Below are 144,179 nucleotides of genomic sequence, written 5' to 3'. Positions count from 1 at the left end.
AGGATTCTAGAATACACTAAATACAGCAAAAAATTTTGAGTCTACAAAGTTTATTTTAGGTGTGTGAGCCAAAATGAACTTTTTATTGCTTTAAATGCGTTTTCAGCCTGATTGTGCACTTTAGGTGAAAATGTCAAAATTTTCAAAATGAGCATAAAGCACGATGAAATAAATGCTGGAATCATCTTCAGGATGCTAGAATACACTGAATACAGCAAAAATTTTGAGTCTACAACGTTTAGTTTAGGTGTGAGAGCCAAAATGAACTTTTTATTGCTTTAAACGCGTTTTCAGCCCCTGATTGTACACTTAAGGTGAAAATGTCAAAATCTTCAAAATGAGCATAAGCACGATGAAATTAATGCTGGAATCATCTTCAGGATGCTAAAACACACTAAATACAGCAAAAATTTTGAGTCTACAACGTTTAGTTTAGGTGTGAGAGCCAAAATGAACTTTTTATTGCTTTAAATGCGTTTTCAGCATTATTGTGCACTTTAGGTGAAAATGTCAAAATCTTAAAAATGAGCATAAGCACAATGAAATTAATGCTGGAATCATCTTCAGGATGCTAGAATACACTTAATACAGCAAAAATTTTGAGTCTACAACGTTTAGTTTAGGTGTGAGATCCAAAATGAACTTTTTATTGCTTTAAACGCGTTTTCAGCCCCTGATTGTACACTTAAGGTGAAAATGTCAAAATCTTCAAAATGAGCATAAGCACAGTGAAATTAATGCTGGAATCATCTTCAGGATGCTAAAATACACTTAATACAGCAAAAATTTTGAGTCTACAACGTTTAGTTTAGGTGTGAGAGCCAAAATGAACTTTTTATTGCTTTAAATGCGTTTTCAGCCTGATTGTGCACTTTAGGTGAAAATGTCAAAATCTTAAAAATGAGCATAAGCACAATGAAATTAATGCTGGAATCATCTTCAGGATGCTAGAATACACTAAATACAGCAAAAATTTTGAGTCTACAACGTTTAGTTTAGGTGTGAGAGACAAAATGAACTTTTTATTGCTTTAAACGCGTTTTCAGCCCCTGATTGTACACTTAAGGTGAAAATGTCAAAATCTTCAAAATGAGCATAAGCACGATGAAATTAATGCTGGAATCATCTTCAGGATGCTAGAATACACTAAATACAGCAAAAATTTTGAGACTACAACGTTTATTTTAGGTGTGTGAGCCAAAATGAACTTTTTATTGCTTTAAATGCGTTTTCAGCCTGATTGTGCACTTTAGGTGAAAATGTCAAAATCTTAAAAATGAGCATAAGCACAATGAAATTAATGCTGGAATCATCTTCAGGATGCTAGAATACACTAAATACAGCAAAAATTTTGAGTCTACAACGTTTAGTTTAGGTGTGAGAGCCAAAATGAACTTTTTATTGCTTTAAAATGCGTTTTCAGCCTGATTGTGCACTTTAGGTGAAAATGTCAAAATCTTAAAAATGAGCATAAGCACAGTGAAATTAATGCTGGAATCATCTTCAGGATGCTAGAATACACTAAATACAGCAAAAATTTTGAGTCTACAACGTTTAGTTTAGGTGTGAGAGCCAAAATGAACTTTTTATTGCTTTAAACGCGTTTTCAGCCCCTGATTGTACACTTAAGGTAAAAATGTCAAAATCTTCAAAATGAGCATAAGCACAATGAAATTAATGCTGGAATCATCTTCAGGATGCTAGAATACACTGAATACAGCAAAAGTTTTGAGTCTACAACGTTTATTTTAGGTGTGTGAGCCAAAATGAACTTTTTATTGCTTTAAATGCGTTTTCAGCCTGATTGTGCACTTTAGGTTAAAATGTCAAAATCTTCAAAATGAGCATAAGCACGATGAAATTAATGCTGGAATCATCTTCAGGATGCTAGAATACACTAAATACAGCAAAAATTTTGAGTCTACAACGTTTAGTTTAGGTGTGAGAGCCAAAATGAACTTTTTATTGCTTTAAATGCGTTTTCAGCCTGATTGTGCACTTTAGGTGAAAATGTCAAAATCTTAAAAATGAGCATAAGCACAATGAAATTAATGCTGGAATCATCTTCAGGATGCTAGAATACACTAAATACAGCAAAAATTTTGAGTCTACAACGTTTAGTTTAGGTGTGAGAGCCAAAATGAACTTTTTATTGCTTTAAACGCGTTTTCAGCCCCTGATTGTACACTTAAGGTGAAAATGTCAAAATCTTCAAAATGAGCATAAGCACAATGAAATTAATGCTGGAATCATCTTCAGGATGCTAGAATACACTAAATACAGCAAAAATTTTGAGTCTACAACGTTTAGTTTAGGTGTGAGAGCCAAAATGAACTTTTTATTGCTTTAAATGCGTTTTCAGCCTGATTGTGCACTTTAGGTGAAAATGTCAAAATCTTAAAAATGAGCATAAGCACAATGAAATTAATGCTGGAATCATCTTCAGGATGCTAGAATACACTAAATACAGCAAAAATTTTGAGTCTACAACGTTTAGTTTAGGTGTGAGAGCCAAAATGAACTTTTTATTGCTTTAAACGCGTTTTCAGCCCCTGATTGTACACTGAAGGTGAAAATGTCAAATTCTTCAAACTGAGCATAAGCACAATGAAATTAATGCTGGAATCATCTTCAGGATGCTAGAATACACTGAATACAGCAAAAATTTTGAGTCTACAACGTTTAGTTTAGGTGTGAGAGCCAAAATGAACTTTTTATTGCTTTAAATGCGTTTTCAGCCTGATTGTGCACTTTAGGTGAAAATGTCAAAATCTTAAAAATGAGCATAAGCACAATGAAATTAATGCTGGAATCATCTTCAGGATGCTAGAATACACTAAATACAGCAAAAATTTTGAGTCTACAACGTTTAGTTTAGGTGTGAGAGACAAAATGAACTTTTTTTTTATTGCTTTAAACGCGTTTTCAGCCCCTGATTGTACACTTAAGGTGAAAATGTCAAAATCTTCAAAATGAGCATAAGCACGATGAAATTAATGCTGGAATCATCTTCAGGATGCTAGAATACACTAAATACAGCAAAAATTTTGAGACTACAACGTTTATTTTAGGTGTGTGAGCCAAAATGAACTTTTTTTTGCTTTAAATGCGTTTTCAGCCTGATTGTGCACTTTAGGTGAAAATGTCAAAATCTTCAAAATGAGCATAAAGCACGATGAAATAAATGCTGGAATCATCTTCAGGATGCTAGAATACACTGAATACAGCAAAAATTTTGAGTCTACAACGTTTAGTTTAGGTGTGAGAGCCAAAATGAACTTTTTATTGCTTTAAACGCGTTTTCAGCCCCTGATTGTACACTTAAGGTGAAAATGTCAAAATCTTCAAAATGAGCATAAGCACGATGAAATTAATGCTGGAATCATCTTCAGGATGCTAAAATACACTAAATACAGCAAAAATTTTGAGTCTACAACGTTTAGTTTAGGTGTGAGAGCCAAAATGAACTTTTTATTGCTTTAAATGCGTTTTCAGCCTGATTGTGCACTTTAGGTGAAAATGTCAAAATCTTAAAAATGAGCATAAGCACAATGAAATTAATGCTGGAATCATCTTCAGGATGCTAGAATACACTTAATACAGCAAAAATTTTGAGTCTACAACGTTTAGTTTAGGTGTGAGAGCCAAAATGAACTTTTTATTGCTTTAAACGCGTTTTCAGCCCCTGATTGTACACTTAAGGTGAAAATGTCAAAATCTTCAAAATGAGCATAAGCACAATGAAAATAATGCTGGAATCATCTTCAGGATGCTAGAATACACTAAATACAGCAAAAATTTTGAGTCTACAACGTTTAGTTTAGGTGTGAGAGCCAAAATGAACTTTTTATTGCTTTAAATGCGTTTTCAGCCTGATTGTGCACTTTAGGTGAAAATGTCAAAATCTTAAAAATGAGCATAAGCACAATGAAATTAATGCTGGAATCATCTTCAGGATGCTAGAATACACTAAATACAGCAAAAATTTTGAGTCTACAACGTTTAGTTTAGGTGTGAGAGCCAAAATGAACTTTTTATTGCTTTAAACGCGTTTTCAGCCCCTGATTGTACACTTAAGGTGAAAATGTCAAATTCTTCAAACTGAGCATAAGCACAATCAAATTAATGCTGGAATCATCTTCAGGATGCTAGAATACACTAAATACAGCAAAAATTTTGAGTCTACAACGTTTAGTTTAGGTGTGAGAGCCAAAATGAACTTTTTATTGCTTTAAACGCGTTTTCAGCCCCTGATTGTACACTGAAGGTGAAAATGTCAAATTCTTCAAACTGAGCATAAGCACAATGAAATTAATGCTGGAATCATCTTCAGGATGCTACAATACACTGAATACAGCAAAAATTTTGAGTCTACAACGTTTAGTTTAGGTGTGAGAGCCAAATTGAACTTTTTATTGCTTTAAATGCGTTTTCAGCCTGATTGTGCACTTTAGGTGAAAATGTCAAAATCTTAAAAATGAGCATAAGCACAATGAAATTAATGCTGGAATCATCTTCAGGATGCTAGAATACACTAAATACAGCAAAAATTTTGAGTCTACAACGTTTAGTTTAGGTGTGAGAGACAAAATGAACTTTTTTTTTATTGCTTTAAACGCGTTTTCAGCCCCTGATTGTACACTTAAGGTGAAAATGTCAAAATCTTCAAAATGAGCATAAGCACGATGAAATTAATGCTGGAATCATCTTCAGGATGCTAGAATACACTAAATACAGCAAAAATTTTGAGACTACAACGTTTATTTTAGGTGTGTGAGCCAAAATGAACTTTTTATTGCTTTAAATGCGTTTTCAGCCTGATTGTGCACTTTAGGTGAAAATGTCAAAATCTTCAAAATGAGCATAAAGCACGATGAAATAAATGCTGGAATCATCTTCAGGATGCTAGAATACACTGAATACAGCAAAAATTTTGAGTCTACAACGTTTAGTTTAGGTGTGAGAGCCAAAATGAACTTTTTATTGCTTTAAACGCGTTTTCAGCCCCTGATTGTACACTTAAGGTGAAAATGTCAAAATCTTCAAAATGAGCATAAGCACGATGAAATTAATGCTGGAATCATCTTCAGGATGCTAAAATACACTAAATACAGCAAAAATTTTGAGTCTACAACGTTTAGTTTAGGTGTGAGAGCCAAAATGAACTTTTTATTGCTTTAAATGCGTTTTCAGCCTGATTGTGCACTTTAGGTGAAAATGTCAAAATCTTAAAAATGAGCATAAGCACAATGAAATTAATGCTGGAATCATCTTCAGGATGCTAGAATACACTTAATACAGCAAAAATTTTGAGTCTACAACGTTTAGTTTAGGTGTGAGAGCCAAAATGAACTTTTTATTGCTTTAAACGCGTTTTCAGCCCCTGATTGTACACTTAAGGAGAAAATGTCAAAATCTTCAAAATGAGCATAAGCACAATGAAAATAATGCTGGAATTATCTTCAGGATGCTAGAATACACTAAATACAGCAAAAATTTTGAGTCTACAACGTTTAGTTTAGGTGTGAGAGCCAAAATGAACTTTTTATTGCTTTAAATGCGTTTTCAGCCTGATTGTGCACTTTAGGTGAAAATGTCAAAATCTTAAAAATGAGCGTAAGCACAATGAAATTAATGCTGGAATCATCTTCAGGATGCTAGAATACACTAAATACAGCAAAAATTTTGAGTCTACAACGTTTAGTTTAGGTGTGAGAGCCAAAATGAACTTTTTATTGCTTTAAACGCGTTTTCAGCCCCTGATTGTACACTTAAGGTGAAAATGTCAAATTCTTCAAACTGAGCATAAGCACAATCAAATTAATGCTGGAATCATCTTCAGGATGCTAGAATACACTGAATACAGCAAAAATTTTGAGTCTACAACGTTTAGTTTAGGTGTGAGAGCCAAAATGAACTTTTTATTGCTTTAAACGCGTTTTCAGCCCCTGATTGTACACTTAAGGTGAAAATGTCAAAATCTTCAAAATGAGCATAAGCACGATGAAATTAATGCTGGAATCATCTTCAGGATGCTAAAATACACTAAATACAGCAAAAATTTTGAGTCTACAACGTTTAGTTTAGGTGTGAGAGCCAAAATGAACTTTTTATTGCTTTAAATGCGTTTTCAGCCTGATTGTGCACTTTAGGTGAAAATGTCAAAATCTTAAAAATGAGCATAAACACAATGAAATTAATGCTGGAATCATCTTCAGGATGCTAGAATACACTAAATACAGCAAAAATTTTGAGTCTACAACGTTTATTTTAGGTGTGTGAGCCAAAATGAACTTTTTATTGCTTTAAATGCGTTTTCAGCCTGATTGTGCACTTAAGGTGAAAATGTCAAAATCTTAAAAATGAGCATAAGCACAATGAAATTAATGCTGGAATCATCTTCAGGATGCTAGAATACACTTAATACAGCAAAAATTTTGAGTCTACAACGTTTAGTTTAGGTGTGAGAGCCAAAATGAACTTTTTATTGCTTTAAACGCGTTTTCAGCCCCTGATTGTACACTTAAGGTGAAAATGTCAAAATCTTCAAAATGAGCATAAGCACAATGAAATTAATGCTGGAATCATCTTCAGGATGCTAGAATACACTAAATACAGCAAAAATTTTGAGTCTACAACGTTTAGTTTAGGTGTGACTGCCAAAATGAACTTTTTATTGCTTTAAATGCGTTTTCAGCCTGATTGTGCACTTTAGGTGAAAATTTCAAAATCTTAAAAATGAGCATAAGCACAATGAAATTAATGCTGGAATCATCTTCAGGATGCTAGAATACACTAAATACAGCAAAAATTTTGAGTCTACAACGTTTAGTTTAGGTGTGAGAGCCAAAATGAACTTTTTATTGCTTTAAACGCGTTTTCAGCCCCTGATTGTACACTTAAGGTGAAAATTTCAAATTCTTCAAACTGAGCATAAGCACAATCAAATTAATGCTGGAATCATCTTCAGGATGCTAGAATACACTGAATACAGCAAAAATTTTGAGTCTACAACGTTTATTTTAGGTGTGTGAGCCAAAATGAACTTTTTATTGCTTTAAATGCGTTTTCAGCCTGATTGTGCACTTTAGGTGAAAATGTCAAAATCTTCAAAATGAGCATAAGCACGATGAAATTAATGTTGGAATCATCTTCAGGATGCTAGAATACACTAAATACAGCAAAAAATTTAAGTCTACAAAGTTTATTTTAGGTGTGTGAGCCAAAATAAACTTTTTATTGCTTTAAATGCGTTTTCAGCCTGATTGTGCACTTTAGGTGAAAATGTCAAAATCTTCAAAATGAGCATAAGCACGATGAAATTAATGCTGGAATCATCTTCAGGATGCTAGAATACACTAAATACAGCAAAAAATTTGATTCTACAAAGTTTATTTTAGGTGTGTGAGCCAAAATGAACTTTTTATTGCTTTAAATGCGTTTTCAGCCTGATTGTGCACTTTAGGTGAAAATGTCAAAATCTTCAAAATGAGCATAAAGCACGATGAAATTAATGCTGGAATCATCTTCAGGATGCTAGAATACACTGAATACAGCAAAAATTTTGAGTCTACAACGTTTAGTTTAGGTGTGAGAGCCAAAATGAACTTTTTATTGCTTTAAATGCGTTTTCAGCCTGATTGTGCACTTTAGGTGAAAATGTCAAAATCTTAAAAATGAGCATAAACACAATGAAATTAATGCTGGAATCATCTTCAGGATGCTAGAATACACTAAATACAGCAAAAATTTTGAGTCTACAACGTTTATTTTAGGTGTGTGAGCCAAAATGAACTTTTTATTGCTTTAAATGCGTTTTCAGCCTGATTGTGCACTTTAGGTGAAAATGTCAAAATCTTCAAAATGAGCATAAGCACGATGAAATTAATGCTGGAATCATCTTCAGGATGCTAGAATACACTAAATACAGCAAAAATTTTGAGTCTACAACGTTTATTTTAGGTGTGTGAGCCAAAATGAACTTTTTATTGCTTTAAATGCGTTTTCAGCCTGATTGTGCACTATAGGTGAAAATGTCCAAATCTTCAAAATGAGCATAAGCACGATGAAATTAATGCTGGAATCATCTTCAGGATGCTAGAATACACTGAATACAGCAAAAATTTTGAGTCTACAACGTTTAGTTTAGGTGTGAGAGCCAAAATGAACTTTTTATTGCTTTAAACGCGTTTTCAGCCCCTGATTGTACACTTAAGGTGAAAATGTCAAAATCTTAAAAATGAGCATAAGCACAATGAAATTAATGCTGGAATCATCTTCAGGATGCTAAAATACACTAAATACAGCAAAAATTTTGAGTCTACAACGTTTAGTTTAGGTGTGAGAGCCAAAATGAACTTTTTATTGCTTTAAATGCGTTTTCAGCCTGATTGTGCACTTTAGGTGAAAATGTCAAAATCTTAAAAATGAGCATAAGCACAATGAAATTAATGCTGGAATCATCTTCAGGATGCTAGAATACACTTAATACAGCAAAAATTTTGAGTCTACAACGTTTAGTTTAGGTGTGAGAGCCAAAATGAACTTTTTATTGCTTTAAACGCGTTTTCAGCCCCTGATTGTACACTTAAGGTGAAAATGTCAAAATCTTCAAAATGAGCATAAGCACAATGAAATTAATGCTGGAATCATCTTCAGGATGCTAGAATACACTAAATACAGCAAAAATTTTGAGTCTACAACGTTTAGTTTAGGTGTGACTGCCAAAATGAACTTTTTATTGCTTTAAATGCGTTTTCAGCCTGATTGTGCACTTTAGGTGAAAATTTCAAAATCTTAAAAATGAGCATAAGCACAATGAAATTAATGCTGGAATCATCTTCAGGATGCTAGAATACACTAAATACAGCAAAAATTTTGAGTCTACAACGTTTAGTTTAGGTGTGAGAGCCAAAATGAACTTTTTATTGCTTTAAACGCGTTTTCAGCCCCTGATTGTACACTTAAGGTGAAAATTTCAAATTCTTCAAACTGAGCATAAGCACAATCAAATTAATGCTGGAATCATCTTCAGGATGCTAGAATACACTGAATACAGCAAAAATTTTGAGTCTACAACGTTTATTTTAGGTGTGTGAGCCAAAATGAACTTTTTATTGCTTTAAATGCGTTTTCAGCCTGATTGTGCACTTTAGGTGAAAATGTCAAAATCTTCAAAATGAGCATAAGCACGATGAAATTAATGCTGGAATCATCTTCAGGATGCTAGAATACACTAAATACAGCAAAAAATTTGAGTCTACAAAGTTTATTTTAGGTGTGTGAGCCAAAATGAACTTTTTATTGCTTTAAATGCGTTTTCAGCCTGATTGTGCACTTTAGGTGAAAATGTCAAAATCTTCAAAATGAGCATAAAGCACGATGAAATTAATGCTGGAATCATCTTCAGGATGCTAGAATACACTGAATACAGCAAAAATTTTGAGTCTACAACGTTTAGTTTAGGTGTGAGAGCCAAAATGAACTTTTTATTGCTTTAAACGCGTTTTCAGCCCCTGATTGTACACTTAAGGTGAAAATGTCAAAATCTTCAAAATGAGCATAAGCACAATGAAATTAATGCTGGAATCATCTTCAGGATGCTAGAATACACTAAATACAGCAAAAATTTTGAGTCTACAACGTTTAGTTTAGGTGTGACTGCCAAAATGAACTTTTTATTGCTTTAAATGCGTTTTCAGCCTGATTGTGCACTTTAGGTGAAAATTTCAAAATCTTAAAAATGAGCATAAGCACAATGAAATTAATGCTGGAATCATCTTCAGGATGCTAGAATACACTAAATACAGCAAAAATTTTGAGTCTACAACGTTTATTTTAGGTGTGTGAGCCAAAATGAACTTTTTATTGCTTTAAATGCGTTTTCAGCCTGATTGTGCACTTTAGGTGAAAATGTCAAAATCTTCAAAATGAGCATAAGCACGATGAAATTAATGCTGGAATCATCTTCAGGATGCTAGAATACACTAAATACAGCAAAAAATTTGAGTCTACAAAGTTTATTTTAGGTGTGTGAGCCAAAATGAACTTTTTATTGCTTTAAATGCGTTTTCAGCCTGATTGTGCACTTTAGGTGAAAATGTCAAAATCTTCAAAATGAGCATAAAGCACGATGAAATTAATGCTGGAATCATCTTCAGGATGCTAGAATAAACTGAATACAGCAAAAATTTTGAGTCTACAACGTTTAGTTTAGGTGTGAGAGCCAAAATGAACTTTTTATTGCTTTAAACGCGTTTTCAGCCCCTGATTGTACACTTAAGGTGAAAATGTCAAAATCTTCAAAATGAGCATAAGCACGATGAAATTAATGCTGGAATCATCTTCAGGATGCTAAAATACACTAAATACAGCAAAAATTTTGAGTCTACAACGTTTAGTTTAGGTGTGAGAGCCAAAATGAACTTTTTATTGCTTTAAATGCGTTTTCAGCCTGATTGTGCACTTTAGGTGAAAATGTCAAAATCTTAAAAATGAGCATAAACACAATGAAATTAATGCTGGAATCATCTTCAGGATGCTAGAATACACTAAATACAGCAAAAATTTTGAGTCTACAACGTTTATTTTAGGTGTGTGAGCCAAAATGAACTTTTTATTGCTTTAAATGCGTTTTCAGCCTGATTGTGCACTTTAGGTGAAAATGTCAAAATCTTCAAAATGAGCATAAGCACGATGAAATTAATGCTGGAATCATCTTCAGGATGCTAGAATACACTAAATACAGCAAAAATTTTGAGTCTACAACGTTTATTTTAGGTGTGTGAGCCAAAATGAACTTTTTATTGCTTTAAATGCGTTTTCAGCCTGATTGTGCTCTATAGGTGAAAATGTCCAAATCTTCAAAATGAGCATAAGCACGATGAAATTAATGCTGGAATCATCTTCAGGATGCTAGAATACACTGAATACAGCAAAAATTTTGAGTCTACAACGTTTAGTTTAGGTGTGAGAGCCAAAATGAACTTTTTATTGCTTTAAACGCGTTTTCAGCCCCTGATTGTACACTTAAGGTGAAAATGTCAAAATCTTAAAAATGAGCATAAGCACAATGAAATTAATGCTGGAATCATCTTCAGGATGCTAAAATACACTAAATAGAGCAAAAATTTTGAGTCTACAACGTTTAGTTTAGGTGTGAGAGCCAAAATGAACTTTTTATTGCTTTAAACGCGTTTTCAGCCCCTGATTGTACACTTTAGGTGAAAATGTCAAAATCTTAAAAATGAGCAAAAGCACAATGAAATTAATGCTGGAATCATCTTCAGGATGCTAAAATACACTAAATACAGCAAAAATTTTGAGACTACAACGTTTATTTTAGGTGTGTGAGCCAAAATGAACTTTTTATTGCTTTAAATGCGTTTTCAGCCTGATTGTGCACTTTAGGTGAAAATGTCAAAATATTAAAAATGAGCATAAGCACAATGAAATTAATGCTGGAATCATCTTCAGGATGCTAGAATACACTAAATACAGCAAAAATTTTGAGTCTACAACGTTTAGTTTAGGTGTGAGAGCCAAAATGAACTTTTTATTGCTTTAAATGCGTTTTCAGCCTGATTGTGCACTTTAGGTGAAAATGTCAAAATCTTAAAAATGAGCATAAGCACAATGAAATTAATGCTGGAATCATCTTCAGGATGCTAGAATACACTAAATACAGCAAAAATTTTGAGTCTACAACGTTTAGTTTAGGTGTGAGAGCCAAAATGAACTTTTTATTGCTTTAAACGCGTTTTCAGCCCCTGATTGTACACTTAAGGTGAAAATGTCAAAATCTTCAAAATGAGCATAAGCACAATGAAATTAATGCTGGAATCATCTTCAGGATGCTAGAATACACTGAATACAGCAAAAATTTTGAGTCTACAACGTTTATTTTAGGTGTGTGAGCCAAAATGAACTTTTTATTGCTTTAAATGCGTTTTCAGCCTGATTGTGCACTTTAGGTTAAAATGTCAAAATCTTCAAAATGAGCACAAGCACGATGAAATTAATGCTGGAATCATCTTCAGGATGCTAGAATACACTAAATACAGCAAAAATTTTGAGTCTACAACGTTTAGTTTAGGTGTGAGAGCCAAAATGAACTTTTTATTGCTTTAAACGCGTTTTCAGCCCCTGATTGTACACTTAAGGTGAAAATGTCAAAATCTTCAAAATGAGCATAAGCACAATGAAATTAATGCTGGAATCATCTTCAGGATGCTAGAATACACTAAATACAGCAAAAATTTTGAGTCTACAACGTTTAGTTTAGGTGTGAGAGCCAAAATGAACTTTTTATTGCTTTAAACGCGTTTTCAGCCCCTGATTGTACACTTAAGGTGAAAATGTCAAATTCTTCAAACTGAGCATAAGCACAATGAAATTAATGCTGGAATCATCTTCAGGATGCTAGAATACACTGAATACAGCAAAAATTTTGAGTCTACAACGTTTATTTTAGGTGTGTGAGCCAAAATGAACTTTTTATTGCTTTAAATGCGTTTTCAGCCTGATTGTGCACTTTAGGTGAAAATGTCAAAATCTTCAAAATGAGCATAAGCACGATGAAATTAATGCTGGAATCATCTTCAGGATGCTAGAATACACTAAATACAGCAAAAATTTTGAGTCTACAACGTTTAGTTTAGGTGTGAGAGCCAAAATGAACTTTTTATTGCTTTAAACGCGTTTTGAGCCCCTGATTGTACACTTAAGGTGAAAATGTCAAAATCTTCAAAATGAGCATAAGCACAATGAAATTAATGCTGGAATCATCTTCAGGATGCTAGAAAACAATAAATACAGCAAAAATTTTGAGTCTACAACGTTTAGTTTAGGTGTGAGAGCCAAAATGAACTTTTATTGCTTTAAACGCGTTTTCAGCCCCTGATTGTACACTTAAGGTGAAAATGTCAAAATCTTCAAAATGAGCATAAGCACAATGAAATTAATGCTGGAATCATCTTCAGGATGCTAGAATACACTGAATACAGCAAAAATTTTGAGTCTACAACGTTTATTTTAGGTGTGTGAGCCAAAATGAACTTTTTATTGCTTTAAATGCGTTTTCAGCCTGATTGTGCACTATAGGTGAAAATGTCCAAATCTTCAAAATGAGCATAAGCACGATGAAATTAATGCTGGAATCATCTTCAGGATGCTAGAATACACTGAATACAGCAAAAATTTTGAGTCTACAACGTTTAGTTTAGGTGTGAGAGCCAAAATGAACTTTTTATTGCTTTAAACGCGTTTTCAGCCCCTGATTGTACACTTAAGGTGAAAATGTCAAAATCTTAAAAATGAGCATAAGCACAATGAAATTAATGCTGGAATCATCTTCAGGATGCTAAAATACACTAAATACAGCAAAAATTTTGAGTCTACAACGTTTAGTTTAGGTGTGAGAGCCAAAATGAACTTTTTATTGCTTTAAATGCGTTTTCAGCCTGATTGTGCACTTTAGGTGAAAATGTCAAATTCTTCAAACTGAGCATAAGCACAATGAAATTAATGCTGGAATCATCTTCAGGATGCTAAAATACACTAAATAGAGCAAAAATTTTGAGTCTACAACGTTTAGTTTAGGTGTGAGAGCCAAAATGAACTTTTTATTGCTTTAAACGCGTTTTCAGCCCCTGATTGTACACTTTAGGTGAAAATGTCAAAATCTTAAAAATGAGCAAAAGCACAATGAAATTAATGCTGGAATCATCTTCAGGATGCTAAAATACACTAAATACAGCAAAAATTTTGAGACTACAACGTTTATTTTAGGTGTGTGAGCCAAAATGAACTTTTTATTGCTTTAAATGCGTTTTCAGCCTGATTGTGCACTTTAGGTGAAAATGTCAAAATATTAAAAATGAGCATAAGCACAATGAAATTAATGCTGGAATCATCTTCAGGATGCTAGAATACACTAAATACAGCAAAAATTTTGAGTCTACAACGTTTAGTTTAGGTGTGAGAGCCAAAATGAACTTTTTATTGCTTTAAATGCGTTTTCAGCCTGATTGTGCACTTTAGGTGAAAATGTCAAAATCTTAAAAATGAGCATAAGCACAATGAAATTAATGCTGGAATCATCTTCAGGATGCTAGAATACACTAAATACAGCAAAAATTTTGAGTCTACAACGTTTAGTTTAGGTGTGAGAGCCAAAATGAACTTTTTATTGCTTTAAACGCGTTTTCAGCCCCTGATTGTACACTTAAGGTGAAAATGTCAAAATCTTCAAAATGAGCATAAGCACAATGAAATTAATGCTGGAATCATCTTCAGGATGCTAGAATACACTGAATACAGCAAAAATTTTGAGTCTACAACGTTTATTTTAGGTGTGTGAGCCAAAATGAACTTTTTATTGCTTTAAATGCGTTTTCAGCCTGATTGTGCACTTTAGGTTAAAATGTCAAAATCTTCAAAATGAGCACAAGCACGATGAAATTAATGCTGGAATCATCTTCAGGATGCTAGAATACACTAAATACAGCAAAAATTTTGAGTCTACAACGTTTAGTTTAGGTGTGAGAGCCAAAATGAACTTTTTATTGCTTTAAACGCGTTTTCAGCCCCTGATTGTACACTTAAGGTGAAAATGTCAAAATCTTCAAAATGAGCATAAGCACAATGAAATTAATGCTGGAATCATCTTCAGGATGCTAGAATACACTAAATACAGCAAAAAATTTGAGTCTACAACGTTTAGTTTAGGTGTGAGAGCCAAAATGAACTTTTTATTGCTTTAAACGCGTTTTCAGCCCCTGATTGTACACTTAAGGTGAAAATGTCAAATTCTTCAAACTGAGCATAAGCACAATGAAATTAATGCTGGAATCATCTTCAGGATGCTAGAATACACTGAATACAGCAAAAATTTTGAGTCTACAACGTTTATTTTAGGTGTGTGAGCCAAAATGAACTTTTTATTGCTTTAAATGCGTTTTCAGCCTGATTGTGCACTTTAGGTGAAAATGTCAAAATCTTCAAAATGAGCATAAGCACGATGAAATTAATGCTGGAATCATCTTCAGGATGCTAGAATACACTAAATACAGCAAAAATTTTGAGTCTACAACGTTTAGTTTAGGTGTGAGAGCCAAAATGAACTTTTTATTGCTTTAAACGCGTTTTGAGCCCCTGATTGTACACTTAAGGTGAAAATGTCAAAATCTTCAAAATGAGCATAAGCACAATGAAATTAATGCTGGAATCATCTTCAGGATGCTAGAAAACAATAAATACAGCAAAAATTTTGAGTCTACAACGTTTAGTTTAGGTGTGAGAGCCAAAATGAACTTTTATTGCTTTAAACGCGTTTTCAGCCCCTGATTGTACACTTAAGGTGAAAATGTCAAAATCTTCAAAATGAGCATAAGCACAATGAAATTAATGCTGGAATCATCTTCAGGATGCTAGAATACACTGAATACAGCAAAAATTTTGAGTCTACAACGTTTATTTTAGGTGTGTGAGCCAAAATGAACTTTTTATTGCTTTAAATGCGTTTTCAGCCTGATTGTGCACTATAGGTGAAAATGTCCAAATCTTCAAAATGAGCATAAGCACGATGAAATTAATGCTGGAATCATCTTCAGGATGCTAGAATACACTGAATACAGCAAAAATTTTGAGTCTACAACGTTTAGTTTAGGTGTGAGAGCCAAAATGAACTTTTTATTGCTTTAAACGCGTTTTCAGCCCCTGATTGTACACTTAAGGTGAAAATGTCAAAATCTTAAAAATGAGCATAAGCACAATGAAATTAATGCTGGAATCATCTTCAGGATGCTAAAATACACTAAATACAGCAAAAATTTTGAGTCTACAACGTTTAGTTTAGGTGTGAGAGCCAAAATGAACTTTTTATTGCTTTAAATGCGTTTTCAGCCTGATTGTGCACTTTAGGTGAAAATGTCAAAATCTTAAAAATGAGCATAAGCACAATGAAATTAATGCTGGAATCATCTTCAGGATGCTAGAATACACTTAATACAGCAAAAATTTTGAGTCTACAACGTTTAGTTTAGGTGTGAGAGCCAAAATGAACTTTTTATTGCTTTAAACGCGTTTTCAGCCCCTGATTGTACACTTAAGGTGAAAATGTCAAAATCTTCAAAATGAGCATAAGCACAATGAAATTAATGCTGGAATCATCTTCAGGATGCTAGAATACACTAAATACAGCAAAAATTTTGAGTCTACAACGTTTAGTTTAGGTGTGACTGCCAAAATGAACTTTTTATTGCTTTAAATGCGTTTTCAGCCTGATTGTGCACTTTAGGTGAAAATTTCAAAATCTTAAAAATGAGCATAAGCACAATGAAATTAATGCTGGAATCATCTTCAGGATGCTAGAATACACTAAATACAGCAAAAATTTTGAGTCTACAACGTTTAGTTTAGGTGTGAGAGCCAAAATGAACTTTTTATTGCTTTAAACGCGTTTTCAGCCCCTGATTGTACACTTAAGGTGAAAATTTCAAATTCTTCAAACTGAGCATAAGCACAATCAAATTAATGCTGGAATCATCTTCAGGATGCTAGAATACACTGAATACAGCAAAAATTTTGAGTCTACAACGTTTATTTTAGGTGTGTGAGCCAAAATGAACTTTTTATTGCTTTAAAATGCGTTTTCAGCCTGATTGTGCACTTTAGGTGAAAATGTCAAAATCTTCAAAATGAGCATAAGCACGATGAAATTAATGCTGGAATCATCTTCAGGATGCTAGAATACACTAAATACAGCAAAAAATTTGAGTCTACAAAGTTTATTTTAGGTGTGTGAGCCAAAATGAACTTTTTATTGCTTTAAATGCGTTTTCAGCCTGATTGTGCACTTTAGGTGAAAATGTCAAAATCTTCAAAATGAGCATAAAGCACGATGAAATTAATGCTGGAATCATCTTCAGGATGCTAGAATACACTGAATACAGCAAAAATTTTGAGTCTACAACGTTTAGTTTAGGTGTGAGAGCCAAAATGAACTTTTTATTGCTTTAAACGCGTTTTCAGCCCCTGATTGTACACTTAAGGTGAAAATGTCAAAATCTTGAAAATGAGCATAAGCACGATGAAATTAATGCTGGAATCATCTTCAGGATGCTAAAATACACTAAATACAGCAAAAATTTTGAGTCTACAACGTTTAGTTTAGGTGTGAGAGCCAAAATGAACTTTTTATTGCTTTAAATGCGTTTTCAGCCTGATTGTGCACTTTAGGTGAAAATGTCAAAATCTTAAAAATGAGCATAAACACAATGAAATTAATGCTGGAATCATCTTCAGGATGCTAGAATACACTAAATACAGCAAAAATTTGGAGTCTACAACGTTTATTTTAGGTGTGTGAGCCAAAATGAACTTTTTATTGCTTTAAATGCGTTTTCAGCCTGATTGTGCACTTTAGGTGAAAATGTCAAAATCTTCAAAATGAGCATAAGCACGATGAAATTAATGCTGGAATCATCTTCAGGATGCTAGAATACACTAAATACAGCAAAAATTTTGAGTCTACAACGTTTATTTTAGGTGTGTGAGCCAAAATGAACTTTTTATTGCTTTAAATGCGTTTTCAGCCTGATTGTGCTCTATAGGTGAAAATGTCCAAATCTTCAAAATGAGCATAAGCACGATGAAATTAATGCTGGAATCATCTTCAGGATGCTAGAATACACTGAATACAGCAAAAATTTTGAGTCTACAACGTTTAGTTTAGGTGTGAGAGCCAAAATGAACTTTTTATTGCTTTAAACGCGTTTTCAGCCCCTGATTGTACACTTAAGGTGAAAATGTCAAAATCTTAAAAATGAGCATAAGCACAATGAAATTAATGCTGGAATCATCTTCAGGATGCTAAAATACACTAAATAGAGCAAAAATTTTGAGTCTACAACGTTTAGTTTAGGTGTGAGAGCCAAAATGAACTTTTTATTGCTTTAAACGCGTTTTCAGCCCCTGATTGTACACTTTAGGTGAAAATGTCAAAATCTTAAAAATGAGCAAAAGCACAATGAAATTAATGCTGGAATCATCTTCAGGATGCTAAAATACACTAAATACAGCAAAAATTTTGAGACTACAACGTTTATTTTAGGTGTGTGAGCCAAAATGAACTTTTTATTGCTTTAAATGCGTTTTCAGCCTGATTGTGCACTTTAGGTGAAAATGTCAAAATATTAAAAATGAGCATAAGCACAATGAAATTAATGCTGGAATCATCTTCAGGATGCTAGAATACACTAAATACAGCAAAAATTTTGAGTCTACAACGTTTAGTTTAGGTGTGAGAGCCAAAATGAACTTTTTATTGCTTTAAATGCGTTTTCAGCCTGATTGTGCACTTTAGGTGAAAATGTCAAAATCTTAAAAATGAGCATAAGCACAATGAAATTAATGCTGGAATCATCTTCAGGATGCTAGAATACACTAAATACAGCAAAAATTTTGAGTCTACAACGTTTAGTTTAGGTGTGAGAGCCAAAATGAACTTTTTATTGCTTTAAACGCGTTTTCAGCCCCTGATTGTACACTTAAGGTGAAAATGTCAAAATCTTAAAAATGAGCATAAGCACAATGAAATTAATGCTGGAATCATCTTCAGGATGCTAGAATACACTGAATACAGCAAAAATTTTGAGTCTACAACGTTTATTTTAGGTGTGTGAGCCAAAATGAACTTTTTATTGCTTTAAATGCGTTTTCAGCCTGATTGTGCACTTTAGGTTAAAATGTCAAAATCTTCAAAATGAGCACAAGCACGATGAAATTAATGCTGGAATCATCTTCAGGATGCTAGAATACACTAAATACAGCAAAAATTTTGAGTCTACAACGTTTAGTTTAGGTGTGAGAGCCAAAATGAACTTTTTATTGCTTTAAACGCGTTTTCAGCCCCTGATTGTACACTTAAGGTGAAAATGTCAAAATCTTCAAAATAAGCATAAGCACAATGAAATTAATGCTGGAATCATCTTCAGGATGCTAGAATACACTAAATACAGCAAAAATTTTGAGTCTACAACGTTTAGTTTAGGTGTGAGAGCCAAAATGAACTTTTTATTGCTTTAAACGCGTTTTCAGCCCCTGATTGTGCTCTATAGGTGAAAATGTCCAAATCTTCAAAATGAGCATAAGCACGATGAAATTAATGCTGGAATCATCTTCAGGATGCTAGAATACACTGAATACAGCAAAAATTTTGAGTCTACAACGTTTATTTTAGGTGTGTGAGCCAAAATGAACTTTTTATTGCTTTAAATGCGTTTTCAGCCTGATTGTGCACTTTAGGTGAAAATGTCAAAATCTTCAAAATGAGCATAAGCACGATGAAATTAATGCTGGAATCATCTTCAGGATGCTAGAATACACTAAATACAGCAAAAATTTTGAGTCTACAACGTTTAGTTTAGGTGTGAGAGCCAAAATGAACTTTTTATTGCTTTAAACGCGTTTTGAGCCCCTGATTGTACACTTAAGGTGAAAATGTCAAAATCTTCAAAATGAGCATAAGCACAATGAAATTAATGCTGGAATCATCTTCAGGATGCTAGAAAACAATAAATACAGCAAAAATTTTGAGTCTACAACGTTTAGTTTAGGTGTGAGAGTCAAAATGAACTTTTATTGCTTTAAACGCGTTTTCAGCCCCTGATTGTACACTTAAGGTGAAAATGTCAAAATCTTCAAAATGAGCATAAGCACAATGAAATTAATGCTGGAATCATCTTCAGGATGCTAGAATACACTGAATACAGCAAAAATTTTGAGTCTACAACGTTTATTTTAGGTGTGTGAGCCAAAATGAACTTTTTATTGCTTTAAATGCGTTTTCAGCCTGATTGTGCACTTTAGGTTAAAATGTCAAAATCTTCAAAATGAGCACAAGCACGATGAAATTAATGCTGGAATCATCTTCAGGATGCTAGAATACACTAAATATAGCAAAAATTTTGAGTCTACAACGTTTATTTTAGGTGTGTGAGCCAAAATGAACTTTTTATTGCTTTAAATGCGTTTTCAGCCTGATTGTGCTCTATAGGTGAAAATGTCCAAATCTTCAAAATGAGCATAAGCACGATGAAATTAATGCTGGAATCATCTTCAGGATGCTAGAATACACTGAATACAGCAAAAATTTTGAGTCTACAACGTTTAGTTTAGGTGTGAGAGCCAAAATGAACTTTTTATTGCTTTAAACGCGTTTTCAGCCCCTGATTGTACACTTAAGGTGAAAATGTCAAAATCTTAAAAATGAGCATAAGCACAATGAAATTAATGCTGGAATCATCTTCAGGATGCTAAAATACACTAAATAGAGCAAAAATTTTGAGTCTACAACGTTTAGTTTAGGTGTGAGAGCCAAAATGAACTTTTTATTGCTTTAAACGCGTTTTCAGCCCCTGATTGTACACTTTAGGTGAAAATGTCAAAATCTTAAAAATGAGCAAAAGCACAATGAAATTAATGCTGGAATCATCTTCAGGATGCTAAAATACACTAAATACAGCAAAAATTTTGAGACTACAACGTTTATTTTAGGTGTGTGAGCCAAAATGAACTTTTTATTGCTTTAAATGCGTTTTCAGCCTGATTGTGCACTTTAGGTGAAAATGTCAAAATATTAAAAATGAGCATAAGCACAATGAAATTAATGCTGGAATCATCTTCAGGATGCTAGAATACACTAAATACAGCAAAAATTTTGAGTCTACAACGTTTAGTTTAGGTGTGAGAGCCAAAATGAACTTTTTATTGCTTTAAACGCGTTTTCAGCCCCTGATTGTACACTTAAGGTGAAAATGTCAAAATCTTCAAAATGAGCATAAGCACAATGAAATTAATGCTGGAATCATCTTCAGGATGCTAGAATACACTGAATACAGCAAAAATTTTGAGTCTACAACGTTTATTTTAGGTGTGTGAGCCAAAATGAACTTTTTATTGCTTTAAATGCGTTTTCAGCCTGATTGTGCACTTTAGGTTAAAATGTCAAAATCTTCAAAATGAGCACAAGCACGATGAAATTAATGCTGGAATCATCTTCAGGATGCTAGAATACACTAAATACAGCAAAAATTTTGAGTCTACAACGTTTAGTTTAGGTGTGAGAGCCAAAATGAACTTTTTATTGCTTTAAACGCGTTTTCAGCCCCTGATTGTACACTTAAGGTGAAAATGTCAAAATCTTCAAAATGAGCATAAGCACAATGAAATTCATGCTGGAATCATCTTCAGGATGCTAGAATACACTAAATACAGCAAAAATTTTGAGTCTACAACGTTTAGTTTAGGTGTGAGAGCCAAAATGAACTTTTTATTGCTTTAAACGCGTTTTCAGCCCCTGATTGTACACTTAAGGTGAAAATGTCAAATTCTTCAAACTGAGCATAAGCACAATGAAATTAATGCTGGAATCATCTTCAGGATGCTAGAATACACTGAATACAGCAAAAATTTTGAGTCTACAACGTTTATTTTAGGTGTGTGAGCCAAAATGAACTTTTTATTGCTTTAAATGCGTTTTCAGCCTGATTGTGCACTTTAGGTGAAAATGTCAAAATCTTCAAAATGAGCATAAGCACGATGAAATTAATGCTGGAATCATCTTCAGGATGCTAGAATACACTAAATACAGCAAAAATTTTTAGTCTACAACGTTTAGTTTAGGTGTGAGAGCCAAAATGAACTTTTTATTGCTTTAAACGCGTTTTGAGCCCCTGATTGTACACTTAAGGTGAAAATGTCAAAATCTTCAAAATGAGCATAAGCACAATGAAATTAATGCTGGAATCATCTTCAGGATGCTAGAATACACTAAATACAGCAAAAATTTTGAGTCTACAACGTTTATTTTAGGTGTGAGAGCCAAAATTAACTTTTTATTGCTTTAAATGCGTTTTCAGCCTGATTGTGCACTTTAGGTGAAAATATCAAAATCTTAAAAATGAGCATAAGCACAATGAAATTAATGCTGGAATCATCTTCAGGATGCTAGAATACACTAAATACAGCAAAAATTTTGAGTCTACAACGTTTAGTTTAGGTGTGAGAGCCAAAATGAACTTTTTATTGCTTTAAACGCGTTTTCAGCCCCTGATTGTACACTTAAGGTGAAAATGTCAAAATCTTCAAAATGAGCATAAGCACAATGAAATTAATGCTGGAATCATCTTCAGGATGCTAGAATACACTAAATACAGCAAAAATTTTGAGTCTACAACGTTTAGTTTAGGTGTGAGAGCCAAAATGAACTTTTTATTGCTTTAAACGCGTTTTCAGCCCCTGATTGTACACTTAAGGTGAAAATGTCAAATTCTTCAAACTGAGCATAAGCACAATGAAATTAATGCTGGAATCATCTTCAGGATGCTAGAATACACTGAATACAGCAAAAATTTTGAGTCTACAACGTTTATTTTAGGTGTGTGAGCCAAAATGAACTTTTTATTGCTTTAAATGCGTTTTCAGCCTGATTGTGCACTTTAGGTGAAAATGTCAAAATCTTCAAAATGAGCATAAGCACGATGAAATTAATGCTGGAATCATCTTCAGGATGCTAGAATACACTAAATACAGCAAAAATTTTGAGTCTACAACGTTTAGTTTAGGTGTGAGAGCCAAAATGAACTTTTTATTGCTTTAAACGCGTTTTGAGCCCCTGATTGTACACTTAAGGTGAAAATGTCAAAATCTTCAAAATGGGCATAAGCACAATGAAATTAATGCTGGAATCATCTTCAGGATGCTAGAATACACTAAATACAGCAAAAATTTTGAGTCTACAACGTTTATTTTAGGTGTGAGAGCCAAAATTAACTTTTTATTGCTTTAAATGCGTTTTCAGCCTGATTGTGCACTTTAGGTGAAAATATCAAAATCTTAAAAATGAGCATAAGCACAATGAAATTAATGCTGGAATCATCTTCAGGATGCTAGAATACACTAAATACAGCAAAAATTTTGAATCTACAACGTTTAGTTTAGGTGTGAGAGCCAAAATGAACTTTTTATTGCTTTAAACGCGTTTTCAGCCCCTGATTGTACACTTAAGGTGAAAATGTCAAAATCTTAAAAATGAGCATAAGCACAATGAAATTAATGCTGGAATCATCTTCAGGATGCTAGAATACACTAAATACAGCAAAAAATTTGAGTCTACAAAGTTTATTTTAGGTGTGTGAGCCAAAATGAACTTTTTATTGCTTTAAATGCGTTTTCAGCCTGATTGTGCACTTTAGGTGAAAATGTCAAAATCTTCAAAATGAGCATAAAGCACGATGAAATTAATGCTGGAATCATCTTCAGGATGCTAGAATACACTGAATACAGCAAAAATTTTGAGTCTACAACGTTTAGTTTAGGTGTGAGAGCCAAAATGAACTTTTTATTGCTTTAAACGCGTTTTCAGCCCCTGATTGTACACTTAAGGTGAAAATGTCAAAATCTTGAAAATGAGCATAAGCACGATGAAATTAATGCTGGAATCATCTTCAGGATGCTAAAATACACTAAATACAGCAAAAATTTTGAGTCTACAACGTTTAGTTTAGGTGTGAGAGCCAAAATGAACTTTTTATTGCTTTAAATGCGTTTTCAGCCTGATTGTGCACTTTAGGTGAAAATGTCAAAATCTTAAAAATGAGCATAAACACAATGAAATTAATGCTGGAATCATCTTCAGGATGCTAGAATACACTAAATACAGCAAAAATTTTGAGTCTACAACGTTTATTTTAGGTGTGTGAGCCAAAATGAACTTTTTATTGCTTTAAATGCGTTTTCAGCCTGATTGTGCACTTTAGGTGAAAATGTCAAAATCTTCAAAATGAGCATAAGCACGATGAAATTAATGCTGGAATCATCTTCAGGATGCTAGAATACACTAAATACAGCAAAAATTTTGAGTCTACAACGTTTATTTTAGGTGTGTGAGCCAAAATGAACTTTTTATTGCTTTAAATGCGTTTTCAGCCTGATTGTGCTCTATAGGTGAAAATGTCCAAATCTTCAAAATGAGCATAAGCACGATGAAATTAATGCTGGAATCATCTTCAGGATGCTAGAATACACTGAATAAAGCAAAAATTTTGAGTCTACAACGTTTAGTTTAGGTGTGAGAGCCAAAATGAACTTTTTATTGCTTTAAACGCGTTTTCAGCCCCTGATTGTACACTTAAGGTGAAAATGTCAAAATCTTAAAAATGAGCATAAGCACAATGAAATTAATGCTGGAATCATCTTCAGGATGCTAAAATACACTAAATAGAGCAAAAATTTTGAGTCTACAACGTTTAGTTTAGGTGTGAGAGCCAAAATGAACTTTTTATTGCTTTAAACGCGTTTTCAGCCCCTGATTGTACACTTTAGGTGAAAATGTCAAAATCTTAAAAATGAGCAAAAGCACAATGAAATTAATGCTGGAATCATCTTCAGGATGCTAAAATACACTAAATACAGCAAAAATTTTGAGACTACAACGTTTATTTTAGGTGTGTGAGCCAAAATGAACTTTTTATTGCTTTAAATGCGTTTTCAGCCTGATTGTGCACTTTAGGTGAAAATGTCAAAATATTAAAAATGAGCATAAGCACAATGAAATTAATGCTGGAATCATCTTCAGGATGCTAGAATACACTAAATACAGCAAAAATTTTGAGTCTACAACGTTTAGTTTAGGTGTGAGAGCCAAAATGAACTTTTTATTGCTTTAAATGCGTTTTCAGCCTGATTGTGCACTTTAGGTGAAAATGTCAAAATCTTAAAAATGAGCATAAGCACAATGAAATTAATGCTGGAATCATCTTCAGGATGCTAGAATACACTAAATACAGCAAAAATTTTGAGTCTACAACGTTTAGTTTAGGTGTGAGAGCCAAAATGAACTTTTTATTGCTTTAAACGCGTTTTCAGCCCCTGATTGTACACTTAAGGTGAAAATGTCAAAATCTTAAAAATGAGCATAAGCACAATGAAATTAATGCTGGAATCATCTTCAGGATGCTAGAATACACTGAATACAGCAAAAATTTTGAGTCTACAACGTTTATTTTAGGTGTGTGAGCCAAAATGAACTTTTTATTGCTTTAAATGCGTTTTCAGCCTGATTGTGCACTTTAGGTTAAAATGTCAAAATCTTCAAAATGAGCACAAGCACGATGAAATTAATGCTGGAATCATCTTCAGGATGCTAGAATACACTAAATACAGCAAAAATTTTGAGTCTACAACGTTTAGTTTAGGTGTGAGAGCCAAAATGAACTTTTTATTGCTTTAAACGCGTTTTCAGCCCCTGATTGTACACTTAAGGTGAAAATGTCAAAATCTTCAAAATAAGCATAAGCACAATGAAATTAATGCTGGAATCATCTTCAGGATGCTAGAATACACTAAATACAGCAAAAATTTTGAGTCTACAACGTTTAGTTTAGGTGTGAGAGCCAAAATGAACTTTTTATTGCTTTAAACGCGTTTTCAGCCCCTGATTGTGCTCTATAGGTGAAAATGTCCAAATCTTCAAAATGAGCATAAGCACGATGAAATTAATGCTGGAATCATCTTCAGGATGCTAGAATACACTGAATACAGCAAAAATTTTGAGTCTACAACGTTTATTTTAGGTGTGTGAGCCAAAATGAACTTTTTATTGCTTTAAATGCGTTTTCAGCCTGATTGTGCACTTTAGGTGAAAATGTCAAAATCTTCAAAATGAGCATAAGCACGATGAAATTAATGCTGGAATCATCTTCAGGATGCTAGAATACACTAAATACAGCAAAAATTTTGAGTCTACAACGTTTAGTTTAGGTGTGAGAGCCAAAATGAACTTTTTATTGCTTTAAACGCGTTTTGAGCCCCTGATTGTACACTTAAGGTGAAAATGTCAAAATCTTCAAAATGAGCATAAGCACAATGAAATTAATGCTGGAATCATCTTCAGGATGCTAGAAAACAATAAATACAGCAAAAATTTTGAGTCTACAACGTTTAGTTTAGGTGTGAGAGTCAAAATGAACTTTTATTGCTTTAAACGCGTTTTCAGCCCCTGATTGTACACTTAAGGTGAAAATGTCAAAATCTTCAAAATGAGCATAAGCACAATGAAATTAATGCTGGAATCATCTTCAGGATGCTAGAATACACTGAATACAGCAAAAATTTTGAGTCTACAACGTTTATTTTAGGTGTGTGAGCCAAAATGAACTTTTTATTGCTTTAAATGCGTTTTCAGCCTGATTGTGCACTTTAGGTTAAAATGTCAAAATCTTCAAAATGAGCACAAGCACGATGAAATTAATGCTGGAATCATCTTCAGGATGCTAGAATACACTAAATATAGCAAAAATTTTGAGTCTACAACGTTTATTTTAGGTGTGTGAGCCAAAATGAACTTTTTATTGCTTTAAATGCGTTTTCAGCCTGATTGTGCACTTTAGGTGAAAATGTCAAAATCTTCAAAATGAGCATAAGCACGATGAAATTAATGCTGGAATCATCTTCAGGATGCTAGAATACACTAAATACAGCAAAAATTTTGAGTCTACAACGTTTATTTTAGGTGTGTGAGCCAAAATGAACTTTTTATTGCTTTAAATGCGTTTTCAGCCTGATTGTGCTCTATAGGTGAAAATGTCCAAATCTTCAAAATGAGCATAAGCACGATGAAATTAATGCTGGAATCATCTTCAGGATGCTAGAATACACTGAATACAGCAAAAATTTTGAGTCTACAACGTTTAGTTTAGGTGTGAGAGCCAAAATGAACTTTTTATTGCTTTAAACGCGTTTTCAGCCCCTGATTGTACACTTAAGGTGAAAATGTCAAAATCTTAAAAATGAGCATAAGCACAATGAAATTAATGCTGGAATCATCTTCAGGATGCTAAAATACACTAAATAGAGCAAAAATTTTGAGTCTACAACGTTTAGTTTAGGTGTGAGAGCCAAAATGAACTTTTTATTGCTTTAAACGCGTTTTCAGCCCCTGATTGTACACTTTAGGTGAAAATGTCAAAATCTTAAAAATGAGCAAAAGCACAATGAAATTAATGCTGGAATCATCTTCAGGATGCTAAAATACACTAAATACAGCAAAAATTTTGAGACTACAACGTTTATTTTAGGTGTGTGAGCCAAAATGAACTTTTTATTGCTTTAAATGCGTTTTCAGCCTGATTGTGCACTTTAGGTGAAAATGTCAAAATATTAAAAATGAGCATAAGCACAATGAAATTAATGCTGGAATCATCTTCAGGATGCTAGAATACACTAAATACAGCAAAAATTTTGAGTCTACAACGTTTAGTTTAGGTGTGAGAGCCAAAATGAACTTTTTATTGCTTTAAACGCGTTTTCAGCCCCTGATTGTACACTTAAGGTGAAAATGTCAAAATCTTCAAAATGAGCATAAGCACAATGAAATTAATGCTGGAATCATCTTCAGGATGCTAGAATACACTGAATACAGCAAAAATTTTGAGTCTACAACGTTTATTTTAGGTGTGTGAGCCAAAATGAACTTTTTATTGCTTTAAATGCGTTTTCAGCCTGATTGTGCACTTTAGGTTAAAATGTCAAAATCTTCAAAATGAGCACAAGCACGATGAAATTAATGCTGGAATCATCTCCAGGATGCTAGAATACACTAAATACAGCAAAAATTTTGAGTCTACAACGTTTAGTTTAGGTGTGAGAGCCAAAATGAACTTTTTATTGCTTTAAACGCGTTTTCAGCCCCTGATTGTACACTTAAGGTGAAAATGTCAAAATCTTCAAAATGAGCATAAGCACAATGAAATTCATGCTGGAATCATCTTCAGGATGCTAGAATACACTAAATACAGCAAAAATTTTGAGTCTACAACGTTTAGTTTAGGTGTGAGAGCCAAAATGAACTTTTTATTGCTTTAAACGCGTTTTCAGCCCCTGATTGTACACTTAAGGTGAAAATGTCAAATTCTTCAAACTGAGCATAAGCACAATGAAATTAATGCTGGAATCATCTTCAGGATGCTAGAATACACTGAATACAGCAAAAATTTTGAGTCTACAACGTTTATTTTAGGTGTGTGAGCCAAAATGAACTTTTTATTGCTTTAAATGCGTTTTCAGCCTGATTGTGCACTTTAGGTGAAAATGTCAAAATCTTCAAAATGAGCATAAGCACGATGAAATTAATGCTGGAATCATCTTCAGGATGCTAGAATACACTAAATACAGCAAAAATTTTTAGTCTACAACGTTTAGTTTAGGTGTGAGAGCCAAAATGAACTTTTTATTGCTTTAAACGCGTTTTGAGCCCCTGATTGTACACTTAAGGTGAAAATGTCAAAATCTTCAAAATGAGCATAAGCACAATGAAATTAATGCTGGAATCATCTTCAGGATGCTAGAATACACTAAATACAGCAAAAATTTTGAGTCTACAACGTTTATTTTAGGTGTGAGAGCCAAAATTAACTTTTTATTGCTTTAAATGCGTTTTCAGCCTGATTGTGCACTTTAGGTGAAAATATCAAAATCTTAAAAATGAGCATAAGCACAATGAAATTAATGCTGGAATCATCTTCAGGATGCTAGAATACACTAAATACAGCAAAAATTTTGAGTCTACAACGTTTAGTTTAGGTGTGAGAGCCAAAATGAACTTTTTATTGCTTTAAACGCGTTTTCAGCCCCTGATTGTACACTTAAGGTGAAAATGTCAAAATCTTCAAAATGAGCATAAGCACAATGAAATTAATGCTGGAATCATCTTCAGGATGCTAGAATACACTAAATACAGCAAAAATTTTGAGTCTACAACGTTTAGTTTAGGTGTGAGAGCCAAAATGAACTTTTTATTGCTTTAAACGCGTTTTCAGCCCCTGATTGTACACTTAAGGTGAAAATGTCAAATTCTTCAAACTGAGCATAAGCACAATGAAATTAATGCTGGAATCATCTTCAGGATGCTAGAATACACTGAATACAGCAAAAATTTTGAGTCTACAACGTTTATTTTAGGTGTGTGAGCCAAAATGAACTTTTTATTGCTTTAAATGCGTTTTCAGCCTGATTGTGCACTTTAGGTGAAAATGTCAAAATCTTCAAAATGAGCATAAGCACGATGAAATTAATGCTGGAATCATCTTCAGGATGCTAGAATACACTAAATACAGCAAAAATTTTGAGTCTACAACGTTTAGTTTAGGTGTGAGAGCCAAAATGAACTTTTTATTGCTTTAAACGCGTTTTGAGCCCCTGATTGTACACTTAAGGTGAAAATGTCAAAATCTTCAAAATGGGCATAAGCACAATGAAATTAATGCTGGAATCATCTTCAGGATGCTAGAATACACTAAATACAGCAAAAATTTTGAGTCTACAACGTTTATTTTAGGTGTGAGAGCCAAAATTAACTTTTTATTGCTTTAAATGCGTTTTCAGCCTGATTGTGCACTTTAGGTGAAAATATCAAAATCTTAAAAATGAGCATAAGCACAATGAAATTAATGCTGGAATCATCTTCAGGATGCTAGAATACACTAAATACAGCAAAAATTTTGAATCTACAACGTTTAGTTTAGGTGTGAGAGCCAAAATGAACTTTTTATTGCTTTAAACGCGTTTTCAGCCCCTGATTGTACACTTAAGGTGAAAATGTCAAAATCTTAAAAATGAGCATAAGCACAATGAAATTAATGCTGGAATCATCTTCAGGATGCTAGAATACACTAAATACAGCAAAAAATTTGAGTCTACAAAGTTTATTTTAGGTGTGTGAGCCAAAATGAACTTTTTATTGCTTTAAATGCGTTTTCAGCCTGATTGTGCACTTTAGGTGAAAATGTCAAAATCTTCAAAATGAGCATAAAGCACGATGAAATTAATGCTGGAATCATCTTCAGGATGCTAGAATACACTGAATACAGCAAAAATTTTGAGTCTACAACGTTTAGTTTAGGTGTGAGAGCCAAAATGAACTTTTTATTGCTTTAAACGCGTTTTCAGCCCCTGATTGTACACTTAAGGTGAAAATGTCAAAATCTTGAAAATGAGCATAAGCACGATGAAATTAATGCTGGAATCATCTTCAGGATGCTAAAATACACTAAATACAGCAAAAATTTTGAGTCTACAACGTTTAGTTTAGGTGTGAGAGCCAAAATGAACTTTTTATTGCTTTAAATGCGTTTTCAGCCTGATTGTGCACTTTAGGTGAAAATGTCAAAATCTTAAAAATGAGCATAAACACAATGAAATTAATGCTGGAATCATCTTCAGGATGCTAGAATACACTAAATACAGCAAAAATTTTGAGTCTACAACGTTTATTTTAGGTGTGTGAGCCAAAATGAACTTTTTATTGCTTTAAATGCGTTTTCAGCCTGATTGTGCACTTTAGGTGAAAATGTCAAAATCTTCAAAATGAGCATAAGCACGATGAAATTAATGCTGGAATCATCTTCAGGATGCTAGAATACACTAAATACAGCAAAAATTTTGAGTCTACAACGTTTATTTTAGGTGTGTGAGCCAAAATGAACTTTTTATTGCTTTAAATGCGTTTTCAGCCTGATTGTGCTCTATAGGTGAAAATGTCCAAATCTTCAAAATGAGCATAAGCACGATGAAATTAATGCTGGAATCATCTTCAGGATGCTAGAATACACTGAATACAGCAAAAATTTTGAGTCTACAACGTTTAGTTTAGGTGTGAGAGCCAAAATGAACTTTTTATTGCTTTAAACGCGTTTTCAGCCCCTGATTGTACACTTAAGGTGAAAATGTCAAAATCTTAAAAATGAGCATAAGCACAATGAAATTAATGCTGGAATCATCTTCAGGATGCTAAAATACACTAAATAGAGCAAAAATTTTGAGTCTACAACGTTTAGTTTAGGTGTGAGAGCCAAAATGAACTTTTTATTGCTTTAAACGCGTTTTCAGCCCCTGATTGTACACTTTAGGTGAAAATGTCAAAATCTTAAAAATGAGCAAAAGCACAATGAAATTAATGCTGGAATCATCTTCAGGATGCTAAAATACACTAAATACAGCAAAAATTTTGAGACTACAACGTTTATTTTAGGTGTGTGAGCCAAAATGAACTTTTTATTGCTTTAAATGCGTTTTCAGCCTGATTGTGCACTTTAGGTGAAAATGTCAAAATATTAAAAATGAGCATAAGCACAATGAAATTAATGCTGGAATCATCTTCAGGATGCTAGAATACACTAAATACAGCAAAAATTTTGAGTCTACAACGTTTAGTTTAGGTGTGAGAGCCAAAATGAACTTTTTATTGCTTTAAATGCGTTTTCAGCCTGATTGTGCACTTTAGGTGAAAATGTCAAAATCTTAAAAATGAGCATAAGCACAATGAAATTAATGCTGGAATCATCTTCAGGATGCTAGAATACACTAAATACAGCAAAAATTTTGAGTCTACAACGTTTAGTTTAGGTGTGAGAGCCAAAATGAACTTTTTATTGCTTTAAACGCGTTTTCAGCCCCTGATTGTACACTTAAGGTGAAAATGTCAAAATCTTAAAAATGAGCATAAGCACAATGAAATTAATGCTGGAATCATCTTCAGGATGCTAGAATACACTGAATACAGCAAAAATTTTGAGTCTACAACGTTTATTTTAGGTGTGTGAGCCAAAATGAACTTTTTATTGCTTTAAATGCGTTTTCAGCCTGATTGTGCACTTTAGGTTAAAATGTCAAAATCTTCAAAATGAGCACAAGCACGATGAAATTAATGCTGGAATCATCTTCAGGATGCTAGAATACACTAAATACAGCAAAAATTTTGAGTCTACAACGTTTAGTTTAGGTGTGAGAGCCAAAATGAACTTTTTATTGCTTTAAACGCGTTTTCAGCCCCTGATTGTACACTTAAGGTGAAAATGTCAAAATCTTCAAAATAAGCATAAGCACAATGAAATTAATGCTGGAATCATCTTCAGGATGCTAGAATACACTAAATACAGCAAAAATTTTGAGTCTACAACGTTTAGTTTAGGTGTGAGAGCCAAAATGAACTTTTTATTGCTTTAAACGCGTTTTCAGCCCCTGATTGTGCTCTATAGGTGAAAATGTCCAAATCTTCAAAATGAGCATAAGCACGATGAAATTAATGCTGGAATCATCTTCAGGATGCTAGAATACACTGAATACAGCAAAAATTTTGAGTCTACAACGTTTATTTTAGGTGTGTGAGCCAAAATGAACTTTTTATTGCTTTAAATGCGTTTTCAGCCTGATTGTGCACTTTAGGTGAAAATGTCAAAATCTTCAAAATGAGCATAAGCACGATGAAATTAATGCTGGAATCATCTTCAGGATGCTAGAATACACTAAATACAGCAAAAATTTTGAGTCTACAACGTTTAGTTTAGGTGTGAGAGCCAAAATGAACTTTTTATTGCTTTAAACGCGTTTTGAGCCCCTGATTGTACACTTAAGGTGAAAATGTCAAAATCTTCAAAATGAGCATAAGCACAATGAAATTAATGCTGGAATCATCTTCAGGATGCTAGAAAACAATAAATACAGCAAAAATTTTGAGTCTACAACGTTTAGTTTAGGTGTGAGAGTCAAAATGAACTTTTATTGCTTTAAACGCGTTTTCAGCCCCTGATTGTACACTTAAGGTGAAAATGTCAAAATCTTCAAAATGAGCATAAGCACAATGAAATTAATGCTGGAATCATCTTCAGGATGCTAGAATACACTGAATACAGCAAAAATTTTGAGTCTACAACGTTTATTTTAGGTGTGTGAGCCAAAATGAACTTTTTATTGCTTTAAATGCGTTTTCAGCCTGATTGTGCACTTTAGGTTAAAATGTCAAAATCTTCAAAATGAGCACAAGCACGATGAAATTAATGCTGGAATCATCTTCAGGATGCTAGAATACACTAAATATAGCAAAAATTTTGAGTCTACAACGTTTATTTTAGGTGTGTGAGCCAAAATGAACTTTTTATTGCTTTAAATGCGTTTTCAGCCTGATTGTGCACTTTAGGTGAAAATGTCAAAATCTTCAAAATGAGCATAAGCACGATGAAATTAATGCTGGAATCATCTTCAGGATGCTAGAATACACTAAATACAGCAAAAATTTTGAGTCTACAACGTTTATTTTAGGTGTGTGAGCCAAAATGAACTTTTTATTGCTTTAAATGCGTTTTCAGCCTGATTGTGCTCTATAGGTGAAAATGTCCAAATCTTCAAAATGAGCATAAGCACGATGAAATTAATGCTGGAATCATCTTCAGGATGCTAGAATACACTGAATACAGCAAAAATTTTGAGTCTACAACGTTTAGTTTAGGTGTGAGAGCCAAAATGAACTTTTTATTGCTTTAAACGCGTTTTCAGCCCCTGATTGTACACTTAAGGTGAAAATGTCAAAATCTTAAAAATGAGCATAAGCACAATGAAATTAATGCTGGAATCATCTTCAGGATGCTAAAATACACTAAATAGAGCAAAAATTTTGAGTCTACAACGTTTAGTTTAGGTGTGAGAGCCAAAATGAACTTTTTATTGCTTTAAACGCGTTTTCAGCCCCTGATTGTACACTTTAGGTGAAAATGTCAAAATCTTAAAAATGAGCAAAAGCACAATGAAATTAATGCTGGAATCATCTTCAGGATGCTAAAATACACTAAATACAGCAAAAATTTTGAGACTACAACGTTTATTTTAGGTGTGTGAGCCAAAATGAACTTTTTATTGCTTTAAATGCGTTTTCAGCCTGATTGTGCACTTTAGGTGAAAATGTCAAAATATTAAAAATGAGCATAAGCACAATGAAATTAATGCTGGAATCATCTTCAGGATGCTAGAATACACTAAATACAGCAAAAATTTTGAGTCTACAACGTTTAGTTTAGGTGTGAGAGCCAAAATGAACTTTTTATTGCTTTAAACGCGTTTTCAGCCCCTGATTGTACACTTAAGGTGAAAATGTCAAAATCTTCAAAATGAGCATAAGCACAATGAAATTAATGCTGGAATCATCTTCAGGATGCTAGAATACACTGAATACAGCAAAAATTTTGAGTCTACAACGTTTATTTTAGGTGTGTGAGCCAAAATGAACTTTTTATTGCTTTAAATGCGTTTTCAGCCTGATTGTGCACTTTAGGTTAAAATGTCAAAATCTTCAAAATGAGCACAAGCACGATGAAATTAATGCTGGAATCATCTTCAGGATGCTAGAATACACTAAATACAGCAAAAATTTTGAGTCTACAACGTTTAGTTTAGGTGTGAGAGCCAAAATGAACTTTTTATTGCTTTAAACGCGTTTTCAGCCCCTGATTGTACACTTAAGGTGAAAATGTCAAAATCTTCAAAATGAGCATAAGCACAATGAAATTCATGCTGGAATCATCTTCAGGATGCTAGAATACACTAAATACAGCAAAAATTTTGAGTCTACAACGTTTAGTTTAGGTGTGAGAGCCAAAATGAACTTTTTATTGCTTTAAACGCGTTTTCAGCCCCTGATTGTACACTTAAGGTGAAAATGTCAAATTCTTCAAACTGAGCATAAGCACAATGAAATTAATGCTGGAATCATCTTCAGGATGCTAGAATACACTGAATACAGCAAAAATTTTGAGTCTACAACGTTTATTTTAGGTGTGTGAGCCAAAATGAACTTTTTATTAATTTAAATGCGTTTTCAGCCTGATTGTGCACTTTAGGTGAAAATGTCAAAATCTTCAAAATGAGCATAAGCACGATGAAATTAATGCTGGAATCATCTTCAGGATGCTAGAATACACTAAATACAGCAAAAATTTTTAGTCTACAACGTTTAGTTTAGGTGTGAGAGCCAAAATGAACTTTTTATTGCTTTAAACGCGTTTTGAGCCCCTGATTGTACACTTAAGGTGAAAATGTCAAAATCTTCAAAATGAGCATAAGCACAATGAAATTAATGCTGGAATCATCTTCAGGATGCTAGAATACACTAAATACAGCAAAAATTTTGAGTCTACAACGTTTATTTTAGGTGTGAGAGCCAAAATTAACTTTTTATTGCTTTAAATGCGTTTTCAGCCTGATTGTGCACTTTAGGTGAAAATATCAAAATCTTAAAAATGAGCATAAGCACAATGAAATTAATGCTGGAATCATCTTCAGGATGCTAGAATACACTAAATACAGCAAAAATTTTGAGTCTACAACGTTTAGTTTAGGTGTGAGAGCCAAAATGAACTTTTTATTGCTTTAAACGCGTTTTCAGCCCCTGATTGTACACTTAAGGTGAAAATGTCAAAATCTTCAAAATGAGCATAAGCACAATGAAATTAATGCTGGAATCATCTTCAGGATGCTAGAATACACTAAATACAGCAAAAATTTTGAGTCTACAACGTTTAGTTTAGGTGTGAGAGCCAAAATGAACTTTTTATTGCTTTAAACGCGTTTTCAGCCCCTGATTGTACACTTAAGGTGAAAATGTCAAATTCTTCAAACTGAGCATAAGCACAATGAAATTAATGCTGGAATCATCTTCAGGATGCTAGAATACACTGAATACAGCAAAAATTTTGAGTCTACAACGTTTATTTTAGGTGTGTGAGCCAAAATGAACTTTTTATTGCTTTAAATGCGTTTTCAGCCTGATTGTGCACTTTAGGTGAAAATGTCAAAATCTTCAAAATGAGCATAAGCACGATGAAATTAATGCTGGAATCATCTTCAGGATGCTAGAATACACTAAATACAGCAAAAATTTTGAGTCTACAACGTTTAGTTTAGGTGTGAGAGCCAAAATGAACTTTTTATTGCTTTAAACGCGTTTTGAGCCCCTGATTGTACACTTAAGGTGAAAATGTCAAAATCTTCAAAATGGGCATAAGCACAATGAAATTAATGCTGGAATCATCTTCAGGATGCTAGAATACACTAAATACAGCAAAAATTTTGAGTCTACAACGTTTATTTTAGGTGTGAGAGCCAAAATTAACTTTTTATTGCTTTAAATGCGTTTTCAGCCTGATTGTGCACTTTAGGTGAAAATATCAAAATCTTAAAAATGAGCATAAGCACAATGAAATTAATGCTGGAATCATCTTCAGGATGCTAGAATACACTAAATACAGCAAAAATTTTGAATCTACAACGTTTAGTTTAGGTGTGAGAGCCAAAATGAACTTTTTATTGCTTTAAACGCGTTTTCAGCCCCTGATTGTACACTTAAGGTGAAAATGTCAAAATCTTAAAAATGAGCATAAGCACAATGAAATTAATGCTGGAATCATCTTCAGGATGCTAAAATACACTAAATACAGCAAAAATTTTGAGTCTACAACGTTTAGTTTAGGTGTGAGAGCCAAAATGAACTTTTTATTGCTTTAAATGCGTTTTCAGCCTGATTGTGCACTTTAGGTGAAAATGTCAAAATCTTAAAAATGAGCATAAGCACAATGAAATTAATGCTGGAATCATCTTCAGGATGCTAGAATACACTAAATACAGCAAAAATTTTGAGTCTACAACGTTTAGTTTAGGTGTGAGAGCCAAAATGAACTTTTTATTGCTTTAAACGCGTTTTCAGCCCCTGATTGTACACTTAAGGTGAAAATGTCAAAATCTTAAAAATGAGCATAAGCACAATGAAATTAATGCTGGAATCATCTTCAGGATGCTAGAATACACTAAATACAGCAAAAATTTTGAGTCTACAACGTTTAGTTTAGGTGTGAGAGCCAAAATGAACTTTTTATTGCTTTAAATGCGTTTTCAGCCTGATTGTGCACTTTAGCTTAAAATGTCAAAATCTTCAAAATGAGCATAAGCACAATGAAATTAATGCTGGAATCATCTTCAGGATGCTAGAATACACTAAATACAGCAAAAATTTTGAGTCTACAACGTTTAGTTTAGGTGTGAGAGCCAAAATGAACTTTTTATTGCTTTAAACGCGTTTTCAGCCCCTGATTGTACACTTAAGGTGAAAATGTCAAAATCTTCAAAATGAGAATAAGCACAATGAAATTAATGCTGGAATCATCTTCAGGATGCTAGAATACACTGAATACAGCAAAAAATTTGAGTCTACAACGTTTAGTTTAGGTGTGAGAGCCAAAATGAACTTTTTATTGCTTTAAATGCGTTTTCAGCCTGATTGTGCACTTTAGGTGAAAATGTCAAAATCTTAAAAATGAGCATAAGCACAATGAAATTAATGCTGGAATCTTCTTCAGGATGCTAGAATACACTAAATACAGCAAAAATTTTGAGTCTACAACGTTTAGTTTAGGTGTGAGAGCCAAAATGAACTTTTTATTGCTTTAAACGCGTTTTCAGCCCCTGATTGTACACTTAAGGTGAAAATGTCAAAATCTTCAAAATGAGCATAAGCACAATGAAATTAATGCTGGAATCATCTTCAGGATGCTAGAATACACTGAATACAGCAAAAATTTTGAGTCTACAACGTTTATTTTAGGTGTGTGAGCCAAAATGAACTTTTTATTGCTTTAAATGCGTTTTCAGCCTGATTGTGCACTTTAGGTGAAAATGTCAAAATCTTAAAAATGAGCATAAGCACAATGAAATTAATGCTGGAATCATCTTCAGGATGCTAGAATACACTAAATACAGCAAAAATTTTGAGTCTACAACGTTTAGTTTAGGTGTGAGAGCCAAAATGAACTTTTTATTGCTTTAAACGCGTTTTCAGCCCCTGATTGTACACTTAAGGTGAAAATGTCAAAATCTTCAAAATGAGCATAAGCACGATGAAATTAATGCTGGAATCATCTTCAGGATGCTAGAATACACTAAATACAGCAAAAATTTTGAGTCTACAACGTTTAGTTTAGGTGTGAGAGCCAAAATGAACTTTTTATTGCTTTAAATGCGTTTTCAGCCTGATTGTGCACTTTAGGTGAAAATGTCAAAATCTTAAAAATGAGCATAAGCACAATGAAATTAATGCTGGAATCATCTTCAGGATGCTAGAATACACTAAATACAGCAAAAAATTTTGAGTCTACAACGTTTAGTTTAGGTGTGAGAGCCAAAATGAACTTTTTATTGCTTTAAACGCGTTTTCAGCCCCTGATTGTACACTTAAGGTGAAAATGTCAAAATCTTCAAAATGAGCATAAGCACAATGAAATTAATGCTGGAATCATCTTCAGGATGCTAGAATACACTAAATACAGCAAAAATTTTGAGTCTACAACGTTTAGTTTAGGTGTGAGAGCCAAAATGAACTTTTTATTGCTTTAAATGCGTTTTCAGCCTGATTGTGCACTTTAGCTTAAAATGTCAAAATCTTCAAAATGAGCATAAGCACGATGAAATTAATGCTGGAATCATCTTCAGGATGCTAGAATACACTAAATACAGCAAAAATTTTGAGTCTACAACGTTTAGTTTAGGTGTGAGAGCCAAAGTGAACTTTTTATTGCTTTAAACGCGTTTTCAGCCCCTGATTGTGCACTTTAGGTGAAAATGTCAAAATCTTAAAAATGAGCATAAGCACAATGAAATTAATGCTGGAATCATCTTCAGGATGCTAAAATACACTAAATAGAGCAAAAATTTTGAGTCTACAACGTTTAGTTTAGGTGTGAGAGCCAAAATGAACTTTTTATTGCTTTAAACGCGTTTTCAGCCCCTGATTGTGCACTATAGGTGAAAATGTCAAAATCTTAAAAATGAGCATAAGCACAATGAAATTAATGCTGGAATCATCTTCAGGATGCTAGAATACACTAAATACAGCAAAAATTTTGAGTCTACAACGTTTATTTTAGGTGTGAGAGCCAAAATTAACTTTTTATTGCTTTAAATGCGTTTTCAGCCTGATTGTGCACTTTAGGTGAAAATATCAAAATCTTAAAAATGAGCATAAGCACAATGAAATTAATGCTAGAATCATCTTCAGGATGCTAGAATACACTAAATACAGCAAAAATTTTGAGTCTACAACGTTTAGTTTAGGTGTGAGAGCCAAAATGAACTTTTTATTGCTTTAAACGCGTTTTCAGCCCCTGATTGTGCACTTTAGGTGAAAATGTCAAAATCTTAAAAATGAGCATAAGCACAATGAAATTAATGCTGGAATCATCTTCAGGATGCTAGAATACACTGAATACAGCAAAAATTTTGAGTCTACAACGTTTAGTTTAGGTGTGAGAGCCAAAATGAACTTTTTATTGCTTTAAACGCGTTTTCAGCCCCTGATTGTACACTTAAGGTGAAAATGTCAAAATCTTCAAAATGAGCATAAGCACAATGAAATTAATGCTGGAATCATCTTCAGGATGCTAGAATACACTGAATACAGCAAAAATTTTGAGTCTACAACGTTTATTTTAGGTGTGTGAGCCAAAATGAACTTTTTATTGCTTTAAATGCGTTTTCAGCCTGATTGTGCACTTTAGGTGAAAATGTCAAAATCTTAAAAATGAGCATAAGCACAATGAAATTAATGCTGGAATCATCTTCAGGATGCTAGAATACACTAAATACAGCAAAAATTTTGAGTCTACAACGTTTAGTTTAGGTGTGAGAGCCAAAATGAACTTTTTATTGCTTTAAACGCGTTTTCAGCCCCTGATTGTACACTTAAGGTGAAAATGTCAAAATCTTCAAAATGAGCATAAGCACAATGAAATTAATGCTGGAATCATCTTCAGGATGCTAGAATACACTAAATACAGCAAAAATTTTGAGTCTACAACGTTTAGTTTAGGTGTGAGAGCCAAAATGAACTTTTTATTGCTTTAAATGCGTTTTCAGCCTGATTGTGCACTTTAGGTGAAAATGTCAAAATCTTAAAAATGAGCATAAGCACAATGAAATTAATGCTGGAATCATCTTCAGGATGCTAGAATACACTAAATACAGCAAAAATTTTGAGTCTACAACGTTTAGTTTAGGTGTGAGAGCCAAAATGAACTTTTTATTGCTTTAAACGCGTTTTCAGCCCCTGATTGTACACTTAAGGTGAAAATGTCAAAATCTTCAAAATGAGCATAAGCACAATGAAATTAATGCTGGAATCATCTTCAGGATGCTAGAATACACTGAATACAGCAAAAAATTTGAGTCTACAACGTTTATTTTAGGTGTGTGAGCCAAAATGAACTTTTTATTGCTTTAAATGCGTTTTCAGCCTGATTGTGCACTTTAGGTGAAAATGTCAAAATCTTAAAAATGAGCATAAGCACAATGAAATTAATGCTGGAATCATCTTCAGGATGCTAGAATACACTAAATACAGCAAAAATTTTGAGTCTACAACGTTTAGTTTAGGTGTGAGAGCCAAAATGAACTTTTTATTGCTTTAAACGCGTTTTCAGCCCCTGATTGTACACTTAAGGTGAAAATGTCAAAATCTTCAAAATGAGCATAAGCACAATGAAATTAATGCTGGAATCATCTTCAGGATGCTAGAATACACTAAATACAGCAAAAATTTTGAGTCTACAACGTTTAGTTTAGGTGTGAGAGCCAAAATGAACTTTTTATTGCTTTAAATGCGTTTTCAGCCTGATTGTGCACTTTAGGTGAAAATGTCAAAATCTTAAAAATGAGCATAAGCACAATGAAATTAATGCTGGAATCATCTTCAGGATGCTAGAATACACTAAATACAGCAAAAATTTTGAGTCTACAACGTTTAGTTTAGGTGTGAGAGCCAAAATGAACTTTTTATTGCTTTAAACGCGTTTTCAGCCCCTGATTGTACACTTAAGGTGAAAATGTCAAAATCTTCAAAATGAGCATAAGCACAATGAAATTAATGCTGGAATCATCTTCAGGATGCTAGAATACACTGAATACAGCAAAAAATTTGAGTCTACAACGTTTATTTTAGGTGTGTGAGCCGAAATGAACTTTTTATTGCTTTAAATGCGTTTTCAGCCTGATTGTGCACTTTAGGTTAAAATGTCAAAATCTTCAAAATGAGCATAAGCACGATGTAATTAATGCTGGAATCATCTTCAGGATGCTAGAATACACTAAATACAGCAAAAATTTTGAGTCTACAACGTTTAGTTTAGGTGTGAGAGCCAAAATGAACTTTTTATTGCTTTAAACGCGTTTTCAGCCCCTGATTGTACACTTAAGGTGAAAATGTCAAAATCTTAAAAATGAGCATAAGCACAATGAAATTAATGCTGGAATCATCTTCAGGATGCTAAAATACACTAAATACAGCAAAAATTTTGAGTCTACAACGTTTAGTTTAGGTGTGAGAGCCAAAATGAACTTTTTATTGCTTTAAATGCGTTTTCAGCCTGATTGTGCACTTTAGGTGAAAATGTCAAAATCTTAAAAATGAGCATAAGCACAATGAAATTAATGCTGGAATCATCTTCAGGATGCTAGAATACACTAAATACAGCAAAAATTTTGAGTCTACAACGTTTAGTTTAGGTGTGAGAGCCAAAATGAACTTTTTATTGCTTTAAACGCGTTTTCAGCCCCTGATTGTACACTTAAGGTGAAAATGTCAAAATCTTCTAAATGAGCATAAGCACAATGAAATTAATGCAGGAATCATCTTCAGGATGCTAGAATACACTAAATACAGCAAAAATTTTGAGTCTACAACGTTTAGTTTAGGTGTGAGAGCCAAAATGAACTTTTTATTGCTTTAAACGCGTTTTCAGCCCCTGATTGTACACTTAAGGTGAAAATGTCAAAATCTTCAAAATTAGCATAAACACAATGAAATTAATGCTAGAATCATCTTCAGGATGCTAGAATACACTAAATACAGCAAAAATTTTGAGTCTACAATGTTTAGTTTAGGAGTGAGAGCCAAAATGAACTTTTTATTGCTTTAAACGCGTTTTCAGCCCCTGATTGTGCACTTTAGGTGAAAATGTCAAAATCTTAAAAATGAGCATAAGCACAATGAAATTAATGCTGGAATCATCTTCAGGATGCTAGAATACACTGAATACAGCAAAAAATTTGAGTCTACAACGTTTAGTTTAGGTTTGAGAGCCAAAATGAACTTTTTATTGCTTTAAACGCGTTTTCAGCCCCTGATTGTACACTTAAGGTGAAAATGACAAAATCTTAAAAATGAGCATAAGCACAATGAAATTAATGCTGGAATCATCTTCAGGATGCTAAAATACACTAAATACAGCAAAAATTTTGAGTCTACAACGTTTAGTTTAGGTGTGAGAGCCAAAATGAACTTTTTATTGCTTTAAATGCGTTTTCAGCCTGATTGTGCACTTTAGGTGAAAATGTCAAAATCTTAAAAATGAGCATAAGCACAATGAAATTAATGCTGGAATCATCTTCAGGATGCTAGAATACACTAAATACAGCAAAAATTTTGAGTCTACAACGTTTAGTTTAGGTGTGAGAGCCAAAATGAACTTTTTATTGCTTTAAACGCGTTTTCAGCCCCTGATTGTACACTTTAGGTGAAAATGTCAAAATCTTCAAAATGAGCATAAGCACAATGAAATTAATGCTGGAATCATCTTCAGGATGCTAGAATACACTAAATACAGCAAAAATTTTGAGTCTACAACGTTTAGTTTAGGTGTGAGAGCCAAAATGAACTTTTTATTGCTTTAAATGCGTTTTCAGCCTGATTGTGCACTTTAGGTGAAAATGTCAAAATCTTAAAAATGAGCATAAGCACAATGAAATTAATGCTGGAATCATCTTCAGGATGCTAAAATACACTAAATACAGCAAAAATTTTGAGTCTACAACGTTTAGTTTAGGTGTGAGAGCCAAAATGAACTTTTTATTGCTTTAAATGCGTTTTCAGCCTGATTGTGCACTTTAGGTGAAAATGTCAAAATCTTAAAAATGAGCATAAGCACAATGAAATTAATGCTGGAATCATCTTCAGGATGCTAGAATACACTAAATACAGCAAAAATTTTGAGTCTACAACGTTTAGTTTAGGTGTGAGAGCCAAAATGAACTTTTTATTGCTTTAAACGCGTTTTCAGCCCCTGATTGTACACTTAAGGTGAAAATGTCAAAATCTTCAAAATGAGCATAAGCACAATGAAATTAATGCTGGAATCATCTTCAGGATGCTAGAATACACTAAATACAGCAAAAATTTTGAGTCTACAACGTTTAGTTTAGGTGTGAGAGCCAAAATGAACTTTTTATTGCTTTAAATGCGTTTTCAGCCTGATTGTGCACTTTAGGTGAAAATGTCAAAATCTTAAAAATGAGCATAAGCACAATGAAATTAATGCTCGAATCATCTTCAGGATGCTAGAATACACTAAATACAGCAAAAATTTTGAGTCTACAACGTTTATTTTAGGTCTGAGAGCCAAAATTAACTTTTTATTGCTTTAAATGCGTTTTCAGCCTGATTGTGCACTTTAGGTGAAAATATCAAAATCTTAAAAATGAGCATAAGCACAATGAAATTAATGCTAGAATCATCTTCAGGATGCTAGAATACACTAAATACAGCAAAAATTTTGAGTCTACAACGTTTAGTTTAGGTGTGAGAGCCAAAATGAACTTTTTATTGCTTTAAATGCGTTTTCAGCCTGATTGTGCACTTTAGGTGAAAATGTCAAAATCTTAAAAATGAGCATAAGCACAATGAAATTAATGCTGGAATCATCTTCAGGATGCTAGAATACACTAAATACAGCAAAAATTTTGAGTCTACAACGTTTAGTTTAGGTGTGAGAGCCAAAATGAACTTTTTATTGCTTTAAACGCGTTTTCAGCCCCTGATTGTACACTTAAGGTGAAAATGTCAAAATCTTCAAAATGAGCATAAGCACAATGAAATTAATGCTGGAATCATCTTCAGGATGCTAGAATACACTAAATACAGCAAACATTTTGAGTCTACAACGTTTAGTTTAGGTGTGAGAGCCAAAATGAACTTTTTATTGCTTTAAATGCGTTTTCAGCCTGATTGTGCACTTTAGGTGAAAATGTCAAAATCTTAAAAATGAGCATAAGCACAATGAAATTAATGCTGGAATCATCTTCAGGATGCTAGAATACACTAAATACAGCAAAAATTTTGAGTCTACAACGTTTAGTTTAGGTGTGAGAGCCAAAATGAACTTTTTATTGCTTTAAACGCGTTTTCAGCCCCTGATTGTACACTTAAGGTGAAAATGTCAAAATCTTCAAAATGAGCATAAGCACAATGAAATTAATGCTGGAATCATCTTCAGGATGCTAGAATACACTGAATACAGCAAAAAATGTGAGTCTACAACGTTTATTTTAGGTGTGTGAGCCAAAATGAACTTTTTATTGCTTTAAATGCGTTTTCAGCCTGATTGTGCACTTTAGGTTAAAATGTCAAAATCTTCAAAATTAGCATAAGCACGATGTAATTAATGCTGGAATCATCTTCAGGATGCTAGAATACACTAAATACAGCAAAAATTTTGAGTCTACAACGTTTAGTTTAGGTGTGAGAGCCAAAATGAACTTTTTATTGCTTTAAACGCGTTTTCAGCCCCTGATTGTACACTTAAGGTGAAAATGTCAAAATCTTAAAAATGAGCATAAGCACAATGAAATTAATGCTGGAATCATCTTCAGGATGCTAAAATACACTAAATACAGCAAAAATTTTGAGTCTACAACGTTTAGTTTAGGTGTGAGAGCCAAAATGAACTTTTTATTGCTTTAAATGCGTTTTCAGCCTGATTGTGCACTTTAGGTGAAAATGTCAAAATCTTAAAAATGAGCATAAGCACAATGAAATTAATGCTGGAATCATCTTCAGGATGCTAGAATACACTAAATACAGCAAAAATTTTGAGTCTACAACGTTTAGTTTAGGTGTGAGAGCCAAAATGAACTTTTTATTGCTTTAAACGCGTTTTCAGCCCCTGATTGTACACTTAAGGTGAAAATGTCAAAATCTTCTAAATGAGCATAAGCACAATGAAATTAATGCTGGAATCATCTTCAGGATGCTAGAATACACTAAATACAGCAAAAATTTTGAGTCTACAACGTTTAGTTTAGGTGTGAGAGCCAAAATGAACTTTTTATTGCTTTAAACGCGTTTTCAGCCCCTGATTGTACACTTAAGGTGAAAATGTCAAAATCTTCAAAATTAGCATAAGCACAATGAAATTAATGCTAGAATCATCTTCAGGATGCTAGAATACACTAAATACAGCAAAAATTTTGAGTCTACAACGTTTAGTTTAGGTGTGAGAGCCAAAATGAACTTTTTATTGCTTTAAACGCGTTTTCAGCCCCTGATTGTACACTTAAGGTGAAAATGTCAAAATCTTAAAAATGAGCATAAGCACAATGAAATTAATGCTGGAATCATCTTCAGGATGCTAAAATACACTAAATACAGCAAAAATTTTGAGTCTACAACGTTTAGTTTAGGTGTGAGAGCCAAAATGAACTTTTTATTGCTTTAAATGCGTTTTCAGCCTGATTGTGCACTTTAGGTGAAAATGTCAAAATCTTAAAAAAGAGCATAAGCACAATGAAATTAATGCTGGAATCATCTTCAGGATGCTAGAATACACTAAATACAGCAAAAATTTTGAGTCTACAACGTTTAGTTTAGGTGTGAGAGCCAAAATGAACTTTTTATTGCTTTAAACGCGTTTTCAGCCCCTGATTGTACACTTAAGGTGAAAATGTCAAAATCTTCAAAATGAGCATAAGCACAATGAAATTAATGCTGGAATCATCTTCAGGATGCTAGAATACACTAAATACAGCAAAAATTTTGAGTCTACAACGTTTAGTTTAGGTGTGAGAGCCAAAATGAACTTTTTATTGCTTTAAATGCGTTTTCAGCCTGATTGTGCACTTTAGGTGAAAATGTCAAAATCTTAAAAATGAGCATAAGCACAATGAAATTAATGCTTGAATCATCTTCAGGATGCTAGAATACACTAAATACAGCAAAAATTTTGAGTCTACAACGTTTAGTTTAGGTGTGAGAGCCAAAATGAACTTTTTATTGCTTTAAACGCGTTTTCAGCCCCTGATTGTACACTTAAGGTGAAAATGTCAAAATCTTCAAAATGAGCATAAGCACAATGAAATTAATGCTGGAATCATCTTCAGGATGCTAGAATACACTGAATACAGCAAAAAATTTGAGTCTACAACGTTTATTTTAGGTGTGTGAGCCAAAATGAACTTTTTATTGCTTTAAATGCGTTTTCAGCCTGATTGTGCACTTTAGGTGAAAATGTCAAAATCTTCAAAATGAGCATAAGCACAATGAAATTAATGCTGGAATCATCTTCAGGATGCTAGAATACACTAAATACAGCAAAAATTTTGAGTCTACAACGTTTAGTTTAGGTGTGAGAGCCAAAATGAACTTTTTATTGCTTTAAACGCGTTTTCAGCCCGATTGTACACTTAAGGTGAAAATGTCAAAATCTTCAAAATGAGCATAAGCACAATGAAATTAATGCTGGAATCATCTTCAGGATGCTAGAATACACTAAATACAGCAAAAATTTTGAGTCTACAACGTTTAGTTTAGGTGTGAGAGCCAAAATGAACTTTTTATTGCTTTAAATGCGTTTTCAGCCTGATTGTGCACTTTAGGTGAAAATGTCAAAATCTTAAAAATGAGAATAAGCACAATGAAATTAATGCTGGAATCATCTTCAGGATGCTAGAATACACTAAATACAGCAAAAATTTTGAGTCTACAACGTTTAGTTTAGGTGTGAGAGCCAAAATGAACTTTTTATTGCTTTAAACGCGTTTTCAGCCCCTGATTGTACACTTAAGGTGAAAATGTCAAAATCTTCAAAATGAGCATAAGCACAATGAAATTAATGCTGGAATCATCTTCAGGATGCTAGAATACACTGAATACAGCAAAAATTTTGAGTCTACAACGTTTATTTTAGTTGTGTGAGCCAAAATGAACTTTTTATTGCTTTAAATGCGTTTTCAGCCTGATTGTGCACTTTAGGTTAAAATGTCAAAATCTTCAAAATGAGCATAAGCACGATGTAATTAATGCTGGAATCATCTTCAGGATGCTAGAATACACTAAATACAGCAAAAATTTTGAGTCTACAACGTTTAGTTTAGGTGTGAGAGCCAAAATGAACTTTTTATTGCTTTAAACGCGTTTTCAGCCCCTGATTGTACACTTAAGGTGAAAATGTCAAAATCTTAAAAATGAGCATAAGCACAATGAAATTAATGCTGGAATCATCTTCAGGATGCTAAAATACACTAAATACAGCAAAAATTTTGAGTCTACAACGTTTAGTTTAGGTGTGAGAGCCAAAATGAACTTTTTATTGCTTTAAATGCGTTTTCAGCCTGATTGTGCACTTTAGGTGAAAATGTCAAAATCTTCAAAATGAGCATAAGCACAATGAAATTAATGCTGGAATCATCTTCAGGATGCTAGAATACACTGAATACAGCAAAAATTTTGAGTCTACAACGTTTATTTTAGGTGTGTGAGCCAAAATGAACTTTTTATTGCTTTAAATGCGTTTTCAGCCTGATTGTGCACTTTAGGTTAAAATGTCAAAATCTTCAAAATGAGCATAAGCACGATGAAATTAATGCTGGAATCATCTTCAGGATGCTAGAATACACTAAATACAGCAAAAATTTTGAGTCTACAACATTTAGTTTAGGTGTGAGAGCCAAAATGAACTTTTTATTGCTTTAAATGCGTTTTCAGCCTGATTGTGCACTTTAGGTGAAAATGTCAAAATCTTAAAAATGAGCATAAGCACAATGAAATTAATGCTGGAATCATCTTCAGGATGCTAGAATACACTAAATACAGCAAAAATTTTGAGTCTACAACGTTTAGTTTAGGTGTGAGAGCCAAAATGAACTTTTTATTGCTTTAAATGCGTTTTCAGCCTGATTGTGCACTTTAGGTGAAAATGTCAAAATCTTAAAAATGAGAATAAGCACAATGAAATTAATGCTGGAATCATCTTCAGGATGCTAGAATACACTAAATACAGCAAAAATTTTGAGTCTACAACGTTTAGTTTAGGTGTGAGAGCCAAAATGAACTTTTTATTGCTTTAAACGCGTTTTCAGCCCCTGATTGTACACTTAAGGTGAAAATGTCAAAATCTTCAAAATGAGCATAAGCACAATGAAATTAATGCTGGAATCATCTTCAGGATGCTAGAATACACTGAATACAGCAAAAATTTTGAGTCTACAACGTTTATTTTAGGTGTGTGAGCCAAAATGAACTTTTTATTGCTTTAAACGCGTTTTCAGCCCCTGATTGTACACTTAAGGTGAAAATGTCAAAATCTTAAAAATGAGCATAAGCACAATGAAATTAATGCTGGAATCATCTTCAGGATGCTAAAATACACTAAATACAGCAAAAATTTTGAGTCTACAACGTTTAGTTTAGGTGTGAGAGCCAAAATGAACTTTTTATTGCTTTAAATGCGTTTTCAGCCTGATTGTGCACTTTAGGTGAAAATGTCAAAATCTTAAAAATGAGCATAAGCACAATGAAATTAATGCTGGAATCATCTTCAGGATGCTAGAATACACTAAATACAGCAAAAATTTTGAGTCTACAACGTTTAGTTTAGGTGTGAGAGCCAAAATGAACTTTTTATTGCTTTAAACGCGTTTTCAGCCCCTGATTGTACACTTAAGGTGAAAATGTCAAAATCTTCTAAATGAGCATAAGCACAATGAAATTAATGCTGGAATCATCTTCAGGATGCTAGAATACACTAAATACAGCAAAAATTTTGAGTCTACAACGTTTAGTTTAGGTGTGAGAGCCAAAATGAACTTTTTATTGCTTTAAACGCGTTTTCAGCCCCTTATTGTACACTTAAGGTGAAAATGTCAAAATCTTCAAAATGAGCATAAGCACAATGAAATTAATGCTGGAATCATCTTCAGGATGCTTGAATACACTAAATACAGCAAAAATTTTGAGTCTACAACGTTTATTTTAGGTGTGTGAGCCAAAATGAACTTTTTATTGCTTTAAACGCGTTTTCAGCCCCTGATTGTACACTTAAGGTGAAAATGTAAAAATCTTCAAAATGAGCATAAGCACAATGAAATTAATGCTGGAATCATCTTCAGGATGCTAGAATACACTAAATACAGCAAAAATTTTGAGTCTACAACGTTTATTTTAGGTGTGAGAGCCAAAATTAACTTTTTATTGCTTTAAATGCGTTTTCAGCCTGATTGTGCACTTTAGGTGAAAATATCAAAATCTTAAAAATGAGCATAAGCACAATGAAATTAATGCTGGAATCATCTTCAGGATGCTAGAATACACTAAATACAGCAAAAATTTTGAGTCTACAACGTTTAGTTTAGGTGTGAGAGCCAAAATGAACTTTTTATTGCTTTAAACGCGTTTTCAGCCCCTGATTGTGCACTTTAGGTGAAAATGTCAAAATCTTAAAAATGAGCATAAGCACAATGAAATTAATGCTGGAATCATCTTCAGGATGCTAGAATACACTGAATACAGCAAAAATTTTGAGTCTACAACGTTTAGTTTAGGTGTGAGAGCCAAAATGAACTTTTTATTGCTTTAAACGCGTTTACAGCCCCTGATTGTACACTTAAGGTGAAAATGTCAAAATCTTAAAAATGAGCATAAGCACAATGAAATTAATGCTGGAATCATCTTCAGGATGCTAGAATACACTAAATACAGCAAAAATTTTGAGTCTACAACGTTTAGTTTAGGTGTGAGAGCCAAAATGAACTTTTTATTGCTTCAAATGCGTTTTCAGCCTGATTGTGCACTTTTGGTGAAAATGTCAAAATCTTAAAAATGAGCATAAGCACAATGAAATTAATGCTGGAATCATCTTCAGGATGCTAGAATACACTAAATACAGCAAAAATTTTGAGTCTACAACGTTTAGTTTAGGTGTGAGAGCCAAAATGAACTTTTTATTGCCTTAAACGCGTTTTCAGCCCCTGATTGTACACTTTAGGTGAAAATGTCAAAATCTTCAAAATGAGCATAAGCACAATGAAATTAATGCTGGAATCATCTTCAGGATGCTAGAATACACTGAATACAGCAAAAATTTTGAGTCTACAACGTTTATTTTAGGTGTGTGAGCCAAAATGAACTTTTTATTGCTTTAAATGCGTTTTCAGCCTGATTGTGCACTTTAGGTTAAAATGTCAAAATCTTCAAAATGAGCATAAGCACGATGAAATTAATGCTGGAATCATCTTCAGGATGCTAGAATACACTAAATACAGCAAAAATTTTGAGTCTACAACATTTAGTTTAGGTGTGAGAGCCAAAATGAACTTTTTATTGCTTTAAATGCGTTTTCAGCCTGATTGTGCACTTTAGGTGAAAATGTCAAAATCTTAAAAATGAGCATAAGCACAATGAAATTAATGCTGGAATCATCTTCAGGATGCTAGAATACACTAAATACAGCAAAAATTTTGAGTCTACAACGTTTAGTTTAGGTGTGAGAGCCAAAATGAACTTTTTATTGCTTTAAACGCGTTTTCAGCCCCTTATTGTACACTTAAGGTGAAAATGTCAAAATCTTCAAAATGAGCATAAGCACAATGAAATTAATGCTGGAATCATCTTCAGGATGCTAGAATACACTAAATACAGCAAAAATTTTGAGTCTACAACGTTTATTTTAGGTGTGTGAGCCAAAATGAACTTTTTATTGCTTTAAACGCGTTTTCAGCCCCTGATTGTACACTTAAGGTGAAAATGTCAAAATCTTCAAAATGAGCATAAGCACAATGAAATTAATGCTGGAATCATCTTCAGGATGCTAGAATACACTAAATACAGCAAAAATTTTGAGTCTACAACGTTTATTTTAGGTGTGAGAGCCAAAATTAACTTTTTATTGCTTTAAATGCGTTTTCAGCCTGATTGTGCACTTTAGGTGAAAATATCAAAATCTTAAAAATGAGCATAAGCACAATGAAATTAATGCTGGAATCATCTTCAGGATGCTAGAATACACTAAATACAGCAAAAATTTTGAGTCTACAACGTTTAGTTTAGGTGTGAGAGCCAAAATGAACTTTTTATTGCTTTAAACGCGTTTTCAGCCCCTGATTGTGCACTTTAGGTGAAAATGTCAAAATCTTAAAAATGAGCATAAGCACAATGAAATTAATGCTGGAATCATCTTCAGGATGCTAGAATACACTGAATACAGCAAAAATTTTGAGTCTACAACGTTTAGTTTAGGTGTGAGAGCCAAAATGAACTTTTTATTGCTTTAAACGCGTTTTCAGCCCCTGATTGTACACTTTAGGTGAAAATGTCAAAATCTTAAAAATGAGCATAAGCACAATGAAATTAATGCTGGAATCATCTTCAGGATGCTAGAATACACTAAATACAGCAAAAATTTTGAGTCTACAACGTTTAGTTTAGGTGTGAGAGCCAAAATGAACTTTTTATTGCTTCAAATGCGTTTTCAGCCTGATTGTGCACTTTAGGTGAAAATGTCAAAATCTTAAAAATGAGCATAAGCACAATGAAATTAATGCTGGAATCATCTTCAGGATGCTAGAATACACTAAATACAGCAAAAATTTTGAGTCTACAACGTTTAGTTTAGGTGTGAGAGCCAAAATGAACTTTTTATTGCTTTAAACGCGTTTTCAGCCCCTGATTGTACACTTTAGGTGAAAATGTCAAAATCTTCAAAATGAGCATAAGCACAATGAAATTAATGCTGGAATCATCTTCAGGATGCTAGAATACACTGAATACAGCAAAAATTTTGAGTCTACAACGTTTATTTTAGGTGTGTGAGCCAAAATGAACTTTTTATTGCTTTAAATGCGTTTTCAGCCTGATTGTGCACTTTAGGTTAAAATGTCAAAATCTTCAAAATGAGCATAAGCACGATGAAATTAATGCTGGAATCATCTTCAGGATGCTAGAATACACTAAATACAGCAAAAATTTTGAGTCTACAACGTTTAGTTTAGGTGTGAGAGCCAAAATGAACTTTTTATTGCTTTAAACGCGTTTTCAGCCCCTGACTGTACACTTAAGGTGAAAATGTCAAAATCTTAAAAATGAGCATAAGCACAATGAAATTAATGCTGGAATCATCTTCAGGATGCTAAAATACACTAAATACAGCAAAAATTTTGAGTCTACAACGTTTAGTTTAGGTGTGAGAGCCAAAATGAACTTTTTATTGCTTTAAATGCGTTTTCAGCCTGATTGTGCACTTTAGGTGAAAATGTCAAAATCTTAAAAATGAGCATAAGCACAATGAAATTAATGCTGGAATCATCTTCAGGATGCTAGAATACACTAAATACAGCAAAAATTTTAAGTCTACAACGTTTAGTTTAGGTGTGAGAGCCAAAATGAACTTTTTATTGCTTTAAACGCGTTTTCAGCCCCTGATTGTACACTTAAGGTGAAAATGTCAAAATCTTCAAAATGAGCATAAGCACAATGAAATTAATGCTGGAATCATCTTCAGGATGCTAGAATACACTAAATACAGCAAAAATTTTGAGTCTACAACGTTTAGTTTAGGTGTGAGTGCCAAAATGAACTTTTTATTGCTTTAAACGCGTTTTCAGCCCCTGATTGTACACTTAAGGTGAAAATGTCAAAATCTTAAAAATGAGCATAAGCACAATGAAATTAATGCTGGAATCATCTTCAGGATGCTAGAATACACTGAATACAGCAAAAATTTTGAGTCTACAACGTTTATTTTAGGTGTGTGAGCCAAAATGAACTTTTTATTGCTTTAAACGCGTTTTCAGCCCCTGATTGTACACTTAAGGTGAAAATGTCAAAATCTTCAAAATGAGCATAAGCACAATGAAATTAATGCTGGAATCATCTTCAGGATGCTAGAATACACTAAATACAGCAAAAATTTTGAGTCTACAACGTTTATTTTAGGTGTGAGAGCCAAAATTAACTTTTTATTGCTTTAAACGCGTTTTCAGCCCCTGATTGTGCACTTTAGGTGAAAATGTCAAAATCTTAAAAATGAGCATAAGCACAATGAAATTAATGCTGGAATCATCTTCAGGATGCTAGAATACACTGAATACAGCAAAAATTTTGAGTCTACAACGTTTAGTTAAGGTGTGAGAGCCAAAATGAACTTTTTATTGCTTTAAATGCGTTTTCAGCCCCTGATTGTACACTTAAGGTGAAAATGTCAAAATCTTCAAAATGAGCATAAGCACAATGAAATTAATTTTGGAATCATCTTCAGGATGCTAGAATACACTGAATACAGCAAAAATTTTGAGTCTACAACGTTTATTTTAGGTGTGTGAGCCAAAATGAACTTTTTATTGCTTTAAATGCGTTTTCAGCCTGATTGTGCACTTTAGGTTAAAATGTCAAAATCTTCAAAATGAGCATAAGCACGATGAAATTAATGCTGGAATCATCTTCAGGATGCTAGAATACACTAAATACAGCAAAAAATTTGAGTCTACAACGTTTAGTTTAGGTGTGAGAGCCAAAATGAACTTTTTATTGCTTTAATTGCGTTTTCAGCCCCTGATTGTACACTTAAGGTAAAAATGTCAAAATCTTAAAAATGAGCATAAGCACAATGAAATTAATGCTGGAATCATCTTCAGGATGCTAAAATACACTAAATACAGCAAAAATTTTGAGTCTACAACGTTTAGTTTAGGTGTGAGAGCCAAAATGAACTTTTTATTGCTTTAAATGCGTTTTCAGCCTGATTGTGCACTTTAGGTGAAAATGTCAAAATCTTAAAAATGAGCATAAGCACAATGAAATTAATGCTGGAATCATCTTCAGGATGCTAGAATACACTAAATACAGCAAAAATTTTGAGTCTACAACGTTTAGTTTAGGTGTGAGAGCCAAAATGAACTTTTTATTGCTTTAAACGCGTTTTCAGCCCCTGATTGTACACTTAAGGTGAAAATGTCAAAATCTTCTAAATGAGCATAAGCACAATGAAATTAATGCTGGAATCATCTTCAGGATGCTAGAATACACTAAATACAGCAAAAATTTTGAGTCTACAACGTTTAGTTTAGGTGTGAGAGCCAAAATGAACTTTTTATTGCTTTAAACGCGTTTTCAGCCCCTTATTGTACACTTAAGGTGAAAATGTCAAAATCTTCAAAATGAGCATAAGCACAATGAAATTAATGCTGGAATCATCTTCAGGATGCTTGAATACACTAAATACAGCAAAAATTTTGAGTCTACAACGTTTATTTTAGGTGTGTGAGCCAAAATGAACTTTTTATTGCTTTAAACGCGTTTTCAGCCCCTGATTGTACACTTAAGGTGAAAATGTAAAAATCTTCAAAATGAGCATAAGCACAATGAAATTAATGCTGGAATCATCTTCAGGATGCTAGAATACACTAAATACAGCAAAAATTTTGAGTCTACAACGTTTATTTTAGGTGTGAGAGCCAAAATTAACTTTTTATTGCTTTAAATGCGTTTTCAGCCTGATTGTGCACTTTAGGTGAAAATATCAAAATCTTAAAAATGAGCATAAGCACAATGAAATTAATGCTGGAATCATCTTCAGGATGCTAGAATACACTAAATACAGCAAAAATTTTGAGTCTACAACGTTTAGTTTAGGTGTGAGAGCCAAAATGAACTTTTTATTGCTTTAAACGCGTTTTCAGCCCCTGATTGTGCACTTTAGGTGAAAATGTCAAAATCTTAAAAATGAGCATAAGCACAATGAAATTAATGCTGGAATCATCTTCAGGATGCTAGAATACACTGAATACAGCAAAAATTTTGAGTCTACAACGTTTAGTTTAGGTGTGAGAGCCAAAATGAACTTTTTATTGCTTTAAACGCGTTTACAGCCCCTGATTGTACACTTAAGGTGAAAATGTCAAAATCTTAAAAATGAGCATAAGCACAATGAAATTAATGCTGGAATCATCTTCAGGATGCTAGAATACACTAAATACAGCAAAAATTTTGAGTCTACAACGTTTAGTTTAGGTGTGAGAGCCAAAATGAACTTTTTATTGCTTCAAATGCGTTTTCAGCCTGATTGTGCACTTTTGGTGAAAATGTCAAAATCTTAAAAATGAGCATAAGCACAATGAAATTAATGCTGGAATCATCTTCAGGATGCTAGAATACACTAAATACAGCAAAAATTTTGAGTCTACAACGTTTAGTTTAGGTGTGAGAGCCAAAATGAACTTTTTATTGCCTTAAACGCGTTTTCAGCCCCTGATTGTACACTTTAGGTGAAAATGTCAAAATCTTCAAAATGAGCATAAGCACAATGAAATTAATGCTGGAATCATCTTCAGGATGCTAGAATACACTGAATACAGCAAAAATTTTGAGTCTACAACGTTTATTTTAGGTGTGTGAGCCAAAATGAACTTTTTATTGCTTTAAATGCGTTTTCAGCCTGATTGTGCACTTTAGGTTAAAATGTCAAAATCTTCAAAATGAGCATAAGCACGATGAAATTAATGCTGGAATCATCTTCAGGATGCTAGAATACACTAAATACAGCAAAAATTTTGAGTCTACAACATTTAGTTTAGGTGTGAGAGCCAAAATGAACTTTTTATTGCTTTAAATGCGTTTTCAGCCTGATTGTGCACTTTAGGTGAAAATGTCAAAATCTTAAAAATGAGCATAAGCACAATGAAATTAATGCTGGAATCATCTTCAGGATGCTAGAATACACTAAATACAGCAAAAATTTTGAGTCTACAACGTTTAGTTTAGGTGTGAGAGCCAAAATGAACTTTTTATTGCTTTAAACGCGTTTTCAGCCCCTTATTGTACACTTAAGGTGAAAATGTCAAAATCTTCAAAATGAGCATAAGCACAATGAAATTAATGCTGGAATCATCTTCAGGATGCTAGAATACACTAAATACAGCAAAAATTTTGAGTCTACAACGTTTATTTTAGGTGTGTGAGCCAAAATGAACTTTTTATTGCTTTAAACGCGTTTTCAGCCCCTGATTGTACACTTAAGGTGAAAATGTCAAAATCTTCAAAATGAGCATAAGCACAATGAAATTAATGCTGGAATCATCTTCAGGATGCTAGAATACACTAAATACAGCAAAAATTTTGAGTCTACAACGTTTATTTTAGGTGTGAGAGCCAAAATTAACTTTTTATTGCTTTAAATGCGTTTTCAGCCTGATTGTGCACTTTAGGTGAAAATATCAAAATCTTAAAAATGAGCATAAGCACAATGAAATTAATGCTGGAATCATCTTCAGGATGCTAGAATACACTAAATACAGCAAAAATTTTGAGTCTACAACGTTTAGTTTAGGTGTGAGAGCCAAAATGAACTTTTTATTGCTTTAAACGCGTTTTCAGCCCCTGATTGTGCACTTTAGGTGAAAATGTCAAAATCTTAAAAATGAGCATAAGCACAATGAAATTAATGCTGGAATCATCTTCAGGATGCTAGAATACACTGAATACAGCAAAAATTTTGAGTCTACAACGTTTAGTTTAGGTGTGAGAGCCAAAATGAACTTTTTATTGCTTCAAATGCGTTTTCAGCCTGATTGTGCACTTTAGGTGAAAATGTCAAAATCTTAAAAATGAGCATAAGCACAATGAAATTAATGCTGGAATCATCTTCAGGATGCTAGAATACACTAAATACAGCAAAAATTTTGAGTCTACAACGTTTAGTTTAGGTGTGAGAGCCAAAATGAACTTTTTATTGCTTTAAACGCGTTTTCAGCCCCTGATTGTACACTTTAGGTGAAAATGTCAAAATCTTCAAAATGAGCATAAGCACAATGAAATTAATGCTGGAATCATCTTCAGGATGCTAGAATACACTGAATACAGCAAAAATTTTGAGTCTACAACGTTTATTTTAGGTGTGTGAGCCAAAATGAACTTTTTATTGCTTTAAATGCGTTTTCAGCCTGATTGTGCACTTTAGGTTAAAATGTCAAAATCTTCAAAATGAGCATAAGCACGATGAAATTAATGCTGGAATCATCTTCAGGATGCTAGAATACACTAAATACAGCAAAAATTTTGAGTCTACAACGTTTAGTTTAGGTGTGAGAGCCAAAATGAACTTTTTATTGCTTTAAACGCGTTTTCAGCCCCTGACTGTACACTTAAGGTGAAAATGTCAAAATCTTAAAAATGAGCATAAGCACAATGAAATTAATGCTGGAATCATCTTCAGGATGCTAAAATACACTAAATACAGCAAAAATTTTGAGTCTACAACGTTTAGTTTAGGTGTGAGAGCCAAAATGAACTTTTTATTGCTTTAAATGCGTTTTCAGCCTGATTGTGCACTTTAGGTGAAAATGTCAAAATCTTAAAAATGAGCATAAGCACAATGAAATTAATGCTGGAATCATCTTCAGGATGCTAGAATACACTAAATACAGCAAAAATTTTGAGTCTACAACGTTTAGTTTAGGTGTGAGAGCCAAAATGAACTTTTTATTGCTTTAAACGCGTTTTCAGCCCCTGATTGTACACTTTAGGTGAAAATGTCAAAATCTTAAAAATGAGCATAAGCACAATGAAATTAATGCTGGAATCATCTTCAGGATGCTAGAATACACTAAATACAGCAAAAATTTTGAGTCTACAACGTTTAGTTTAGGTGTGAGAGCCAAAATGAACTTTTTATTGCTTCAAATGCGTTTTCAGCCTGATTGTGCACTTTAGGTGAAAATGTCAAAATCTTAAAAATGAGCATAAGCACAATGAAATTAATGCTGGAATCATCTTCAGGATGCTAGAATACACTAAATACAGCAAAAATTTTGAGTCTACAACGTTTAGTTTAGGTGTGAGAGCCAAAATGAACTTTTTATTGCTTTAAACGCGTTTTCAGCCCCTGATTGTACACTTTAGGTGAAAATGTCAAAATCTTCAAAATGAGCATAAGCACAATGAAATTAATGCTGGAATCATCTTCAGGATGCTAGAATACACTGAATACAGCAAAAATTTTGAGTCTACAACGTTTATTTTAGGTGTGTGAGCCAAAATGAACTTTTTATTGCTTTAAATGCGTTTTCAGCCTGATTGTGCACTTTAGGTTAAAATGTCAAAATCTTCAAAATGAGCATAAGCACGATGAAATTAATGCTGGAATCATCTTCAGGATGCTAGAATACACTAAATACAGCAAAAATTTTGAGTCTACAACGTTTAGTTTAGGTGTGAGAGCCAAAATGAACTTTTTATTGCTTTAAACGCGTTTTCAGCCCCTGACTGTACACTTAAGGTGAAAATGTCAAAATCTTAAAAATGAGCATAAGCACAATGAAATTAATGCTGGAATCATCTTCAGGATGCTAAAATACACTAAATACAGCAAAAATTTTGAGTCTACAACGTTTAGTTTAGGTGTGAGAGCCAAAATGAACTTTTTATTGCTTTAAATGCGTTTTCAGCCTGATTGTGCACTTTAGGTGAAAATGTCAAAATCTTAAAAATGAGCATAAGCACAATGAAATTAATGCTGGAATCATCTTCAGGATGCTAGAATACACTAAATACAGCAAAAATTTTGAGTCTACAACGTTTAGTTTAGGTGTGAGAGCCAAAATGAACTTTTTATTGCTTTAAACGCGTTTTCAGCCCCTGATTGTACACTTAAGGTGAAAATGTCAAAATCTTCAAAATGAGCATAAGCACAATGAAATTAATGCTGGAATCATCTTCAGGATGCTAGAATACACTAAATACAGCAAAAATTTTGAGTCTACAACGTTTAGTTTAGGTGTGAGTGCCAAAATGAACTTTTTATTGCTTTAAACGCGTTTTCAGCCCCTGATTGTACACTTAAGGTGAAAATGTCAAAATCTTAAAAATGAGCATAAGCACAATGAAATTAATGCTGGAATCATCTTCAGGATGCTAGAATACACTGAATACAGCAAAAATTTTGAGTCTACAACGTTTATTTTAGGTGTGTGAGCCAAAATGAACTTTTTATTGCTTTAAACGCGTTTTCAGCCCCTGATTGTACACTTAAGGTGAAAATGTCAAAATCTTCAAAATGAGCATAAGCACAATGAAATTAATGCTGGAATCATCTTCAGGATGCTAGAATACACTAAATACAGCAAAAATTTTGAGTCTACAACGTTTATTTTAGGTGTGAGAGCCAAAATTAACTTTTTATTGCTTTAAACGCGTTTTCAGCCCCTGATTGTGCACTTTAGGTGAAAATGTCAAAATCTTAAAAATGAGCATAAGCACAATGAAATTAATGCTGGAATCATCTTCAGGATGCTAGAATACACTGAATACAGCAAAAATTTTGAGTCTACAACGTTTAGTTAAGGTGTGAGAGCCAAAATGAACTTTTTATTGCTTTAAATGCGTTTTCAGCCCCTGATTGTACACTTAAGGTGAAAATGTCAAAATCTTCAAAATGAGCATAAGCACAATGAAATTAATTTTGGAATCATCTTCAGGATGCTAGAATACACTGAATACAGCAAAAATTTTGAGTCTACAACGTTTATTTTAGGTGTGTGAGCCAAAATGAACTTTTTATTGCTTTAAATGCGTTTTCAGCCTGATTGTGCACTTTAGGTTAAAATGTCAAAATCTTCAAAATGAGCATAAGCACGATGAAATTAATGCTGGAATCATCTTCAGGATGCTAGAATACACTAAATACAGCAAAAAATTTGAGTCTACAACGTTTAGTTTAGGTGTGAGAGCCAAAATGAACTTTTTATTGCTTTAATTGCGTTTTCAGCCCCTGATTGTACACTTAAGGTAAAAATGTCAAAATCTTAAAAATGAGCATAAGCACAATGAAATTAATGCTGGAATCATCTTCAGGATGCTAAAATACACTAAATACAGCAAAAATTTTGAGTCTACAACGTTTAGTTTAGGTGTGAGAGCCAAAATGAACTTTTTATTGCTTTAAATGCGTTTTCAGCCTGATTGTGCACTTTAGGTGAAAATGTCAAAATCTTAAAAATGAGCATAAGCACAATGAAATTAATGCTGGAATCATCTTCAGGATGCTAGAATACACTAAATACAGCAAAAATTTTGAGTCTACAACGTTTAGTTTAGGTGTGAGAGCCAAAATGAACTTTTTATTGCTTTAAACGCGTTTTCAGCCCCTGATTGTACACTTAAGGTGAAAATGTCAAAATCTTCAAAATGAGCATAAGCACAATGAAATTAATGCTGGAATCATCTTCAGGATGCTAGAATACACTAAATACAGCAAAAATTTTGAGTCTACAACGTTTAGTTTAGGTGTGAGTGCCAAAATGAACTTTTTATTGCTTTAAACGCGTTTTCAGCCCCTGATTGTACACTTAAGGTGAAAATGTCAAAATCTTAAAAATGAGCATAAGCACAATGAAATTAATGCTGGAATCATCTTCAGGATGCTAGAATACACTGAATACAGCAAAAATTTTGAGTCTACAACGTTTAGTTAAGGTGTGAGAGCCAAAATGAACTTTTTATTGCTTTAAATGCGTTTTCAGCCCCTGATTGTACACTTAAGGTGAAAATGTCAAAATCTTCAAAATGAGCATAAGCACAATGAAATTAATTTTGGAATCATCTTCAGGATGCTAGAATACACTGAATACAGCAAAAATTTTGAGTCTACAACGTTTATTTTAGGTGTGTGAGCCAAAATGAACTTTTTATTGCTTTAAATGCGTTTTCAGCCTGATTGTGCACTTTAGGTTAAAATGTCAAAATCTTCAAAATGAGCATAAGCACGATGAAATTAATGCTGGAATCATCTTCAGGATGCTAGAATACACTAAATACAGCAAAAAATTTGAGTCTACAACGTTTAGTTTAGGTGTGAGAGCCAAAATGAACTTTTTATTGCTTTAATTGCGTTTTCAGCCCCTGATTGTACACTTAAGGTAAAAATGTCAAAATCTTAAAAATGAGCATAAGCACAATGAAATTAATGCTGGAATCATCTTCAGGATGCTAAAATACACTAAATACAGCAAAAATTTTGAGTCTACAACGTTTAGTTTAGGTGTGAGAGCCAAAATGAACTTTTTATTGCTTTAAATGCGTTTTCAGCCTGATTGTGCACTTTAGGTGAAAATGTCAAAATCTTAAAAATGAGCATAAGCACAATGAAATTAATGCTGGAATCATCTTCAGGATGCTAGAATACACTAAATACAGCAAAAATTTTGAGTCTACAACGTTTAGTTTAGGTGTGAGAGCCAAAATGAACTTTTTATTGCTTTAAACGCGTTTTCAGCCCCTGATTGTACACTTAAGGTGAAAATGTCAAAATCTTCAAAATGAGCATAAGCACAATGAAATTAATGCTGGAATCATCTTCAGGATGCTAGAATACACTAAATACAGCAAAAATTTTGAGTCTACAACGTTTAGTTTAGGTGTGAGTGCCAAAATGAACTTTTTATTGCTTTAAACGCGTTTTCAGCCCCTGATTGTACACTTAAGGTGAAAATGTCAAAATCTTAAAAATGAGCATAAGCACAATGAAATTAATGCTGGAATCATCTTCAGGATGCTAAAATACACTAAATACAGCAAAAATTTTGAGTCTACAACGTTTAGTTTAGGTGTGAGAGCCAAAATGAACTTTTTATTGCTTTAAACGCGTTTTCAGCCCCTGATTGTACACTTAAGGTGAAAATGTCAAAATCTTCAAAATGAGCATAAGCACAATGAAATTAATGCTGGAATCATCTTCAGGATGCTAGAATACACTAAATACAGCAAAAATTTTGAGTCTACAACGTTTATTTTAGGTGTGAGAGCCAAAATTAACTTTTTATTGCTTTAAATGCGTTTTCAGCCTGATTGTGCATTTTAGGTGAAAATATCAAAATCTTCAAAATGAGCATAAGCACAATGAAATTAATGCTGGAATCATCTTCAGGATGCTAGAATACACTAAATACAGCAAAAATTTTGAGTCTACAACGTTTATTTTAGGTGTGAGAGCCAAAATTAACTTTTTATTGCTTTAAATGCGTTTTCAGCCTGATTGTGCACTTTAGGTGAAAATATCAAAATCTTAAAAATGAGCATAAGCACAATGAAATTAATGCTGGAATCATCTTCAGGATGCTAGAATACACTAAATACAGCAAAAATTTTGAGTCTACAACGTTTAGTTTAGGTGTGAGAGCCAAAATGAACTTTTTATTGCTTTAAATGCGTTTTCAGCCCCTGATTGTACACTTAAGGTGAAAATGTCAAAATCTTAAAAATGAGCATAAGTACAATGAAATTAATGCTGGAATCATCTTCAGGATGCTAAAATACACTAAATACAGCAAAAATTTTGAGTCTACAACGTTTAGTTTAGGTGTGAGAGCCAAAATGAACTTTTTATTGCTTTAAATGCGTTTTCAGCCTGATTGTGCACTTTAGGTGAAAATGTCAAAATCTTAAAAATGAGCATAAGCACAATGAAATTAATGCTGGAATCATCTTCAGGATGCTAGAATACACTAAATACAGCAAAAATTTTGAGTCTACAACGTTTAGTTTAGGTGTGAGAGCCAAAATGAACTTTTTATTGCTTTAAACGCGTTTTCAGCCCCTGATTGTACACTTAAGGTGAAAATGTCAAAATCTTCAAAATGAGCATAAGCACAATGAAATTAATGCTGGAATCATCTTCAGGATGCTAGAATACACTAAATACAGCAAAAATTTTGAGTCTACAACGTTTAGTTTAGGTGTGAGTGCCAAAATGAACTTTTTATTGCTTTAAACGCGTTTTCAGCCCCTGATTGTACACTTAAGGTGAAAATGTCAAAATCTTAAAAATGAGCATAAGCACAATGAAATTAATGCTGGAATCATCTTCAGGATGCTAAAATACACTAAATACAGCAAAAATTTTGAGTCTACAACGTTTAGTTTAGGTGTGAGAGCCAAAATGAACTTTTTATTGCTTTAAACGCGTTTTCAGCCCCTGATTGTACACTTAAGGTGAAAATGTCAAAATCTTCAAAATGAGCATAAGCACAATGAAATTAATGCTGGAATCATCTTCAGGATGCTAGAATACACTAAATACAGCAAAAATTTTGAGTCTACAACGTTTATTTTAGGTGTGAGAGCCAAAATTAACTTTTTATTGCTTTAAATGCGTTTTCAGCCTGATTGTGCACTTTAGGTGAAAATATCAAAATCTTCAAAATGAGCATAAGCACAATGAAATTAATGCTGGAATCATCTTCAGGATGCTAGAATACACTAAATACAGCAAAAATTTTGAGTCTACAACGTTTATTTTAGGTGTGAGAGCCAAAATTAACTTTTTATTGCTTTAAATGCGTTTTCAGCCTGATTGTGCACTTTAGGTGAAAATATCAAAATCTTAAAAATGAGCATAAGCACAATGAAATTAATGCTGGAATCATCTTCAGGATGCTAGAATACACTAAATACAGCAAAAATTTTGAGTCTACAACGTTTAGTTTAGGTGTGAGAGCCAAAATTAACTTTTTATTGCTTTAAACGCGGTTTCAGCCCCTGATTGTGCACTTTAGGTGAAAATGTCAAAATCTTAAAAATGAGCATAAGCACAATGAAATTAATGCTGGAATCATCTTCAGGATGCTAGAATACACTGAATACAGCAAAAATTTTGAGTCTACAACGTTTAGTTAAGCTGTGAGAGCCAAAATGAACTTTTTATTGCTTTAAACGCGTTTTCAGCCCCTGATTGTGCACTTTAGGTGAAAATGTCAAAATCTTAAAAATGAGCATAAGCACAATGAAATTAATGCTGGAATCATCTTCAGGATGCTAGAATACACTGAATACAGCAAAAATTTTGAGTCTACAACGTTTAGTTAAGGTGTGAGAGCCAAAATGAACTTTTTATTGCTTTAAATGCGTTTTCAGCCCCTGATTGTACACTTAAGGTGAAAATGTCAAAATCTTAAAAATGAGCATAAGTACAATGAAATTAATGCTGGAATCATCTTCAGGATGCTAAAATACACTAAATACAGCAAAAATTTTGAGTCTACAACGTTTAGTTTAGGTGTGAGAGCCAAAATGAACTTTTTATTGCTTTAAATGCGTTTTCAGCCTGATTGTGCACTTTAGGTGAAAATGTCAAAATCTTAAAAATGAGCATAAGCACAATGAAATTAATGCTGGAATCATCTTCAGGATGCTAGAATACACTAAATAGAGCAAAAATTTTGAGTCTACAACGTTTAGTTTAGGTGTGAGAGCCAAAATGAACTTTTTATTGCTTTAAACGCGTTTTCAGCCCCTGATTGTACACTTTAGGTGAAAATGTCAAAATCTTCAAAATTAGCATAAGCACAATGAAATTAATGCTGGAATCATCTTCAGGATGCTAGAATGCACTGAATACAGCAAAAATTTTGAGTCTACAACGTTTATTTTAGGTGTGTGAGCCAAAATGAACTTTTTATTGCTTTAAATGCGTTTTCAGCCTGATTGTGCACTTTAGGTTAAAATGTCAAAATCTTCAAAATGAGCATAAGCACGATGAAATTATTGCTGGAATCATCTTCAGGATGCTAGAATACACTAAATACAGCAAAAATTTTGAATCTACAACGTTTAGTTTAGGTGTGAGAGCCAAAATGAACTTTTTATTGCTTTAAACGCGTTTTCAGCCCCTGATTGTACACTTAAGGTGAAAATGTCAAAATCTTAAAAATGAGCATAAGCACAATGAAATTAATGCTGGAATCATCTTCAGGATGCTAAAATACACTAAATAGAGCAAAAATTTTGAGTCTACAACGTTTAGTTTAGGTGTGAGAGCCAAAATGAACTTTTTATTGCTTTAAACGCGTTTTCAGCCCCTGATTGTACACTTAAGGTGAAAATGTCAAAATCTTAAAAATGAGCATAAGCACAATGAAATTAATGCTGGAATCATCTTCAGGATGCTAAAATACACTAAATACAGCAAAAATTTTGAGTCTACAACGTTTAGTTTAGGTGTGAGAGCCAAAATGAACTTTTTATTGCTTTAAATGCGTTTTCAGCCTGATTGTGCACTTTAGGTGAAAATGTCAAAATCTTAAAAATGAGCATAAGCACAATGAAATTAATGCTGGAATCATCTTCAGGATGCTAGAATACACTAAATACAGCAAAAATTTTGAGTCTACAACGTTTAGTTTAGGTGTGAGAGCCAAAATGAACTTTTTATTGCTTTAAACGCGTTTTCAGCCCCTGATTGTGCACTTTAGGTGAAAATGTCAAAATCTTAAAAATGAGCATAAGCACAATGTAATTAATGCTGTAATCATCTTCAGGATGCTAGAATACACTAAATACAGCAAAAATTTTGAGTCTACAACGTTTAGTTTAGGTGTGAGAGCCAAAATGAACTTTTTATTGCTTTAAACGCGTTTTCAGCCCCTGATTGTACACTTTAGGTGAAAATGTCAAAATCTTCAAAATTAGCATAAGCACAATGAAATTAATGCTGGGATCATCTTCAGGATGCTAGAATGCACTGAATACAGCAAAAATTTTGAGTCTACAACGTTTATTTTAGGTGTGTGAGCCAAAATGAACTTTTTATTGCTTTAAATGCGTTTTCAGCCTGATTGTGCACTTTAGGTTAAAATGTCAAAATCTTAAAAATGAGCATAAGCACGATGAAATTAATGCTGGAATCATCTTCAGGATGCTAGAATACACTAAATACAGCAAAAATTTTGAGTCTACAACGTTTAGTTTAGGTGTGAGAGCCAAAATGAACTTTTTATTGCTTTAAACGCGTTTTCAGCCCCTGATTGTACACTTAAGGTGAAAATGTCAAAATCTTAAAAATGAGCATAAGCACAATGAAATTAATGCTGGAATCATCTTCAGGATGCCAAAATACACTAAATAGAGCAAAAATTTTGAGTCTACAACGTTTAGTTTAGGTGTGAGAGCCAAAATGAACTTTTTATTGCTTTAAACGCGTTTTCAGCCCCTGATTGTACACTTAAGGTGAAAATGTCAAAATCTTAAAAATGAGCATAAGCACAATGAAATTAATGCTGGAATCATCTTCAGGATGCTAAAATACACTAAATACAGCAAAAATTTTGAGTCTACAACGTTTAGTTTAGGTGTGAGAGCCAAAATGAACTTTTTATTGCTTTAAATGCGTTTTCAGCCTGATTGTGCACTTTAGGTGAAAATGTCAAAATCTTAAAAATGAGCATAAGCACAATGAAATTAATGCTGGAATCATCTTCAGGATGCTAGAATACACTAAATACAGCAAAAATTTTGAGTCTACAACGTTTAGTTTAGGTGTGAGAGACAAAATGAACTTTTTATTGCTTTAAACGCGTTTTCAGCCCCTGATTGTACACTTAAGGTGAAAATGTCAAAATCTTCAAAATGAGCATAAGCACGATGAAATTAATACTGGAATCATCTTCAGGATGCTAGAATACACTGAATACAGCAAAAATTTTGAGTCTACAACGTTTAGTTTAGGTGTGAGAGCCAAAATGAACTTTTTATTGCTTTAAACGCGTTTTCAGCCCCTGATTGTACACTTAAGGTGAAAATGTCAAAATCTTAAAAATGAGCATAAGCACAATGAAATTAATGCTGGAATCATCTTCAGGATGCTAAAATACACTAAATACAGCAAAAATTTTGAGTCTACAACGTTTAGTTTAGGTGTGAGAGCCAAAATGAACTTTTTATTGCTTTAAATGCGTTTTCAGCCTGATTGTGCACTTTAGGTGAAAATGTCAAAATCTTAAAAATGAGCATAAGCACAATGAAATTAATGCTGGAATCATCTTCAGGATGCTAGAATACACTAAATACAGCAAAAATTTTGAGTCTACAACGTTTAGTTTAGGTGTGAGAGCCAAAGTGAACTTTTTATTGCTTTAAACGCGTTTTCAGCCCCTGATTGTACACTTAAGGTGAAAATGTCAAAATCTTAAAAATGAGCAAAAGCACAATGAAATTAATGCTGGAATCATCTTCAGGATGCTAGAATACACTGAATACAGCAAAAATTTTGAGTCTACAACGTTTATTTTAGGTGTGTGAGCCAAAATGAACTTTTTATTGCTTTAAATGCGTTTTCAGCCTGATTGTGCACTTTAGGTTAAAATGTCAAAATCTTCAAAATGAGCATAAGCACGATGAAATTAATGCTGGAATCATCTTCAGGATGCTAGAATACACTAAATACAGCAAAAATTTTGAGTCTACAACGTTTAGTTTAGGTGTGAGAGCCAAAATGAACTTTTTATTGCTTTAAACGCGTTTTCAGCCCCTGATTGTACACTTAAGGTGAAAATGTCAAAATCTTCAAAATGAGCATAAGCACAATGAAATTAATGCTGGAATCATCTTCAGGATGCTAGAATACACTTAATACAGCAAAAATTTTGAGTCTACAACGTTTAGTTTAGTTGTGAGAGCCAAAATGAATTTTTTATTGCTTTAAACGCGTTTTCAGCCCCTGATTGTGCACTTTAGGTGAAAATGTCAAAATCTTAAAAATGAGCATAAGCACAATGAAATTAATGCTGGAATCATCTTCAGGATGCTAGAATACACTGAATACAGCAAAAATTTTGAGTCTACAACGTTTAGTTTAGGTGTGAGAGCCAAAATGAACTTTTTATTGCTTTAAACGCGTTTTCAGCCCCTGATTGTACACTTAAGGTGAAAATGTCAAAATCTTCAAAATGAGCATAAGCACAATGAAATTAATGCTGGAATCATCTTCAGGATGCTAGAATACACTGAATACAGCAAAAATTTTGAGTCTACAACGTTTATTTTAGGTGTGTGAGCAAAAATGAACTTTTTATTGCTTTAAACGCGTTTTCAGCCCCTGATTGTACACTTAAGGTGAAAATGTCAAAATCTTCAAAATGAGCATAAGCACAATGAAATTAATGCTGGAATCATCTTCAGGATGCTAGAATACACTAAATACAGCAAAAATTTTGAGTCTACAACGTTTATTTTAGGTGTGAGAGCCAAAATTAACTTTTTATTGCTTTAAATGCGTTTTCAGCCTGATTGTGCACTTTAGGTGAAAATATCAAAATCTTAAAAATGAGCATAAGCACAATGAAATTAATGCTGGAATCATCTTCAGGATGCTAGAATACACTAAATACAGCAAAAATTTTGAGTCTACAACGTTTAGTTTAGGTGTGAGAGCCAAAATGAACTTTTTATTGCTTTAAACGCGTTTTCAGCCCCTGATTGTGCACTTTAGGTGAAAATGTCAAAATCTTAAAAATGAGCATAAGCGCAATGAAATTAATGCTGGAATCATCTTCAGGATGCTAGAATACACTGAATACAGCAAAAATTTTGAGTCTACAACGTTTAGTTAAGGTGTGAGAGCCAAAATGAACTTTTTATTGCTTTAAATGCGTTTTCAGCCCCTGATTGTACACTTAAGGTGAAAATGTCAAAATCTTAAAAATGAGCATAAGCACATTGAAATTAATGCTGGAATCATCTTCAGGATGCTAAAATACACTAAATACAGCAAAAATTTTGAGTCTACAACGTTTAGTTTAGGTGTGAGAGCCAAAATGAACTTTTTATTGCTTTAAATGCGTTTTCAGCCTGATTGTGCACTTTAGGTGAAAATGTCAAAATCTTAAAAATGAGCATAAGCACAATGAAATTAATGCTGGAATCATCTTCAGGATGCTAGAATACACTAAATACAGCAAAAATTTTGAGTCTACAACGTTTAGTTAAGGTGTGAGAGCCAAAATGAACTTTTTATTGCTTTAAACGCGTTTTCAGCCCCTGATTGTACACTTAAGGTGAAAATGTCAAAATCTTCAAAATGAGCATAAGCACAATGAAATTAATGCTGGAATCATCTTCAGGATGCTAGAATACACTAAATACAGCAAAAATTTTGAGTCTACAACGTTTAGTTTAGGTGTGAGAGCTAAAATGAACTTTTTATTGCTTTAAATGCGTTTTCAGCCTGATTGTGCACTTTAGGTGAAAATGTCAAAATCTTAAAAATGAGCATAAGCACAATGAAATTAATGCTGGAATCATCTTCAGGATGCTAGAATACACTAAATACAGCAAAAATTTTGAGTCTACAACGTTTAGTTTAGGTGTGAGAGCCAAAATGAACTTTTTATTGCTTTAAACGCGTTTTCAGCCCCTGATTGTACACTTAAGGTGAAAATGTCAAAATCTTCAAAATGAGCATAAGCACAATGAAATTAATGCTGGAATCATCTTCAGGATGCTAGAATACACTGAATACAGCAAAAATTTTGAGTCTACAACGTTTATTTTAGGTGTGTGAGCCAAAATGAACTTTTTATTGCTTTAAATGCGTTTTCAGCCTGATTGTGCACTATAGGTTAAAATGTCAAAATCTTCAAAATGAGCATAAGCACGATGAAATTAATGCTGGAATCATCTTCAGGATGCTAGAATACACTAAATACAGCAAAAAATTTGAGTCTACAACGTTTAGTTTAGGTGTGAGAGCCAAAATGAACTTTTTATTGCTTTAATTGCGTTTTCAGCCCCTGATTGTACACTTAAGGTGAAAATGTCAAAATCTTAAAAATGAGCATAAGCACAATGAAATTAATGCTGGAATCATCTTCAGGATGCTAAAATACACTAAATACAGCAAAAATTTTGAGTCTACAACGTTTAGTTTAGGTGTGAGAGCCAAAATGAACTTTTTATTGCTTTAAATGCGTTTTCAGCCTGATTGTGCACTTTAGGTGAAAATGTCAAAATCTTAAAAATGAGCATAAGCACAATGAAATTAATGCTGGAATCATCTTCAGGATGCTAGAATACACTAAATACAGCAAAAATTTTGAGTCTACAACGTTTAGTTTAGGTGTGAGAGCCAAAATGAACTTTTTATTGCTTTAAATGCGTTTTCAGCCTGATTGTGCACTTTAGGTTAAAATGTCAAAATCTTCAAAATGAGCATAAGCACGATGAAATTATTGCTGGAATCATCTTCAGGATGCTAGAATACACTAAATACAGCAAAAATTTTGAATCTACAACGTTTAGTTTAGGTGTGAGAGCCAAAATGAACTTTTTATTGCTTTAAACGCGTTTTCAGCCCCTGATTGTACACTTAAGGTGAAAATGTCAAAATCTTAAAAATGAGCATAAGCACAATGAAATTAATGCTGGAATCATCTTCAGGATGCTAAAATACACTAAATAGAGCAAAAATTTTGAGTCTACAACGTTTAGTTTAGGTGTGAGAGCCAAAATGAACTTTTTATTGCTTTAAACGCGTTTTCAGCCCCTGATTGTACACTTAAGGTGAAAATGTCAAAATCTTAAAAATGAGCATAAGCACAATGAAATTAATGCTGGAATCATCTTCAGGATGCTAAAATACACTAAATACAGCAAAAATTTTGAGTCTACAACGTTTAGTTTAGGTGTGAGAGCCAAAATGAACTTTTTATTGCTTTAAATGCGTTTTCAGCCTGATTGTGCACTTTAGGTGAAAATGTCAAAATCTTAAAAATGAGCATAAGCACAATGAAATTAATGCTGGAATCATCTTCAGGATGCTAGAATACACTAAATACAGCAAAAATTTTGAGTCTACAACGTTTAGTTTAGGTGTGAGAGCCAAAATGAACTTTTTATTGCTTTAAACGCGTTTTCAGCCCCTGATTGTGCACTTTAGGTGAAAATGTCAAAATCTTAAAAATGAGCATAAGCACAATGTAATTAATGCTGTAATCATCTTCAGGATGCTAGAATACACTAAATACAGCAAAAATTTTGAGTCTACAACGTTTAGTTTAGGTGTGAGAGCCAAAATGAACTTTTTATTGCTTTAAACGCGTTTTCAGCCCCTGATTGTACACTTTAGGTGAAAATGTCAAAATCTTCAAAAATAGCATAAGCACAATGAAATTAATGCTGGGATCATCTTCAGGATGCTAGAATGCACTGAATACAGCAAAAATTTTGAGTCTACAACGTTTATTTTAGGTGTGTGAGCCAAAATGAACTTTTTATTGCTTTAAATGCGTTTTCAGCCTGATTGTGCACTTTAGGTTAAAATGTCAAAATCTTAAAAATGAGCATAAGCACGATGAAATTAATGCTGGAATCATCTTCAGGATGCTAGAATACACTAAATACAGCAAAAATTTTGAGTCTACAACGTTTAGTTTAGGTGTGAGAGCCAAAATGAACTTTTTATTGCTTTAAACGCGTTTTCAGCCCCTGATTGTACACTTAAGGTGAAAATGTCAAAATCTTAAAAATGAGCATAAGCACAATGAAATTAATGCTGGAATCATCTTCAGGATGCCAAAATACACTAAATAGAGCAAAAATTTTGAGTCTACAACGTTTAGTTTAGGTGTGAGAGCCAAAATGAACTTTTTATTGCTTTAAACGCGTTTTCAGCCCCTGATTGTACACTTAAGGTGAAAATGTCAAAATCTTAAAAATGAGCATAAGCACAATGAAATTAATGCTGGAATCATCTTCAGGATGCTAAAATACACTAAATACAGCAAAAATTTTGAGTCTACAACGTTTAGTTTAGGTGTGAGAGCCAAAATGAACTTTTTATTGCTTTAAATGCGTTTTCAGCCTGATTGTGCACTTTAGGTGAAAATGTCAAAATCTTAAAAATGAGCATAAGCACAATGAAATTAATGCTGGAATCATCTTCAGGATGCTAGAATACACTAAATACAGCAAAAATTTTGAGTCTACAACGTTTAGTTTAGGTGTGAGAGACAAAATGAACTTTTTATTGCTTTAAACGCGTTTTCAGCCCCTGATTGTACACTTAAGGTGAAAATGTCAAAATCTTCAAAATGAGCATAAGCACGATGAAATTAATCCTGGAATCATCTTCAGGATGCTAGAATACACTGAATACAGCAAAAATTTTGAGTCTACAACGTTTAGTTTAGGTGTGAGAGCCAAAATGAACTTTTTATTGCTTTAAACGCGTTTTCAGCCCCTGATTGTACACTTAAGGTGAAAATGTCAAAATCTTAAAAATGAGCATAAGCACAATGAAATTAATGCTGGAATCATCTTCAGGATGCTAAAATACACTAAATACAGCAAAAATTTTGAGTCTACAACGTTTAGTTTAGGTGTGAGAGCCAAAATGAACTTTTTATTGCTTTAAATGCGTTTTCAGCCTGATTGTGCACTTTAGGTGAAAATGTCAAAATCTTAAAAATGAGCATAAGCACAATGAAATTAATGCTGGAATCATCTTCAGGATGCTAGAATACACTAAATACAGCAAAAATTTTGAGTCTACAACGTTTAGTTTAGGTGTGAGAGCCAAAGTGAACTTTTTATTGCTTTAAACGCGTTTTCAGCCCCTGATTGTACACTTAAGGTGAAAATGTCAAAATCTTAAAAATGAGCAAAAGCACAATGAAATTAATGCTGGAATCATCTTCAGGATGCTAGAATACACTAAATACAGCAAAAATTTTGAGTCTACAACGTTTAGTTTAGGTGTGAGAGCCAAAGTGAACTTTTTATTGCTTTAAACGCGTTTTCAGCCCCTGATTGTACACTTTAGGTGAAAATGTCAAAATCTTCAAAATGAGCATAAGCACAATGAAATTAATGCTGGATTCATCTTCAGGATGCTAGAATACACTGAATACAGCAAAAATTTTGAGTCTACAACGTTTATTTTAGGTGTGTGAGCCAAAATGAACTTTTTATTGCTTTAAATGCGTTTTCAGCCTGATTGTGCACTTTAGGTGAAAATGTCAAAATCTTAAAAATGAGCATAAGCACAATGAAATTAATGCTGGAATCATCTTCAGGATGCTAGAATACACTAAATACAGCAAAAATTTTGAGTCTACAACGTTTAGTTTAGGTGTGAGAGCCAAAATGAACTTTTTATTGCTTTAAACGCGTTTTCAGCCCCTGATTGTACACTTAAGGTGAAAATGTCAAAATCTTCAAAATGAGCATAAGCACAATGAAATTAATGCTGGAATCATCTTCAGGATGCTAGAATACACTGAATACAGCAAAAATTTTGAGTCTACAACGTTTATTTTAGGTGTGTGAGCCAAAATGAACTTTTTATTGCTTTAAATGCGTTTTCAGCCTGATTGTGCACTATAGGTTAAAATGTCAAAATCTTCAAAATGAGCATAAGCACGATGAAATTAATGCTGGAATCATCTTCAGGATGCTAGAATACACTAAATACAGCAAAAAATTTGAGTCTACAACGTTTAGTTTAGGTGTGAGAGCCAAAATGAACTTTTTATTGCTTTAATTGCGTTTTCAGCCCCTGATTGTACACTTAAGGTGAAAATGTCAAAATCTTAAAAATGAGCATAAGCACAATGAAATTAATGCTGGAATCATCTTCAGGATGCTAAAATACACTAAATACAGCAAAAATTTTGAGTCTACAACGTTTAGTTTAGGTGTGAGAGCCAAAATGAACTTTTTATTGCTTTAAATGCGTTTTCAGCCTGATTGTGCACTTTAGGTGAAAATGTCAAAATCTTAAAAATGAGCATAAGCACAATGAAATTAATGCTGGAATCATCTTCAGGATGCTAGAATACACTAAATACAGCAAAAATTTTGAGTCTACAACGTTTAGTTTAGGTGTGAGAGCCAAAATGAACTTTTTATTGCTTTAAATGCGTTTTCAGCCTGATTGTGCACTTTAGGTTAAAATGTCAAAATCTTCAAAATGAGCATAAGCACGATGAAATTATTGCTGGAATCATCTTCAGGATGCTAGAATACACTAAATACAGCAAAAATTTTGAATCTACAACGTTTAGTTTAGGTGTGAGAGCCAAAATGAACTTTTTATTGCTTTAAACGCGTTTTCAGCCCCTGATTGTACACTTAAGGTGAAAATGTCAAAATCTTAAAAATGAGCATAAGCACAATGAAATTAATGCTGGAATCATCTTCAGGATGCTAAAATACACTAAATAGAGCAAAAATTTTGAGTCTACAACGTTTAGTTTAGGTGTGAGAGCCAAAATGAACTTTTTATTGCTTTAAACGCGTTTTCAGCCCCTGATTGTACACTTAAGGTGAAAATGTCAAAATCTTAAAAATGAGCATAAGCACAATGAAATTAATGCTGGAATCATCTTCAGGATGCTAAAATACACTAAATACAGCAAAAATTTTGAGTCTACAACGTTTAGTTTAGGTGTGAGAGCCAAAATGAACTTTTTATTGCTTTAAATGCGTTTTCAGCCTGATTGTGCACTTTAGGTGAAAATGTCAAAATCTTAAAAATGAGCATAAGCACAATGAAATTAATGCTGGAATCATCTTCAGGATGCTAGAATACACTAAATACAGCAAAAATTTTGAGTCTACAACGTTTAGTTTAGGTGTGAGAGCCAAAATGAACTTTTTATTGCTTTAAACGCGTTTTCAGCCCCTGATTGTGCACTTTAGGTGAAAATGTCAAAATCTTAAAAATGAGCATAAGCACAATGTAATTAATGCTGTAATCATCTTCAGGATGCTAGAATACACTAAATACAGCAAAAATTTTGAGTCTACAACGTTTAGTTTAGGTGTGAGAGCCAAAATGAACTTTTTATTGCTTTAAACGCGTTTTCAGCCCCTGATTGTACACTTTAGGTGAAAATGTCAAAATCTTCAAAATTAGCATAAGCACAATGAAATTAATGCTGGGATCATCTTCAGGATGCTAGAATGCACTGAATACAGCAAAAATTTTGAGTCTACAACGTTTATTTTAGGTGTGTGAGCCAAAATGAACTTTTTATTGCTTTAAATGCGTTTTCAGCCTGATTGTGCACTTTAGGTTAAAATGTCAAAATCTTAAAAATGAGCATAAGCACGATGAAATTAATGCTGGAATCATCTTCAGGATGCTAGAATACACTAAATACAGCAAAAATTTTGAGTCTACAACGTTTAGTTTAGGTGTGAGAGCCAAAATGAACTTTTTATTGCTTTAAACGCGTTTTCAGCCCCTGATTGTACACTTAAGGTGAAAATGTCAAAATCTTAAAAATGAGCATAAGCACAATGAAATTAATGCTGGAATCATCTTCAGGATGCCAAAATACACTAAATAGAGCAAAAATTTTGAGTCTACAACGTTTAGTTTAGGTGTGAGAGCCAAAATGAACTTTTTATTGCTTTAAACGCGTTTTCAGCCCCTGATTGTACACTTAAGGTGAAAATGTCAAAATCTTAAAAATGAGCATAAGCACAATGAAATTAATGCTGGAATCATCTTCAGGATGCTAAAATACACTAAATACAGCAAAAATTTTGAGTCTACAACGTTTAGTTTAGGTGTGAGAGCCAAAATGAACTTTTTATTGCTTTAAATGCGTTTTCAGCCTGATTGTGCACTTTAGGTGAAAATGTCAAAATCTTAAAAATGAGCATAAGCACAATGAAATTAATGCTGGAATCATCTTCAGGATGCTAGAATACACTAAATACAGCAAAAATTTTGAGTCTACAACGTTTAGTTTAGGTGTGAGAGCCAAAATGAACTTTTTATTGCTTTAAACGCGTTTTCAGCCCCTGATTGTACACTTAAGGTGAAAATGTCAAAATCTTAAAAATGAGCATAAGCACAATGAAATTAATGCTGGAATCATCTTCAGGATGCTAAAATACACTAAATACAGCAAAAATTTTGAGTCTACAACGTTTAGTTTAGGTGTGAGAGCCAAAATGAACTTTTTATTGCTTTAAATGCGTTTTCAGCCTGATTGTGCACTTTAGGTGAAAATGTCAAAATCTTAAAAATGAGCATAAGCACAATGAAATTAATGCTGGAATCATCTTCAGGATGCTAGAATACACTAAATACAGCAAAAATTTTGAGTCTACAACGTTTAGTTTAGGTGTGAGAGCCAAAGTGAACTTTTTATTGCTTTAAACGCGTTTTCAGCCCCTGATTGTACACTTAAGGTGAAAATGTCAAAATCTTAAAAATGAGCAAAAGCACAATGAAATTAATGCTGGAATCATCTTCAGGATGCTAGAATACACTAAATACAGCAAAAATTTTGAGTCTACAACGTTTAGTTTAGGTGTGAGAGCCAAAGTGAACTTTTTATTGCTTTAAACGCGTTTTCAGCCCCTGATTGTACACTTTAGGTGAAAATGTCAAAATCTTCAAAATGAGCATAAGCACAATGAAATTAATGCTGGATTCATCTTCAGGATGCTAGAATACACTGAATACAGCAAAAATTTTGAGTCTACAACGTTTATTTTAGGTGTGTGAGCCAAAATGAACTTTTTATTGCTTTAAATGCGTTTTCAGCCTGATTGTGCACTTTAGGTTAAAATGTCAAAATCTTCAAAATGAGCATAAGCACGATGAAATTAATGCTGGAATCATCTTCAGGATGCTAGAATACACTAAATACAGCAAAAATTTTGAGTCTACAACGTTTAGTTTAGGTGTGAGAGCCAAAATGAACTTTTTATTGCTTTAAACGCGTTTTCAGCCCCTGATTGTACACTTAAGGTGAAAATGTCAAAATCTTCAAAATGAGCATAAGCACAATGAAATTAATGCTGGAATCATCTTCAGGATGCTAGAATACACTAAATACAGCAAAAATTTTGAGTCTACAACGTTTAGTTTAGGTGTGAGTGCCAAAATGAACTTTTTATTGCTTTAAACGCGTTTTCAGCCCCTGATTGTACACTTAAGGTGAAAATGTCAAAATCTTAAAAATGAGCATAAGCACAATGAAATTAATGCTGGAATCATCTTCAGGATGCTAGAATACACTGAATACAGCAAAAATTTTGAGTCTACAACGTTTAGTTAAGGTGTGAGAGCCAAAATGAACTTTTTATTGCTTTAAATGCGTTTTCAGCCCCTGATTGTACACTTAAGGTGAAAATGTCAAAATCTTAAAAATGAGCATAAGCACATTGAAATTAATGCTGGAATCATCTTCAGGATGCTAAAATACACTAAATACAGCAAAAATTTTGAGTCTACAACGTTTAGTTTAGGTGTGAGAGCCAAAATGAACTTTTTATTGCTTTAAATGCGTTTTCAGCCTGATTGTGCACTTTAGGTGAAAATGTCAAAATCTTAAAAATGAGCATAAGCACAATGAAATTAATGCTGGAATCATCTTCAGGATGCTAGAATACACTAAATACAGCAAAAATTTTGAGTCTACAACGTTTAGTTTAGGTGTGAGAGCCAAAATGAACTTTTTATTGCTTTAAACGCGTTTTCAGCCCCTGATTGTACACTTAAGGTGAAAATGTCAAAATCTTCAAAATGAGCATAAGCACAATGAAATTAATGCTGGAATCATCTTCAGGATGCTAGAATACACTAAATACAGCAAAAATTTTGAGTCTACAACGTTTAGTTTAGGTGTGAGAGCTAAAATGAACTTTTTATTGCTTTAAATGCGTTTTCAGCCTGATTGTGCACTTTAGGTGAAAATGTCAAAATCTTAAAAATGAGCATAAGCACAATGAAATTAATGCTGGAATCATCTTCAGGATGCTAGAATACACTAAATACAGCAAAAAATTTGAGTCTACAACGTTTAGTTTAGGTGTGAGAGCCAAAATGAACTTTTTATTGCTTTAATTGCGTTTTCAGCCCCTGATTGTACACTTAAGGTGAAAATGTCAAAATCTTAAAAATGAGCATAAGCACAATGAAATTAATGCTGGAATCATCTTCAGGATGCTAAAATACACTAAATACAGCAAAAATTTTGAGTCTACAACGTTTAGTTTAGGTGTGAGAGCCAAAATGAACTTTTTATTGCTTTAAATGCGTTTTCAGCCTGATTGTGCACTTTAGGTGAAAATGTCAAAATCTTAAAAATGAGCATAAGCACAATGAAATTAATGCTGGAATCATCTTCAGGATGCTAGAATACACTAAATACAGCAAAAATTTTGAGTCTACAACGTTTAGTTTAGGTGTGAGAGCCAAAATGAACTTTTTATTGCTTTAAACGCGTTTTCAGCCCCTGATTGTACACTTTAGGTGAAAATGTCAAAATCTTCAAAATTAGCATAAGCACAATGAAATTAATGCTGGAATCATCTTCAGGATGCTAGAATGCACTGAATACAGCAAAAATTTTGAGTCTACAACGTTTATTTTAGGTGTGTGAGCCAAAATGAACTTTTTATTGCTTTAAATGCGTTTTCAGCCTGATTGTGCACTTTAGGTTAAAATGTCAAAATCTTCAAAATGAGCATAAGCACGATGAAATTAATGCTGGAATCATCTTTAGGATGCTAGAATACACTAAATACAGCAAAAATTTTGAGTCTACAACGTTTAGTTTAGGTGTGAGAGCCAAAATGAACTTTTTATTGCTTTAAACGCGTTTTCAGCCCCTGATTGTACACTTAAGGTGAAAATGTCAAAATCTTAAAAATGAGCATAAGCACAATGAAATTAATGCTGGAATCATCTTCAGGATGCTAAAATACACTAAATAGAGCAAAAATTTTGAGTCTACAACGTTTAGTTTAGGTGTGAGAGCCAAAATGAACTTTTTATTGCTTTAAACGCGTTTTCAGCCCCTGATTGTACACTTAAGGTGAAAATGTCAAAATCTTAAAAATGAGCATAAGCACAATGAAATTAATGCTGGAATCATCTTCAGGATGCTAAAATACACTAAATACAGCAAAAATTTTGAGTCTACAACGTTTAGTTTAGGTGTGAGAGCCAAAATGAACTTTTTATTGCTTTAAATGCGTTTTCAGCCTGATTGTGCACTTTAGGTGAAAATGTCAAAATCTTAAAAATGAGCATAAGCACAATGAAATTAATGCTGGAATCATCTTCAGGATGCTAGAATACACTAAATACAGCAAAAATTTTGAGTCTACAACGTTTAGTTTAGGTGTGAGAGCCAAAATGAACTTTTTATTGCTTTAAACGCGTTTTCAGCCCCTGATTGTACACTTAAGGTGAAAATGTCAAAATCTTCAAAATGAGCATAAGCACAATGAAATTAATGCTGGAATCATCTTCAGGATGCTAGAATACACTAAATACAGCAAAAATTTTGAGTCTACAACGTTTAGTTTAGGTGTGAGAGCCAAAATGAACTTTTTATTGCTTTAAATGCGTTTTCAGCCTGATTGTGCACTTTAGGTGAAAATGTAAAAATCTTAAAAATGAGCATAAGCACAATGTAATTAATGCTGGAATCATCTTCAGGATGCTAGAATACACTAAATACAGCAAAAATTTTGAGTCTACAACGTTTAGTTTAGGTGTGAGAGCCAAAATGAACTTTTTATTGCTTTAAACGCGTTTTCAGCCCCTGATTGTACACTTTAGGTGAAAATGTCAAAATCTTCAAAATTAGCATAAGCACAATGAAATTAATGCTGGGATCATCTTCAGGATGCTAGAATGCACTGAATACAGCAAAAATTTTGAGTCTACAACGTTTATTTTAGGTGTGTGAGCCAAAATGAACTTTTTATTGCTTTAAATGCGTTTTCAGCCTGATTGTGCACTTTAGGTTAAAATGTCAAAATCTTCAAAATGAGCATAAGCACGATAAAATTAATGCTGGAATCATCTTCAGGATGCTAGAATACACTAAATACAGCAAAAATTTTGAGTCTACAACGTTTAGTTTAGGTGTGAGAGCCAAAATGAACTTTTTATTGCTTTAAACGCGTTTTCAGCCCCTGATTGTACACTTAAGGTGAAAATGTCAAAATCTTAAAAATGAGCAAAAGCACAATGAAATTAATGCTGGAATCATCTTCAGGATGCTAGAATACACTAAATACAGCAAAAATTTTGAGTCTACAACGTTTAGTTTAGGTGTGAGAGCCAAAGTGAACTTTTTATTGCTTTAAACGCGTTTTCAGCCCCTGATTGTACACTTAAGGTGAAAATGTCAAATTCTTCAAACTGAGCATAAGCACAATGAAATTAATGCTGGAATCATCTTCAGGATGCTAGAATACACTGAATACAGCAAAAATTTTGAGTCTACAACGTTTATTTTAGGTGTGTGAGCCAAAATGAACTTTTTATTGCTTTAAATGCGTTTTCAGCCTGATTGTGCACTTTAGGTGAAATTGTCAAAATCTTCAAAATGAGCATAAGCACGATGAAATTAATGCTGGAATCATCTTCAGGATGCTAGAATACACTAAATACAGCAAAAATTTTGAGTCTACAACGTTTAGTTTAGGTGTGAGAGCCAAAATGAACTTTTTATTGCTTTAAACGCGTTTTCAGCCCCTGATTGTACACTTAAGGTGAAAATGTCAAAATCTTAAAAATGAGCATAAGCACAATGAAATTAATGCAGGAATCATCTTCAGGATGCTAGAATACACTGAATACAGCAAAAATTTTGAGTCTACAACGTTTAGTTTAGGTGTGAGAGCCAAAATGAACTTTTTATTGCTTTAAACGCGTTTTCAGCCCCTGATTGTACACTTAAGGTGAAAATGTCAAAATCTTAAAAATGAGCATAAGCACAATGAAATTAATGCTGGAATCATCTTCAGGATGCTAGAATACACTAAATACAGCAAAAATTTTGAGTCTACAACGTTTAGTTTAGGTGTGAGAGCCAAAATGAACTTTTTATTGCTTTAAATGCGTTTTCAGCCCCTGATTGTACACTTAAGGTGAAAATGTCAAAATCTTAAAAATGAGCATAAGCACAATGAAATTAATGCTGGAATCATCTTCAGGATGCTAGAATACACTAAATACAGCAAAAATTTTGAGTCTACAACGTTTAGTTTAGGTGTGAGAGCCAAAATGAACTTTTTATTGCTTTAAACGCGTTTTCAGCCCCTGATTGTACACTTTAGGTGAAAATGTCAAAATCTTCAAAATTAGCATAAGCACAATGAAATTAATGCTGGGATCATCTTCAGGATGCTAGAATGCACTGAATACAGCAAAAATTTTGAGTCTACAACGTTTATTTTAGGTGTGTGAGCCAAAATGAACTTTTTATTGCTTTAAATGCGTTTTCAGCCTGATTGTGCACTTTAGGTTAAAATGTCAAAATCTTCAAAATGAGCATAAGCACAATGAAATTAATGCTGGAATCATCTTCAGGATGCTAGAATACACTAAATACAGCAAAAATTTTGAGTCTACAACGTTTAGTTTAGGTGTGAGAGCCAAAATGAACTTTTTATTGCTTTAAACGCGTTTTCAGCCCCTGATTGTACACTTTAGGTGAAAATGTCAAAATCTTCAAAATTAGCATAAGCACAATGAAATTAATGCTGGAATCATCTTCAGGATGCTAGAATACACTAAAACAGCAAAAATTTTGAGTCTACAACGTTTAGTTTAGGTGTGAGAGCCAAAATGAACTTTTGATTGCTTTAAACGCGTTTTCAGCCCCTGATTGTACACTTAAGGTGAAAATGTCAAAATCTTAAAAATGAGCATAAGCACAATGAAATTAATGCTGGAATCATCTTCAGGATGCTAAAATACACTAAATAGAGCAAAAATTTTGAGTCTACAACGTTTAGTTTAGGTGTGAGAGCCAAAATGAACTTTTTATTGCTTTAAACGCGTTTTCAGCCCCTGATTGTACACTTAAGGTGAAAATGTCAAAATCTTAAAAATGAGCATAAGCACAATGAAATTAATGCTGGAATCATCTTCAGGATGCTAGAATACACTAAATACAGCAAAAATTTTGAGTCTACAACGTTTAGTTTAGGTGTGAGAGCCAAAATGAACTTTTTATTGCTTTAAACGCGTTTTCAGCCCCTGATTGTACACTTAAGGTGAAAATGTCAAAATCTTCAAAATGAGCATAAGCACAATGAAATTAATGCTGGAATCATCTTCAGGATGCTAGAATACACTGAATACAGCAAAAATTTTGAGTCTACAACGTTTATTTTAGGTGTGTGAGCCAAAATGAACTTTTTATTGCTTTAAATGCGTTTTCAGCCTGATTGTGCACTTTAGGTTAAAATGTCAAAATCTTCAAAATGAGCATAAGCACGATGAAATTAATGCTGGAATCATCTTCAGGATGCTAGAATACACTAAATACAGCAAAAAATTTGAGTCTACAACGTTTAGTTTAGGTGTGAGAGCCAAAATGAACTTTTTATTGCTTTAATTGCGTTTTCAGCCCCTGATTGTACACTTAAGGTGAAAATGTCAAAATCTTAAAAATGAGCATAAGCACAATGAAATTAATGCTGGAATCATCTTCAGGATGCTAAAATACACTAAATACAGCAAAAATTTTGAGTCTACAACGTTTAGTTTAGGTGTGAGAGCCAAAATGAACTTTTTATTGCTTTAAATGCGTTTTCAGCCTGATTGTGCACTTTAGGTGAAAATGTCAAAATCTTAAAAATGAGCATAAGCACAATGAAATTAATGCTGGAATCATCTTCAGGATGCTAGAATACACTAAATACAGCAAAAATTTTGAGTCTACAACGTTTAGTTTAGGTGTGAGAGCCAAAATGAACTTTTTATTGCTTTAAACGCGTTTTCAGCCCCTGATTGTACACTTAAGGTGAAAATGTCAAAATCTTCAAAATGAGCATAAGCACAATGAAATTAATGCTGGAATCATCTTCAGGATGCTAGAATACACTAAATACAGCAACAATTTTGAGTCTACAACGTTTATTTTAGGTGTGAGAGCCAAAATGAACTTTTTATTGCTTTAAACGCGTTTTCAGCCCCTGATTGTACACTTAAGGTGAAAATGTCAAAATCTTAAAAATGAGCATAAGCACAATGAAATTAATGCTGGAATCATCTTCAGGATGCTAAAATACACTAAATACAGCAAAAATTTTGAGTCTACAACGTTTAGTTTAGGTGTGAGAGCCAAAATGAACTTTTTATTGCTTTAAATGCGTTTTCAGCCTGATTGTGCACTTTAGGTGAAAATGTCAAAATCTTAAAAATGAGCATAAGCACAATGAAATTAATGCTGGAATCATCTTCAGGATGCTAGAATACACTAAATACAGCAAAAATTTTGAGTCTACAACGTTTAGTTTAGGTGTGAGAGCCAAAATGAACTTTTTATTGCTTTAAACGCGTTTTCAGCCCCTGATTGTACACTTTAGGTGAAAATGTCAAAATCTTCAAAATTAGCATAAGCACAATGAAATTAATGCTGGAATCATCTTCAGGATGCTAGAATGCACTGAATACAGCAAAAATTTTGAGTCTACAACGTTTATTTTAGGTGTGTGAGCCAAAATGAACTTTTTATTGCTTTAAATGCGTTTTCAGCCTGATTGTGCACTTTAGGTTAAAATGTCAAAATCTTCAAAATGAGCATAAGCACGATGAAATTAATGCTGGAATCATCTTCAGGATGCTAGAATACACTAAATACAGCAAAAATTTTGAGTCTACAACGTTTAGTTTAGGTGTGAGAGCCAAAATGAACTTTTTATTGCTTTAAACGCGTTTTCAGCCCCTGATTGTACACTTAAGGTGAAAATGTCAAAATCTTAAAAATGAGCATAAGCACAATGAAATTAATGCTGGAATCATCTTCAGGATGCTAAAATACACTAAATAGAGCAAAAATTTTGAGTCTACAACGTTTAGTTTAGGTGTGAGAGCCAAAATGAACTTTTTATTGCTTTAAACGCGTTTTCACCCCCTGATTGTACACTTAAGGTGAAAATGTCAAAATCTTAAAAATGAGCATAAGCACAATGAAATTAATGCTGGAATCATCTTCAGGATGCTAAAATACACTAAATACAGCAAAAATTTTGAGTCTACAACGTTTAGTTTAGGTGTGAGAGCCAAAATGAACTTTTTATTGCTTTAAATGCGTTTTCAGCCTGATTGTGCACTTTAGGTGAAAATGTCAAAATCTTAAAAATGAGCATAAGCACAATGAAATTAATGCTGGAATCATCTTCAGGATGCTAGAATACACTAAATACAGCAAAAATTTTGAGTCTACAACGTTTAGTTTAGGTGTGAGAGCCAAAATGAACTTTTTATTGCTTTAAATGCGTTTTCAGCCTGATTGTGCACTTTAGGTGAAAATGTAAAAATCTTAAAAATGAGCATAAGCACAATGTAATTAATGCTGGAATCATCTTCAGGATGCTAGAATACACTAAATACAGCAAAAATTTTGAGTCTACAACGTTTAGTTTAGGTGTGAGAGCCAAAATGAACTTTTTATTGCTTTAAACGCGTTTTCAGCCCCTGATTGTACACTTTAGGTGAAAATGTCAAAATCTTCAAAATTAGCATAAGCACAATGAAATTAATGCTGGGATCATCTTCAGGATGCTAGAATGCACTGAATACAGCAAAAATTTTGAGTCTACAACGTTTATTTTAGGTGTGTGAGCCAAAATGAACTTTTTATTGCTTTAAATGCGTTTTCAGCCTGATTGTGCACTTTAGGTTAAAATGTCAAAATTTTCAAAATGAGCATAAGCACGATAAAATTAATGCTGGAATCATCTTCAGGATGCTAGAATACACTAAATACAGCAAAAATTTTGAGTCTACAACGTTTAGTTTAGGTGTGAGAGCCAAAATGAACTTTTTATTGCTTTAAACGCGTTTTCAGCCCCTGATTGTACACTTAAGGTGAAAATGTCAAAATCTTCAAAATGAGCATAAGCACGATGAAATTAATGCTGGAATCATCTTCAGGATGCTAGAATACACTGAATACAGCAAAAATTTTGAGTCTACAACGTTTAGTTTAGGTGTGAGAGCCAAAATGAACTTTTTATTGCTTTAAACGCGTTTTCAGCCCCTGATTGTACACTTAAGGTGAAAATGTCAAAATCTTAAAAATGAGCATAAGCACAATGAAATTAATGCTGGAATCATCTTCAGGATGCTAAAATACACTAAATACAGCAAAAATTTTGAGTCTACAACGTTTAGTTTAGGTGTGAGAGCCAAAATGAACTTTTTATTGCTTTAAATGCGTTTTCAGCCTGATTGTGCACTTTAGGTGAAAATGTCAAAATCTTAAAAATGAGCATAAGCACAATGAAATTAATGCTGGAATCATCTTCAGGATGCTAGAATACACTAAATACAGCAAAAATTTTGAGTCTACAACGTTTAGTTTAGGTGTGAGAGCCAAAGTGAACTTTTTATTGCTTTAAACGCGTTTTCAGCCCCTGATTGTACACTTAAGGTGAAAATGTCAAAATCTTAAAAATGAGCAAAAGCACAATGAAATTAATGCTGGAATCATCTTCAGGATGCTAGAATACACTAAATACAGCAAAAATTTTGAGTCTACAACGTTTAGTTTAGGTGTGAGAGCCAAAGTGAACTTTTTATTGCTTTAAACGCGTTTTCAGCCCCTGATTGTACACTTAAGGTGAAAATGTCAAATTCTTCAAACTGAGCATAAGCACAATGAAATTAATGCTGGAATCATCTTCAGGATGCTAGAATACACTGAATACAGCAAAAATTTTGAGTCTACAACGTTTATTTTAGGTGTGTGAGCCAAAATGAACTTTTTATTGCTTTAAATGCGTTTTCAGCCTGATTGTGCACTTTAGGTGAAATTGTCAAAATCTTCAAAATGAGCATAAGCACGATGAAATTAATGCTGGAATCATCTTCAGGATGCTAGAATACACTAAATACAGCAAAAATTTTGAGTCTACAACGTTTAGTTTAGGTGTGAGAGCCAAAATGAACTTTTTATTGCTTTAAACGCGTTTTCAGCCCCTGATTGTACACTTAAGGTGAAAATGTCAAAATCTTAAAAATGAGCATAAGCACAATGAAATTAATGCAGGAATCATCTTCAGGATGCTAGAATACACTGAATACAGCAAAAATTTTGAGTCTACAACGTTTAGTTTAGGTGTGAGAGCCAAAATGAACTTTTTATTGCTTTAAACGCGTTTTCAGCCCCTGATTGTACACTTAAGGTGAAAATGTCAAAATCTTAAAAATGAGCATAAGCACAATGAAATTAATGCTGGAATCATCTTCAGGATGCTAGAATACACTAAATACAGCAAAAATTTTGAGTCTACAACGTTTAGTTTAGGTGTGAGAGCCAAAATGAACTTTTTATTGCTTTAAACGCGTTTTCAGCCCCTGATTGTACACTTAAGGTGAAAATGTCAAAATCTTAAAAATGAGCATAAGCACAATGAAATTAATGCTGGAATCATCTTCAGGATGCTAGAATACACTAAATACAGCAAAAATTTTGAGTCTACAACGTTTAGTTTAGGTGTGAGAGCCAAAATGAACTTTTTATTGCTTTAAACGCGTTTTCAGCCCCTGATTGTACACTTTAGGTGAAAATGTCAAAATCTTCAAAATTAGCATAAGCACAATGAAATTAATGCTGGAATCATCTTCAGGATGCTAGAATACACTAAAACAGCAAAAATTTTGAGTCTACAACGTTTAGTTTAGGTGTGAGAGCCAAAATGAACTTTTGATTGCTTTAAACGCGTTTTCAGCCCCTGATTGTACACTTAAGGTGAAAATGTCAAAATCTTAAAAATGAGCATAAGCACAATGAAATTAATGCTGGAATCATCTTCAGGATGCTAAAATACACTAAATAGAGCAAAAATTTTCAGTCTACAACGTTTAGTTTAGGTGTGAGAGCCAAAATGAACTTTTTATTGCTTTAAACGCGTTTTCAGCCCCTGATTGTACACTTAAGGTGAAAATGTCAAAATCTTAAAAATGAGCATAAGCACAATGAAATTAATGCTGGAATCATCTTCAGGATGCTAGAATACACTAAATACAGCAAAAATTTTGAGTCTACAACGTTTAGTTTAGGTGTGAGAGCCAAAATGAACTTTTTATTGCTTTAAACGCGTTTTCAGCCCCTGATTGTACACTTAAGGTGAAAATGTCAAAATCTTCAAAATGAGCATAAGCACAATGAAATTAATGCTGGAATCATCTTCAGGATGCTAGAATACACTGAATACAGCAAAAATTTTGAGTCTACAACGTTTATTTTAGGTGTGTGAGCCAAAATGAACTTTTTATTGCTTTAAATGCGTTTTCAGCCTGATTGTGCACTTTAGGTTAAAATGTCAAAATCTTCAAAATGAGCATAAGCACGATGAAATTAATGCTGGAATCATCTTCAGGATGCTAGAATACACTAAATACAGCAAAAAATTTGAGTCTACAACGTTTAGTTTAGGTGTGAGAGCCAAAATGAACTTTTTATTGCTTTAATTGCGTTTTCAGCCCCTGATTGTACACTTAAGGTGAAAATGTCAAAATCTTAAAAATGAGCATAAGCACAATGAAATTAATGCTGGAATCATCTTCAGGATGCTAAAATACACTAAATACAGCAAAAATTTTGAGTCTACAACGTTTAGTTTAGGTGTGAGAGCCAAAATGAACTTTTTATTGCTTTAAATGCGTTTTCAGCCTGATTGTGCACTTTAGGTGAAAATGTCAAAATCTTAAAAATGAGCATAAGCACAATGAAATTAATGCTGGAATCATCTTCAGGATGCTAGAATACACTAAATACAGCAAAAATTTTGAGTCTACAACGTTTAGTTTAGGTGTGAGAGCCAAAATGAACTTTTTATTGCTTTAAACGCGTTTTCAGCCCCTGATTGTACACTTAAGGTGAAAATGTCAAAATCTTCAAAATGAGCATAAGCACAATGAAATTAATGCTGGAATCATCTTCAGGATGCTAGAATACACTAAATACAGCAACAATTTTGAGTCTACAACGTTTATTTTAGGTGTGAGAGCCAAAATGAACTTTTTATTGCTTTAAACGCGTTTTCAGCCCCTGATTGTACACTTAAGGTGAAAATGTCAAAATCTTAAAAATGAGCATAAGCACAATGAAATTAATGCTGGAATCATCTTCAGGATGCTAAAATACACTAAATACAGCAAAAATTTTGAGTCTACAACGTTTAGTTTAGGTGTGAGAGCCAAAATGAACTTTTTATTGCTTTAAATGCGTTTTCAGCCTGATTGTGCACTTTAGGTGAAAATGTCAAAATCTTAAAAATGAGCATAAGCACAATGAAATTAATGCTGGAATCATCTTCAGGATGCTAGAATACACTAAATACAGCAAAAATTTTGAGTCTACAACGTTTAGTTTAGGTGTGAGAGCCAAAATGAACTTTTTATTGCTTTAAACGCGTTTTCAGCCCCTGATTGTACACTTTAGGTGAAAATGTCAAAATCTTCAAAATTAGCATAAGCACAATGAAATTAATGCTGGAATCATCTTCAGGATGCTAGAATGCACTGAATACAGCAAAAATTTTGAGTCTACAACGTTTATTTTAGGTGTGTGAGCCAAAATGAACTTTTTATTGCTTTAAATGCGTTTTCAGCCTGATTGTGCACTTTAGGTTAAAATGTCAAAATCTTCAAAATGAGCATAAGCACGATGAAATTAATGCTGGAATCATCTTCAGGATGCTAGAATACACTAAATACAGCAAAAATTTTGAGTCTACAACGTTTAGTTTAGGTGTGAGAGCCAAAATGAACTTTTTATTGCTTTAAACGCGTTTTCAGCCCCTGATTGTACACTTAAGGTGAAAATGTCAAAATCTTAAAAATGAGCATAAGCACAATGAAATTAATGCTGGAATCATCTTCAGGATGCTAAAATACACTAAATAGAGCAAAAATTTTGAGTCTACAACGTTTAGTTTAGGTGTGAGAGCCAAAATGAACTTTTTATTGCTTTAAACGCGTTTTCACCCCCTGATTGTACACTTAAGGTGAAAATGTCAAAATCTTAAAAATGAGCATAAGCACAATGAAATTAATGCTGGAATCATCTTCAGGATGCTAAAATACACTAAATACAGCAAAAATTTTGAGTCTACAACGTTTAGTTTAGGTGTGAGAGCCAAAATGAACTTTTTATTGCTTTAAATGCGTTTTCAGCCTGATTGTGCACTTTAGGTGAAAATGTCAAAATCTTAAAAATGAGCATAAGCACAATGAAATTAATGCTGGAATCATCTTCAGGATGCTAGAATACACTAAATACAGCAAAAATTTTGAGTCTACAACGTTTAGTTTAGGTGTGAGAGCCAAAATGAACTTTTTATTGCTTTAAATGCGTTTTCAGCCTGATTGTGCACTTTAGGTGAAAATGTAAAAATCTTAAAAATGAGCATAAGCACAATGTAATTAATGCTGGAATCATCTTCAGGATGCTAGAATACACTAAATACAGCAAAAATTTTGAGTCTACAACGTTTAGTTTAGGTGTGAGAGCCAAAATGAACTTTTTATTGCTTTAAACGCGTTTTCAGCCCCTGATTGTACACTTTAGGTGAAAATGTCAAAATCTTCAAAATTAGCATAAGCACAATGAAATTAATGCTGGGATCATCTTCAGGATGCTAGAATGCACTGAATACAGCAAAAATTTTGAGTCTACAACGTTTATTTTAGGTGTGTGAGCCAAAATGAACTTTTTATTGCTTTAAATGCGTTTTCAGCCTGATTGTGCACTTTAGGTTAAAATGTCAAAATTTTCAAAATGAGCATAAGCACGATAAAATTAATGCTGGAATCATCTTCAGGATGCTAGAATACACTAAATACAGCAAAAATTTTGAGTCTACAACGTTTAGTTTAGGTGTGAGAGCCAAAATGAACTTTTTATTGCTTTAAACGCGTTTTCAGCCCCTGATTGTACACTTAAGGTGAAAATGTCAAAATCTTCAAAATGAGCATAAGCACGATGAAATTAATGCTGGAATCATCTTCAGGATGCTAGAATACACTGAATACAGCAAAAATTTTGAGTCTACAACGTTTAGTTTAGGTGTGAGAGCCAAAATGAACTTTTTATTGCTTTAAACGCGTTTTCAGCCCCTGATTGTACACTTAAGGTGAAAATGTCAAAATCTTAAAAATGAGCATAAGCACAATGAAATTAATGCTGGAATCATCTTCAGGATGCTAAAATACACTAAATACAGCAAAAATTTTGAGTCTACAACGTTTAGTTTAGGTGTGAGAGCCAAAATGAACTTTTTATTGCTTTAAATGCGTTTTCAGCCTGATTGTGCACTTTAGGTGAAAATGTCAAAATCTTAAAAATGAGCATAAGCACAATGAAATTAATGCTGGAATCATCTTCAGGATGCTAGAATACACTAAATACAGCAAAAATTTTGAGTCTACAACGTTTAGTTTAGGTGTGAGAGCCAAAGTGAACTTTTTATTGCTTTAAACGCGTTTTCAGCCCCTGATTGTACACTTAAGGTGAAAATGTCAAAATCTTAAAAATGAGCAAAAGCACAATGAAATTAATGCTGGAATCATCTTCAGGATGCTAGAATACACTAAATACAGCAAAAATTTTGAGTCTACAACGTTTAGTTTAGGTGTGAGAGCCAAAGTGAACTTTTTATTGCTTTAAACGCGTTTTCAGCCCCTGATTGTACACTTAAGGTGAAAATGTCAAATTCTTCAAACTGAGCATAAGCACAATGAAATTAATGCTGGAATCATCTTCAGGATGCTAGAATACACTGAATACAGCAAAAATTTTGAGTCTACAACGTTTATTTTAGGTGTGTGAGCCAAAATGAACTTTTTATTGCTTTAAATGCGTTTTCAGCCTGATTGTGCACTTTAGGTGAAATTGTCAAAATCTTCAAAATGAGCATAAGCACGATGAAATTAATGCTGGAATCATCTTCAGGATGCTAGAATACACTAAATACAGCAAAAATTTTGAGTCTACAACGTTTAGTTTAGGTGTGAGAGCCAAAATGAACTTTTTATTGCTTTAAACGCGTTTTCAGCCCCTGATTGTACACTTAAGGTGAAAATGTCAAAATCTTAAAAATGAGCATAAGCACAATGAAATTAATGCAGGAATCATCTTCAGGATGCTAGAATACACTGAATACAGCAAAAATTTTGAGTCTACAACGTTTAGTTTAGGTGTGAGAGCCAAAATGAACTTTTTATTGCTTTAAACGCGTTTTCAGCCCCTGATTGTACACTTAAGGTGAAAATGTCAAAATCTTAAAAATGAGCATAAGCACAATGAAATTAATGCTGGAATCATCTTCAGGATGCTAGAATACACTAAATACAGCAAAAATTTTGAGTCTACAACGTTTAGTTTAGGTGTGAGAGCCAAAATGAACTTTTTATTGCTTTAAACGCGTTTTCAGCCCCTGATTGTACACTTAAGGTGAAAATGTCAAAATCTTAAAAATGAGCATAAGCACAATGAAATTAATGCTGGAATCATCTTCAGGATGCTAAAATACACTAAATAGAGCAAAAATTTTGAGTCTACAACGTTTAGTTTAGGTGTGAGAGCCAAAATGAACTTTTTATTGCTTTAAACGCGTTTTCACCCCCTGATTGTACACTTAAGGTGAAAATGTCAAAATCTTAAAAATGAGCATAAGCACAATGAAATTAATGCTGGAATCATCTTCAGGATGCTAAAATACACTAAATACAGCAAAAATTTTGAGTCTACAACGTTTAGTTTAGGTGTGAGAGCCAAAATGAACTTTTTATTGCTTTAAATGCGTTTTCAGCCTGATTGTGCACTTTAGGTGAAAATGTCAAAATCTTAAAAATGAGCATAAGCACAATGAAATTAATGCTGGAATCATCTTCAGGATGCTAGAATACACTAAATACAGCAAAAATTTTGAGTCTACAACGTTTAGTTTAGGTGTGAGAGCCAAAATGAACTTTTTATTGCTTTAAACGCGTTTTCAGCCCCTGATTGTACACTTTAGGTGAAAATGTCAAAATCTTCAAAATTAGCATAAGCACAATGAAATTAATGCTGGGATCATCTTCAGGATGCTAGAATGCACTGAATACAGCAAAAATTTTGAGTCTACAACGTTTATTTTAGGTGTGTGAGCCAAAATGAACTTTTTATTGCTTTAAATGCGTTTTCAGCCTGATTGTGCACTTAAGGTTAAAATGTCAAAATTTTCAAAATGAGCATAAGCACGATAAAATTAATGCTGGAATCATCTTCAGGATGCTAGAATACACTAAATACAGCAAAAATTTTGAGTCTACAACGTTTAGTTTAGGTGTGAGAGCCAAAATGAACTTTTTATTGCTTTAAACGCGTTTTCAGCCCCTGATTGTACACTTAAGGTGAAAATGTCAAAATCTTCAAAATGAGCATAAGCACGATGAAATTAATGCTGGAATCATCTTCAGGATGCTAGAATACACTGAATACAGCAAAAATTTTGAGTCTACAACGTTTAGTTTAGGTGTGAGAGCCAAAATGAACTTTTTATTGCTTTAAACGCGTTTTCAGCCCCTGATTGTACACTTAAGGTGAAAATGTCAAAATCTTAAAAATGAGCATAAGCACAATGAAATTAATGCTGGAATCATCTTCAGGATGCTAAAATACACTAAATACAGCAAAAATTTTGAGTCTACAACGTTTAGTTTAGGTGTGAGAGCCAAAATGAACTTTTTATTGCTTTAATGCGTTTTCAGCCTGATTGTGCACTTTAGTTGAAAATGTCAAAATCTTAAAAATGAGCATAAGCACAATGAAATTAATGCTGGAATCATCTTCAGGATGCTAGAATACACTAAATACAGCAAAAATTTTGAGTCTACAACGTTTAGTTTAGGTGTGAGAGCCAAAGTGAACTTTTTATTGCTTTAAACGCGTTTTCAGCCCCTGATTGTACACTTAAGGTGAAAATGTCAAAATCTTAAAAATGAGCAAAAGCACAATGAAATTAATGCTGGAATCATCTTCAGGATGCTAGAATACACTAAATACAGCAAAAATTTTGAGTCTACAACGTTTAGTTTAGGTGTGAGAGCCAAAGTGAACTTTTTATTGCTTTAAACGCGTTTTCAGCCCCTGATTGTACACTTAAGGTGAAAATGTCAAATTCTTCAAACTGAGCATAAGCACAATGAAATTAATGCTGGAATCATCTTCAGGATGCTAGAATACACTGAATACAGCAAAAATTTTGAGTCTACAACGTTTATTTTAGGTGTGTGAGCCAAAATGAACTTTTTATTGCTTTAAATGCGTTTTCAGCCTGATTGTGCACTTTAGGTGAAATTGTCAAAATCTTCAAAATGAGCATAAGCACGATGAAATTAATGCTGGAATCATCTTCAGGATGCTAGAATACACTAAATACAGCAAAAATTTTGAGTCTACAACGTTTAGTTTAGGTGTGAGAGCCAAAATGAACTTTTTATTGCTTTAAACGCGTTTTCAGCCCCTGATTGTACACTTAAGGTGAAAATGTCAAAATCTTAAAAATGAGCATAAGCACAATGAAATTAATGCAGGAATCATCTTCAGGATGCTAGAATACACTGAATACAGCAAAAATTTTGAGTCTACAACGTTTAGTTTAGGTGTGAGAGCCAAAATGAACTTTTTATTGCTTTAAACGCGTTTTCAGCCCCTGATTGTACACTTAAGGTGAAAATGTCAAAATCTTAAAAATGAGCATAAGCACAATGAAATTAATGCTGGAATCATCTTCAGGATGCTAGAATACACTAAATACAGCAAAAATTTTGAGTCTACAACGTTTAGTTTAGGTGTGAGAGCCAAAATGAACTTTTTATTGCTTTAAACGCGTTTTCAGCCCCTGATTGTACACTTAAGGTGAAAATGTCAAAATCTTAAAAATGAGCATAAGCACAATGAAATTAATGCTGGAATCATCTTCAGGATGCTAGAATACACTAAATACAGCAAAAATTTTGAGTCTACAACGTTTAGTTTAGGTGTGAGAGCCAAAATGAACTTTTTATTGCTTTAAACGCGTTTTCAGCCCCTGATTGTACACTTTAGGTGAAAATGTCAAAATCTTCAAAATTAGCATAAGCACAATGAAATTAATGCTGGGATCATCTTCAGGATGCTAGAATGCACTGAATACAGCAAAAATTTTGAGTCTACAACGTTTATTTTAGGTGTGTGAGCCAAAATGAACTTTTTATTGCTTTAAATGCGTTTTCAGCCTGATTGTGCACTTTAGGTTAAAATGTCAAAATCTTCAAAATGAGCATAAGCACGATGAAATTAATGCTGGAATCATCTTCAGGATGCTAGAATACACTAAAACAGCAAAAATTTTGAGTCTACAACGTTTAGTTTAGGTGTGAGAGCCAAAATGAACTTTTGATTGCTTTAAACGCGTTTTCAGCCCCTGATTGTACACTTAAGGTGAAAATGTCAAAATCTTAAAAATGAGCATAAGCACAATGAAATTAATGCTGGAATCATCTTCAGGATGCTAAAATACACTAAATAGAGCAAAAATTTTGAGTCTACAACGTTTAGTTTAGGTGTGAGAGCCAAAATGAACTTTTTATTGCTTTAAACGCGTTTTCAGCCCCTGATTGTACACTTAAGGTGAAAATGTCAAAATCTTAAAAATGAGCATAAGCACAATGAAATTAATGCTGGAATCATCTTCAGGATGCTAGAATACACTAAATACAGCAAAAATTTTGAGTCTACAACGTTTAGTTTAGGTGTGAGAGCCAAAATGAACTTTTTATTGCTTTAAACGCGTTTTCAGCCCCTGATTGTACACTTAAGGTGAAAATGTCAAAATCTTCAAAATGAGCATAAGCACAATGAAATTAATGCTGGAATCATCTTCAGGATGCTAGAATACACTGAATACAGCAAAAATTTTGAGTCTACAACGTTTATTTTAGGTGTGTGAGCCAAAATGAACTTTTTATTGCTTTAAATGCGTTTTCAGCCTGATTGTGCACTTTAGGTTAAAATGTCAAAATCTTCAAAATGAGCATAAGCACGATGAAATTAATGCTGGAATCATCTTCAGGATGCTAGAATACACTAAATACAGCAAATTTTTTGAGTCTACAACGTTTAGTTTAGGTGTGAGAGCCAAAATGAACTTTTTATTGCTTTAAACGCGTTTTCAGCCCCTGATTGTACACTTAAGGTGAAAATGTCAAAATCTTAAAAATGAGCATAAGCACAATGAAATTAATGCTGGAATCATCTTCAGGATGCTAGAATACACTGAATACAGCAAAAATTTTGAGTCTACAACGTTTAGTTTAGGTGTGAGAGCCAAAATGAACTTTTTATTGCTTTAAACGCGTTTTCAGCCCCTGATTGTACACTTAAGGTGAAAATGTCAAAATCTTAAAAATGAGCATAAGCACAATGAAATTAATGCTGGAATCATCTTCAGGATGCTAGAATACACTAAATACAGCAAAAATTTTGAGTCTACAACGTTTAGTTTAGGTGTGAGAGCCAAAATGAACTTTTTATTGCTTTAAACGCGTTTTCAGCCCCTGATTGTACACTTAAGGTGAAAATGTCAAAATCTTCAAAATGAGCATAAGCACGATGAAATTAATGCTGGAATCATCTTCAGGATGCTAGAATACACTAAATACAGCAAAATTTTGAGTCTACAACGTTTATTTTAGGTGTGAGAGCCAAAATGAACTTTTTATTGCTTTAAATGCGTTTTCAGCCTGATTGTGCACTTTAGGTGAAAATATCAAAATCTTAAAATGAGCATAAGCACAATGAAATTAATGCTGGAATCATCTTCAGGATGCTAGAATACACTAAATACAGCAAAAATTTTGAGTCTACAACGTTTAGTTTAGGTGTGAGAGCCAAAATGAACTTTTTATTGCTTTAAACGCGTTTTCAGCCCCTGATTGTACACTTAAGGTGAAAATGTCAAAATCTTCAAAATGAGCATAAGCACAATGAAATTAATGCTGGAATCATCTTCAGGATGCTAGAATACACTAAATACAGCAAAAATTTTGAGTCTACAACGTTTAGTTTAGGTGTGAGAGCCAAAATGAACTTTTTATTGCTTTAAATGCGTTTTCAGCCTGATTGTGCACTTTAGGTGAAAATGTAAAAATCTTAAAAATGAGCATAAGCACAATGTAATTAATGCTGGAATCATCTTCAGGATGCTAGAATACACTAAATACAGCAAAAATTTTGAGTCTACAACGTTTAGTTTAGGTGTGAGAGCCAAAATGAACTTTTTATTGCTTTAAACGCGTTTTCAGCCCCTGATTGTACACTTTAGGTGAAAATGTCAAAATCTTCAAAATTAGCATAAGCACAATGAAATTAATGCTGGGATCATCTTCAGGATGCTAGAATGCACTGAATACAGCAAAAATTTTGAGTCTACAACGTTTAGTTTAGGTGTGAGAGCCAAAATGAACTTTTTATTGCTTTAAACGCGTTTTCAGCCCCTGATTGTACACTTAAGGTGAAAATGTCAAAATCTTCAAAATGAGCATAAGCACAATGAAATTAATGCTGGAATCATCTTCAGGATGCTAGAATACACTAAATACAGCAACAATTTTGAGTCTACAACGTTTATTTTAGGTGTGAGAGCCAAAATGAACTTTTTATTGCTTTAAACGCGTTTTCAGCCCCTGATTGTACACTTAAGGTGAAAATGTCAAAATCTTAAAAATGAGCATAAGCACAATGAAATTAATGCTGGAATCAACTTCAGGATGCTAAAATACACTAAATACAGCAAAAATTTTGAGTCTACAACGTTTAGTTTAGGTGTGAGAGCCAAAATGAACTTTTTATTGCTTTAAATGCGTTTTCAGCCTGATTGTGCACTTTAGGTGAAAATGTCAAAATCTTAAAAATGAGCATAAGCACAATGAAATTAATGCTGGAATCATCTTCAGGATGCTAGAATACACTAAATACAGCAAAAATTTTGAGTCTACAACGTTTAGTTTAGGTGTGAGAGCCAAAATGAACTTTTTATTGCTTTAAACGCGTTTTCAGCCCCTGATTGTACACTTTAGGTGAAAATGTCAAAATCTTCAAAATTAGCATAAGCACAATGAAATTAATGCTGGAATCATCTTCAGGATGCTAGAATGCACTGAATACAGCAAAAATTTTGAGTCTACAACGTTTATTTTAGGTGTGTGAGCCAAAATGAACTTTTTATTGCTTTAAATGCGTTTTCAGCCTGATTGTGCACTTTAGGTTAAAATGTCAAAATCTTCAAAATGAGCATAAGCACGATGAAATTAATGCTGGAATCATCTTCAGGATGCTAGAATACACTAAATACAGCAAAAATTTTGAGTCTACAACGTTTAGTTTAGGTGTGAGAGCCAAAATGAACTTTTTATTGCTTTAAACGCGTTTTCAGCCCCTGATTGTACACTTAAGGTGAAAATGTCAAAATCTTAAAAATGAGCATAAGCACAATGAAATTAATGCTGGAATCATCTTCAGGATGCTAAAATACACTAAATAGAGCAAAAATTTTGAGTCTACAACGTTTAGTTTAGGTGTGAGAGCCAAAATGAACTTTTTATTGCTTTAAACGCGTTTTCACCCCCTGATTGTACACTTAAGGTGAAAATGTCAAAATCTTAAAAATGAGCATAAGCACAATGAAATTAATGCTGGAATCATCTTCAGGATGCTAAAATACACTAAATACAGCAAAAATTTTGAGTCTACAACGTTTAGTTTAGGTGTGAGAGCCAAAATGAACTTTTTATTGCTTTAAATGCGTTTTCAGCCTGATTGTGCACTTTAGGTGAAAATGTCAAAATCTTAAAAATGAGCATAAGCACAATGAAATTAATGCTGGAATCATCTTCAGGATGCTAGAATACACTAAATACAGCAAAAATTTTGAGTCTACAACGTTTAGTTTAGGTGTGAGAGCCAAAATGAACTTTTTATTGCTTTAAATGCGTTTTCAGCCTGATTGTGCACTTTAGGTGAAAATGTAAAAATCTTAAAAATGAGCATAAGCACAATGTAATTAATGCTGGAATCATCTTCAGGATGCTAGAATACACTAAATACAGCAAAAATTTTGAGTCTACAACGTTTAGTTTAGGTGTGAGAGCCAAAATGAACTTTTTATTGCTTTAAACGCATTTTCAGCCCCTGATTGTACACTTTAGGTGAAAATGTCAAAATCTTCAAAATTAGCATAAGCACAATGAAATTAATGCTGGGATCATCTTCAGGATGCTAGAATGCACTTAATACAGCAAAAATTTTGAGTCTACAACGTTTATTTTAGGTGTGTGAGCCAAAATGAACTTTTTATTGCTTTAAATGCGTTTTCAGCCTGATTGTGCACTTTAGGTTAAAATGTCAAAATTTTCAAAATGAGCATAAGCACGATAAAATTAATGCTGGAATCATCTTCAGGATGCTAGAATACACTAAATACAGCAAAAATTTTGAGTCTACAACGTTTAGTTTAGGTGTGAGAGCCAAAATGAACTTTTTATTGCTTTAAACGCGTTTTCAGCCCCTGATTGTACACTTAAGGTGAAAATGTCAAAATCTTCAAAATGAGCATAAGCACGATGAAATTAATGCTGGAATCATCTTCAGGATGCTAGAATACACTGAATACAGCAAAAATTTTGAGTCTACAACGTTTAGTTTAGGTGTGAGAGCCAAAATGAACTTTTTATTGCTTTAAACGCGTTTTCAGCCCCTGATTGTACACTTAAGGTGAAAATGTCAAAATCTTAAAAATGAGCATAAGCACAATGAAATTAATGCTGGAATCATCTTCAGGATGCTAAAATACACTAAATACAGCAAAAATTTTGAGTCTACAACGTTTAGTTTAGGTGTGAGAGCCAAAATGAACTTTTTATTGCTTTAAATGCGTTTTCAGCCTGATTGTGCACTTTAGGTGAAAATGTCAAAATCTTAAAAATGAGCATAAGCACAATGAAATTAATGCTGGAATCATCTTCAGGATGCTAGAATACACTAAATACAGCAAAAATTTTGAGTCTACAACGTTTAGTTTAGGTGTGAGAGCCAAAGTGAACTTTTTATTGCTTTAAACGCGTTTTCAGCCCCTGATTGTACACTTAAGGTGAAAATGTCAAAATCTTAAAAATGAGCAAAAGCACAATGAAATTAATGCTGGAATCATCTTCAGGATGCTAGAATACACTAAATACAGCAAAAATTTTGAGTCTACAACGTTTAGTTTAGGTGTGAGAGCCAAAGTGAACTTTTTATTGCTTTAAACGCGTTTTCAGCCCCTGATTGTACACTTAAGGTGAAAATGTCAAATTCTTCAAACTGAGCATAAGCACAATGAAATTAATGCTGGAATCATCTTCAGGATGCTAGAATACACTGAATACAGCAAAAATTTTGAGTCTACAACGTTTATTTTAGGTGTGTGAGCCAAAATGAACTTTTTATTGCTTTAAATGCGTTTTCAGCCTGATTGTGCACTTTAGGTGAAATTGTCAAAATCTTCAAAATGAGCATAAGCACGATGAAATTAATGCTGGAATCATCTTCAGGATGCTAGAATACACTAAATACAGCAAAAATTTTGAGTCTACAACGTTTAGTTTAGGTGTGAGAGCCAAAATGAACTTTTTATTGCTTTAAACGCGTTTTCAGCCCCTGATTGTACACTTAAGGTGAAAATGTCAAAATCTTAAAAATGAGCATAAGCACAATGAAATTAATGCAGGAATCATCTTCAGGATGCTAGAATACACTGAATACAGCAAAAATTTTGAGTCTACAACGTTTAGTTTAGGTGTGAGAGCCAAAATGAACTTTTTATTGCTTTAAACGCGTTTTCAGCCCCTGATTGTACACTTAAGGTGAAAATGTCAAAATCTTAAAAATGAGCATAAGCACAATGAAATTAATGCTGGAATCATCTTCAGGATGCTAGAATACACTAAATACAGCAAAAATTTTGAGTCTACAACGTTTAGTTTAGGTGTGAGAGCCAAAATGAACTTTTTATTGCTTTAAACGCGTTTTCAGCCCCTGATTGTACACTTAAGGTGAAAATGTCAAAATCTTAAAAATGAGCATAAGCACAATGAAATTAATGCTGGAATCATCTTCAGGATGCTAGAATACACTAAATACAGCAAAAATTTTGAGTCTACAACGTTTAGTTTAGGTGTGAGAGCCAAAATGAACTTTTTATTGCTTTAAACGCGTTTTCAGCCCCTGATTGTACACTTTAGGTGAAAATGTCAAAATCTTCAAAATTAGCATAAGCACAATGAAATTAATGCTGGGATCATCTTCAGGATGCTAGAATGCACTGAATACAGCAAAAATTTTGAGTCTACAACGTTTATTTTAGGTGTGTGAGCCAAAATGAACTTTTTATTGCTTTAAATGCGTTTTCAGCCTGATTGTGCACTTTAGGTTAAAATGTCAAAATCTTCAAAATGAGCATAAGCACGATGAAATTAATGCTGGAATCATCTTCAGGATGCTAGAATACACTAAATACAGCAAAAATTTTGAGTCTACAACGTTTAGTTTAGGTGTGAGAGCCAAAGTGAACTTTTTATTGCTTTAAACGCGTTTTCAGCCCCTGATTGTACACTTAAGGTGAAAATGTCAAATTCTTCAAACTGAGCATAAGCACAATGAAATTAATGCTGGAATCATCTTCAGGATGCTAAAATACACTAAATACAGCAAAAATTTTGAGTCTACAACGTTTAGTTTAGGTGTGAGAGCCAAAATGAACTTTTTATTGCTTTAAATGCGTTTTCAGCCTGATTGTGCACTTTAGGTGAAAATGTCAAAATCTTAAAAATGAGCATAAGCACAATGAAATTAATGCTGGAATCATCTTCAGGATGCTAGAATACACTAAATACAGCAAAAATTTTGAGTCTACAACGTTTAGTTTAGGTGTGAGAGCCAAAGTGAACTTTTTATTGCTTTAAACGCGTTTTCAGCCCCTGATTGTACACTTAAGGTGAAAATGTCAAAATCTTAAAAATGAGCAAAAGCACAATGAAATTAATGCTGGAATCATCTTCAGGATGCTAGAATACACTAAATACAGCAAAAATTTTGAGTCTACAACGTTTAGTTTAGGTGTGAGAGCCAAAGTGAACTTTTTATTGCTTTAAACGCGTTTTCAGCCCCTGATTGTACACTTAAGGTGAAAATGTCAAATTCTTCAAACTGAGCATAAGCACAATGAAATTAATGCTGGAATCATCTTCAGGATGCTAGAATACACTGAATACAGCAAAAATTTTGAGTCTACAACGTTTATTTTAGGTGTGTGAGCCAAAATGAACTTTTTATTGCTTTAAATGCGTTTTCAGCCTGATTGTGCACTTTAGGTGAAATTGTCAAAATCTTCAAAATGAGCATAAGCACGATGAAATTAATGCTGGAATCATCTTCAGGATGCTAGAATACACTAAATACAGCAAAAATTTTGAGTCTACAACGTTTAGTTTAGGTGTGAGAGCCAAAATGAACTTTTTATTGCTTTAAACGCGTTTTCAGCCCCTGATTGTACACTTAAGGTGAAAATGTCAAAATCTTAAAAATGAGCATAAGCACAATGAAATTAATGCAGGAATCATCTTCAGGATGCTAGAATACACTGAATACAGCAAAAATTTTGAGTCTACAACGTTTAGTTTAGGTGTGAGAGCCAAAATGAACTTTTTATTGCTTTAAACGCGTTTTCAGCCCCTGATTGTACACTTAAGGTGAAAATGTCAAAATCTTAAAAATGAGCATAAGCACAATGAAATTAATGCTGGAATCATCTTCAGGATGCTAGAATACACTAAATACAGCAAAAATTTTGAGTCTACAACGTTTAGTTTAGGTGTGAGAGCCAAAATGAACTTTTTATTGCTTTAAACGCGTTTTCAGCCCCTGATTGTACACTTAAGGTGAAAATGTCAAAATCTTAAAAATGAGCATAAGCACAATGAAATTAATGCTGGAATCATCTTCAGGATGCTAGAATACACTAAATACAGCAAAAATTTTGAGTCTACAACGTTTAGTTTAGGTGTGAGAGCCAAAATGAACTTTTTATTGCTTTAAACGCGTTTTCAGCCCCTGATTGTACACTTTAGGTGAAAATGTCAAAATCTTCAAAATTAGCATAAGCACAATGAAATTAATGCTGGGATCATCTTCAGGATGCTAGAATGCACTGAATACAGCAAAAATTTTGAGTCTACAACGTTTATTTTAGGTGTGTGAGCCAAAATGAACTTTTTATTGCTTTAAATGCGTTTTCAGCCTGATTGTGCACTTTAGGTTAAAATGTCAAAATCTTCAAAATGAGCATAAGCACGATGAAATTAATGCTGGAATCATCTTCAGGATGCTAGAATACACTAAAACAGCAAAAATTTTGAGTCTACAACGTTTAGTTTAGGTGTGAGAGCCAAAATGAACTTTTGATTGCTTTAAACGCGTTTTCAGCCCCTGATTGTACACTTAAGGTGAAAATGTCAAAATCTTAAAAATGAGCATAAGCACAATGAAATTAATGCTGGAATCATCTTCAGGATGCTAAAATACACTAAATAGAGCAAAAATTTTGAGTCTACAACGTTTAGTTTAGGTGTGAGAGCCAAAATGAACTTTTTATTGCTTTAAACGCGTTTTCAGCCCCTGATTGTACACTTAAGGTGAAAATGTCAAAATCTTAAAAATGAGCATAAGCACAATGAAATTAATGCTGGAATCATCTTCAGGATGCTAGAATACACTAAATACAGCAAAAATTTTGAGTCTACAACGTTTAGTTTAGGTGTGAGAGCCAAAATGAACTTTTTATTGCTTTAAACGCGTTTTCAGCCCCTGATTGTACACTTAAGGTGAAAATGTCAAAATCTTCAAAATGAGCATAAGCACAATGAAATTAATGCTGGAATCATCTTCAGGATGCTAGAATACACTGAATACAGCAAAAATTTTGAGTCTACAACGTTTATTTTAGGTGTGTGAGCCAAAATGAACTTTTTATTGCTTTAAATGCGTTTTCAGCCTGATTGTGCACTTTAGGTTAAAATGTCAAAATCTTCAAAATGAGCATAAGCACGATGAAATTAATGCTGGAATCATCTTCAGGATGCTAGAATACACTAAATACAGCAAATTTTTTGAGTCTACAACGTTTAGTTTAGGTGTGAGAGCCAAAATGAACTTTTTATTGCTTTAAACGCGTTTTCAGCCCCTGATTGTACACTTAAGGTGAAAATGTCAAAATCTTAAAAATGAGCATAAGCACAATGAAATTAATGCTGGAATCATCTTCAGGATGCTAGAATACACTGAATACAGCAAAAATTTTGAGTCTACAACGTTTAGTTTAGGTGTGAGAGCCAAAATGAACTTTTTATTGCTTTAAACGCGTTTTCAGCCCCTGATTGTACACTTAAGGTGAAAATGTCAAAATCTTAAAAATGAGCATAAGCACAATGAAATTAATGCTGGAATCATCTTCAGGATGCTAGAATACACTAAATACAGCAAAAATTTTGAGTCTACAACGTTTAGTTTAGGTGTGAGAGCCAAAATGAACTTTTTATTGCTTTAAACGCGTTTTCAGCCCCTGATTGTACACTTAAGGTGAAAATGTCAAAATCTTCAAAATGAGCATAAGCACGATGAAATTAATGCTGGAATCATCTTCAGGATGCTAGAATACACTAAATACAGCAAAATTTTGAGTCTACAACGTTTATTTTAGGTGTGAGAGCCAAAATGAACTTTTTATTGCTTTAAATGCGTTTTCAGCCTGATTGTGCACTTTAGGTGAAAATATCAAAATCTTAAAATGAGCATAAGCACAATGAAATTAATGCTGGAATCATCTTCAGGATGCTAGAATACACTAAATACAGCAAAAATTTTGAGTCTACAACGTTTAGTTTAGGTGTGAGAGCCAAAATGAACTTTTTATTGCTTTAAACGCGTTTTCAGCCCCTGATTGTACACTTAAGGTGAAAATGTCAAAATCTTCAAAATGAGCATAAGCACAATGAAATTAATGCTGGAATCATCTTCAGGATGCTAGAATACACTAAATACAGCAAAAATTTTGAGTCTACAACGTTTAGTTTAGGTGTGAGAGCCAAAATGAACTTTTTATTGCTTTAAATGCGTTTTCAGCCTGATTGTGCACTTTAGGTGAAAATGTAAAAATCTTAAAAATGAGCATAAGCACAATGTAATTAATGCTGGAATCATCTTCAGGATGCTAGAATACACTAAATACAGCAAAAATTTTGAGTCTACAACGTTTAGTTTAGGTGTGAGAGCCAAAATGAACTTTTTATTGCTTTAAACGCGTTTTCAGCCCCTGATTGTACACTTTAGGTGAAAATGTCAAAATCTTCAAAATTAGCATAAGCACAATGAAATTAATGCTGGGATCATCTTCAGGATGCTAGAATGCACTGAATACAGCAAAAATTTTGAGTCTACAACGTTTATTTTAGGTGTGTGAGCCAAAATGAACTTTTTATTGCTTTAAATGCGTTTTCAGCCTGATTGTGCACTTTAGGTTAAAATGTCAAAATCTTCAAAATGAGCATAAGCACGATAAAATTAATGCTGGAATCATCTTCAGGATGCTAGAATACACTAAATACAGCAAAAATTTTGAGTCTACAACGTTTAGTTTAGGTGTGAGAGCCAAAGTGAACTTTTTATTGCTTTAAACGCGTTTTCAGCCCCTGATTGTACACTTAAGGTGAAAATGTCAAATTCTTCAAACTGAGCATAAGCACAATGAAATTAATGCTGGAATCATCTTCAGGATGCTAGAATACACTGAATACAGCAAAAATTTTGAGTCTACAACGTTTATTTTAGGTGTGTGAGCCAAAATGAACTTTTTATTGCTTTAAATGCGTTTTCAGCCTGATTGTGCACTTTAGGTGAAATTGTCAAAATCTTCAAAATGAGCATAAGCACGATGAAATTAATGCTGGAATCATCTTCAGGATGCTAGAATACACTAAATACAGCAAAAATTTTGAGTCTACAACGTTTAGTTTAGGTGTGAGAGCCAAAATGAACTTTTTATTGCTTTAAACGCGTTTTCAGCCCCTGATTGTACACTTAAGGTGAAAATGTCAAAATCTTAAAAATGAGCATAAGCACAATGAAATTAATGCAGGAATCATCTTCAGGATGCTAGAATACACTGAATACAGCAAAAATTTTGAGTCTACAACGTTTAGTTTAGGTGTGAGAGCCAAAATGAACTTTTTATTGCTTTAAACGCGTTTTCAGCCCCTGATTGTACACTTAAGGTGAAAATGTCAAAATCTTAAAAATGAGCATAAGCACAATGAAATTAATGCTGGAATCATCTTCAGGATGCTAGAATACACTAAATACAGCAAAAATTTTGAGTCTACAACGTTTAGTTTAGGTGTGAGAGCCAAAATGAACTTTTTATTGCTTTAAACGCGTTTTCAGCCCCTGATTGTACACTTAAGGTGAAAATGTCAAAATCTTAAAAATGAGCATAAGCACAATGAAATTAATGCTGGAATCATCTTCAGGATGCTAGAATACACTAAATACAGCAAAAATTTTGAGTCTACAACGTTTAGTTTAGGTGTGAGAGCCAAAATGAACTTTTTATTGCTTTAAACGCGTTTTCAGCCCCTGATTGTACACTTTAGGTGAAAATGTCAAAATCTTCAAAATTAGCATAAGCACAATGAAATTAATGCTGGGATCATCTTCAGGATGCTAGAATGCACTGAATACAGCAAAAATTTTGAGTCTACAACGTTTATTTTAGGTGTGTGAGCCAAAATGAACTTTTTATTGCTTTAAATGCGTTTTCAGCCTGATTGTGCACTTTAGGTTAAAATGTCAAAATCTTCAAAATGAGCATAAGCACGATGAAATTAATGCTGGAATCATCTTCAGGATGCTAGAATACACTGAATACAGCAAAAATTTTGAGTCTACAACGTTTATTTTAGGTGTGTGAGCCAAAATGAACTTTTTATTGCTTTAAATGCGTTTTCAGCCTGATTGTGCACTTTAGGTGAAATTGTCAAAATCTTCAAAATGAGCATAAGCACGATGAAATTAATGCTGGAATCATCTTCAGGATGCTAGAATACACTAAATACAGCAAAAATTTTGAGTCTACAACGTTTAGTTTAGGTGTGAGAGCCAAAATGAACTTTTTATTGCTTTAAACGCGTTTTCAGCCCCTGATTGTACACTTAAGGTGAAAATGTCAAAATCTTAAAAATGAGCATAAGCACAATGAAATTAATGCAGGAATCATCTTCAGGATGCTAGAATACAATGAATACAGCAAAAATTTTGAGTCTACAACGTTTAGTTTAGGTGTGAGAGCCAAAATGAACTTTTTATTGCTTTAAACGCGTTTTCAGCCCCTGATTGTACACTTAAGGTAAAAATGTCAAAATCTTAAAAATGAGCATAAGCACAATGAAATTAATGCTGGAATCATCTTCAGGATGCTAGAATACACTAAATACAGCAAAAATTTTGAGTCTACAACGTTTAGTTTAGGTGTGAGAGCCAAAATGAACTTTTTATTGCTTTAAACGCGTTTTCAGCCCCTGATTGTACACTTAAGGTGAAAATGTCAAAATCTTAAAAATGAGCATAAGCACAATGAAATTAATGCTGGAATCATCTTCAGGATGCTAGAATACACTAAATACAGCAAAAATTTTGAGTCTACAACGTTTAGTTTAGGTGTGAGAGCCAAAATGAACTTTTTATTGCTTTAAACGCGTTTTCAGCCCCTGATTGTACACTTTAGGTGAAAATGTCAAAATCTTCAAAATTAGCATAAGCACAATGAAATTAATGCTGGGATCATCTTCAGGATGCTAGAATGCACTGAATACAGCAAAAATTTTGAGTCTACAACGTTTATTTTAGGTGTGTGAGCCAAAATGAACTTTTTATTGCTTTAAATGCGTTTTCAGCCTGATTGTGCACTTTAGGTTAAAATGTCAAAATCTTCAAAATGAGCATAAGCACGATGAAATTAATGCTGGAATCATCTTCAGGATGCTAGAATACACTAAAACAGCAAAAATTTTGAGTCTACAACGTTTAGTTTAGGTGTGAGAGCCAAAATGAACTTTTGATTGCTTTAAACGCGTTTTCAGCCCCTGATTGTACACTTAAGGTGAAAATGTCAAAATCTTAAAAATGAGCATAAGCACAATGAAATTAATGCTGGAATCATCTTCAGGATGCTAAAATACACTAAATAGAGCAAAAATTTTGAGTCTACAACGTTTAGTTTAGGTGTGAGAGCCAAAATGAACTTTTTATTGCTTTAAACGCGTTTTCAGCCCCTGATTGTACACTTAAGGTGAAAATGTCAAAATCTTAAAAATGAGCATAAGCACAATGAAATTAATGCTGGAATCATCTTCAGGATGCTAGAATACACTAAATACAGCAAAAATTTTGAGTCTACAACGTTTAGTTTAGGTGTGAGAGCCAAAATGAACTTTTTATTGCTTTAAACGCGTTTTCAGCCCCTGATTGTACACTTAAGGTGAAAATGTCAAAATCTTCAAAATGAGCATAAGCACAATGAAATTAATGCTGGAATCATCTTCAGGATGCTAGAATACACTGAATACAGCAAAAATTTTGAGTCTACAACGTTTATTTTAGGTGTGTGAGCCAAAATGAACTTTTTATTGCTTTAAATGCGTTTTCAGCCTGATTGTGCACTTTAGGTTAAAATGTCAAAATCTTCAAAATGAGCATAAGCACGATGAAATTAATGCTGGAATCATCTTCAGGATGCTAGAATACACTAAATACAGCAAATTTTTTGAGTCTACAACGTTTAGTTTAGGTGTGAGAGCCAAAATGAACTTTTTATTGCTTTAAACGCGTTTTCAGCCCCTGATTGTGCACTTTAGGTGAAAATGTCAAAATCTTAAAAATGAGCATAAGCGCAATGAAATTAATGCTGGAATCATCTTCAGGATGCTAGAATACACTGAATACAGCAAAAATTTTGAGTCTACAACGTTTAGTTAAGGTGTGAGAGCCAAAATGAACTTTTTATTGCTTTAAATGCGTTTTCAGCCCCTGATTGTACACTTAAGGTGAAAATGTCAAAATCTTAAAAATGAGCATAAGCACATTGAAATTAATGCTGGAATCATTTTCAGGATGCTAAAATACACTAAATACAGCAAAAATTTTGAGTCTACAACGTTTAGTTTAGGTGTGAGAGCCAAAATGAACTTTTTATTGCTTTAAATGCGTTTTCAGCCTGATTGTGCACTTTAGGTGAAAATGTCAAAATCTTAAAAATGAGCATAAGCACAATGAAATTAATGCTGGAATCATCTTCAGGATGCTAGAATACACTAAATACAGCAAAAATTTTGAGTCTACAACGTTTAGTTTAGGTGTGAGAGCCAAAATGAACTTTTTATTGCTTTAAACGCGTTTTCAGCCCCTGATTGTACACTTAAGGTGAAAATGTCAAAATCTTAAAAATGAGCATAAGCACAATGAAATTAATGCTGGAATCATCTTCAGGATGCTAAAATACACTAAATAGAGCAAAAATTTTGAGTCTACAACGTTTAGTTTAGGTGTGAGAGCCAAAATGAACTTTTTATTGCTTTAAACGCGTTTTCAGCCCCTGATTGTACACTTAAGGTGAAAATGTCAAAATCTTAAAAATGAGCATAAGCACAATGAAATTAATGCTGGAATCATCTTCAGGATGCTAGAATACACTAAATACAGCAAAAATTTTGAGTCTACAACGTTTAGTTTAGGTGTGAGAGCCAAAATGAACTTTTTATTGCTTTAAATGCGTTTTCAGCCTGATTGTGCACTTTAGGTGAAAATGTAAAAATCTTAAAAATGAGCATAAGCACAATGTAATTAATGCTGGAATCATCTTCAGGATGCTAGAATACACTAAATACAGCAAAAATTTTGAGTCTACAACGTTTAGTTTAGGTGTGAGAGCCAAAATGAACTTTTTATTGCTTTAAACGCGTTTTCAGCCCCTGATTGTACACTTTAGGTGAAAATGTCAAAATCTTCAAAATTAGCATAAGCACAATGAAATTAATGCTGGGATCATCTTCAGGATGCTAGAATGCACTGAATACAGCAAAAATTTTGAGTCTACAACGTTTATTTTAGGTGTGTGAGCCAAAATGAACTTTTTATTGCTTTAAATGCGTTTTCAGCCTGATTGTGCACTTTAGGTTAAAATGTCAAAATCTTCAAAATGAGCATAAGCACGATAAAATTAATGCTGGAATCATCTTCAGGATGCTAGAATACACTAAATACAGCAAAAATTTTGAGTCTACAACGTTTAGTTTAGGTGTGAGAGCCAAAGTGAACTTTTTATTGCTTTAAACGCGTTTTCAGCCCCTGATTGTACACTTAAGGTGAAAATGTCAAATTCTTCAAACTGAGCATAAGCACAATGAAATTAATGCTGGAATCATCTTCAGGATGCTAGAATACACTGAATACAGCAAAAATTTTGAGTCTACAACGTTTATTTTAGGTGTGTGAGCCAAAATGAACTTTTTATTGCTTTAAATGCGTTTTCAGCCTGATTGTGCACTTTAGGTGAAATTGTCAAAATCTTCAAAATGAGCATAAGCACGATGAAATTAATGCTGGAATCATCTTCAGGATGCTAGAATACACTAAATACAGCAAAAATTTTGAGTCTACAACGTTTAGTTTAGGTGTGAGAGCCAAAATGAACTTTTTATTGCTTTAAACGCGTTTTCAGCCCCTGATTGTACACTTAAGGTGAAAATGTCAAAATCTTAAAAATGAGCATAAGCACAATGAAATTAATGCAGGAATCATCTTCAGGATGCTAGAATACACTGAATACAGCAAAAATTTTGAGTCTACAACGTTTAGTTTAGGTGTGAGAGCCAAAATGAACTTTTTATTGCTTTAAACGCGTTTTCAGCCCCTGATTGTACACTTAAGGTGAAAATGTCAAAATCTTAAAAATGAGCATAAGCACAATGAAATTAATGCTGGAATCATCTTCAGGATGCTAGAATACACTAAAACAGCAAAAATTTTGAGTCTACAACGTTTAGTTTAGGTGTGAGAGCCAAAATGAACTTTTGATTGCTTTAAACGCGTTTTCAGCCCCTGATTGTACACTTAAGGTGAAAATGTCAAAATCTTAAAAATGAGCATAAGCACAATGAAATTAATGCTGGAATCATCTTCAGGATGCTAAAATACACTAAATAGAGCAAAAATTTTGAGTCTACAACGTTTAGTTTAGGTGTGAGAGCCAAAATGAACTTTTTATTGCTTTAAACGCGTTTTCAGCCCCTGATTGTACACTTAAGGTGAAAATGTCAAAATCTTAAAAATGAGCATAAGCACAATGAAATTAATGCTGGAATCATCTTCAGGATGCTAGAATACACTAAATACAGCAAAAATTTTGAGTCTACAACGTTTAGTTTAGGTGTGAGAGCCAAAATGAACTTTTTATTGCTTTAAACGCGTTTTCAGCCCCTGATTGTACACTTAAGGTGAAAATGTCAAAATCTTCAAAATGAGCATAAGCACAATGAAATTAATGCTGGAATCATCTTCAGGATGCTAGAATACACTGAATACAGCAAAAATTTTGAGTCTACAACGTTTATTTTAGGTGTGTGAGCCAAAATGAACTTTTTATTGCTTTAAATGCGTTTTCAGCCTGATTGTGCACTTTAGGTTAAAATGTCAAAATCTTCAAAATGAGCATAAGCACGATGAAATTAATGCTGGAATCATCTTCAGGATGCTAGAATACACTAAATACAGCAAATTTTTTGAGTCTACAACGTTTAGTTTAGGTGTGAGAGCCAAAATGAACTTTTTATTGCTTTAAACGCGTTTTCAGCCCCTGATTGTGCACTTTAGGTGAAAATGTCAAAATCTTAAAAATGAGCATAAGCGCAATGAAATTAATGCTGGAATCATCTTCAGGATGCTAGAATACACTGAATACAGCAAAAATTTTGAGTCTACAACGTTTAGTTAAGGTGTGAGAGCCAAAATGAACTTTTTATTGCTTTAAATGCGTTTTCAGCCCCTGATTGTACACTTAAGGTGAAAATGTCAAAATCTTAAAAATGAGCATAAGCACATTGAAATTAATGCTGGAATCATTTTCAGGATGCTAAAATACACTAAATACAGCAAAAATTTTGAGTCTACAACGTTTAGTTTAGGTGTGAGAGCCAAAATGAACTTTTTATTGCTTTAAATGCGTTTTCAGCCTGATTGTGCACTTTAGGTGAAAATGTCAAAATCTTAAAAATGAGCATAAGCACAATGAAATTAATGCTGGAATCATCTTCAGGATGCTAGAATACACTAAATACAGCAAAAATTTTGAGTCTACAACGTTTAGTTTAGGTGTGAGAGCCAAAATGAACTTTTTATTGCTTTAAACGCGTTTTCAGCCCCTGATTGTACACTTAAGGTGAAAATGTCAAAATCTTAAAAATGAGCATAAGCACAATGAAATTAATGCTGGAATCATCTTCAGGATGCTAAAATACACTAAATAGAGCAAAAATTTTGAGTCTACAACGTTTAGTTTAGGTGTGAGAGCCAAAATGAACTTTTTATTGCTTTAAACGCGTTTTCAGCCCCTGATTGTACACTTAAGGTGAAAATGTCAAAATCTTAAAAATGAGCATAAGCACAATGAAATTAATGCTGGAATCATCTTCAGGATGCTAGAATACACTAAATACAGCAAAAATTTTGAGTCTACAACGTTTAGTTTAGGTGTGAGAGCCAAAATGAACTTTTTATTGCTTTAAATGCGTTTTCAGCCTGATTGTGCACTTTAGGTGAAAATGTAAAAATCTTAAAAATGAGCATAAGCACAATGTAATTAATGCTGGAATCATCTTCAGGATGCTAGAATACACTAAATACAGCAAAAATTTTGAGTCTACAACGTTTAGTTTAGGTGTGAGAGCCAAAATGAACTTTTTATTGCTTTAAACGCGTTTTCAGCCCCTGATTGTACACTTTAGGTGAAAATGTCAAAATCTTCAAAATTAGCATAAGCACAATGAAATTAATGCTGGGATCATCTTCAGGATGCTAGAATGCACTGAATACAGCAAAAATTTTGAGTCTACAACGTTTATTTTAGGTGTGTGAGCCAAAATGAACTTTTTATTGCTTTAAATGCGTTTTCAGCCTGATTGTGCACTTTAGGTTAAAATGTCAAAATCTTCAAAATGAGCATAAGCACGATAAAATTAATGCTGGAATCATCTTCAGGATGCTAGAATACACTAAATACAGCAAAAATTTTGAGTCTACAACGTTTAGTTTAGGTGTGAGAGCCAAAGTGAACTTTTTATTGCTTTAAACGCGTTTTCAGCCCCTGATTGTACACTTAAGGTGAAAATGTCAAATTCTTCAAACTGAGCATAAGCACAATGAAATTAATGCTGGAATCATCTTCAGGATGCTAGAATACACTGAATACAGCAAAAATTTTGAGTCTACAACGTTTATTTTAGGTGTGTGAGCCAAAATGAACTTTTTATTGCTTTAAATGCGTTTTCAGCCTGATTGTGCACTTTAGGTGAAATTGTCAAAATCTTCAAAATGAGCATAAGCACGATGAAATTAATGCTGGAATCATCTTCAGGATGCTAGAATACACTAAATACAGCAAAAATTTTGAGTCTACAACGTTTAGTTTAGGTGTGAGAGCCAAAATGAACTTTTTATTGCTTTAAACGCGTTTTCAGCCCCTGATTGTACACTTAAGGTGAAAATGTCAAAATCTTAAAAATGAGCATAAGCACAATGAAATTAATGCAGGAATCATCTTCAGGATGCTAGAATACACTGAATACAGCAAAAATTTTGAGTCTACAACGTTTAGTTTAGGTGTGAGAGCCAAAATGAACTTTTTATTGCTTTAAACGCGTTTTCAGCCCCTGATTGTACACTTAAGGTGAAAATGTCAAAATCTTAAAAATGAGCATAAGCACAATGAAATTAATGCTGGAATCATCTTCAGGATGCTAGAATACACTAAATACAGCAAAAATTTTGAGTCTACAACGTTTAGTTTAGGTGTGAGAGCCAAAATGAACTTTTTATTGCTTTAAACGCGTTTTCAGCCCCTGATTGTACACTTAAGGTGAAAATGTCAAAATCTTAAAAATGAGCATAAGCACAATGAAATTAATGCTGGAATCATCTTCAGGATGCTAGAATACACTAAATACAGCAAAAATTTTGAGTCTACAACGTTTAGTTTAGGTGTGAGAGCCAAAATGAACTTTTTATTGCTTTAAACGCGTTTTCAGCCCCTGATTGTACACTTTAGGTGAAAATGTCAAAATCTTCAAAATTAGCATAAGCACAATGAAATTAATGCTGGGATCATCTTCAGGATGCTAGAATGCACTGAATACAGCAAAAATTTTGAGTCTACAACGTTTATTTTAGGTGTGTGAGCCAAAATGAACTTTTTATTGCTTTAAATGCGTTTTCAGCCTGATTGTGCACTTTAGGTTAAAATGTCAAAATCTTCAAAATGAGCATAAGCACGATGAAATTAATGCTGGAATCATCTTCAGGATGCTAGAATACACTGAATACAGCAAAAATTTTGAGTCTACAACGTTTATTTTAGGTGTGTGAGCCAAAATGAACTTTTTATTGCTTTAAATGCGTTTTCAGCCTGATTGTGCACTTTAGGTGAAATTGTCAAAATCTTCAAAATGAGCATAAGCACGATGAAATTAATGCTGGAATCATCTTCAGGATGCTAGAATACACTAAATACAGCAAAAATTTTGAGTCTACAACGTTTAGTTTAGGTGTGAGAGCCAAAATGAACTTTTTATTGCTTTAAACGCGTTTTCAGCCCCTGATTGTACACTTAAGGTGAAAATGTCAAAATCTTAAAAATGAGCATAAGCACAATGAAATTAATGCAGGAATCATCTTCAGGATGCTAGAATACAATGAATACAGCAAAAATTTTGAGTCTACAACGTTTAGTTTAGGTGTGAGAGCCAAAATGAACTTTTTATTGCTTTAAACGCGTTTTCAGCCCCTGATTGTACACTTAAGGTAAAAATGTCAAAATCTTAAAAATGAGCATAAGCACAATGAAATTAATGCTGGAATCATCTTCAGGATGCTAGAATACACTAAATACAGCAAAAATTTTGAGTCTACAACGTTTAGTTTAGGTGTGAGAGCCAAAATGAACTTTTTATTGCTTTAAACGCGTTTTCAGCCCCTGATTGTACACTTAAGGTGAAAATGTCAAAATCTTAAAAATGAGCATAAGCACAATGAAATTAATGCTGGAATCATCTTCAGGATGCTAGAATACACTAAATACAGCAAAAATTTTGAGTCTACAACGTTTAGTTTAGGTGTGAGAGCCAAAATGAACTTTTTATTGCTTTAAACGCGTTTTCAGCCCCTGATTGTACACTTTAGGTGAAAATGTCAAAATCTTCAAAATTAGCATAAGCACAATGAAATTAATGCTGGGATCATCTTCAGGATGCTAGAATGCACTGAATACAGCAAAAATTTTGAGTCTACAACGTTTATTTTAGGTGTGTGAGCCAAAATGAACTTTTTATTGCTTTAAATGCGTTTTCAGCCTGATTGTGCACTTTAGGTTAAAATGTCAAAATCTTCAAAATGAGCATAAGCACGATGAAATTAATGCTGGAATCATCTTCAGGATGCTAGAATACACTAAAACAGCAAAAATTTTGAGTCTACAACGTTTAGTTTAGGTGTGAGAGCCAAAATGAACTTTTGATTGCTTTAAACGCGTTTTCAGCCCCTGATTGTACACTTAAGGTGAAAATGTCAAAATCTTAAAAATGAGCATAAGCACAATGAAATTAATGCTGGAATCATCTTCAGGATGCTAAAATACACTAAATAGAGCAAAAATTTTGAGTCTACAACGTTTAGTTTAGGTGTGAGAGCCAAAATGAACTTTTTATTGCTTTAAACGCGTTTTCAGCCCCTGATTGTACACTTAAGGTGAAAATGTCAAAATCTTAAAAATGAGCATAAGCACAATGAAATTAATGCTGGAATCATCTTCAGGATGCTAGAATACACTAAATACAGCAAAAATTTTGAGTCTACAACGTTTAGTTTAGGTGTGAGAGCCAAAATGAACTTTTTATTGCTTTAAACGCGTTTTCAGCCCCTGATTGTACACTTAAGGTGAAAATGTCAAAATCTTCAAAATGAGCATAAGCACAATGAAATTAATGCTGGAATCATCTTCAGGATGCTAGAATACACTGAATACAGCAAAAATTTTGAGTCTACAACGTTTATTTTAGGTGTGTGAGCCAAAATGAACTTTTTATTGCTTTAAATGCGTTTTCAGCCTGATTGTGCACTTTAGGTTAAAATGTCAAAATCTTCAAAATGAGCATAAGCACGATGAAATTAATGCTGGAATCATCTTCAGGATGCTAGAATACACTAAATACAGCAAATTTTTTGAGTCTACAACGTTTAGTTTAGGTGTGAGAGCCAAAATGAACTTTTTATTGCTTTAAACGCGTTTTCAGCCCCTGATTGTGCACTTTAGGTGAAAATGTCAAAATCTTAAAAATGAGCATAAGCGCAATGAAATTAATGCTGGAATCATCTTCAGGATGCTAGAATACACTGAATACAGCAAAAATTTTGAGTCTACAACGTTTAGTTAAGGTGTGAGAGCCAAAATGAACTTTTTATTGCTTTAAATGCGTTTTCAGCCCCTGATTGTACACTTAAGGTGAAAATGTCAAAATCTTAAAAATGAGCATAAGCACATTGAAATTAATGCTGGAATCATTTTCAGGATGCTAAAATACACTAAATACAGCAAAAATTTTGAGTCTACAACGTTTAGTTTAGGTGTGAGAGCCAAAATGAACTTTTTATTGCTTTAAATGCGTTTTCAGCCTGATTGTGCACTTTAGGTGAAAATGTCAAAATCTTAAAAATGAGCATAAGCACAATGAAATTAATGCTGGAATCATCTTCAGGATGCTAGAATACACTAAATACAGCAAAAATTTTGAGTCTACAACGTTTAGTTTAGGTGTGAGAGCCAAAATGAACTTTTTATTGCTTTAAACGCGTTTTCAGCCCCTGATTGTACACTTAAGGTGAAAATGTCAAAATCTTAAAAATGAGCATAAGCACAATGAAATTAATGCTGGAATCATCTTCAGGATGCTAAAATACACTAAATAGAGCAAAAATTTTGAGTCTACAACGTTTAGTTTAGGTGTGAGAGCCAAAATGAACTTTTTATTGCTTTAAACGCGTTTTCAGCCCCTGATTGTACACTTAAGGTGAAAATGTCAAAATCTTAAAAATGAGCATAAGCACAATGAAATTAATGCTGGAATCATCTTCAGGATGCTAGAATACACTAAATACAGCAAAAATTTTGAGTCTACAACGTTTAGTTTAGGTGTGAGAGCCAAAATGAACTTTTTATTGCTTTAAACGCGTTTTCAGCCCCTGATTGTACACTTAAGGTGAAAATGTCAAAATCTTCAAAATGAGCATAAGCACAATGAAATTAATGCTGGAATCATCTTCAGGATGCTAGAATACACTGAATACAGCAAAAATTTTGAGTCTACAACGTTTATTTTAGGTGTGTGAGCCAAAATGAACTTTTTATTGCTTTAAATGCGTTTTCAGCCTGATTGTGCACTTTAGGTTAAAATGTCAAAATCTTCAAAATGAGCATAAGCACGATGAAATTAATGCTGGAATCATCTTCAGGATAGTAGAATACACTAAATACAGCAAAAATTTTGAGTCTACAACGTTTAGTTTAGGTGTGAGAGCCAAAATGAACTTTTTATTGCTTTAAACGCGTTTTCAGCCCCTGATTGTACACTTAAGGTGAAAATGTCAAAATCTTAAAAATGAGCATAAGCACAATGAAATTAATGCAGGAATCATCTTCAGGATGCTAGAATACACTGAATACAGCAAAAATTTTGAGTCTACAACGTTTAGTTTAGGTGTGAGAGCCAAAATGAACTTTTTATTGCTTTAAACGCGTTTTCAGCCCCTGATTGTACACTTAAGGTGAAAATGTCAAAATCTTAAAAATGAGCATAAGCACAATGAAATTAATGCTGGAATCATCTTCAGGATGCTAGAATACACTAAATACAGCAAAAATTTTGAGTCTACAACGTTTAGTTTAGGTGTGAGAGCCAAAATGAACTTTTTATTGCTTTAAACGCGTTTTCAGCCCCTGATTGTACACTTAAGGTGAAAATGTCAAAATCTTAAAAATGAGCATAAGCACAATGAAATTAATGCTGGAATCATCTTCAGGATGCTAGAATACACTAAATACAGCAAAAATTTTGAGTCTACAACGTTTAGTTTAGGTGTGAGAGCCAAAATGAACTTTTTATTGCTTTAAACGCGTTTTCAGCCCCTGATTGTACACTTTAGGTGAAAATGTCAAAATCTTCAAAATTAGCATAAGCACAATGAAATTAATGCTGGGATCATCTTCAGGATGCTAGAATGCACTGAATACAGCAAAAATTTTGAGTCTACAACGTTTATTTTAGGTGTGTGAGCCAAAATGAACTTTTTATTGCTTTAAATGCGTTTTCAGCCTGATTGTGCACTTTAGGTTAAAATGTCAAAATCTTCAAAATGAGCATAAGCACGATGAAATTAATGCTGGAATCATCTTCAGGATGCTAGAATACACTAAATACAGCAAAAATTTTGAGTCTACAACGTTTAGTTTAGGTGTGAGAGCCAAAGTGAACTTTTTATTGCTTTAAACGCGTTTTCAGCCCCTGATTGTACACTTAAGGTGAAAATGTCAAATTCTTCAAACTGAGCATAAGCACAATGAAATTAATGCTGGAATCATCTTCAGGATGCTAAAATACACTAAATACAGCAAAAATTTTGAGTCTACAACGTTTAGTTTAGGTGTGAGAGCCAAAATGAACTTTTTATTGCTTTAAATGCGTTTTCAGCCTGATTGTGCACTTTAGGTGAAAATGTCAAAATCTTAAAAATGAGCATAAGCACAATGAAATTAATGCTGGAATCATCTTCAGGATGCTAGAATACACTAAATACAGCAAAAATTTTGAGTCTACAACGTTTAGTTTAGGTGTGAGAGCCAAAGTGAACTTTTTATTGCTTTAAACGCGTTTTCAGCCCCTGATTGTACACTTAAGGTGAAAATGTCAAAATCTTAAAAATGAGCAAAAGCACAATGAAATTAATGCTGGAATCATCTTCAGGATGCTAGAATACACTAAATACAGCAAAAATTTTGAGTCTACAACGTTTAGTTTAGGTGTGAGAGCCAAAGTGAACTTTTTATTGCTTTAAACGCGTTTTCAGCCCCTGATTGTACACTTAAGGTGAAAATGTCAAATTCTTCAAACTGAGCATAAGCACAATGAAATTAATGCTGGAATCATCTTCAGGATGCTAGAATACACTGAATACAGCAAAAATTTTGAGTCTACAACGTTTATTTTAGGTGTGTGAGCCAAAATGAACTTTTTATTGCTTTAAATGCGTTTTCAGCCTGATTGTGCACTTTAGGTGAAATTGTCAAAATCTTCAAAATGAGCATAAGCACGATGAAATTAATGCTGGAATCATCTTCAGGATGCTAGAATACACTAAATACAGCAAAAATTTTGAGTCTACAACGTTTAGTTTAGGTGTGAGAGCCAAAATGAACTTTTTATTGCTTTAAACGCGTTTTCAGCCCCTGATTGTACACTTAAGGTGAAAATGTCAAAATCTTAAAAATGAGCATAAGCACAATGAAATTAATGCAGGAATCATCTTCAGGATGCTAGAATACACTGAATACAGCAAAAATTTTGAGTCTACAACGTTTAGTTTAGGTGTGAGAGCCAAAATGAACTTTTTATTGCTTTAAACGCGTTTTCAGCCCCTGATTGTACACTTAAGGTGAAAATGTCAAAATCTTAAAAATGAGCATAAGCACAATGAAATTAATGCTGGAATCATCTTCAGGATGCTAGAATACACTAAATACAGCAAAAATTTTGAGTCTACAACGTTTAGTTTAGGTGTGAGAGCCAAAATGAACTTTTTATTGCTTTAAACGCGTTTTCAGCCCCTGATTGTACACTTAAGGTGAAAATGTCAAAATCTTAAAAATGAGCATAAGCACAATGAAATTAATGCTGGAATCATCTTCAGGATGCTAGAATACACTAAATACAGCAAAAATTTTGAGTCTACAACGTTTAGTTTAGGTGTGAGAGCCAAAATGAACTTTTTATTGCTTTAAACGCGTTTTCAGCCCCTGATTGTACACTTTAGGTGAAAATGTCAAAATCTTCAAAATTAGCATAAGCACAATGAAATTAATGCTGGGATCATCTTCAGGATGCTAGAATGCACTGAATACAGCAAAAATTTTGAGTCTACAACGTTTATTTTAGGTGTGTGAGCCAAAATGAACTTTTTATTGCTTTAAATGCGTTTTCAGCCTGATTGTGCACTTTAGGTTAAAATGTCAAAATCTTCAAAATGAGCATAAGCACGATGAAATTAATGCTGGAATCATCTTCAGGATGCTAGAATACACTAAAACAGCAAAAATTTTGAGTCTACAACGTTTAGTTTAGGTGTGAGAGCCAAAATGAACTTTTGATTGCTTTAAACGCGTTTTCAGCCCCTGATTGTACACTTAAGGTGAAAATGTCAAAATCTTAAAAATGAGCATAAGCACAATGAAATTAATGCTGGAATCATCTTCAGGATGCTAAAATACACTAAATAGAGCAAAAATTTTGAGTCTACAACGTTTAGTTTAGGTGTGAGAGCCAAAATGAACTTTTTATTGCTTTAAACGCGTTTTCAGCCCCTGATTGTACACTTAAGGTGAAAATGTCAAAATCTTAAAAATGAGCATAAGCACAATGAAATTAATGCTGGAATCATCTTCAGGATGCTAGAATACACTAAATACAGCAAAAATTTTGAGTCTACAACGTTTAGTTTAGGTGTGAGAGCCAAAATGAACTTTTTATTGCTTTAAACGCGTTTTCAGCCCCTGATTGTACACTTAAGGTGAAAATGTCAAAATCTTCAAAATGAGCATAAGCACAATGAAATTAATGCTGGAATCATCTTCAGGATGCTAGAATACACTGAATACAGCAAAAATTTTGAGTCTACAACGTTTATTTTAGGTGTGTGAGCCAAAATGAACTTTTTATTGCTTTAAACGCGTTTTCAGCCCCTGATTGTACACTTAAGGTGAAAATGTCAAAATCTTAAAAATGAGCATAAGCACAATGAAATTAATGCTGGAATCATCTTCAGGATGCTAGAATACACTAAATACAGCAAAAATTTTGAGTCTACAACGTTTAGTTTAGGTGTGAGAGCCAAAATGAACTTTTTATTGCTTTAAACGCGTTTTCAGCCCCTGATTGTACACTTAAGGTGAAAATGTCAAAATCTTCAAAATGAGCATAAGCACGATGAAATTAATGCTGGAATCATCTTCAGGATGCTAGAATACACTAAATACAGCAAAATTTTGAGTCTACAACGTTTATTTTAGGTGTGAGAGCCAAAATGAACTTTTTATTGCTTTAAATGCGTTTTCAGCCTGATTGTGCACTTTAGGTGAAAATATCAAAATCTTAAAATGAGCATAAGCACAATGAAATTAATGCTGGAATCATCTTCAGGATGCTAGAATACACTAAATACAGCAAAAATTTTGAGTCTACAACGTTTAGTTTAGGTGTGAGAGCCAAAATGAACTTTTTATTGCTTTAAACGCGTTTTCAGCCCCTGATTGTACACTTAAGGTGAAAATGTCAAAATCTTCAAAATGAGCATAAGCACAATGAAATTAATGCTGGAATCATCTTCAGGATGCTAGAATACACTAAATACAGCAAAAATTTTGAGTCTACAACGTTTAGTTTAGGTGTGAGAGCCAAAATGAACTTTTTATTGCTTTAAATGCGTTTTCAGCCTGATTGTGCACTTTAGGTGAAAATGTAAAAATCTTAAAAATGAGCATAAGCACAATGTAATTAATGCTGGAATCATCTTCAGGATGCTAGAATACACTAAATACAGCAAAAATTTTGAGTCTACAACGTTTAGTTTAGGTGTGAGAGCCAAAATGAACTTTTTATTGCTTTAAACGCGTTTTCAGCCCCTGATTGTACACTTTAGGTGAAAATGTCAAAATCTTCAAAATTAGCATAAGCACAATGAAATTAATGCTGGGATCATCTTCAGGATGCTAGAATGCACTGAATACAGCAAAAATTTTGAGTCTACAACGTTTATTTTAGGTGTGTGAGCCAAAATGAACTTTTTATTGCTTTAAATGCGTTTTCAGCCTGATTGTGCACTTTAGGTTAAAATGTCAAAATCTTCAAAATGAGCATAAGCACGATAAAATTAATGCTGGAATCATCTTCAGGATGCTAGAATACACTAAATACAGCAAAAATTTTGAGTCTACAACGTTTAGTTTAGGTGTGAGAGCCAAAGTGAACTTTTTATTGCTTTAAACGCGTTTTCAGCCCCTGATTGTACACTTAAGGTGAAAATGTCAAATTCTTCAAACTGAGCATAAGCACAATGAAATTAATGCTGGAATCATCTTCAGGATGCTAGAATACACTGAATACAGCAAAAATTTTGAGTCTACAACGTTTATTTTAGGTGTGTGAGCCAAAATGAACTTTTTATTGCTTTAAATGCGTTTTCAGCCTGATTGTGCACTTTAGGTGAAATTGTCAAAATCTTCAAAATGAGCATAAGCACGATGAAATTAATGCTGGAATCATCTTCAGGATGCTAGAATACACTAAATACAGCAAAAATTTTGAGTCTACAACGTTTAGTTTAGGTGTGAGAGCCAAAATGAACTTTTTATTGCTTTAAACGCGTTTTCAGCCCCTGATTGTACACTTAAGGTGAAAATGTCAAAATCTTAAAAATGAGCATAAGCACAATGAAATTAATGCAGGAATCATCTTCAGGATGCTAGAATACACTGAATACAGCAAAAATTTTGAGTCTACAACGTTTAGTTTAGGTGTGAGAGCCAAAATGAACTTTTTATTGCTTTAAACGCGTTTTCAGCCCCTGATTGTACACTTAAGGTGAAAATGTCAAAATCTTAAAAATGAGCATAAGCACAATGAAATTAATGCTGGAATCATCTTCAGGATGCTAGAATACACTAAATACAGCAAAAATTTTGAGTCTACAACGTTTAGTTTAGGTGTGAGAGCCAAAATGAACTTTTTATTGCTTTAAACGCGTTTTCAGCCCCTGATTGTACACTTAAGGTGAAAATGTCAAAATCTTAAAAATGAGCATAAGCACAATGAAATTAATGCTGGAATCATCTTCAGGATGCTAGAATACACTAAATACAGCAAAAATTTTGAGTCTACAACGTTTAGTTTAGGTGTGAGAGCCAAAATGAACTTTTTATTGCTTTAAACGCGTTTTCAGCCCCTGATTGTACACTTTAGGTGAAAATGTCAAAATCTTCAAAATTAGCATAAGCACAATGAAATTAATGCTGGGATCATCTTCAGGATGCTAGAATGCACTGAATACAGCAAAAATTTTGAGTCTACAACGTTTATTTTAGGTGTGTGAGCCAAAATGAACTTTTTATTGCTTTAAATGCGTTTTCAGCCTGATTGTGCACTTTAGGTTAAAATGTCAAAATCTTCAAAATGAGCATAAGCACGATGAAATTAATGCTGGAATCATCTTCAGGATGCTAGAATACACTGAATACAGCAAAAATTTTGAGTCTACAACGTTTATTTTAGGTGTGTGAGCCAAAATGAACTTTTTATTGCTTTAAATGCGTTTTCAGCCTGATTGTGCACTTTAGGTGAAATTGTCAAAATCTTCAAAATGAGCATAAGCACGATGAAATTAATGCTGGAATCATCTTCAGGATGCTAGAATACACTAAATACAGCAAAAATTTTGAGTCTACAACGTTTAGTTTAGGTGTGAGAGCCAAAATGAACTTTTTATTGCTTTAAACGCGTTTTCAGCCCCTGATTGTACACTTAAGGTGAAAATGTCAAAATCTTAAAAATGAGCATAAGCACAATGAAATTAATGCAGGAATCATCTTCAGGATGCTAGAATACAATGAATACAGCAAAAATTTTGAGTCTACAACGTTTAGTTTAGGTGTGAGAGCCAAAATGAACTTTTTATTGCTTTAAACGCGTTTTCAGCCCCTGATTGTACACTTAAGGTGAAAATGTCAAAATCTTAAAAATGAGCATAAGCACAATGAAATTAATGCTGGAATCATCTTCAGGATGCTAGAATACACTAAATACAGCAAAAATTTTGAGTCTACAACGTTTAGTTTCGGTGTGAGAGCCAAAATGAACTTTTTATTGCTTTAAACGCGTTTTCAGCCCCTGATTGTACACTTAAGGTGAAAATGTCAAAATCTTAAAAATGAGCATAAGCACAATGAAATTAATGCTGGAATCATCTTCAGGATGCTAGAATACACTAAATACAGCAAAAATTTTGAGTCTACAACGTTTAGTTTAGGTGTGAGAGCCAAAATGAACTTTTGATTGCTTTAAACGCGTTTTCAGCCCCTGATTGTACACTTAAGGTGAAAATGTCAAAATCTTAAAAATGAGCATAAGCACAATGAAATTAATGCTGGAATCATCTTCAGGATGCTAAAATACACTAAATAGAGCAAAAATTTTGAGTCTACAACGTTTAGTTTAGGTGTGAGAGCCAAAATGAACTTTTTATTGCTTTAAACGCGTTTTCAGCCCCTGATTGTACACTTAAGGTGAAAATGTCAAAATCTTAAAAATGAGCATAAGCACAATGAAATTAATGCTGGAATCATCTTCAGGATGCTAGAATACACTAAATACAGCAAAAATTTTGAGTCTACAACGTTTAGTTTAGGTGTGAGAGCCAAAATGAACTTTTTATTGCTTTAAACGCGTTTTCAGCCCCTGATTGTACACTTAAGGTGAAAATGTCAAAATCTTCAAAATGAGCATAAGCACAATGAAATTAATGCTGGAATCATCTTCAGGATGCTAGAATACACTGAATACAGCAAAAATTTTGAGTCTACAACGTTTATTTTAGGTGTGTGAGCCAAAATGAACTTTTTATTGCTTTAAATGCGTTTTCAGCCTGATTGTGCACTTTAGGTTAAAATGTCAAAATCTTCAAAATGAGCATAAGCACGATGAAATTAATGCTGGAATCATCTTCAGGATGCTAGAATACACTAAATACAGCAAATTTTTTGAGTCTACAACGTTTAGTTTAGGTGTGAGAGCCAAAATGAACTTTTTATTGCTTTAAACGCGTTTTCAGCCCCTGATTGTGCACTTTAGGTGAAAATGTCAAAATCTTAAAAATGAGCATAAGCGCAATGAAATTAATGCTGGAATCATCTTCAGGATGCTAGAATACACTGAATACAGCAAAAATTTTGAGTCTACAACGTTTAGTTAAGGTGTGAGAGCCAAAATGAACTTTTTATTGCTTTAAATGCGTTTTCAGCCCCTGATTGTACACTTAAGGTGAAAATGTCAAAATCTTAAAAATGAGCATAAGCACATTGAAATTAATGCTGGAATCATTTTCAGGATGCTAAAATACACTAAATACAGCAAAAATTTTGAGTCTACAACGTTTAGTTTAGGTGTGAGAGCCAAAATGAACTTTTTATTGCTTTAAATGCGTTTTCAGCCTGATTGTGCACTTTAGGTGAAAATGTCAAAATCTTAAAAATGAGCATAAGCACAATGAAATTAATGCTGGAATCATCTTCAGGATGCTAGAATACACTAAATACAGCAAAAATTTTGAGTCTACAACGTTTAGTTTAGGTGTGAGAGCCAAAATGAACTTTTTATTGCTTTAAACGCGTTTTCAGCCCCTGATTGTACACTTAAGGTGAAAATGTCAAAATCTTAAAAATGAGCATAAGCACAATGAAATTAATGCTGGAATCATCTTCAGGATGCTAAAATACACTAAATAGAGCAAAAATTTTGAGTCTACAACGTTTAGTTTAGGTGTGAGAGCCAAAATGAACTTTTTATTGCTTTAAACGCGTTTTCAGCCCCTGATTGTACACTTAAGGTGAAAATGTCAAAATCTTAAAAATGAGCATAAGCACAATGAAATTAATGCTGGAATCATCTTCAGGATGCTAGAATACACTAAATACAGCAAAAATTTTGAGTCTACAACGTTTAGTTTAGGTGTGAGAGCCAAAATGAACTTTTTATTGCTTTAAACGCGTTTTCAGCCCCTGATTGTACACTTAAGGTGAAAATGTCAAAATCTTCAAAATGAGCATAAGCACAATGAAATTAATGCTGGAATCATCTTCAGGATGCTAGAATACACTGAATACAGCAAAAATTTTGAGTCTACAACGTTTATTTTAGGTGTGTGAGCCAAAATGAACTTTTTATTGCTTTAAATGCGTTTTCAGCCTGATTGTGCACTTTAGGTTAAAATGTCAAAATCTTCAAAATGAGCATAAGCACGATGAAATTAATGCTGGAATCATCTTCAGGATGCTAGAATACACTAAATACAGCAATTTTTTTGAGTCTACAACGTTTAGTTTAGGTGTGAGAGCCAAAATGAACTTTTTATTGCTTTAAACGCGTTTTCAGCCCCTGATTGTGCACTTTAGGTGAAAATGTCAAAATCTTAAAAATGAGCATAAGCGCAATGAAATTAATGCTGGAATCATCTTCAGGATGCTAGAATACACTGAATACAGCAAAAATTTTGAGTCTACAACGTTTAGTTAAGGTGTGAGAGCCAAAATGAACTTTTTATTGCTTTAAATGCGTTTTCAGCCCCTGATTGTACACTTAAGGTGAAAATGTCAAAATCTTAAAAATGAGCATAAGCACATTGAAATTAATGCTGGAATCATCTTCAGGATGCTAAAATACACTAAATACAGCAAAAATTTTGAGTCTACAACGTTTAGTTTAGGTGTGAGAGCCAAAATGAACTTTTTATTGCTTTAAATGCGTTTTCAGCCTGATTGTGCACTTTAGGTGAAAATGTCAAAATCTTAAAAATGAGCATAAGCACAATGAAATTAATGCTGGAATCATCTTCAGGATGCTAGAATACACTAAATACAGCAAAAATTTTGAGTCTACAACGTTTAGTTTAGGTGTGAGAGCCAAAATGAACTTTTTATTGCTTTAAACGCGTTTTCAGCCCCTGATTGTACACTTTAGGTGAAAATGTCAAAATCTTAAAAATGAGCATAAGCACAATGAAATTAATGCTGGAATCATCTTCAGGATGCTAGAATACACTAAATACAGCAAAAATTTTGAGTCTACAACGTTTAGTTTAGGTGTGAGAGCCAAAATGAACTTTTTATTGCTTTAAACGCGTTTTCAGCCCCTGATTGTACACTTAAGGTGAAAATGTCAAAATCTTCAAAATGAGCATAAGCACAATGAAATTAATGCTGGAATCATCTTCAGGATGCTAGAATACACTGAATACAGCAAAAATTTTGAGTCTACAACGTTTATTTTAGGTGTGTGAGCCAAAATGAACTTTTTATTGCTTTAAATGCGTTTTCAGCCTGATTGTGCACTTTAGGTTAAAATGTCAAAATCTTCAAAATGAGCATAAGCACGATGAAATTAATGCTGGAATCATCTTCAGGATGCTAGAATACACTAAATACAGCAAAAAATTTGAGTCTACAACGTTTAGTTTAGGTGTGAGAGCCAAAATGAACTTTTTATTGCTTTAATTGCGTTTTCAGCCCCTGATTGTACACTTAAGGTGAAAATGTCAAAATCTTAAAAATGAGCATAAGCACAATGAAATTAATGCTGGAATCATCTTCAGGATGCTAAAATACACTAAATACAGCAAAAATTTTGAGTCTACAACGTTTAGTTTAGGTGTGAGAGCCAAAATGAACTTTTTATTGCTTTAAATGCGTTTTCAGCCTGATTGTGCACTTTAGGTGAAAATGTCAAAATCTTAAAAATGAGCATAAGCACAATGAAATTAATGCTGGAATCATCTTCAGGATGCTAGAATACACTAAATACAGCAAAAATTTTGAGTCTACAACGTTTAGTTTAGGTGTGAGAGCCAAAATGAACTTTTTATTGCTTTAAACGCGTTTTCAGCCCCTGATTGTACACTTAAGGTGAAAATGTCAAAATCTTCAAAATGAGCATAAGCACAATGAAATTAATGCTGGAATCATCTTCAGGATGCTAGAATACACTAAATACAGCAACAATTTTGAGTCTACAACGTTTATTTTAGGTGTGAGAGCCAAAATGAACTTTTTATTGCTTTAAACGCGTTTTCAGCCCCTGATTGTACACTTAAGGTGAAAATGTCAAAATCTTAAAAATGAGCATAAGCACAATGAAATTAATGCTGGAATCATCTTCAGGATGCTAAAATACACTAAATACAGCAAAAATTTTGAGTCTACAACGTTTAGTTTAGGTGTGAGAGCCAAAATGAACTTTTTATTGCTTTAAATGCGTTTTCAGCCTGATTGTGCACTTTAGGTGAAAATGTCAAAATCTTAAAAATGAGCATAAGCACAATGAAATTAATGCTGGAATCATCTTCAGGATGCTAGAATACACTAAATACAGCAAAAATTTTGAGTCTACAACGTTTAGTTTAGGTGTGAGAGCCAAAATGAACTTTTTATTGCTTTAAACGCGTTTTCAGCCCCTGATTGTACACTTTAGGTGAAAATGTCAAAATCTTCAAAATTAGCATAAGCACAATGAAATTAATGCTGGAATCATCTTCAGGATGCTAGAATGCACTGAATACAGCAAAAATTTTGAGTCTACAACGTTTATTTTAGGTGTGTGAGCCAAAATGAACTTTTTATTGCTTTAAATGCGTTTTCAGCCTGATTGTGCACTTTAGGTTAAAATGTCAAAATCTTCAAAATGAGCATAAGCACGATGAAATTAATGCTGGAATCATCTTCAGGATGCTAGAATACACTAAATACAGCAAAAATTTTGAGTCTACAACGTTTAGTTTAGGTGTGAGAGCCAAAATGAACTTTTTATTGCTTTAAACGCGTTTTCAGCCCCTGATTGTACACTTAAGGTGAAAATGTCAAAATCTTAAAAATGAGCATAAGCACAATGAAATTAATGCTGGAATCATCTTCAGGATGCTAAAATACACTAAATAGAGCAAAAATTTTGAGTCTACAACGTTTAGTTTAGGTGTGAGAGCCAAAATGAACTTTTTATTGCTTTAAACGCGTTTTCAGCCCCTGATTGTACACTTAAGGTGAAAATGTCAAAATCTTAAAAATGAGCATAAGCACAATGAAATTAATGCTGGAATCATCTTCAGGATGCTAAAATACACTAAATACAGCAAAAATTTTGAGTCTACAACGTTTAGTTTAGGTGTGAGAGCCAAAATGAACTTTTTATTGCTTTAAATGCGTTTTCAGCCTGATTGTGCACTTTAGGTGAAAATGTCAAAATCTTAAAAATGAGCATAAGCACAATGAAATTAATGCTGGAATCATCTTCAGGATGCTAGAATACACTAAATACAGCAAAAATTTTGAGTCTACAACGTTTAGTTTAGGTGTGAGAGCCAAAATGAACTTTTTATTGCTTTAAATGCGTTTTCAGCCTGATTGTGCACTTTAGGTGAAAATGTAAAAATCTTAAAAATGAGCATAAGCACAATGTAATTAATGCTGGAATCATCTTCAGGATGCTAGAATACACTAAATACAGCAAAAATTTTGAGTCTACAACGTTTAGTTTAGGTGTGAGAGCCAAAATGAACTTTTTATTGCTTTAAACGCGTTTTCAGCCCCTGATTGTACACTTTAGGTGAAAATGTCAAAATCTTCAAAATTAGCATAAGCACAATGAAATTAATGCTGGGATCATCTTCAGGATGCTAGAATGCACTGAATACAGCAAAAATTTTGAGTCTACAACGTTTATTTTAGGTGTGTGAGCCAAAATGAACTTTTTATTGCTTTAAATGCGTTTTCAGCCTGATTGTGCACTTTAGGTTAAAATGTCAAAATTTTCAAAATGAGCATAAGCACGATAAAATTAATGCTGGAATCATCTTCAGGATGCTAGAATACACTAAATACAGCAAAAATTTTGAGTCTACAACGTTTAGTTTAGGTGTGAGAGCCAAAATGAACTTTTTATTGCTTTAAACGCGTTTTCAGCCCCTGATTGTACACTTAAGGTGAAAATGTCAAAATCTTCAAAATGAGCATAAGCACGATGAAATTAATGCTGGAATCATCTTCAGGATGCTAGAATACACTGAATACAGCAAAAATTTTGAGTCTACAACGTTTAGTTTAGGTGTGAGAGCCAAAATGAACTTTTTATTGCTTTAAACGCGTTTTCAGCCCCTGATTGTACACTTAAGGTGAAAATGTCAAAATCTTAAAAATGAGCATAAGCACAATGAAATTAATGCTGGAATCATCTTCAGGATGCTAAAATACACTAAATACAGCAAAAATTTTGAGTCTACAACGTTTAGTTTAGGTGTGAGAGCCAAAATGAACTTTTTATTGCTTTAAATGCGTTTTCAGCCTGATTGTGCACTTTAGGTGAAAATGTCAAAATCTTAAAAATGAGCATAAGCACAATGAAATTAATGCTGGAATCATCTTCAGGATGCTAGAATACACTAAATACAGCAAAAATTTTGAGTCTACAACGTTTAGTTTAGGTGTGAGAGCCAAAGTGAACTTTTTATTGCTTTAAACGCGTTTTCAGCCCCTGATTGTACACTTAAGGTGAAAATGTCAAAATCTTAAAAATGAGCAAAAGCACAATGAAATTAATGCTGGAATCATCTTCAGGATGCTAGAATACACTAAATACAGCAAAAATTTTGAGTCTACAACGTTTAGTTTAGGTGTGAGAGCCAAAGTGAACTTTTTATTGCTTTAAACGCGTTTTCAGCCCCTGATTGTACACTTAAGGTGAAAATGTCAAATTCTTCAAACTGAGCATAAGCACAATGAAATTAATGCTGGAATCATCTTCAGGATGCTAGAATACACTGAATACAGCAAAAATTTTGAGTCTACAACGTTTATTTTAGGTGTGTGAGCCAAAATGAACTTTTTATTGCTTTAAATGCGTTTTCAGCCTGATTGTGCACTTTAGGTGAAATTGTCAAAATCTTCAAAATGAGCATAAGCACGATGAAATTAATGCTGGAATCATCTTCAGGATGCTAGAATACACTAAATACAGCAAAAATTTTGAGTCTACAACGTTTAGTTTAGGTGTGAGAGCCAAAATGAACTTTTTATTGCTTTAAACGCGTTTTCAGCCCCTGATTGTACACTTAAGGTGAAAATGTCAAAATCTTAAAAATGAGCATAAGCACAATGAAATTAATGCAGGAATCATCTTCAGGATGCTAGAATACACTGAATACAGCAAAAATTTTGAGTCTACAACGTTTAGTTTAGGTGTGAGAGCCAAAATGAACTTTTTATTGCTTTAAACGCGTTTTCAGCCCCTGATTGTACACTTAAGGTGAAAATGTCAAAATCTTAAAAATGAGCATAAGCACAATGAAATTAATGCTGGAATCATCTTCAGGATGCTAGAATACACTAAATACAGCAAAAATTTTGAGTCTACAACGTTTAGTTTAGGTGTGAGAGCCAAAATGAACTTTTTATTGCTTTAAACGCGTTTTCAGCCCCTGATTGTACACTTAAGGTGAAAATGTCAAAATCTTAAAAATGAGCATAAGCACAATGAAATTAATGCTGGAATCATCTTCAGGATGCTAGAATACACTAAATACAGCAAAAATTTTGAGTCTACAACGTTTAGTTTAGGTGTGAGAGCCAAAATGAACTTTTTATTGCTTTAAACGCGTTTTCAGCCCCTGATTGTACACTTTAGGTGAAAATGTCAAAATCTTCAAAATTAGCATAAGCACAATGAAATTAATGCTGGGATCATCTTCAGGATGCTAGAATGCACTGAATACAGCAAAAATTTTGAGTCTACAACGTTTATTTTAGGTGTGTGAGCCAAAATGAACTTTTTATTGCTTTAAATGCGTTTTCAGCCTGATTGTGCACTTTAGGTTAAAATGTCAAAATCTTCAAAATGAGCATAAGCACGATGAAATTAATGCTGGAATCATCTTCAGGATGCTAGAATACACTAAAACAGCAAAAATTTTGAGTCTACAACGTTTAGTTTAGGTGTGAGAGCCAAAATGAACTTTTGATTGCTTTAAACGCGTTTTCAGCCCCTGATTGTACACTTAAGGTGAAAATGTCAAAATCTTAAAAATGAGCATAAGCACAATGAAATTAATGCTGGAATCATCTTCAGGATGCTAAAATACACTAAATAGAGCAAAAATTTTGAGTCTACAACGTTTAGTTTAGGTGTGAGAGCCAAAATGAACTTTTTATTGCTTTAAACGCGTTTTCAGCCCCTGATTGTACACTTAAGGTGAAAATGTCAAAATCTTAAAAATGAGCATAAGCACAATGAAATTAATGCTGGAATCATCTTCAGGATGCTAGAATACACTAAATACAGCAAAAATTTTGAGTCTACAACGTTTAGTTTAGGTGTGAGAGCCAAAATGAACTTTTTATTGCTTTAAACGCGTTTTCAGCCCCTGATTGTACACTTAAGGTGAAAATGTCAAAATCTTCAAAATGAGCATAAGCACAATGAAATTAATGCTGGAATCATCTTCAGGATGCTAGAATACACTGAATACAGCAAAAATTTTGAGTCTACAACGTTTATTTTAGGTGTGTGAGCCAAAATGAACTTTTTATTGCTTTAAATGCGTTTTCAGCCTGATTGTGCACTTTAGGTTAAAATGTCAAAATCTTCAAAATGAGCATAAGCACGATGAAATTAATGCTGGAATCATCTTCAGGATGCTAGAATACACTAAATACAGCAAATTTTTTGAGTCTACAACGTTTAGTTTAGGTGTGAGAGCCAAAATGAACTTTTTATTGCTTTAAACGCGTTTTCAGCCCCTGATTGTACACTTAAGGTGAAAATGTCAAAATCTTAAAAATGAGCATAAGCACAATGAAATTAATGCTGGAATCATCTTCAGGATGCTAGAATACACTGAATACAGCAAAAATTTTGAGTCTACAACGTTTAGTTTAGGTGTGAGAGCCAAAATGAACTTTTTATTGCTTTAAACGCGTTTTCAGCCCCTGATTGTACACTTAAGGTGAAAATGTCAAAATCTTAAAAATGAGCATAAGCACAATGAAATTAATGCTGGAATCATCTTCAGGATGCTAGAATACACTAAATACAGCAAAAATTTTGAGTCTACAACGTTTAGTTTAGGTGTGAGAGCCAAAATGAACTTTTTATTGCTTTAAACGCGTTTTCAGCCCCTGATTGTACACTTAAGGTGAAAATGTCAAAATCTTCAAAATGAGCATAAGCACGATGAAATTAATGCTGGAATCATCTTCAGGATGCTAGAATACACTAAATACAGCAAAATTTTGAGTCTACAACGTTTATTTTAGGTGTGAGAGCCAAAATGAACTTTTTATTGCTTTAAATGCGTTTTCAGCCTGATTGTGCACTTTAGGTGAAAATATCAAAATCTTAAAATGAGCATAAGCACAATGAAATTAATGCTGGAATCATCTTCAGGATGCTAGAATACACTAAATACAGCAAAAATTTTGAGTCTACAACGTTTAGTTTAGGTGTGAGAGCCAAAATGAACTTTTTATTGCTTTAAATGCTTTTTCAGCCTGATTGTGCACTTTAGGTGAAAATATCAAAATCTTAAAAATGAGCATAAGCACAATGAAATGAATGCTGGAATCATCTTCAGGATGCTAGAATACACTAAATACAGCAAAAATTTTGAGTCTACAACGTTTAGTTTAGGTTGTGAGAGCCAAAATGAACTTTTTATTGCTTTAAACGCGTTTTCAGCCCCTGATTGTACACTTAAGGTGAAAATGTCAAAATCTTCAAAATGAGCATAAGCACAATGAAATTAATGCTGGAATCATCTTTAGGAGGCTAGAATACACTAAATACAGCAAAAATTTTGAGTCTACAACGTTTAGTTTAGGTGTGAGAGCCAAAATGAACTTTTTATTGCTTTAAATTTGTTTTCAGCCTGATTGTGCACTTTAGGTGAAAATGTCAAAATCTTAAAAATGAGCATAAGCACAATGAAATTAATGCTGGAATCATCTTCAGGATGCTAGAATACACTAAATACAGCAAAAATTTTGAGTCTACAACGTTTAGTTTAGGTTTGAGAGCCAAAATGAACTTTTTATTGCTTTAAACGCGTTTTCAGCCCCTGATTGTACACTTAAGGTGAAAATGTCAAAATCTTCAAAATGAGCATAAGCACAATGAAATTAATGCTGGAATCATCTTCAGGATGCTAGAATACACTAAATACAGCAAAAATTTTGAGTCTACAACGTTTAGTTTAGGTGTGAGAGCCAAAATGAACTTTTTATTGCTTTAAATGCGTTTTCAGCCTGATTGTGCACTTTAGGTTAAAATGTCAAAATCTTCTAAATGAGCATAAGCACGATGAAATTAATGCTGGAATCATCTTCAGGATGCTAGAATACACTAAATACAGCAAAAATTTTGAGTCTACAACGTTTAGTTTAGGTGTGAGAGCCAAAATGAACTTTTTATTGCTTTAAACGCGTTTTCAGCCCCTGATTGTACACTTAAGGTGAAAATGTCAAAATCTTAAAAATGAGCATAAGCACAATTAAATTAATGCTGGAATCATCTTCAGGATGCTAGAATACACTGAATACAGCAAAACTTTTGAGTCTACAACGTTTAGTTTAGGTGAGAGAGCCAAAATGAACTTTTTATTGCTTTAAACGCGTTTTCAGCCCCTGATTGTACACTTAAGGTGAAAATGTCAAAATCTTCAAAATGAGCATAAGTACAATGAAATTAATGCTGGAATCATCTTCAGGATGCTAGAATACACTGAATACAGCAAAAATTTTGAGTCTACAACGTGTATTTTAGGTGTGTGAGCCAAAATGAACTTTTTATTGCTTTAAATGCGTTTTCAGCCTGATTGTGCACTTTAGGTGAAAATGTCAAAATCTTCAAAATGAGCATAAGCACGATGAAATTAATGCTGGAATCATCTTCAGGATGCTAGAATACACTAAATACAGCAAAAATTTTGAGTCTACAACGTTTAGTTTAGGTGTGAGAGCCAAAATGAACTTTTTATTGCTTTAAACGCGTTTTCAGCCCCTGATTGTACACTTAAGGTGAAAATGTCAAAATCTTAAAAATGAGCATAAGCACAATGAAATTACTGCTGGAATCATCTTCAGGATGCTAGAATACACTGAATACAGCAAAAATTTTGAGTCTACAACGTTTATTTTAGGTGTGTGAGCCAAAATGAACTTTTTATTGCTTTAAATGCGTTTTCAGCCTGATTGTGCACTTTAGGTGAAAATGTCAAAATCTTCAAAATGAGCATAAGCACGATGAAATTAATGCTGGAATCATCTTCAGGATGCTAGAATACACTAAATACAGCAAAAAATTTGAGTCTACAACGTTTAGTTTAGGTGTGAGAGCCAAAATGAACTTTTTATTGCTTTAAACGCGTTTTCAGCCCCTGATTGTACACTTAAGGTGAAAATGTCAAAATCTTCAAAATGAGCATAAGCACAATGAAATTAATGCTGGAATCATCTTCAGGATGCTAGAATACACTAAATACAGCAAAAATTTTGAGTCTACAACGTTTAGTTTAGGTGTGAGAGCCAAAATGAACTTTTTATTGCTTTAAATGCGTTTTCAGCCTGATTGTGCACTTTAGGTGAAAATGTCAAAATCTTAAAAATGAGAATAAGCACAATGAAATTAATGCTGGAATCATCTTCAGGATGCTAGAATACACTAAATACAGCAAAAATTTTGAGTCTACAACGTTTAGTTTAGGTGTGAGAGCCAAAATTAACTTTTTATTGCTTTAAACGCGTTTTCAGCCCCTGATTGTACACTTAAGGTGAAAATGTCAAAATCTTAAAAATGAGCATAAGCACAATGAAATTAATGCTGGAATCATCTTCAGGATGCTAGAATACACTGAATACAGAAAAAATTTTGAGTCTACAACGTTTAGTTTAGGTGTGAGAGCCAAAATGAACTTTTTATTGCTTTAAACGCGTTTTCAGCCCCTGATTGTACACTTAAGGTGAAAATGTCAAATTCTTAAAAATGAGCATAAGCACAATGAAATTAATGCTGGAATCATCTTCAGGATGCTAGAATACACTGAATACAGCAAAAATTTTGAGTCTACAACGTTTATTTTAGGTGTGTGAGCCAAAATGAACTTTTTATTGCTTTAAATGCGTTTTCAGCCTGATTGTGCACTTTAGGTTAAAATGTCAAAATCTTCAAAATGAGCATAAGCACGATGAAATTAATGCTGGAATCATCTTCAGGATGCTAGAATACACTAAATACAGCAAAAATTTTGAGTCTACAACGTTTAGTTTAGGTGTGAGAGCCAAAATGAACTTTTTATTGCTTTAAACGCGTTTTCAGCCCCTGATTGTACACTTAAGGTGAAAATGTCAAAATCTTCAAAATGAGCATAAGCACAATGAAATTAATGCTGGAATCATCTTCAGGATGCTAGAATACACTAAATACAGCAAAAATTTTGAGTCTACAACGTTTAGTTTAGGTTTGAGAGCCAAAATGAACTTTTTATTGCTTTAAACGCGTTTTCAGCCCCTGATTGTACACTTAAGGTGAAAATGTCAAAATCTTCAAAATGAGCATAAGCACAATGAAATTAATGCTGGAATCATCTTCAGGATGCTAGAATACACTAAATACAGCAAAAATTTTGAGTCTACAACGTTTAGTTTAGGTGTGAGAGCCAAAATGAACTTTTTATTGCTTTAAACGCGTTTTCAGCCCCTGATTGTACACTTAAGGTGAAAATGTCAAAATCTTAAAAATGAGCATAAGCACAATGAAATTAATGCTGGAATCATCTTCAGGATGCTAGAATACACTAAATACAGCAAAAATTTTGAGTCTACAACGTTTAGTTTAGGTGTGAGAGCCAAAATGAACTTTTTATTGCTTTAAACGCGTTTTCAGCCCCTGATTGTACACTTAAGGTGAAAATGTCAAAATCTTCAAAATGAGCATAAGCACAATGAAATTAATGCTGGAATCATCTTCAGGATGCTAGAATACACTGAATACAGCAAAAATTTTGAGTCTACAACGTTTATTTTAGGTGTGTGAGCCAAAATGAACTTTTTATTGCTTTAAATGCGTTTTCAGCCTGATTGTGCACTTTAGGTTAAAATGTCAAAATCTTCAAAATGAGCATAAGCACGATGAAATTAATGCTGGAATCATCTTCAGGATGCTAGAATACACTAAATACAGCAAATTTTTTGAGTCTACAACGTTTAGTTTAGGTGTGAGAGCCAAAATGAACTTTTTATTGCTTTAAACGCGTTTTCAGCCCCTGATTGTACACTTAAGGTGAAAATGTCAAAATCTTAAAAATGAGCATAAGCACAATGAAATTAATGCTGGAATCATCTTCAGGATGCTAGAATACACTGAATACAGCAAAAATTTTGAGTCTACAACGTTTAGTTTAGGTGTGAGAGCCAAAATGAACTTTTTATTGCTTTAAACGCGTTTTCAGCCCCTGATTGTACACTTAAGGTGAAAATGTCAAAATCTTAAAAATGAGCATAAGCACAATGAAATTAATGCTGGAATCATCTTCAGGATGCTAGAATACACTAAATACAGCAAAAATTTTGAGTCTACAACGTTTAGTTTAGGTGTGAGAGCCAAAATGAACTTTTTATTGCTTTAAACGCGTTTTCAGCCCCTGATTGTACACTTAAGGTGAAAATGTCAAAATCTTCAAAATGAGCATAAGCACGATGAAATTAATGCTGGAATCATCTTCAGGATGCTAGAATACACTAAATACAGCAAAATTTTGAGTCTACAACGTTTATTTTAGGTGTGAGAGCCAAAATGAACTTTTTATTGCTTTAAATGCGTTTTCAGCCTGATTGTGCACTTTAGGTGAAAATATCAAAATCTTAAAATGAGCATAAGCACAATGAAATTAATGCTGGAATCATCTTCAGGATGCTAGAATACACTAAATACAGCAAAAATTTTGAGTCTACAACGTTTAGTTTAGGTGTGAGAGCCAAAATGAACTTTTTATTGCTTTAAACGCGTTTTCAGCCCCTGATTGTACACTTAAGGTGAAAATGTCAAAATCTTAAAAATGAGCATAAGCACAATGAAATTAATGCTGGAATCATCTTCAGGATGCTAGAATACACTGAATACAGCAAAAATTTTGAGTCTACAACGTTTAGTTTAGGTGAGAGAGCCAAAATGAACTTTTTATTGCTTTAAACGCGTTTTCAGCCCCTGATTGTACACTTAAGGTGAAAATGTCAAAATCTTAAAAATGAGCATAAGCACAATGGAATTAATGCTGGAATCATCTTCAGGATGCTAAAATACACTAAATACAGCAAAAATTTTGAGTCTACAACGTTTAGTTTAGGTGTGAGAGCCAAAATTAACTTTTTATTGCTTTAAATGCGTTTTCAGCCTGATTGTGCACTTTAGGTGAAAATGTCAAAATCTTAAAAATGAGCATAAGCACAATGAAATTAATGCTGGAATCATCTTCAGGATGCTAGAATACACTAAATACAGCAAAAATTTTGAGTCTACAACGTTTAGTTTAGGTGTGAGAGCCAAAATGAACTTTTTATTGCTTTAAACGCGTTTTCAGCCCCTGATTGTACACTTAAGGTGAAAATGTCAAAATCTTCAAAATGAGCATAAGCACAATGAAATTAATACTGGAATCATCTTCAGGATGCTAGAATACACTAAATACAGCAAAAAAATTGAGTCTACAACGTTTAGTTTAGGTGTGAGAGCCAAAATGAACTTTTTATTGCTTTAAACGCGTTTTCAGCCCCTGATTGTGCATTTTAGGTGAAAATGTCAAAATCTTAAAATGAGCATAAGCACAATGAAATTAATGCTGGAATCATCTTCAGGATGCTAGAATACACTAAATACAGCAAAAATTTTGAGTCTACAACGTTTAGTTTAGGTGTGAGAGCCAAAATGAACTTTTTATTGCTTTAAATGCGTTTTCAGCCTGATTGTGCACTTTAGGTGAAAATATCAAAATCTTAAAAATGAGCATAAGCACAATGAAATGAATGCTGGAATCATCTTCAGGATGCTAGAATACACTAAATACAGCAAAAAATTTGAGTCTACAACGTTTAGTTTAGGTTGTGAGAGCCAAAATGAACTTTTTATTGCTTTAAACGCGTTTTCAGCCCCTGATTGTACACTTAAGGTGAAAATGTCAAAATCTTCAAAATGAGCATAAGCACAATGAAATTAATGCTGGAATCATCTTTAGGATGCTAGAATACACTAAATACAGCAAAAATTTTGAGTCTACAACGTTTAGTTTAGGTGTGAGAGCCAAAATGAACTTTTTATTGCTTTAAATTTGTTTTCAGCCTGATTGTGCACTTTAGGTGAAAATGTCAAAATCTTAAAAATGAGCATAAGCACAATGAAATTAATGCTGGAATCATCTTCAGGATGCTAGAATACACTAAATACAGCAAAAATGTTGAGTCTACAACGTTTAGTTTAGGTGTGAGAGCCAAAATGAACTTTTTATTGCTTTAAACGCGTTTTCAGCCCCTGATTGTACACTTAAGGTGAAAATGTCAAAATCTTAAAAATGAGCATAAGCACAATGAAATTAATGCAGGAATCATCTTCAGGATGCTAGAATACACTGAATACAGCAAAAATTTTGAGTCTACAACGTTTAGTTTAGGTGTGAGAGCCAAAATGAACTTTTTATTGCTTTAAACGCGTTTTCAGCCCCTGATTGTACACTTAAGGTGAAAATGTCAAAATCTTAAAAATGAGCATAAGCACAATGAAATTAATGCTGGAATCATCTTCAGGATGCTAGAATACACTAAATACAGCAAAAATTTTGAGTCTACAACGTTTAGTTTAGGTGTGAGAGCCAAAATGAACTTTTTATTGCTTTAAATGCGTTTTCAGCCTGATTGTGCACTTTAGGTGAAAATGTCAAAATCTTAAAAATGAGCATAAGCACAATGAAATTAATGCTGGAATCATCTTCAGGATGCTAGAATACACTAAATACAGCAAAAATTTTGAGTCTACAACGTTTAGTTTAGGTGTGAGAGCCAAAATGAACTTTTTATTGCTTTAAACGCGTTTTCAGCCCCTGATTGTACACTTAAGGTGAAAATGTCAAAATCTTCAAAATGAGCATAAGTACAATGAAATTAATGCTGGAATCATCTTCAGGATGCTAGAATACACTGAATACAGCAAAAATTTTGAGTCTACAACGTGTATTTTAGGTGTGTGAGCCAAAATGAACTTTTTATTGCTTTAAATGCGTTTTCAGCCTGATTGTGCACTTAAGGTGAAAATGTCAAAATCTTAAAAATGAGCATAAGCACAATGAAATTAATGCTGGAATCATCTTCAGGATGCTAGAATACACTGAATACAGCAAAAATTTTGAGTCTACAACGTTTAGTTTAGGTGAGAGAGCCAAAATGAACTTTTTATTGCTTTAAACGCGTTTTCAGCCCCTGATTGTACACTTAAGGTGAAAATGTCAAAATCTTAAAAATGAGCATAAGCACAATGGAATTAATGCTGGAATCATCTTCAGGATGCTAAAATACACTAAATACAGCAAAAATTTTGAGTCTACAACGTTTAGTTTAGGTGTGAGAGCCAAAATTAACTTTTTATTGCTTTAAATGCGTTTTCAGCCTGATTGTGCACTTTAGGTGAAAATGTCAAAATCTTAAAAATGAGCATAAGCACAATGAAATTAATGCTGGAATCATCTTCAGGATGCTAGAATACACTAAATACAGCAAAAATTTTGAGTCTACAACGTTTAGTTTAGGTGTGAGAGCCAAAATGAACTTTTTATTGCTTTAAACGCGTTTTCAGCCCCTGATTGTACACTTAAGGTGAAAATGTCAAAATCTTCAAAATGAGCATAAGCACAATGAAATTAATACTGGAATCATCTTCAGGATGCTAGAATACACTAAATACAGCAAAAAAATTGAGTCTACAACGTTTAGTTTAGGTGTGAGAGCCAAAATGAACTTTTTATTGCTTTAAACGCGTTTTCAGCCCCTGATTGTGCATTTTAGGTGAAAATGTCAAAATCTTAAAATGAGCATAAGCACAATGAAATTAATGCTGGAATCATCTTCAGGATGCTAGAATACACTAAATACAGCAAAAATTTTGAGTCTACAACGTTTAGTTTAGGTGTGAGAGCCAAAATGAACTTTTTATTGCTTTAAATGCGTTTTCAGCCTGATTGTGCACTTTAGGTGAAAATATCAAAATCTTAAAAATGAGCATAAGCACAATGAAATGAATGCTGGAATCATCTTCAGGATGCTAGAATACACTAAATACAGCAAAAAATTTGAGTCTACAACGTTTAGTTTAGGTTGTGAGAGCCAAAATGAACTTTTTATTGCTTTAAACGCGTTTTCAGCCCCTGATTGTACACTTAAGGTGAAAATGTCAAAATCTTCAAAATGAGCATAAGCACAATGAAATTAATGCTGGAATCATCTTTAGGATGCTAGAATACACTAAATACAGCAAAAATTTTGAGTCTACAACGTTTAGTTTAGGTGTGAGAGCCAAAATGAACTTTTTATTGCTTTAAATTTGTTTTCAGCCTGATTGTGCACTTTAGGTGAAAATGTCAAAATCTTAAAAATGAGCATAAGCACAATGAAATTAATGCTGGAATCATCTTCAGGATGCTAGAATACACTAAATACAGCAAAAATGTTGAGTCTACAACGTTTAGTTTAGGTGTGAGAGCCAAAATGAACTTTTTATTGCTTTAAACGCGTTTTCAGCCCCTGATTGTACACTTAAGGTGAAAATGTCAAAATCTTAAAAATGAGCATAAGCACAATGAAATTAATGCAGGAATCATCTTCAGGATGCTAGAATACACTGAATACAGCAAAAATTTTGAGTCTACAACGTTTAGTTTAGGTGTGAGAGCCAAAATGAACTTTTTATTGCTTTAAACGCGTTTTCAGCCCCTGATTGTACACTTAAGGTGAAAATGTCAAAATCTTAAAAATGAGCATAAGCACAATGAAATTAATGCTGGAATCATCTTCAGGATGCTAGAATACACTAAATACAGCAAAAATTTTGAGTCTACAACGTTTATTTTAGGTGTGAGAGCCAAAATTAACTTTTTATTGCTTTAAATGCGTTTTCAGCCTGATTGTGCACTTTAGGTGAAAATGTCAAAATCTTAAAAATGAGCATAAGCACAATGAAATTAATGCTGGAATCATCTTCAGGATGCTAGAATACACTAAATACAGCAAAAATTTTGAGTCTACAACGTTTAGTTTAGGTGTGAGAGCCAAAATGAACTTTTTATTGCTTTAAACGCGTTTTCAGCCCCTGATTGTACACTTAAGGTGAAAATGTCAAAATCTTCAAAATGAGCATAAGTACAATGAAATTAATGCTGGAATCATCTTCAGGATGCTAGAATACACTGAATACAGCAAAAATTTTGAGTCTACAACGTGTATTTTAGGTGTGTGAGCCAAAATGAACTTTTTATTGCTTTAAATGCGTTTTCAGCCTGATTGTGCACTTTAGGTGAAAATGTCAAAATCTTCAAAATGAGCATAAGCACGATGAAATTAATGCTGGAATCATCTTCAGGATGCTAGAATACACTAAATACAGCAAAAATTTTGAGTCTACAACGTTTAGTTTAGGTGTGAGAGCCAAAATGAACTTTTTATTGCTTTAAACGCGTTTTCAGCCCCTGATTGTACACTTAAGGTGAAAATGTCAAAATCTTAAAAATGAGCATAAGCACAATGAAATTAATGCTGGAATCATCTTCAGGATGCTAGAATACACTGAATACAGCAAAAATTTTGAGTCTACAACGTTTATTTTAGGTGTGTGAGCCAAAATGAACTTTTTATTGCTTTAAATGCGTTTTCAGCCTGATTGTGCACTTTAGGTGAAACTGTCAAAATCTTCAAAATGAGCATAAGCACGATGAAATTAATGCTGGAATCATCTTCAGGATGCTAGAATACACTAAATACAGCAAAAAATTTGAGTCTACAACGTTTAGTTTAGGTGTGAGAGCCAAAATGAACTTTTTATTGCTTTAAACGCGTTTTCAGCCCCTGATTGTACACTTAAGGTGAAAATGTCAAAATCTTCAAAATGAGCATAAGCACAATGAAATTAATGCTGGAATCATCTTCAGGATGCTAGAATACACTAAATACAGCAAAAATTTTGAGTCTACAACGTTTAGTTTAGGTGTGAGAGCCAAAATGAACTTTTTATTGCTTTAAATGCGTTTTCAGCCTGATTGTGCACTTTAGGTGAAAATGTCAAAATCTTAAAAATGAGCATAAGCACAATGAAATTAATGCTGGAATCATCTTCAGGATGCTAGAATACACTAAATACAGCAAAAATTTTGAGTCTACAACGTTTAGTTTAGGTGTGAGAGCCAAAATTAACTTTTTATTGCTTTAAACGCGTTTTCAGCCCCTGATTGTACACTTAAGGTGAAAATGTCAAATCTTAAAAATGAGCATAAGCACAATGAAATTAATGCTGGAATCATCTTCAGGATGCTAGAATACACTGAATACAGAAAAAATTTTGAGTCTACAACGTTTAGTTTAGGTGTGAGAGCCAAAATGAACTTTTTATTGCTTTAAACGCGTTTTCAGCCCCTGATTGTACACTTAAGGTGAAAATGGCAAAATCTTAAAAATGAGCATAAGCACAATGAAATTAATGCTGGAATCATCTTCAGAATGCTAGAATACACTGAATACAGCAAAAATTTTGAGTCTACAACGTTTATTTTAGGTGTGTGAGCCAAAATGAACTTTTTATTGCTTTAAATGCGTTTTCAGCCTGATTGTGCACTTTAGGTTAAAATGTCAAAATCTTCAAAATGAGCATAAGCACAATGAAATTAATGCTGGAATCATCTTCAGGATGCTAGAATACACTGAATACAGCAAAAATTTTGAGTCTACAACGTTTATTTTAGGTGTGTGAGCCAAAATGAACTTTTTATTGCTTTAAATGCGTTTTCAGCCTGATTGTGCACTTTAGGTGAAAATGTCAAAATCTTCAAAATGAGCATAAGCACGATGAAATTAATGCTGGAATCATCTTCAGGATGCTAGAATACACTAAATACAGCAAAAAATTTGAGTCTACAACGTTTAGTTTAGGTGTGAGAGCCAAAATGAACTTTTTATTGCTTTAAACGCGTTTTCAGCCCCTGATTGTACACTTAAGGTGAAAATGTCAAATCTTAAAAATGAGCATAAGCACAATGAAATTAATGCTGGAATCATCTTCAGGATGCTAGAATACACTGAATACAGAAAAAATTTTGAGTCTACAACGTTTAGTTTAGGTGTGAGAGCCAAAATGAACTTTTTATTGCTTTAAACGCGTTTTCAGCCCCTGATTGTACACTTAAGGTGAAAATGTCAAAATCTTAAAAATGAGCATAAGCACAATGAAATTAATGCTGGAATCATCTTCAGAATGCTAGAATACACTGAATACAGCAAAAATTTTGAGTCTACAACGTTTATTTTAGGTGTGTGAGCCAAAATGAACTTTTTATTGCTTTAAATGCGTTTTCAGCCTGATTGTGCACTTTAGGTTAAAATGTCAAAATCTTCAAAATGAGCATAAGCACGATGAAATTAATGCTGGAATCATCTTCAGGATGCTAGAATACACTAAATACAGCAAAAATTTTGAGTCTACAACGTTTAGTTTAGGTGTGAGAGCCAAAATGAACTTTTTATTGCTTTAAACGCGTTTTCAGCCCCTGATTGTACACTTAAGGTGAAAATGTCAAAATCTTCAAAATGAGCATAAGCACAATGAAATTAATGCTGGAATCATCTTCAGGATGCTAGAATACACTAAATACAG

Source organism: Vanacampus margaritifer, chromosome 19 (assembly GCF_051991255.1).
Source record: "Vanacampus margaritifer isolate UIUO_Vmar chromosome 19, RoL_Vmar_1.0, whole genome shotgun sequence".
NCBI lineage: Eukaryota > Metazoa > Chordata > Actinopteri > Syngnathiformes > Syngnathidae > Vanacampus > Vanacampus margaritifer.
Note: the sequence above shows the minus strand (reverse complement) of the source record.